The sequence below is a fragment of the Puma concolor genome, chromosome E2, assembly GCF_028749965.1.
Source record: "Puma concolor isolate L17-30 chromosome E2, mPumCon1.1.hap2, whole genome shotgun sequence".
NCBI lineage: Eukaryota > Metazoa > Chordata > Mammalia > Carnivora > Felidae > Puma > Puma concolor.
The window spans coordinates 29720603-29864165 of NC_141681.1; the positions used below are offsets into that span (position 1 = coordinate 29720603).

General features: G+C 47.2%; 3 protein-coding genes across 4 annotated transcripts; all 3 read right to left on the bottom strand.

Annotated features, from left to right (window-relative positions):
• Window positions 1-229: 229 nt before the first annotated feature.
• LPCAT2 (lysophosphatidylcholine acyltransferase 2) lies at window positions 230-72125 on the bottom strand. 2 transcript variants are annotated; one of them, XM_086689407.1, is made up of 14 exons: window positions 71795-72125; window positions 57809-57948; window positions 54268-54485; window positions 52107-52219; window positions 50134-50194; window positions 49164-49222; window positions 47871-47905; window positions 44718-44772; window positions 34716-34798; window positions 31899-32024; window positions 29966-30119; window positions 9718-9816; window positions 6024-6159; window positions 230-2188 (listed from the first exon to the last, which is right to left on the bottom strand). In XM_086689407.1, the coding sequence occupies exons 1-14, from the start codon at window positions 71963-71965 to the stop codon at window positions 2004-2006; spliced, it is 1635 nt and encodes a 544-aa protein (XP_086545533.1). In that variant the 5' UTR covers window positions 71966-72125; the 3' UTR covers window positions 230-2003. The 2 variants fall into 2 exon arrangements, with proteins under 2 accessions (XP_086545533.1, XP_086545534.1); XM_086689408.1 differs by lacking the exons at window positions 49164-49222; window positions 50134-50194 and having other exon boundaries at window positions 71795-72124.
• On the bottom strand, window positions 14172-22977 carry CAPNS2 (calpain small subunit 2). Its single transcript, XM_086689409.1, has one exon. The coding sequence runs from the start codon at window positions 19148-19150 to the stop codon at window positions 18395-18397; it is 756 nt and encodes a 251-aa protein (XP_086545535.1). The 5' UTR covers window positions 19151-22977; the 3' UTR covers window positions 14172-18394.
• A 2158-nt stretch (window positions 72126-74283) lies between the features above and the next one.
• Window positions 74284-97847, bottom strand: MMP2 (matrix metallopeptidase 2). Its single transcript, XM_086689410.1, has 13 exons — window positions 97354-97847; window positions 94527-94753; window positions 93441-93589; window positions 92279-92407; window positions 91870-92043; window positions 89278-89451; window positions 88272-88445; window positions 86462-86617; window positions 85143-85278; window positions 82834-82970; window positions 81578-81737; window positions 77147-77256; window positions 74284-75189 (listed from the first exon to the last, which is right to left on the bottom strand). Exons 1-13 carry the CDS (start codon window positions 97507-97509, stop codon window positions 75086-75088), a joined length of 1986 nt encoding a protein of 661 aa, XP_086545536.1. The 5' UTR covers window positions 97510-97847; the 3' UTR covers window positions 74284-75085.
• Between the last annotated feature and the right edge of the window lie 45716 nt (window positions 97848-143563).

Here is a 143563-nt window from a genome sequence, read left to right on the forward strand (position 1 = left end):
ACTGTGGTTAGACACACGCCACTGGCCAAAGTCAACTTCTTTAAGAATAGGAACTATGGCACCTTTAGCTAAAATTTGAGTTTTTCATTAGAGTAAGATCATGCCTGACATTTCATAAAGCTTAAAGGCAAACAAGAATGATTAATCACTTTCATAAATATGCAAACACATTCAAACCATGATATTAAAAAGGTGTATTACCTTTGAGACAAAATGGCAGAACCAGAACTTTTTAATTGTCAAGAATTTTACGTAGCAAGTTTATTTATTCAGTAACATAATAAAATAGGGATATTACATTGGCAGAAGTGGACTTAAGGAGCACAAAATATTAGCTTAAAATGGGAAAACAGTGGGATCGTTTTCAGGAGGCTCATAGGAAACTTTCCATTTATAATGCTACTTTTTCGTAACTAACAGGAGTAATATGCAGCCTTTCTATGATAAACAGCGATCGTGGTACCTGAGTAGTACGTGCATTCTATCGCACACTCAGACACTATTCGGGACAGATGCTTTTCTAATTACTTAAGCAATGCTTTCCAGCTCATTCAATACTTTGTCTAAACAGCTTTAAAGCATATGAAAAAGCAAACGATCGTACGTGCTTAAGTATAAAACATTTCGGGAAGCGATGCTCCGAATGTACTCATTCACTTAGAGCACCAACTGCTTCATGTGTAAAACCGGCTTGAAATGATCACCCACCTCTCGTGAGGCTTTCCAACTTCAATAATGGCATTAAAAAATGAGTTCGGGGGTAAATCGCCAATATATTTGGAAACACAGCCCAAACAAAGAGACTGGATTCAAAGACACAATTCAGAAGTGAGCCAACTATTTTTGTACATTATAGTAACTGGGTCTTCGTTCGAAATTTCAAACACAGGTGATATTAACCATATGTACGATGCATGACATCCAATCAAAATGGCACTTGAAGGAAGTTGCTGCCTAACCTAAAGGAAAGATGTCACGGCCAGATTCCCGCATGGGGGTTAAATTCTTTACACTAATAAAGTAGGTTTTCAGATTCCCTAACTTTCGATATTTTGGAACCCTTTGTGTTTTCCCTGTAGACATCTCAGACAAGCTGTAAAATTTGTGAGGACGCTTACCATCCCACTTGGATTGTAAAATATGTCAACTCTAATACTATATAAGGAAGGCAGATCTGACTCATTTAGTGGGCAAGCCCTACATTCTGAACTATGCAACTCAAACTAGACCCTGTGGCAAATGATTCATTTTCTCAGCAGGTAATTAAGGTTACCTGCAATAAGGCAATTCCCTCTTGGCCTTTGGCCGTAGCCTGGGTCTTTAAAACAAGGTTCTAAACTGTAGGTCATGCAAAATGGTATAATTTCCTTAGCAGGCGATTAAGGAAATCTTCCATAAAGGTGCAAGAGAGAGAATATGAGTTTTAAGAAGGCTCACTGAATTAACGAAGCTCTCCCTCCCTTCCAATCCAGCAAATTCAGTGATCCAAGAAACTGAATTGGAAATAGAAATAATGCATCTGTGAAGTTAACGGCATGAAATTCCACAATGTTCCTTAGACTTGTCACTCATTTCCAGAACGGGAAAGGATTCGAGATAACAATATTACTTCATTTCTTTAGAGTGAAGTAGGTTTAAAAAGTGTTTACCCTCTTTAAGACTTTTTACAGTGTTGATTAGCACTCATCAGTAAATAAGTGAGACCGTTGCATTCATTTGCATATGCAAATTAAGCTGGGAAATCCATAAAAACGTATTTATCACCAGTAAACCAACCAGCACAGCACAACATAAAAGAAAGGGAATATACGTATTCCCTTCATACGTATATTACTTCATATACGTATAAGAATAAAAGCCTTTTAATAAAAAAATCTATCATTTTTATTTCAAAAAAGCTTTCCATTTTAAACATCATCATTACTCAAAAGTCACACTGAAAATGCTATCAATAAATGCCTTTACAACTTCAAGTAAATGACTTTCCTTGTGAATACTTGCTTTTAATCATCCTTTTTGTCTGAGGTGCTCTCGTCGTGATTTTCGGGACTGACTTTATTGCTGGCGATCAAGGGAGCTGCCTGGGCTTCTTTTGGTAATGAAAACACATGGCACGTCTGGAGGTCTAAGTAGGTTGTAAATATCTTCGCGTATTGTGGATGCTTTAGGGCAAAACTTTTAAATTCCTCTAGAAGAGAGAAAAAAAAAAAACCCCGTAAATAGAGACGCGTCTTCTTTTGGCACGATGCCGATTAATATAGGACCTTAACGATAGGATCATTGCAAACTCCCATTACTCGACTCTTAGGAATCATACAGCCACTTTGGAAGACAGTTTTTCCATCATTTAGTAGAGTCGAGGATGTACATACGTCGTGACCTGTCGATTCTCTTCCGAAGTCTATAACCTAGAGAAATTTGTGCGTGGTGTGTTTGTTCTGGGAGACATGAATAAGACTGTTCACAGCGACCTTAGTTATGACGGGTGACAGTGCCAACGACCCGAGTCTGTCGGCAGCAGACATGGGGATGCGTAGCATTTTCATGGAACAGAGCAGCTCTACGGCAGAGAAGATGAACAAACAGCTGTGTTGTAGCCATGTGGTCGGATCTTAAAGCCATAACGTTGAATGAAAACAGCCAGATACACAAGAATGCATATTCGTATGAGTCCATTATATGAAGTTCAAAAACTCGGCCAAAGCTAACACATGATATTTAACGATGGTACTTTGTGGTGAGATGCTAACAAGTAAAGCGAGGTAGAGAGTCCTTTGAACGTCAGGTTCGCTAGGCACACGTGGGTGGCTCAGTCCGTTGAGCGTCTCACTCGTGATTTTGGCTCAGGTCAAGATCTCATGGTTCGTGAGAACAAACCCCATGTTGGACTTTTAAAGTCAGGTCCGTCATGCCCGCTTTAGGAGAGAGAAAGGGGTTGTCCCTGGGAAGGGGTGCACAAGGGTTCCCTGAAAAGCTCTATTTCTTTTTCTTTTTTTAAGTTTATTTATTTATTTTCAGAGAGAGAGAGAGAAGGGAGGAGGGGCAGAGAGACAGGGAGAGAGAGATTCCCCAACTGGCAGCGCAGAGCCCCATGCGGTGCTTGAACACCTGAACTGTGTGAGATCGTCACCCAAGCCAAAAATAAGACTCTCAGCTGACTGAGTCACCCAGGCTCCCCGAAAAGCTCTATTTCTTGACCTGAACATTGGTAACATAAGTGTTCACTTTACAAAAGCTTGTGATGCTCTATGTTTATGTTTTCATTCAATTTTCTCTATTGCTGTTATTTTTTATAATAAAAAAATGCTTAAAAATGCTATTGCTCATGACTTTTTCTTACTGGCTTTCCAAACGATTTTAACCTTTAATTCTGGTATACAAATTCACAGTCTTGAGAAGCTGAGCCCCGACTTATGATCAATAAAGACAAGTAGAAGGTACAATATATAATCATCCTATCATGAGATCTCTGAGTCGTGGGCCTCTTTCTATCTTTGGGGTCTTGGATTTACGAACTGAGGTAGAGGTTTAGAAGGCTAACTAAGTTAACCATCAGAGTTTGCATGTCAAGCCTCCGATAACCTGATGTTTCTGAAGTATAATGCCACCCTCAATTCTGAAGCCCCTCTATCCTCTTCTGTTTGGACGGAGAGAACTTTATTGAGTTTACACAGCAAAAGGAGCCTAGACTTTGAATCAGCTAGCTATCCAAATAAAAGGATTTTTAACCCCATGTTCTAGTTCTATTTCTTTTTTAAAAATCCTCTGATAACCCAGAGTCTATTTCACAGCATGTTAGACTAACACACAACTCCTGGAGAAAGAAATAGGTCTCAGTGATGAGAAAGCTACCAGACTGAGCCCAAATCATGCTTTGCAACAGCAACATTATTTTGCATTAATAGACCACTTTATGTTTCTGAATCAGGCAAGCTATTAACATGTTCTTTGAATGTTCTTTTTTAACATCCAAAATAAAGGTTCATCTGCAGGAGTCTGTCTCAGTGTTGAAGGCACAGGGGACTTAAGTGACTTTTACGGAAAGTAAACAGGAGAGTTGATCTACTGAAACCAAGGTCTTTCAAGACTTGTGCTCTATTCAAAAAGTCAAGGTCTCTGTCCTCTTTGGGGATGTCAGTGGCATTAAAAAGCAACTCATTTCTAGAAGAAGTACTGTGAACTGGCTAATCCGTGGAATTTGGGCATTAATTTGGCTAATGGAAAACCGAGAAGGAAAATAATTTAAATGGTCACATTCTGATACATTTCAATAGCTATTCTTTTATAAAATCATACTTAAATGCTTCCGAACATTTTTGCAAAAAAAAGGAAACAGGTATAATATCGGGGAAAGGGAGATACGGTGTGTATTCTAAAAAAGAAAAAGATCAAACACCGAAAAACAAAGCAGATAAAATTATTAAAACTGACAGGCAAAGTTATGACTACCTAACAAATCATTTTTGGTATAACTGCCACTGAAATAGTTACTCCAAATAGTAGGGCTGAATTTGGCAACCAAATAGTTGTTCTGAGTTGTTCTGAACTCAGTAAGCAGTCTTACTTGTGAAAGGAAATGGTCAGAGAATTAGTACCCAGGGGGTTTATGACTCATACATTTTATCTCAATATGTATTTCCCATTTTTCCACCTTCCCTCCCTCCCTCCCTCCCTTCCTCCCTTCTTTCCTTCCTTCCTTCCTTCCTTCCTTCCTTCCTTCCTTCCTTCCTTCCTCTCAATAGAGTAAGTGCCCTAGGCATTTAATTACCTAACATAGAATGAAGGGCAGGCAGAATGATAGTAATTAAAAACAGAGAGTAAAAGAATTTTGCGATCTAATTCCCCCATCCCATGAAAGTTAAGCTGAAACTCTGCACCATAAGGAAAGAGGCCCTCAAGAGGAATCCCCCTGCAGCCTGCAGGAGAGGCTGGGGGAGGTACGCCAGCCTGACGTGAATGGCACAGCTGAGCCAAGGAGTCACCTGGGCTTCTCCACTCAGATGTTTCTCAACGACTGTACCAGGAAATAACGGCGGAAACCGACGGACCATCCTTCAGCCCTAGGGGACTTGTTTTGATGTGTGGACTCAAGCCATCTGGAGAAAGCTTGGTCACTGATGGCTGGACCTGCCGTGTGGCCACAGGGTCTTCTTCTGCCGTGAAAGTCCCAGCTTCACAGCGGTGCCATCAACATGATGGGAGAAAACAAGCCTGTGTGAAAGCTTAGCTAAGCTGCTGACGGTGAACATCAATAGATGGTTTAGCTGCTATTATCCTTGTTGGCACCTCAGTCCCCACTGCTCTACTGTGGTTACACCCACTTCAGTTGACTTGCTCAGTTTTGCTCAGCCACGGAGACGGTGGAAGGGAAAAGACCCTTCCGGGAGGGGCAGCGGATGACAGGTAAGGTGGGGAGGGCAGAGGGCAGGCTCTAAAACCAGACCGTCGCGGCTTTTGAATCCTGGCTCTGACATTCTCTAGCTGATGCCCTTAGGTAACTTAGTTAAATGTTATGCATCTCAATCAAATAATAATTAAGAGTACTGATTAGGGGCGCCTGGGTGGCTCAGTCGGTTGAACGTCTGACTTCGGCTCGGGTCATGATCTCGCGGTCTGTGAGTTCGAGCCCCACGTCGGGCTCCGTGCTGATGGCTCACAGCCTGGAGCCTGCTTCGGAGTCTGTGTCTTCCTCTCTCTCTGCCCGTCCCCTGCTCATGCTCTGTCTCTCTCAATAATAAATAAACATTAAAAAAAATAAAAAAAAATAAAAAATAAGAGTACTGACTAAATAGGCCTGCTAATAAATAAAGACTTATTAAAAATGTTTAGAAGAGTGCTTTAGCATCTAAGCCCTCAGTAATTAGCTACTCTTACACCACTACCCCTGTTATTATTACTGTCAACATCATTATTACCGTTATTTCTGTTAATAGAATTAGTGGAGGGACCTCCCGCCTGAGGGTCCATCTGTAGTCAGGGATGGCTCCTGGTAAACTAAAGCAGAAACCAAGCTGCCCACTCACCATACGAAACAGAATCCCCCTGGGCTATTTCCTTGAAGAGACCGGAAACATCCAGGTCGGGCACCCCAAGGGAGGCCTGCAAAATGGTGGAAAACTCTTCCTCTGTGATGAAGCCGTCCTCATCAACATCAAAGAGCTGAAGGAAGAGGAAAATAAAATATAGGAATGAGTGCCGGCAGAACAGAAATGGGATGGAGTAATCCCAGAAAATCTTTAATAATTCAAACCGTTATTGTGCCAGGGGCAAGGGAGATGCACGTGAAGTTAGAATGGTCTCTGCTGCCCATGTAGCTTGGGCATGGAAAGAGACAGAATTAAAACAGGGGTGACAACAACAGTAAGTACAGAGGACGTGGGAGGCCTGTGGAGAACAAGATGAATCCTACGGGAGAGGTCAGGGGAAGCTTGACCCAGGTGACACGTGAGGTGGGTCTCAGAGCACAAAGGGATATTCCTGGAACATACAAGGACTGGCAGGTGAGTGTCGGGGGCTGGAACCAGGAGACTGACGGACAAGCAGGACTCACGCCATGATGGGTGTGTGACACCTCACCTAACCCTGTGGGATTATGACAGTGGGGGACGCGCTGTGATCATATGTGAATTCAGAGCGAGGAGGATGGATTGGGGTCAGAAGGTTGGAAAGACTAGAGGCGGGAGAGCCAATTAAGTGTGGCGTGGAGGGGGGCCTGGGCGGCTCGGTCGGTCAGTTAAGCCTCGGACCCTCGATTTCGGCTCAGGTCGTGATCTCCCAGTTCGTGAGATGGAGCCTTGCCTCAGGCTCTGCATGGACAGCACAGAGCCTGCTTGGGATTCTCTTTCTCTCCCTCTTTCTCTGCCCCTCCCCTACTTATGCTCGCATGCTCTCTCTCTCAAAATAAATAAATAAACTTAAAAAAAAAAAAAAGAGTGTGAGGGGGAGGAGTGGGAAGGACAGGAAGGGGCAGGATTTATAAGAAAGCAGGGGCAGGACTGGCATGGCAATCGGGGCCCGCGGGGATGGACGGGAAGGAGTGTGAGTGGGCGGGGGGCGTTCTAGCCTGGGCACCTGGGATGAAGTGGGTGCCCTACCAAGAACGGGAGAACAGGGGTCCCCCGAGACCTAGGAGCTGGACCTGGGGGCGTAAAACCTGAGTGGGAGGAGATGAAGCGCCTCAGCTCAGGACAGTGGCGAGGCCTGAGCCGGGAATTCGGCAAAGAGCTGAGACGAGGGGTGTGTCGGAGCTTATCTGCAGGGAACGCACACAGTAAGGCAAAGCCCTGGGACAGCACGAGGGGAAGTACTTTGGAAGAAGCTGCCAGAGAGCTGGAGAACCGGAAATGAAGAGCATGCGACTCAGCCCCAATAGGAGGGAGAACAGCACCAAAGTGAAAAGCGAATGAGCATTTGTTTTTGCAAAGGGTGGCCCGGGGCTCAGCAGTAACTGCCAAGGATCTCGTCACACCCGGCTCCTCACAAGCGGGAGCGCAGCTTCCTTCCCGGGCCTTCCATCCCTAAACAATCCTCGGCAACTCATCTGTCACATTTGGCGCTTCGGTGGCTCTCACTTCTGTGGCAGTTCCCTTCACGTGTCCGTACTGGGGGCCTTTGCTTCTTCTCCATCTGGCCTCTGTCATCACTACTCCAGATTGTGCCCCTCACTGAAATGTTCAATTTCCCTCAACTACTCATCGCTCCCAGTAGTCTCCCTGCTGCAGAGTAAATCCCACACTCTGGACTCCAGTAGAGAGCTCAGCACCCTGATTTCCTTAGGGGGAGTGGTATCTCCCCACTGCATGGACTACGGTGGGACTCTGAGCCAAAATACCCCGTCTTTCCAGCAAGCACACGCTCTTTACAGCAGGACCAGTTGGACCCTCCCTGGAACGCGACTGAGGACAGAGGACAGAATTGGAGGTGCTCATTCTAACTGGCCTCTGGGGTCGCTGCCTCTGAGACCACCCTTGAGCCCCCTCCCCGGCCATATGGTGATTTTTGCAGCCACAGTCCACGCCTGTCTGCTCAGGGCTAGAGAACGCTAGCTAACACTCTACCCCTGAAGGTCACTGTGGTCACGGAATGGGATCAAGGACGGGGAGTTACCTGGGAAGTGCTTCCCAAGTAAAGGATTGGATCCCGTACGTATAAACGGATACTACTAAATGAAACATAAAAGTATGCCAAAATATTTCTTTAAACACCAAACACACCTGGAAAAGGAGGTTGAAAAATAACCACAGGAAAGCATGACCCTTGTCTTACTGGAAAAAGAGTTAATTATAGTGTCAGGTCCTCCTTGCCTGCCTCTGTACCAAACCGAGGTCTAGGCCAGAGAAAAATCTCACGGCGTCTTTAAAAACAATAATTACTGTGACTGAGGGCCAAATTTTCTACCGGGTCTTTCATCGGTGAACCAAAAGTGACCGTTTACTCAGCTAAACTTACAATTATGTATGCAGTCCCAAAACAGAAACAGAAATATCTGAATTGGAATCAGTTAGCTATGTGTATAATTTTAGGTTTTATGATGAATAAGTCTGTAAAAGCCAAACGTTTTAAACTTGGAAAAAGTTCTGGCCCTTGCCTTCTGACCATCTGCTAAGCATCAACCACTTGGGTTCTTTATAGGCCTAACAGTTAACTCCGTTTTAACCAATCTGAGATAAAAAGCCGGCTTGGGGACTTCGCCGTCGATGACAGAGCACGTGAACATTCCTGAGGCTTGCCCTGGTGGCCCCTAAAACGTGAGAAAGGACTCTCGGAGGAAGAGAGTCTCTTCTAGACAATAGAGGGGAAAGAAAACCTTGTGGGATGCTCTTCTCAGAAAATCCGGAAGAGAGGGAAGTAGGAGCAGGAACAGGGAAGGTCCTCGGTGGTCATGGTGGGTGGAAACAGGGAGACCTCCATGCAGCTGAAGGATGAATCAAGTTTTTGTTTTACTTGAGAGCAGACGACACAGCCTTAGAACGGGTAGGGAACATCCTGCATAAATACGCAGTAGATGCAGCACCTTTTATCTCAGAAAAACGAAAAACACTTTGGGAACGTATTCTTCCAGCTCCTCTTGGGGGCATGCAGGTGATACACGGGAGTCGGGGTCGTCACAGCTCAAACCTCCACCGGGTTCTGCTGAGCACGGGACCATGCGTGCTATTCCTCTGCCCCGCCCCCCTTCCCTCATATCGCTGTGAAAGTACACGTGATACCCCAGGAAAACACACAGGGTGGGGAACTTGGGACATTTAGCATGACGCTCACCTGACATCCCACAATAAAATAAATTCCATCAGGAAAACAGCACTTAAAATAGCTCTGACACACAGAAGGAGAAAATGTGAGGACAGAGGAGAACTTTCCGGATGGTGAATTAGGATGACTAGTGGCAGGTGGTGTTTATTTATACACCGCACTTCGGGGCTCCAAAACGGACAGGCTGGAAAGAAAGAATTTTTAAAGCGAATTTGTTAAATTCACCGGCTCTTCAATTTTGATGCTATTAGTTAAGCTTCTCCCAAGGACTTCCTTTTTGCTTAACCGGATGCTTGCGGTTTCTTTAGTCTCAGTGGCAATTGTCTTAATCACATTACCCCTGTGTACACGTCCCAGCAGATCTATAAACTCAGGTAATGGATTCACTGGTTTTCACATAATGCACTTAGAGTCAACACTTGTTCACGAGGCAGACGAAGATGTTTTCAGCGGGGCTGACAGTACCTTAAATGCCATTTGGATGATGTCCTCCGTGTTGGCAGGGTTACACAGGACAGCCAGGCCAATCACATACTCTCGGAAGTCAATGCTGCCATCATGGTTCTGTGAGAGGAGGGGAGAAATCAATTAGGAGAGCCACCAGTTGAATTACCATTGATCACAGGGCAAAGGTGGACTCCAGGTATGTCACACAGCTTGGCATCATCACGTGCTGAGCTTACTTGGAAAAAAAGTTCCTACTGAGAGGGAACAGCAGGCTAGTGGCCTGCCCATTCCCAGTTCAGAAGGAAGGAAAATATATTTCTGCTTAGTAAGAAATAAAAACATTTAATCACGGAGGCCATGTAGAGCGGCTCTGGGGCACCTGGCATGGGTTCTTGAGCGAAGGCCTGATGGAAGCCCCTCTTCGAGGCAGGATCTAGAATCTTGGTGGTGGCCCCGCCATGATGGCCAACACCAACAGGTCACTAGAGAGTGACCAAGGTCACTAAGCAACTCTCTATGTGTAGACAATGGAAGGGAAAGGAAAGGAGAGGAGGGGAGAGGAGGGGAGGGGAGGGGAGGGGAGGGGAGGGGAGGGGAGGGGAGGGGAGGGGAAGGGAAGGGAAGGGAAGGGAAGGGAAGGGAAGGGAAGGGAAGGGAAGGGAAGGGAAGGGAAAGGAAAGGAAGGACAGACTCAGGCAACAATTGCAGACAGATTCTTTCTTCCTTGCAGGCTTTGTCTGCAATAAGCCAGAAGCAAGTGTGCAAATCTGAGCCACTTCAATGGCCCCATGATGATGTGAGGCCCCAGAAGATCCAGAACTCTGAAGCATCTAGCTACTACATTAGTATCTCTGTACCTCAGGAGGTGTGGCACGGCAATACAAAAGAAGGCATGGATAATTCTAAGCCAGGTGGACTGAGTGCGCTGTTTCTTACACGTGAACTACTCGTCTAGACAGGAACGCTGAGGCCAAAGTGGGGAGAAGGAGATTCCGAGAACTGCAAAGAGGCCCCTGCGATTATAACCCCAGGGTCTTAGAAGCACTTGGGCGGCACAAAGTCTTCAAGTGATGAATTCCCAGATAAAGTGTGAACCGGCAACAATAGAGCTAGCGTTGTACTTCGCACTTGAACAAATGGTGTTCGGCATCACCAAGAGCGTAAGCTTTACCTGTGGCCGAGTATCTACATTTCGACCATCAGGAAGTCCTCTAGGGCAAGGATTGCTTTCTCTGTGCGGCACTGTATTTCCAGTGCTTAGCGCACATAGGTAGGCACTAGAAACAATACTGCTTTTTCTCCTTGACTCTTACCTACTTTGAGTTCACTTGAAAAACTAAAGCGCCTGGTGGCTCAGATGGCGAAGCGTCTGACTCTGGATTTCAGCTCAGGTCATGATCCCACGGTTCATGAGATCAAGCCCCACGTCGGGCTACGTGCCGACAGTGTGGAACCTGCTTGGGATTCTCTCTCTCCCTCTCCCCCTTGCACGCTCTCTCTCTCTCTAAAAAATAAATAAGTAAAAACTTTAAAAATAAATAAATAGAACTGAAGTAAGTGCTCTTCACTGGGGTTCCACGGATGAGCTTGGGGTAAGGGGAGGCCGTGAAGCCCCTGAAACGGTGTGCAGTTTGTGTGTGTGCATTTTTCTAGGAAAGAAAATTGCAGCTTTTGCCTGCTTCTGGAAGCAACCAGGACTCAAAGGATCAAGAGTCACTTTTCGCGTGCTGCTTTATCTTACTGCAGGGTGGGAACTAAAAGGAGAAGCAATTTAACTTCCCTTTCCCATCAGAGAAAATAGAAACAAAGATATTTCAAGACTTCCCTTAAGTAACACGGTTTATTCCGGAGACAAAAACTCAGGTCCTCTGACTTCCATTTTTGTCTGGTTATCTACAAAGGCGATTTCTTCCTTTTCTTGAATCAGTTTGTTTGAAAAAAAGTTGACTTAAGAAAATGTATCATTTACATTTGATGAAAAGCACCCATTTTTTTTTTTAATATGAAATTTATTGTCACATGGGTTTCCATACAACACCCAGTGCTCATCCCAACAGGTGCCCTCCTCAATGCCCATCACCCACCCTCCCCTCCCTCCCACCCCCATCAACCCTCAGTTTATTCTCAGTTTTTAAGAGTCTCTTATGGTTTGGCTCCCTCCCTCTCTAACCTTTTTTCTTTTTCTCCTTCCCCTCCCCATGGTCTTCTGTTAAGTTTCTCAGGGTCCACACATGAGTGAAAACATATGGTATCTGTCTTTCTCTGACTTATTTCACTTAGCATCACACTCTCCAGTTCCATCCACGTGGCTACAAAGGGCCAGATTTCATTCTTTCTCATTGCCACATAATATTCCATTGTGTATATAAACCACAATTGCTTTATCCATTCGTCAGTTGATGGACATTGAGGCTCTGTCTGTCATTTGGCTATCGTCGAAAGTGCTGAAAAGCACCCATTTTAAATGTGCAGTTAAGGTGTTTTGACAAAGGCATACACCAGGGTAACCACCACTGCCACAATCAGTATCTATGACATTTTCATCATACCAGAAATTTTAGAGACGGTAGAGTTTAAAAAATTTTTTTTTTCAACGTCTATTTATTTTTGGGACAGAGAGAGACAGAGCATGAACGGGGGAGGGGCAGAGAGAGAGGGAGACACAGAATCGGAAACAGTCTCCAGGCTCTGAGCCATCAGCCCAGAGCCCGACGCGGGGCTCGAACTCACGGACCGCGAGATCGTGACTTGGCTGAAGTCGGACGCTTAACCGACTGCGCCACCCAGGCGCCCCGAGACGGTAGAGTTTTAAGTGACATCATTTTCTTCTTGGGCCAGCACCAGTTTACTTCCTTATGCACCATGGAGGGCTGCTGTTCATCAGCCTCAGAGGCCGAGCAGAGCAGCTTTCCAAACCATAGATGTATTATTCAATATAGGCACATTTATTCCGCAAGTGGCTTTCTTGATGAAGCAACACAGGGCCTTGGATAGAAGTTTGGAAGAACGTACAGAAGAATGGTCTGTGGACACTGAAGACGTCATAGATTGTGTGCCTGGGCCTGTGCTTTTAAATTTATGTTGTCTCTCTATTGTGAGGCATCCAATTTTTATCTTTACCACCGAACCCTACGTAAAACACAGGTCAAGTATTAGAACTCATTTTTCGGAGGGACAAAGAGAAATATAAAGGACTCTTCACATTACCACTATTCACAAAACAAAGTAATGTTCTGGACCTCTTCTCCAGGAGTGGTCTTGGCTGACAAAAAGAAGCAGACCCTTGATAAAGGATGTTAAAGCAGACCTTGCTAATCAGACACATGAGAAATTATATGTTACATTTTCATCGTAGTAGTGTAAGGAGGGGAAAGCAGTGTGGAAATCATTCTTAGGTGTTTTATTATTGGATGAATAAAATGATACATTGTTAAGGTTCCAAATTAAAAATAATAAGACTTGGAACTGGAAGGAACCTTAGAAATCATCCATTTGACTAATTCAGTTTTACTAATAAAAAAAGAATTCATTTTTACTAATAAAAAAAACGGGAGATTTTGACGTTTAAAAATGTAGATGGCATAATTTCACATGATTTTTAAAAATCACTGAGTATTCTTTTCTCTTTTTAAAAAATATTTATTTATTTTTATTTTATTTTTATTTTTTTTTTATTTTGAGAGAGAAAGAGAGAGAGAGAGTGCGAGCAGGGGAGGGGCAGAGAGAGAATCCCAAGCAGGCTCTGCACCGACGTGGGGCTCTATCCCGCTTCACTTGACATCACAAAACTTGCTATTATCATCAACTACAATTAAAATTTAGGTAACTGGATTCCGAATCATTCAAATTAAAGCAAGTAGTTTAATAAAATAGATTCAAAAAACAAACAATAAAAAAGTATACGATGAGGGACACTCCTTTCATTTTTTAATTTCAAATCAGTTCCGGGATAAAGATTAACCCTCAGATCTGTGGAGTTAATTCTTTAAAAACCTATTGAACTTCTCTGGAAAAATTAGACACTTAAAAAAAATCTAGGCTTGAGAATATTTCAGGGCCACATTTAGAAGGAGGAGACCAGCTTTCTGGAAGGAGACCCTAATCCCTCTGTAATCTGTCCTAATCTGGAGGCCAGGACAGCCCCGAGTAGGAACCACGGATTTGCGCTGAATCACTGCAAACAGAAGGGGTGACCAAGCCTGGACGAAGCTCCAGACGGTGGGCCCCGTGCCTTCCCTGGTGGTCAGCAGGATCAGAAGAGCATGGAAGTGAGGGCTGACGGTCACCGTGACCTCACGGCACCCCAGCGCCCTGCCAGTCCCACTGTCACTCGACACTAGCTTCTAGGACCAGCAGGAAGTTCCAAACCACATGTTCAAACACGGCCCATTTAAAATTGCAGAAGGGACAAATGGTGATTTTCCTGCATCTGATTCTCAGGTATCCGTTCCCTAAAGCTTTTCATAGTTGGATTCGTTCAACATTTTTATTTCTACAGAAGCAGGTATGTTTAACAACATTTGAAGTCCAGCAGCATTTAAGGATATGGGTGTGAATACATTTTGAAATGGCAAACCCCCAAGGACAGGACTATATTCTCTTTGGTATGTTATCATTGGTACCACCCCTGAAGGTGAGAGATCGTCAATACCATCAAAATAATTTAGAAATGCTTCCATAAAAACAGAACTTACTATGCAGCAGTCAACAGAAAAAGGCCTTGAGTCCTTGAAGATACTCTACAAATCCAAAGGAGTTCTATTATTAAAATACAGTAAATTCTCAGTTTCCCAGAGGATTCTGGGGAGAGGCATTCTGTTGGCTCAAATATTCTTAGTAAGAGCGTATTTCTACCCACATATGTAATTGTATTACCAATTTTCCAGGAATTAAATTGCTTTAATCCACTTAGCATTAAACGCAGACACTTTTAAGAAGTGATTCTAAAAGCACCTCAAGATCAATAAACATGTTAAATATCAGGACCCTGCAGGTGCATCTGTGAATATTTTTTAAGGCCCCACCATGGGTTAGTTGCGCAATATTACTGATGGAATTTCTGAGTTAAAAAAACAGTTTTTAAAAACACAAGCACTACTACTCAAAAGATATTTTAAGTGACCTTTAAGATGATGTATACATTTTGAACATTCTCAGAGGTTTGCTTTCCTTAGGTACAGAGCGTGTAGTTCTTTTTCCTGTTGTTACAGGTTACAGAATCCAATGATTATATCAAGATAAAGGTGTTTTTCAAAACCAAGTGGCAGATTTTGAAATTAAAAAGTGTAGATGGTACAATTTCACTTGCTTTTTTAAAATCGCCGGGTATTCTTTTCTCTTTTTAAAAAACATTTATTGATTTATTTAGTTTGAGAGAGAGAGAGAGAGTGAGCAGGAGAGGGGCAGAAAGAGGGAGAGAGAATACTAAGCAGGCTCTGCACTGTCAATGCAAAGCCTGACTCGGGGCTCTGTCCCACAAACCATGAGATCATGACCTGAGCTGGAATCAAGAATCAGATGCTTAGCCGAGCCACGCAGGCGCCCCACTGGGTATTATTATTTTCAACTTAAAACATCGATCGTATAGCTTAATGTTAGAAATTGAAAAATAATGGGATGAAATGATATGAATCAAAGACCTCTGTCTTAGGTTATAAGTAGTCTTCCATGTAGAAATGGTAAATTTAAAAAAGTGTATCACATAAATACTCCCTCTTACATTGAAAATGTGCCTTTAGGGGCTCCTGTGTGGCTCAGTAGGTTGAGCACCCGACCTCGGCTCAGGTCATGACCTCACAGTCTGTGAATTCAAGCCCTGTATCGGGCTCTGTGCTGATGGCTCAAAGCCTGGACCCTGCTTCGAAATCTGCGACTCCCTCTCTCTGCCCCTCCCCCCATTCATGCTCTCTCTCTCTCTCTAAAAATAAATAAACATTAAGAAAAAAGAACATTTGGGGCACCTGGGTGGCTCAGTCGGTTGAGCGTCCGACTTCAGCTCAGGTCATGATCTCACAGTTCACGAGTTCGAGCCCCGCATCAGGCTCTGTGCTGACGGCTCGGAGCCTGGAGCCTGTTTCAGATTCTGTGTCTCCCTGTCTCTCTGCCCCTTCCCTGCTCATGCTCTTTGTCTCTCTCTTTCTCAAAAATAAATAAACATAAAAAAATTAAAACATCAACTGTTGGAAAAAAACTAAGAAATTCAATTACTTGTGGCTATTGCTTCTGCACAATGCCAAAGTTTGGGGTACTGAAAAAAAATCCAGAGCTTGGATTGGATTTTCCAATGTCTACTCTAGTGACTGGGGTTATCTGTACAAATGTTCTACAAATTCAGAAGAGAAGAGAAGAGAAATGTAAGTAACTGTGGGATGTTCTGCCCTGTGCAGTCAGGAAGAGAATCGTAAGGGCCGATAATCCCTTGACCCGTGAGGAGCAAGAAAAATACTTAATACCGCCTCCCACTTGAGGTAACTGTCTTAACTTCCAAAAAATATTTAGAATTAAGTGAGGAAAAAAAAGTGCAGTGCAGTTATGCTGCCCTTTCTACAACCATCACGCAGAAAGGTTAAATAATAAGCTTAACATTCTGAGACCTTAAAAGGCATCTTGGCGGCTTTCCCCTTTCTTGGCTATATTCCTACGCTCATGCCTAACATCTGAATGGGCGGACTGTAAAACAGGAATCCTGACATTAACGTGTGGTTGCTGGCGGCAGCCTCATTCTGATATGACCATACCTGGTCTAAGCAGCACACCAGAGCAGGCTTAAGTTACAAAGCCCCTGGCGGAAGGTGGACGTGGTGGTCTCTGTGCTTGGTTCAGGGCAGGATTATACGCACGTGGTGGTGCATAAATATGATATGATGATGATGATGGTGAGCAAAGAGGCCAAATGCCGACCTCGCCTGATTTCACTGGGGATTGCTCCCAGGCAGCCGCGGGCTGTTAACGAGGGAGTTACGTCGGGTCTATAGTTAAACTCTCCTCTAAATGAGTCAACAGAGGAAGGAAGAATTTATCTTCAACCTCAGGAGGACCCTCCAAGGTAGCCTTGGAGAGAGGGGGAACGCATGAAAAGCCAGAGAAGCAGGAGGGGTAGAAGCCAATTAAACAGCAGGCGAGGGGACTGAGCGGTTGCCCATGCAGCCCCCGTAGCTGAGTCTACTGGATCCTGCCTGCCCCACCATAATCACCTGAATCAAAATGAAAGAGCCAAACCGAGGGCCACACGCAAGAAAGCACGACTGCCCTGCCTGGCAACCGTGGATGCTTGCTGGAATCATCTGGGGGAGCTTTAAAAGTACTCATGTCTCCAGGGCGCCTGGGTGGCTCAGTCCGTTAAGGGTCCGACTTTAGCTCGGGTCATGGTTCATGGGTTCGAGCCTTGCTACGGGCTCTGTGCTGACAGCTCAGAGCCTGGAGCCTGCTTCGGATTCTGTCTCTCTCTCTCTCTTTCTCTGCCCCTTCCCCACTCGTGTTCTGTCTCTCTTTCTCCCTCAAAAATACATAAACATTTAAAAATAATAATAATAATAATAATAATAATAATAATAATAAACCTCTTCTCTGGGCCCTACCTCTAGAGATAGATTTTTCTCTAACTCATTTGGAAAGGGAGTCAGATATCAGTATCCGTGAAGAGTTCTCTCTGATTCTGAATTGCAGTCAGGGCTGCGAACCACTATAATAATAGTAGTCAACCATATTTATAAATCTTTATGTATCTCTATATTGCTTTATATTCCAAATAACTGACGGCAATTTAGGTAAGCTCTACTTTTGTTTTGTTTTTCTTTGCTTACTTCTCTCTTCCATCTGCAGTTTTCTAAGAGGAGCAAAACAAATATTCCTAGCTCTGAGGCAGGGCAAGACATGACAAGAGCCAGCCAACATGAACTTGGCATGCCTGATTTTGTATACGTGCATGTAAGAATGATTAAGAGTGACATTTTGGATTACAGGTCCGCCCTTCATTCTCCAATGCCCTGACCCTCTTTACAAATACCTCAAAACAAGGTTGCCGCATGCTTATTTTACTAGAGAAACAGGAATAAAAGAATTCTGGAATGTTAGAGAGCTACATGTATCTACCCCCCTCCTGTGAAACTGCTTCTTTCCTCATTTCTGAACCTGCTCCTATACAGTTAAATAGGTTTCCAGGAACACATCTTTTTTTTTTTCTTACACAATGCAAAGAGCAGATGTGAAATGAGAGAAAAACAGATTTTGAACTTTCCTCCTCCTCACCTTTTTAAAGGGAAAACGGATCTCTGGAGGGCTTTTTTGATTTATTCCAGGAGTTTTTCAAAATTTCACTCTCAATAACAACAAATTTCCTGCTCCTTGGAACTCACTCGCCAAATAAGCGACGGCCTGTTAAAATCTACTCCGCTGGGGCCCCGCCCCGCCCCGCCCCGCCCCGCCCCGCCCCACAGCACGCATGCATCTGTCCATATATGTCCGGTACCTCAAAAAGCTGACATACAAACCACTCAGAACATCCTTCATAAAAAAAAAAAATCTGCTTTAATGAAGCTGTTTAAAGGGCCGCCCCAGTTCAGAAGCATTCAGGCCGGTGCAAGAGCTCGCGGGAAATGACAGCTGTTGGGCAGGGTATCGGCCACCGTGCAGACGGCGCGGCTAGGCTCTTGGCGGTCCCGTCCTCCGGGAGGGCGCTGGCTTCTCGCTGCCCGCTTCAGGAATACATGGTCAGCTGCAGCCATTCTTGGATGGACACCTGAACCAGGCCGCCTGCATCTCTATCCAGAGACTTGAAGGCACGGAACATGGCATCCAGGCGGACCAGGCAGCTGATGAAATTGTTGAAATCCATGCTTCCATCCTCGTCGGCGTACCGGCGGATGATCATCTGGTAAAGTTGCTCGTTTAGCTGGAAACCTGCTGCCTGGAGAGCCCCTCGCAGCTGAGAACTTCCCAGAGACCCAGAATGGTCCCTGTCATACTGCTTATAAACGCACTGCCATTTCTTGACGTTGTTCCAGAGGTACTTAAATTCTTCGAAGCCCAGCTTGCCGGTCGTGTCACTGTCCATCACAGACACGATGCTCCGGCAGGTGTCAAGACTAAAGCCGTCGGTCTTCAGGTCCTTGTGCTTAGAAAGGACTTTGTTGAGAATATTCATTAGGTCGGTGGCACCCACCTCCATGTCCGGCCCAGCCAGCTGTGCAAACTGTTGCCGAAACCGACGAACTTCCTCACTTTCGTTGGCCTCCACGTTGGTGAAATGCTGCTGAGTGGGAGGGGGTTCTGGGGTGTACTGAGCTGCGGCAGCCTCGCTGATGAAATTCACAATTCCTCCAACTATGCCGCCAATATTTCTTCCTCCTCCACCTCCTCCTCCTCTTCTCTGACCGCCTCCTCCAAGAAGGCCTCCAAGAGCTTCCCCAAGACCCCGATCAGCCCCTTCCAATAAAGCCTTTGCCAGAAACATGCTTTTGGTTTAACAAGCAAGTGTAAAAGCTGCTGATACCTTGCAGATGGCGTGGAGAGAGCTGAAATGGAGTCTCATTAGCTTATAGGTGGAAGAACTGGCTTTTCTGTACCTGCTAACAGGGCACCACGCCCCATGGTGCTATGTCTCCCCTCCTACTGAATACTTGATTTCCATTAGGTCCTAGCACCTGCCAGTTTTTATAGCACCTCAGTAAAATATTCGTAAGCTATTGTGTGCATGACGAATTACCAAAAATACTATTTTAAAATGTAATATATTAAAATACATGCTTCTATACATCATTGACTTCTCCACATCTGAAAGATGACCATGCATTTCCCCAACAGAAGCTAAGTGACTCAAAGATGTCAAGAATGTCTTTCCTAAGGAAGATTTGTTGTTAGAGCAGAACAGAATTCTTGATCATTGGGAGGATAGTTCCCTAATCCCTCTCCTTTAGCAGAGATTCCCCAAGTCCAGTGTTCTTAAGAAAAACTTGGAAGAGGGTAGGGGGATTAAGATGCAGGGTCCCTAGGTCCCATCCTCAGAGATTCTGATTCTGTAGCCTGCTGTCGGGCTCATGATGTACATTTTTGGAGTCTTTTCTGAAGTGTAACAGGCATATGTAGAGCTCAGAGAATTTCACACACTGTGCACGCCCATATCTTCACAGCCAGATCAAGAGATAGAATATTACCACCCCCAGAGCCTCGTCCCTCCCAAGGGTAACCACTATTCTGATGACGAACACCATCGGTCAATTGCTGTACCTTAAATATATGGAGTCAAACAGTACACACCTCTTGGCGCCCTATTTTTAAAATTTGAATTAAATTTCTAAAAACTGTGGTGGAATACATATAACATAGAATTCACCATCCTGTTTTTAAGAGCTCAGTTCCATGGCACGAGGCACCTTCATATTATCGTGCGACCATCACCACCATCCATCTCCAGAAAACTTTTCATCTTCCCAAACTGAAGTTCTGTCCCCATTAAACACTAACTCCCTGTTCCTACCTCCCGCCAGGCCCCGACAACCACTATTCTTACTTTTTGTCTCCATGAACTTGGCTGTTCTAGGGTACCTCGTGTAAGAGGAATCACATAGGATTTGTCCCTTTGTGACTAGCTTATTTCACCCAGCATGATGTGTTCAAGGTCCATCCGTGTGGTAGCATGTGTCAGAATTTATTTCCTTTTCAAAGCTAAACAATATTCCACTGTATGTACGGAACACATTTTGTCTATCCACTCGTCTGCTGGGAAGCAACCAAAAGGTTGCTTCCACTTTTTGGCTTTTGTGAATAATGCTACGAATGTGGGTGGACACGTATTTCTTCAAGTTTCTGCCTTCAGTTCTTTTGGAATATATACCCAGAAGCAGAACTGTCGGGTTATATGGTAACTCGGTGTCTAATTTTTTGAAGAACCTCCATACTGTTTTCCACAACACTCCTTCCTGCCCTCCCTTCCTTCCAGCCATCCTGACGGGGCGTCAGTCGTAATGAGTACGAGGTGCTAACATCTCATTACGGTTTTGATGTGCGTTTCCCTAATGATAATAGACTGTCCTCTCATTTCTGATCTTGGGTCTGGCTTTTGCTGCATTTGGGAGATTTGGTTTGATTTTTTTCAGTAAGTATCCAAAGTCAGTCTATGACGAGCAGTCCCGCACAATACTTTGAGAGACCCTACCTTTGGTGCTAGCTAGAGAGGGAGGGCACCAGCCCGTCAGAGGTCTCTGGAAGGTCTACCAGTGAACTCAAGGAAAGGTGGCCAGGACATAATAACTAAACCATCACATTGCTTAGCATTTTGGAAATCAATTTCAAATCTGCAAAATGATGGTTAATAGCATCTCTCTGCCTATTTCCTAATGACTCAGGGTCGTTTGTTAGGTATCAGGACGTGGGCTCAGTGTTTAGGATCCAGAGGTGAACCCATCAGGACTGCTGTGCTCAAGATTCGAGGACGCTCTCCGAAAACTGGTTGTAATTATACCCTGACATCTATGTTCACATTTCTACTATTAATACTAAACTATTACATCTGCATACAGTATTCTTTGGTATTTAGGTATCACAGAATTCCTTTGAAAGACAAAATAGTCGCGATGAGTAAAGAAAAATTCAGGGAAGGTAGGCTACTGAGGAAAGGTATGGTGCTGTATTATCAAGCATGGTGGGTGCCCGAAAGGGGTGCGATGAATTCTGCCAAGGAGAGCATTTACCTACACACGAGGTAATGTGCAGGCCTGACTACAGGGCAAGCCAGAGTTCCTCAAACAGACGACGGATGTGAAGGGACAGCGTAGTATAAATACAGAGGAGCTAAAAGGATGCGTGGTCTTTAAGTGACAGACCGACGTGATGACAGTCCCTTGCCCGGCACGACAGGCCATAACGGCAGATCCGCAGAACAGACTCAGGCTGGAAAAGGCTTTGAACCGCCAGGTGACAGTCTACTTCTCAGCGGGAGCTGCCGAAGCTCGTGTATAAAGTCGAAAGAAGATGAGATGCGAAATTACTTTGTAAGTTGTGCAATTCTAGAATTGAATTATGATTGTTCTAGCCAGTGTCAGGGAGAGAACAGTAGCTGGGGGACACTGCTCTGTTCAGGACATGGGAGCGATGTCTCCTTCTGCCACACCCAGTGGTTTGTGTAGAACACTCCCAACGACTGGTTTTATGACACAGCGACTCCAATAACTGGTCTCATGGGCACAATGAAGTGGCCTCTGCGAACACCAAAGGCCGAACGTCTTCCCTAACCACACAGAAGAAAGCACCACAAAAGGACCATCTTCCTTTTAGGGGATCACAGGGCCATCTGGCCTCGGACAGATTGGAATCCATTCACATGAGCTCCTCTCAGAGGAAATTGCATGGGCTTTGTTTTTATGATATTGCAAATTAACCTGATAGCAGCCACCGCCACATAAAACACGCCTCCTCAGGCCCAGCGGAAGTGGCTTTCACTGAGGTTTAGATCCAGTTCCCCTCCTTTACTTTCCATGAAGATGGAGGGCATTTGGCTACCAGTTTCTCATAAGCCATCCTGGAATAAAACACTGCTATCAGATTAGCAGGACTTTTCTTCTCTGGACTATTTAACCCCCTGAGGCTATTTGTTAGAACATTAATAGTAACTTTGGTTGCTGTCTGTGGGAACTCTACTGTCCATATCTGGAGGAAGAAAGAGTAAGGGAAGAAGACACATGTGCTGGAAAATTTAGCCTCCATTTGAGGGGGAAAAGCTACCGAATTAAAATCGTAAACAGTAATACGTGAATGCTATTAGCAACATTATTCGTAATGGCCCCAAAGTAGAAACAACCTGAACGTGTACCAACCATTGGTGAATAACCCAAACGCAGTATATCCATACACTGGAGGGCTGTTTGGCAGCAAAAGAGGACAAACACTGATCCATGCCGTGGCAAGGACGAACTGCAAAAAACATTACGCTAAGTGACAGAAGCCAGACACGTGAGACCATATACTGTATGATTCCAATATATGGAGACGGCCAGAAAGGGCAAATCTGTAGAGACAGAAAGTCTTTCTCCTAGACTAGGTCTAGAATCATACTTTAGGACTCACAACTCAGTAGTTGTTGCTTATGGCTGGGAGACAGCTGGTGACAGGAGCTAACACTTAATGCCACGAGGAGACACAGTGGAAATGTTCCCAAACCGATTTACGGTGATGGGTGCACAACTTGGCAAATTTACTCTAAAAATCACTGAATTGTAGGCTTGAAATGGGTGAATGGTATGATATGCAAAATAATGCCTCAAGAAAGTTATTTATACACACACATATATACATATACATATGTGTGTGTGTATATATACATATATATATACACATATATATATATATATATATATGTATATGTATATATATATGTATATATACACACACACATATGTAGGGCCCAACTGTGTCTCAGTAAAACTAGCAAAACAGGCATCAGGCTAGATTTGGTCCATCAGCTGTAGTCTGCTGACCAGTGCTCTATTTCCTAAGCTGATGAAAACAAAGCATGTTGGTAAGGTTTAAGGACTGGTTGAGAGACTATAGTCAGTGCTTAGAGTGCCTACTATTAATTTGTAGGATATCCCACATTTGACTTAAAAAATACACACACACACACACACACACACACACACACACACACACATGACATACATAAAAAAGTCAACAGTGATGGTTTAAAGTAAAAAGAATACCGATGAGCAGTTCTAATCTCAGTCCTGCAACTGACCAGCCCTGTAGCCCTGAGCACCATACTTCTTCTCTCTGGCTGGCGGCCTTCTGTGAAATGAGGAAGGTGGGCGGTTTGACAGGAAGGCCCTGCCAGCGCTAGAATTCTAGGAGTCTAGAGTTTCGTGTGTCCTGCAGTGGTGACGGTGGTGTCGTTCCTACCTTGCATTTCCTTTCCTTCTCGTGCCCAAGTGTTTGTATGCTACATGTTGACTTCATCTTCCTTTGTCTTGGGTCTGGCTGCACCACTTTTAAGGACGTACTTACCCTCACCTCCACTTTGACACACTGCCTGCTTTTCAGAAGTATTCCTGGTGGTGACCCACCAAGGATGGCGCTCCTCCTCCAAAGAGAATGCCGAGATGGGGCTGCTGAACCCAGAAGGACATACAAGCTCCCACTTGCAGGGAATCCTTTCCATTGGAGGCGGGGTGGGGTGGGGGGGTGCTTTCACCTAACTGCACCATGATCTGGACCAGACCTTCCTAATTTATTGATGAAGATGTCATGTTGGATGAAATCAAAAGCCTTTCTAGAGCCCATATAGATAATATCTATTCCTTCTTCTTTATCATCTTGGACTGTCACTGTCATAGGAGGAAATTAAATTGGTCGGACGCAATTTGCTCTTTGCAAAGCTCTGTTCTTTACTTCCTGATGCTCACAGAGGAGGCCAGCAATTGCTCGCTTGTGCTAATAAAAAAAGTTAAGCTTTAACTCATGCAGCCTCCCTTCTGTTTCTTCTGAGCACCTCCTAGGTATACTTGCATTGAGGAGCCAAAAATAAAGTGTATAATTCTCACGCTTAAGTGGATATTCCTAACGGAACAACACTCAGTGAGAGAAAATACTATAATGGATTGAATGGAGCAGCTCAGTCAACCTGAGACATGAAGAAGGAAATGGTCAGACATACAGGACCACCAAACATTTAGGACGACTTGTATGACTGCACAGGAAGAAGGTTATGGCCTTTTTCTGTTAATTGTGTCATATACGCTATAGGTACATTTCGTATAACAAATCCTGATTAACTGAGATTTAGAATCAACAGGAGTTCTTTAGAATCAACAGGAACTCTGAGAAACTACATTACAAATCAAACCAGAACTGGAAATTTAAAGGATAGAAGACTTCACTGTTGGTGAGTGTTCACCTCTACCACTGTAGAGAGAAAGCAGCCATAGGCAATCCATAGACGGATGGGCACGGCTGTGTCTCAATAAAACTTTATTAAACAAAACAGGCATCAGGCTGGATTTGGTCCATCGGCTATAGTCTGCTGACTACTGCTCTATTTCCTAAGCTGATGAAAACAAAGCATGTTGGTAAGGTCTAAGGACTGATTGAGAGACTGGAGTCCGTCCTTAGAGTGCCCAATATTAATTTGTAGGATGCCCCACATTTGATTTAAAAGCGATCACTCTGAATCTTTATTCTCATCTCCTCTGTCTGCCTCTTGCTGATACCCTCCCTTGGTGCTACTCGTGTTATTTGTCTTTATAGATGAGAGAGACTGATTTCGAATTCCTCAGCTACAGATTGTCCAACATGAGCTCATTATCTGTTTTACCAACAACATTGCCTAACAGACCACCACCTGATAAAATTTAGGTAGGTGGTGATTCTTTCAATTCTGTAAAAAAGTTTTGAAAACTGTCGTGATTTTTCCCCTTTCTGTCCGCCTTCTAACTGGTACTTAGTTCTTCTGGTATTCACTATGTCCTTTGTTGAAATATTAGACAGGAAAAGCGTGTGTGCACTTCAGCTCTTTGACACTCTGGCGTTTTTGGCTATTGTAAGCTTCCGTAGATCTTTTATTGCCGTTTCACATTATGTGGAATGAATGCGTTTCTTTATCCCGAGTTCTTTCCCGTCTGCCCGGTTCTCGGTATAGTGCCAGCGTTAAATCACGAGTGCGAACAATAACAAGCATCTCGGCTTGCCCCTTCCTGTCCGACAAGGTGGGGTGCTGCAGCATGCGGGTTTTCTGCTCACGCTGAGAGTCAGGACCGGGCACTTGCGCAGCTGACGTGACTGGCCGTAAATAGAGAAACCTTTCTGAGTAGGATGAGATGAACTTTTCTGTTCCGTTGTACAAGTTGCCCTGAAACTTTGGGGCCATATGCCCCGCAAAGCAAAAAGTATTTACCATCTGGCTCTTTACAGGAAAAGTCTGCTGACCCCTGACATACAGCTTCTGCCACCAGTGAGCTTGCATAGTATTGGAGTGATGGATGCCGACGACATACTAAGCTGAGCGTGTCACGAGATGCGGCGAGGAGACACCGGCCTTGCTACCAGTGAGAGGTAAAGGGCAGATGACATGGCACACTGTCAAGCTAGCAACGAAGATGAGCTTTGCTGTGGGGGGGCGGCGGCACACGGGTCTGCTGGGGACGCCCGTGCTGGAGGAGGACGAAATCGACAACTCCGAGACCCCTTTGTAACTGTAAACATGACGGCGTTCCAACGATTTCTGGTTGAGCCAGTGTGGTTTCCAAATCCCATTAAGTACACTTCAATCCCTTCAAGAGTGCTGGCAAAAAAACCCCTAGTATTGAAAACGGGATTGTGAATATAAAAAATGTCGAGATACCACCATCGTCTCAGCCTTCGACTCTGACTCATCTGGACACCCGACTCATCGGAGGCAGAGTTCAGTGTGCATTGATAAAAATAAAGAAGCTAAATTCGACGCCAAGATGAAAAAGTTCTTTTCTATCTTTCAAAGAGATCAGACCTCTCCGAAGGAAATGACCCTAAACTAGGTAACTCTGGTGCGCTTTGGATCACGAATGCCATGCTTCTGTGGGACCTTACCTGCTGCCACATACATACCTGGGAGTCTGAAGGGACCTGTCAGAGTGTCAACAGGGGGCTGGACCAACAGTGTATTTTTTAGAGACGAAACTGAGACAAACCATTATGTATATAGTAGCGTTACCAACGATAGCCAAAGTATAGAAAGAGCCTGAATGTTCACTGACTGACAAATGGATAAGGAAGATGTGGTGTATCTATATGCAATGGAATACTACTTGGTGAAATCTTGCCATTGGCAACAACATGCATGGAACCAGAGTACATTATGCTAAGTAAAATAAGTCAGGCAGAGAAAGACAGATATCGCATGATTTCACTCACATGTGGAATTTAAGAAACACAACAGAATTTAAGAAACACGCAGTAGGGGAAGGGAAGGAAAAACAAAATAAGATAAAAGCAGAGAGGGAGGCACACCATAAGAGATTCTTAAATACAGAGAAAAAACGGGGGGGTTGCTGGAGGGGAGGCGGGTGGGGGGATGGGCTAAGTGGGTAATGGGCATTAAGGAGGACACTTGTTGGGATGACCACTGGCTATTGCATGTAGGTGATGAATCACTGGGTTCTACTTCTGAAAGCAATACTATCCTGTATGTTAACGGACTTGAATTTCAATTAAAAAAAAAAAATTACAAAGTTTTTGTAGACTAGCCAAGAATGCACACAGAAAGAGTAAGGGAATGTGGGGAGATAGGTCTCTTCCCCCATCCCCCAAATACCAACACAACCACATTAGACTCTGGGAGAGACTGAGAGAGGCTTCGGGCAGCTGTCTGCACTGCAAACATTTCCAGCTGCTGGAAGACCCACAGGAACACCCCGCCCTTTCTCGTTCCCACCCTTCCTCCCCCTCCCCTCCTCCTCCTCCCCCCCCCCCCGCCCCCCATGAAACATTGAGTTTAGCAAGATAAGCTACTCTGAGGGAAACAAACTATGGCGTTACTGAACTTCTTGTCTTTCCCCTGGAACATTCCCCAGCTAAATCACTTAGAGAGACTGAGAAAACAAGCCTAGGGTGGGAGCAGCTCACCCACACAGGGCGTGGCAACAATTGCATAATCCGCCTTCTCTAAACAAAGCAAATCTTCACAGGCACAGACATGCGGATGTGTTAAAGACAAAAAAAAAAAAAAAAAAAAAAAGGAAAGAAAGACAAAGACAGAAAGGGGAGAAAAGAGGGAAAGAGGAAAGGAAGGTCATGGGCTCTAGTCACTAATTCCCCAGACTATTTTGTCTACCTTTGGAGATCAAAAGGAAAGTGCTGGAGAGACCATCTCACTGTCTGCAGCGAAAGCCAAATCACACTATACAAAGAAGCGACAAACCCAGTTGCAAGTGATGTGTGAACCTGTGGAAGCGGTCCACGCGGGAATGTGATTGCCCAAACTGGCTGCCAACACTCACCAGTCTCCCGAGTGCCTGGAGCCCACTGTACCCTCTAGTTCAGAGGGAACCGGCTCACCGGGGGGGTTATTGTGATCCTTGTGCTGCTCCCTTCCCCACTTCCAATCTGCCCATACTTAACACTGCCAGAGAAACGACGACGACGACGGGGCGGCCGGCAGGGACTGTCAGTGATCGACAGCCAGATCCTCATGATCTGTGGTCCTCACGACCCCGGAACTGCTGGCGGTGACAGTTTGACACCTGAAGGGAGGGCCACCTCGACAGACATTGTTTCTAATTTTGATCAAATATCCCGATGAGCACAAGGTCTAAGATGTGCTCGAAACTTCCTCCTTGGTTCCTGCTTCACGGCGCTTCCCATTTCCCCATCTCCTGTCCTCATTTGTACATCCCTGCCATATTCTTTCCTGTCACCACGTTCATATTTATAGAAGCTTCATTTAAAATTACTTGCCTGGTATCTAGAGTCAAAGAGGAGGATGCGACACAAATCCCACAGAAAGACTTGTAACAGTCCAAGCGAGAAGTTCTTCTGTTTTCCCAACTTGCATGGGTGGAGCTGATGACTTACTTCTCCTTTCTCCTAAATCTTCATCATGCTTTCTAGTAGTGCCACTGCAGTGTCAGGGACAGGGAAAGATTACTTGTGTGCCGCAAGCAAGCCAAGGAAAGGGCACTGGGCACTACCCAGAGAAGGTGGCTGAAGTGAGTCACGTTAAAGAATGATGAGTCTTAGAGATCACAGACTAGCTCATTAGGAACGTGAGTGTGCTCTGGGTAAAGGGAAAAAGAAGCCGTGTCCTCGTTGCTGTCATCAGGCTGTCATTTCCTCGTGAAGTATCTTTTCCCAGCGGTCAATAGAGAACGGGGACTTCCGGTGCCAGCCAGGAGGGACTAAGTCGAGTTGGGCCTCCCTCTCCTTCCAATTATAATTAGAAACTCTCATCAAAACACAGAAAGCAACTACCTCTGGACCAGACACCACGGCAGGAGGGTTGGTGAGGAAAGCCACAGCAAAAGAACAAGGAGTGTAAGGCAGCAAAGTTGTGGGAGACCGAAGGCAGTATGACGTCATCGTTAAATTGTTGAAAGGGAAGAGCTAGCAACTCAGCTCTATTCACCACGCAAATAGCCTTCAGGAATCCGCGTAACATAAAGTCACTCTCAGATAAGGAATAACAAGACCGCAGTCCTAGGTATGTACCCAGGTGAAACGAAAGCCTACATTCACACAAAAACCTATACAGGAATATTCACAGTTTGTATTCTTAATGGCCCCAAATTGGAAACAAACCAAACCCTCCTCAGTTGGGGAACGGATACGCCAAGAACGTTGTGGCCATACAATGGAATACCACTCCGCAAGAAAGGGGAACAAATTACTGATACACACAACAGCACGGCTGAATTTCAGATGCATTATGCCAAAGAAGCCAGACTCAAAAGGATATGTACCCTTCGATTCCATCTATATGGCGTCTAGAACAGGCAAAGCTGTAGGGTTGGAGTGACTGTTGGGGGTTAAGGGTAGGGCAAGGATTTGACTATAAAAGAATAGCCCCAGGGGATACTTTTTTGCACCTGTGATATATCTTGAATGGAGTGGTAGTTATATGCCTCGATGCATTTATGAATCCTCGTAAAACTGTAACCAAGACAGTAAACTTCACTGTCAATTTTATATGTTAAAAAACACATTAAAAATAGAGAACTTGAAACCTTGATACATTTTTCCTAAGGAGACTCCGTGACAATTCAGTTATCTAACTGCGTGTACTGACATATTCATAAGCAGAAAATTGTACCCCCAATACAATGGCTAACAGCCAAGCTTTAATTGAAGCCTTTGTCCTAAAATGTTATTTGAAAAGAAAATCTACTTGGTGGTCACACATTTTGGGGGAAGTCCAAAACCTTCAGAACAGAACAGTACCACCCCTGTCCTCAATGTATGAATTTTGACATAAATATTTAAGTTCCTGCCAGTTAAAGAGGCCTTGGCAATTTCCGTATTACAAACACGGTTTGTATGGTCACAATCTTTACTTCTGACTTGGTGTTTAAAATAAATAGATACTATCATAACTGTTGCAACACACACGTGCATGCACACAAGCATATCATGATATTACTACTGCTCTCGTTTATTAAGGGGAACAAACAAAATCATGAAATTAAACCACACACTCGGCCTCGCTTCCTCTAACAGCGACCTGCCAAGTTCTTCTAATGCTGTACTGATTTATGCCCCGTGGAGACGGGCAGAGTATGAATGTCAGCAAGTTGAAGACCACGTTTTAACATACCCTGTCAAAGAGTGCGAAGAGTTGTCTCAAGACATCTGAAACAGGCAACTTTAAATACTCTGCAAATTCGTCAATTCCGATTCTTCCTCCTTTGGAACAACAGGCAATGGTTGCGTACTCGTCCAACTGCTTACGAATGCTATCCCAATCTAACCTAAGCAAACAAACAATCAGAGATGCGTGTTGTCAGCCCCTTACAATCCACAAGGACATTTTACGAACATTCGCTTGTCTGAGGGAAAAAATATCGTACATCGTTACATTTGAAAATGAAGATAAAATGGGTATTTTGGGATACCTATGGAACATGTATACAGGTTTCTGAGGGTTTTTTTTTTTCGTGTTTATTTATTTTTGAGAGAGAGAAAACAAGAGGGGGAAGGGCAGAGAGAGAGAGGGAGACAGAGAATCTGAAGCAGGCTCTGGGCTCCAAGCTGTCAGCACAGAGCCTGACACGGGGCTCGAGCCCACAAACCATGGGATCGTCATCTGAGCCAAAGCCGGACGCTTAACCGACTAAGGTACCCAGGCGCCCCCCAGGCTTCTGAGTCTTTTAAAGGATATCGGTAAGACTAATTTCCCCCAAATATCTGTGCAAAAGAAAAGTAACTGAGAAGAGCAATGTGACAGAACAAGAAATGACTCATGAAAAGAAAATAAGAAATCGTATTGTAATCCAAATATTACTAATTAAGTCAAAAGTACTTATTGAGTTGTTAAAAAAAAAAGACCACTCTTAATTTCTAAGGAGCTTCCAGGCTGATAATGAAGGCACATTTTACAAAATGTTGTGTCGGAGATTCATTAGATAGGACACACTTCCTCCGATGTTAGTTATAAAAACACTAAAACACCAGAAAACGTACCATAGCTCACAGCACATCTGCCTTTGTCTTGTACTACTAAACAGGTGACTTAACACATAACTGCTTTCTTCTGTATCCAATTTCAGTAACTATCTAAACTTTTCAAATTTATACGAATTTTGTAAATATAACATCAAAACATGTTTGCTATCTAGAAGATATAAATAATACTTGCTCTATTATCTTTAAATATTGACCTCTGGGGTGTCTGGGTGGCTCAGTCGGTTAAGTATCCGACTTTGGCTCAGGTCACGATCTTGTGGCTTGTGGGTTTCTGTGCTGACAGCTCAGAGCCTGGAGCCTGCTTCAGATTCTGGGTCTCCCTCTCTGTCTCTTACACTCTGTCCCTCTCTCTCAAAAATAAATAAGTATCAAAAAAATATTTTAAAAAATAAGTAAATATTGACCTTTAACACAATAACTGCTTCTGCAGCTCCCTCCTAAGGAGGATGCCAAGGCCAAGGGAATCAATACATTCTGCAAATCCCTAATAGGGCTGAAAACAGAGTGAATGGTAGTAAGTGGGAAACCAGGGGTGACACCTTTCATAGCAGATGGTTCAAATGGGTTGTTCATAAAAGCACAAAGGGGTGTTCTGGCCTTAAGAAAAAAAAAAGTATGTACCCAGAAGAAAAAGGAGATTGAGGGTAAGTACTTAAAATTCAGTGATGGTCAGAATTGCTTCTCTACAAGTCAATTCATTTTTCACACGAGAAGTTCTGACCACCGCATGCCAGTCCCATCTAATTACGCCATCCTTGCAAAGGGCAGCGGGGTAGGCTGACTGTTCTGAGACCCTTCTGGGCGGAGGCAGATCTGTGCTGGTCCATATCCACTCTCTCAGTCTCCTCCTGTGACCAACACATATGTCTCTGAGTTAACTGTCCTTGAAAAAACACAACTGGATGAACTAAATAGGAGATAAATTCACAAATCTGCCTTCCTTAATAAACACCATGGAGGTTCGAGAGCCGAGCATTAATGAAACCAGGGAAAATAAGTGTAGAGGAGTTCAGATCTCTTTGGGACACCTTTACAAAACTGTAGCAATTTAAAGGTATACTTACTTTAATTTCCGGCTAATTTTGGTAAATTCCACCAGCCCAGCTTCCATGGGCAATGTTAGCTGTCCTGCTGAGATCATTAATCTGCAGTCTTCATAGGTGTGGTCTGTTACTGGAATTCCCAAAGCTCTAAACAGCATTTCAAAGCAAACAAATTCAATTTTTTTTTTTTTTTTAAGAAAGGTAATGATTTTTTCATTAGGCCTGAGCTGGTGAACGAACAACAGTAAACAGGGAAGTATTTACTACTTTTTAAACCAGTAGCTTTGGCTTATTATTGCAAAAGAGACATATTTCTCTCCTTCTGCACACACTTCCTGGTTGTTTTGTGTTTTAACTGTGACAATAGTTGACTTCAGTCTCAGGGAAAGGAATAAGGCTTATGTTCCAGTCCGGTGGAGTCTTTCACCAGCTGTGGACCTTTTGGCTCTTAACCTAAGCCTCGCTCTTGTCATCTGTATATAGGAATAATTACCCTACTTACTCTACAGGGTTATCTATTGTAAAGATGGGCCAAAAATGCCTGTGGGAGTACCATTTGAACAGCTACATTTGTCTGTACACAGTGTAAGTGAGTAATCTACCCAAATCGCTAGCCATCTGCGTTTTTCCATCTCTCGAAACTGGAGATGACTTCTTGCTACATAATCTTCTGAAAATACTAAAGAGAACTGATAATAAGCTCAAGATTTCTTCCAAACCTAAACATCCTCCACCCTCGAAGGAGCACATAACCCCTACTAGCTCCCTCCTGCTCAGAGATCTGATAATGAATTAGATTGGAAATATATATATATACACATATATATATACATATATATATACACATATATATATACATATATATACATATATATATACACATATATATACATATATATATATGTATATATATAATGACTTGAAAAAAAACTGAGTACTGAGAAGAAAGCCTGGCCAGAACATGAAATAATTTCCTGAAGATTCCTCTTCACAAAACTTTCATTCACAAATATTCAGTGAGACTCATGAAGTTAGATCTTCAACGGTATTTGGTTTTGTTGAATCACCGTGAAGAACGTGACATTTTCAATGAATGGGATACGAATAAAGTATTTTTTTCTATCTACAACTAGGCTATTTTTGATGAGTAAACATTCTGGTATAAGAATACGTAAGTGGGAAAATAAACATTTTAACTATTTCAGGAATGTATAATTTATCATGCTCCATGGGTACAGCATGCTCGTTAAGAGCTTTTGGGTTTGGGTAGCAAGTGGGGATGTGAGTCCCAGCCCAGACCCTCACTGTCTGCTATGATCTTGGGCAAACGACTTCCCGCTCTGAATCTCAGGTCCCTCGCTTGCCTCCTAGAAGTGCTGTGAGGGTCACGTTAGCTACCCAGAGTAACAGCCTGGCACAGTACTCGGTAAGTATTTATCAAGAGTAGTAGCACCACCACTTTACCACTTTCAAATGCTTCTGTCATACACTCTCCTAGGTGACCCTCAGGATAACCAAAACCATCAGCGAGGAGAGACGAGTATTCTAACTCCAACTTTACACGGGAGGAAAAGGACCCCTCGAGGGACTTGTCTGTCCATGGCTGTGCAGCTAATGGAGGTCCTTCCTACTCTTTATCCAAGACCCTTAAATCTCCACGGCTCCGAATTCAGAAAAAAACCAAAACGGCTGCCTAATCAAATCCCTGCTCTGTTTTTAGGCAAATTATTGGGAGGTCAAAATACCTGGTATAAATTCCCTCCATTCCCCAAATGTATCTTAGTTCCTAACTTTTGGACATGAGCTCCTATGAAAACATAAGGAGAAAGGGAAGAAAACAATATAAAAGCAGATTTTGTAGCTAATCTAGAAACTGGGAAAATCAAGTACCTATAGGTACACATAGTAAAATTTTTTTGAACATTTGAAAATTTATTGTTTTGAAAATAAAGTTCTTCTCCTGTGAAATATTAATATATATATAATATATACGTAATAAAAAATATAATCTTGCTTATAATACCAAATTCAGTCATGAAGCTGAATTCAGAGTTCTCATTTGAATGTTTACTGGGGATAAATATCGCCGGCCTATGAGCGTCAACCCTCCTACCGGAATGGCGGAAAGAGGTGGCACCTGGCATGAGGGTGAGCACCCCGTAGGGCTGCCTGGGAGGTCGGACAGTATGACATGCATGCTTTCATTACAGGACGGGAGGAGATTGATCTAATCAGAGTGATGGGCAGCTACAACTCCCTTAAGCGCAGGACAATACTTGCCTCCCGTTTTGCGATTTACAAATCCTAAACTTATAGCCATTCCAAATGGGGGTGACTCCCCCCCGTTTCTGTGCCTCCATTACGTTCCCTTGCAAACTTCCTCCTTTTTGTTGCTGTATTCATTAATGCCTTTGAAACACCCAGCGTTGGCAGCTCTGTGGAGGCTGGGCCATAGGAAGCGGACCATGAAGGGCTCAGACCGTCACAAGGCTTTGTCAGACAGCCACAGGCCAGCTTAGGAGAACCCACCCCGTGGAAGTCACTGGCTGCTCTCTTCTGGTTATTGAACCCTCCCTGCTCCCTTTCTGGCAAAGACACATAGCCATTAGTTTGGGGCTGCATCTGGGGAAAATATTCGTAGATTGTTTTACCACATTCCCGGGCACATTTAGAATTTCTAACCAGAATGACTTAAGAAATGAGACCCTCGGAATTAAAAAAACAAAAAACAAACAAACAAACAAACAAACAAAAACAAATCCTAAAACTATATAAAAACCATATATTTACCAATCATTTAAAAACTATTTATTGTTACGATGATATATAGAAACTCACTCTGCCATTAGACTCCGGACTCTACAGGCAAAAAGGATGGGATCGCTTTTTTCTTCATCATTTGGTACTTGAACAGGCATAAACTGAAAGACAAACATACCTTTCCATTACAACTGTTAAGCCTAAGCATTGAATGTTACATACATTAATTTATAAGCTGTCTGTCATTATATCAAATCCCCCACCTTCCTGGCGCATGGGTTACATGCTAGACGGGGAACAACACTGTGTGCCACTCAGCGGATCCGTAGTCAAGCCCTGGGTCTTTTTCTGTGTGTTAACTGGTAGGTCTCTGGAGTTTTCTTCACTGTTGCCTGGACCCTAACAAGAGGGCTGTGATCGCCCACTCACTTCAGTGCGATGAGGATGAAAGAAGCCAGTGCCTGGAATATTCTGGAAGTTGTAAAGCTGTAGGTTCTGAGATCTTATTCTCCAAGCTGTACCTCCTACCACTTCCAGCCCTTTGTGTGAAAATGTTAGTACCAGAAGTAACCTGTTTCTTATGATTTATCTTCTCTACCCACGCCTGTGTCAGCCATATTTTTATCATTTGTTCAAATGTCACGCTTTGCATTTCTTCTGCTCTCTTTTAACCCTTAGCATGGGCTTTCTAGCTTCTGCAGAGTATCATGTGTTATCATTTTAAATTTTACTTTTTTTTCTCTACTTGATATTCTGTAATGTCTCACTTGTACTGTTCTTGTTTTATTTACAGTTTTCTAACATTTAACAAGATTTTGGTGCTATATTGAACCCATTGCATATTTTTTGAGCACCTACTATATACCAGGCAAGATTAACAGGACTCTATTCCTGCTCCAAAAAAGATCTGTATTTTACTAGGATAGACCAACTAATTTAGGTTCAAGTTATAAAGGTCACATGACCAGGACTCAGCCCAAGTCCTATCAGATTCTAAAACCCTTGTTTTCCCCACTCAACCATCCTTCCTGGAGTATGAGAGCAAGGGATAGGAAATGATTAATTTGGCAGGGGGCAGGGAAAGGCAGCCAAAGAAGCTTTACAGAGGAGCTAATACTTGATCTTGGCTTTTTAAGGATAAACATGATCTCGCCAATAGCTACTGTTCATTGAATTATAACTATGGACCAGGCACCGTGCTAGGGGTTTTATATGCATTATTTTCATTCCACCAGTCCTCTTGATTTTAGTCACAGGATTGGGACTCACATTAAAAGACGTGCTTAAGACTTCATGGCCCATTTTCATTCAATAAATATTGCTGAGGCACCTCCTGTATGCCAGGCATTGCACTAAACCCAGAAGACAGGACAGCAAAGCCCCTGCCCTCAAGGAGCTCTCCATGCGGTGGGGTAAAAGTTATGACAGATGAATGCAGTCTACCAATGAGAGCTACCATCCACTAAGCACGTACCATAGCTGGGTATGTGCCGGGTACTGTATATGAGGGGCTTTACAAGATCAACTCTCCACAATTCCTTGAGGTCAGTTCTACCACTTGCGCTTGACGGGCGAAGAAAGTAGCTTGAAGAGGTTAAGACCACACACCAGTGACAGGATCACGATTTGAAAGAGAAAGGAGACTGTATAAAGAACACCACTTTTGGACTCATGTCGACCTGTTTTCAAATCCTGTTAATCACGTCAAGAAGCCTTTGGGCAAGGGTGATTCAGAGATGAAGTGTGAGCCAGGGGCTGTGGTGACCAGGTCCAAGCTTTTGAGCAGAAACATTGGTTGGTAGGAGTGGACAAACCAAAGAGGAAAAGGCTAAGAGCAGGGAGAAGCCCTGGAGGGTCTGGAATCACCCCGTGAGAGAAGGAAAGACCACGAACAGAGGGAGTGAGGGTACAGAGGCAAGCTTGGATGCAAATGGTACGGGAGGAGAAACTGGACAGGAATCGTAGGACCGTGCGCTAGGTGACAGTGACCGCCATTGACCGCTATGTGACACAGCCTCTCCCAGGGGACGGTGGCATGCTGTGCAAAGAACACTGTTTCGGCTGCTTGCTGTCTTGTTTCTGCCGTGGGGTCCCGGGAAAGTCATTCAGCCCTGATGAGACTCAGTTCCCCCTCTTGTCAAGCGAGGAAGTTCGACTCGATGTTCTCGAAAGCCCTTTCCAACTGGAATTCGACGGTTAGCTTTCCACTTAGGATCGTTATTCTTTAAGATGGAAAAACACGCTAAGCCACCAGAGGTCCCCACATCACTTATGTATCCAGAGCAACATCCGATCTTTGCAGATAAATCTTTCTCAAGTGTCCCTCCATCCTGTTCTAGATGTGAATTTCTTATGTGTGCTTAGTAGGAAATCCAAGGAAGAAAACAGGACGTTAAAAATCAATGTTCATAAAACCTCTAACAAAAGAATACAAAAACGTTTTAAATTGCCATATAATTCTTCACTTTAAAAAAAAAAAAAAGCCACACAATCATTTGACACACGCTTAATCTGTAGGTCATAAAAGCACATCCTTGAAAACCCTGAAAAATAAATTATGGCTACACTGTTAACCAAACATAATACGACGAACTGTGGGTTTAATTCCTTTTACTGCAGGTAATATTTTCTGTGAAAGAATTTTTAATAACTCTCATATTGGCATGGCATTTTATTCTCAATGAAGAAAATCCCACTGAGAGTACAAAATAATTAAAAGCCTGTATTTGACCCACACGGGCCTTGGAGTCAATGGAAATTCTCGTAAGAAGTCACTTCTCCTTGGAGCGGACCTAGCCCTCTTTAATACATTTCCATTTTGCATGTAGACATTCAAGGCTCACAGCATATATGGGTCCTCTATGCGGGTAGGGAGACTGGCTGAAGACAGAAAAATGTGATTGTTGTTGTCTGCTACTGTCCCCTAATACACAGCTCAATACTGCAGGGTCTTCAGGACCCCAAATTTTCTTTTCTACCTTCACCTTCTCTCACCATCCCGAGTATCCACATGGACGGTTCATCAGACATGTTGATCTCACGGCTCTCCACCTGGCCACAGGTGTTCTCAGCTGTGCCTCAGCCAGGGCGACAAACATAGGACGCTAACCTTCTCTGGAAAGTTCTTCCATGAGAATTTCCCTTCGTCGCCTATTAGCTTTTACTTCTCTAACCTGGTCCGGCACAGACTGTAAGGACCTGCTGGTGACCCTCAGGACACGCTTGTCCCTCCCTTCCCGGCAACAGCTGCCTGCCTGTCCCCACTGCCCTTCAGGAGTCAGACACCTCCATGTGGACTTTCTGTCATCCGGAATCTCCCCCTTCTGCCACACCCATGGCACCAACCACATACCCATGATCACCTCTCCTGCTCCTGCCTTCCCATCCCTGCTAGAGACCACTGCGGGATGCTAAAGAAAGGTGCACAATCTTACGGGCTGAGGCTCCTCCGATCCATGGGAAGCTCCACAGGGTCCTTACAGCTGCTTGAAAATTATGTGATTTTCCCCAGGTGACCATACCGCCTCCAGACTCAGAAACAGTTTTGTTTTGCTGAAGGTCTTCCCTTTTCCTTTTAATCATGCAAGTGTGCCCCCAAATGTGATCTCAATACTGAGTCTGTTTCCTTAGTGTCTGTGTGACAGGTGAGGATCAAGTTACTTAACATGAACCTCACTGCGGCTTGGATATCTGTGCTGCACCTGCTGCTGTCATATCTAAATGTTTCAAACACAGTCTGTGCTTCTCAGGTTGCAGTCCTACTTTTCTTTTTTTTTTTTTTAATTTTTTTTTCAACGTTTATTTATTTTTGGGACAGAGAGAGACAGAGCATGAACGGGGGAGGGGCAGAGAGAGAGGGAGACACAGAATCGGAAACAGGCTCCAGGCTCTGAGCCATCAGCCCAGAGCCTGACGCGGGGCTCGAACTCATGGACCGCGAGATCGTGACCTGGCTGAAGTCAGAGGCTCAACCGACTGCGCCACCCAGGCGCCCCGCAGTCCTACTTTTCATCCCAATGGTACTTCAAGCTCAACTTTAGAAGGAAGACAGTGAAAGAGTTAAGGACATGCGACCCCAAAACATACCGCTTTGGTATACTGATTATTTTGAGCTGAAGGCACTTGGAAAATAGCCAATGTGGGGAGACGTTTTCTCTGAACTTCCCTTACCTCCCTAAAGTCAGCTACTCCGAAAGGAACTCTGTCCCTCATCTGTCCTAAAGTCCCTCCTGGGGAGTTTCATCCAACAGGGAAGATGGACTCTTACTGCAGGTGACACGACTGGAATTCGACATCACACACAGACAAACGTGATCACACGCTATCATAGCTCCCAGTCTATTCTTCCCAGGGCCCACCAGTCTTTCCTAAAAACCACTGACTCTCCCCTGCGTGGCCTACCCCCTCCCTCCCCTTCCTCACTACTTTTTGTGGTATCCACTTTTTATTCCCCATGATGCCTTGCACACATATTAAAAATGAATAGATGTGTGTATCCTTTCTCCTATTAATCTGCCCGCCATGAGATTATCTCACAGATCCAGCTATGGAACCTCGGTGGGGAGACGGCAGGCACTGCCTCCCCACAACAGCCCAAGTGAGCTTCCCCAGTTTTTTCCCATTGCTCGCGAGACTGGCTCCGGGCCTCGCTTCAATGTGCTCTGTTCCTCCCCCCGCAGGCTCAGCACCACCCTGCCCCATCTAAGGGGAGGCTAACCGACATATTTCCCATGCTAACACCTCATTTGTCCTGCTGGTCTGGGAGTGCCCTACCTCCTCCGGGGCCTTAGGCTGCACGCAAGATAAAGTCAGAATTCTTCAGCCCATTTTGAAGGCGATCCGATATCCAGAGCCAACCCTTTACATGGCTACTCAGGCCCAGCAAAACTGCCTTATTCATTGTTTCCTGACCACGTGGGGCACATTCCTTTCTACTAAATGGACCATCGTGAAAAAGAGAAAGACTGATGAGTGACGATACTACAATCAGTCTTTTCTTCTTCCAAGTAACAGGAAAGGACTTTAACGAATCACTCTCAACAACCGTGGAGTTCTGGCTCTTCTCGTGATTCTTCTTTGAAGTCTTCAAGAAAGAGCAAATGCGAATCAAGGAAGGCATTTACGAACTAACATTCGCTGCTTTCTTCCCTGAAGAACAGAGACATTTAGAGGATAAGGGAAATACAAGTGAATGCTTATTGAACGCCTACCACGTGCTAGTACGTAAGTAACCTTACTAAATGCTAACCACCCTATAAAAGAGGTGCCATTATCCCCATTTTACCACTGAGAACACAGGCTAGGAGAGGCTTAAGTCATTCACTCGAGCACATACAGGTTGGTAGCAGCAGAATTGGAAGAAAACCCCAGCTGATATTCTTTATATAACATTCTATTTCTTTTTTAAAAAAACAATGTTTATTTATTTTTGAGAGAGAGGCAGTGTGTGAGCAGGGGAGGGGCAAAGAGAGAGGGAGACATAGAATCAGAAGCAGGCTCCAGGCTCTGAGCTGTCAGCACAGAACCCGATGCAGGGCTCAAACTCACGAACCGTGAGATCATGATCTGAGCCAAAGTCGAACGCTTAACTGACTGAGCCACCTAGGCACCACATACAACATTCTACTTCTCTGCTACTACTTAGAAATTTCAGAATTCTACCGAGTTCCAGAAGAAATTAGCTTTGTTAAAACAAGCACATATATAGGTTTTATGTGTGTGTGTGTATTTGTGTGATAGAGGTTTTCTAAAAGGCTTCTTTGTTTTAGATTCAAAACTACAAGTCATATGAGTGTGTTTGGATAATTAAATAAACTACATAAACATATCTGAACCTTCCCTAAGTAATAAACTCTTTGGAGATTTGAAAAGTTGTATTGGGGCGCCTGGGTGGTTCAGTTGGTTAGGCGTCCGACTTTGGCTCAGGTCATGATCTCTCAGTTCGTGGGTTTGAGCCCCGCGTTGGGCTCTGTGCTGACAGCTCGGAGCCTGGAGCCTGCTACGGATTTTGTGTCTCCTTCTGTCTCTGTTCCTCCCCTGCTCACGCTCTGTCTCTCTCTCTCTCAAAAATAAATAAAGATTAAAAAAAATTTTTTTAAATAAATAAAAAGTTGTATCTATCTACAGGGGTTGGTCATAACACTCACTATTACAATCCTTTCCAAAATCAGAATTGTTTTTTTAATAGAAAAACAATGATCTTCTCTTACTTGTGACAATGGACTGCCCACCATAAAGTACTGTAAGTCCAATTTTAGTTGCTAGAAGCTTGCTCTAAGCTTTGCAAAAGAATTTACTAAAACAAAATGTTTCTGTCTGCCTACAAACATTTTTCTGTACCTGTATTATAATGGATAGCTCTGAATAAAAATAGAGATGTAACCTATGAAGGAGGAAACAGACTGATGGTCACTGTGAATGCCCCGTTTCCATTCATAAAACAGCTGCTGTCCACATAGTGCCCTATAATCTGGCTTTGCATGGATTCTCTTTCATGAGATTCACTAGCAGGCTGTTGATTTATGTCACATTTGGGAATGTTTCCTACCAGCTATCTTCTTCCCTATGCCCCTAAGCCAGATGCTTATAAAGACATACGTGTGAGGTAGCTGGCCAATAAAAGTAACCACTCAAAGACAGTTTAAACACATCCACTATGCCACTATGATCCAGAGAATAACTTTCAGGAGAACCTTCTGCGGACACACATGGCATCATTGTTCAAGGATGCCGGAAGACCAATTATAGAGGGTGTGAGGTTTGGACCTGATTGTATTTTTAAGACTCAAGAGTCAAGGAAATAATGGCCTTTTCAAAAGCAAGTCTCTGTTGAGAAAGCAGAGAGGGAGTGAGGGGAGGAGACATTACACTCCCTAGGTGTTAGCTATCCAATGGTTTCGGTAACTACAGAGTTGGAAAATCATCATCAGTGAGGAGTGAGTTGTAAAAGGAAAGAATACAGCCTTCAGCATCCAGAGATGTCCTATGACTCACCAGCGCGGTGTCTAAAAGGATACCAAATGATCCACTCAAGTTCATTTTAAAAACTGCAAAACTTGGGGTGCCTGGTGGCTCAGTCGGTTAAGCTTCTGACTTCAGGTCAGGTCATGATCTCACGGTTCATGAGTTCGAGCCCCACATCGAGCTTGCTGCTGTCACTGTAGAGCCCGCTTTGGATCTTCTGTCCCCTCCTCTCTCTGCCCTTCCCCTGCTTGTTCTCTCTCTCTCTCAAAAATAAATAAACATTAAAAAAATAAAAAATAAATAAAAATAAAAACCGCAAAACTTAAGACCACATTCTTGAACGGTACATCTTAATTAAGCTTAACTGGTTACTAGAAGTTCTAAAGTTCTAAAAACATATGTAAAAAATAATAACTAGGATCTCCATCAGTTGTAATGAACATGGACGCTGGGAGGGGGTGCTTCTGAACAACCAACACGACTGTAGTTGGCACAACTAAACACGCCGAGCCTTCTAACTAAGCTACATGTGTGGCAGCTCAAGTCGGGCATCCCCAGATGTGGTGCAGAAGCCGGAGTCTTGACACAGCGCCCAACTCTCCAGGGCCCTGAGCCAGGGTGTGGACACAGAGAGCACCAGACAGGCTGTGGGATACATTTTTCAATTGTGCCCAACCGGGGGGAATTAAAATATTCAAAAGTCATAAAGTGGTGAGAAGTCCCCAAGGTGAAAGGTAGCATCATGAATCTAAAATAAATATAATTAAAATAAGACTACATGTGAAGGCCACAGAGTCCCATCCTCTCGCCCTGCACCACAATTCAAACACATTGAATCTTACCAGCTCAGCTATTCTAAACCAGGTGCTAGCCATTTTGTTTGTGAAGTTATCAAAGGATATATTCTTTCTTTGCCAGCAAATATTATTCAAACAGGTCTAAGAACTGGCTGGAGAATGCAAACACTGTAATGGAAAAGAAGGAAGGAGGGAATAAAGGGGGAAGGGAGGGAGGGAAGGAGGGAGAAAGAGAGAAAGAGACAAGAAAGAAAGAAAGAAAGAAAGAAAGAAAGAAAGAAAGAAAGAGGAAGGAGGGAAGGGAAGGAAGGGAGAGTGGAAGGGAGAAAGAAAAAAAGAAAGAAAGAAAGAAAGAAAGAAAGAAAGAAAGAAAGAAAGAAAGAAAGGGAAGGAAGGGAGAGTGGAAGGGAGGGAGAGAGGAAGAAAGAAAGAAAGAAAGAAAGAAAGAAAGAAAGAAAGAAAGAAAGAAAAAAGGAAGGAAGGGAAGGGAAGGAAGGGAGAGTGGAAGGGAGGGAGAGCAGAAGGGAGAGAGAAAGAAAGAAAGGAAGAAAGAAAGAAAGGAAGAAAGAAAGATAGAAAAGGAAAAAGGCCATGACACAGAAAGGAAATGTGGTAATAATGGTCAGGACAAAAAAATGAGGCCTTTGCATACCTCTGTTGTAATAGTTTGACCACTGAGACATGTGCTAGACAGTTCTAGGTGCATTTCCACATCTGTTGCTAGATCTTGTTTTAGCTGGGGAAGGGTAAATTTAGAGGAAGGGGCAGCATATATATTATATAAACAATATCTTCCCATTTTGCAGAGAAGACAGGGTGGGTGTTTTAAGTATAAGTTTTCCTTCCTCCCTCCCTCCCTCCTTTCCTTCCTTCCTTCCTTCCTCCCTTCCTTCCTCCCTTCCTTTTTTTAGAGAAAGCAAACAGAGCTAGTCTATCTGCACAGCTATGAAAGATGGAAGAGCACGCTTGGAGTACTTAGAAATAATATAATATTTCTTCCTGACAGGGCTTCCCAAAATATATCCTATGGAACACCGCTTCCAGGAGGTATCCAGAGAAAAAAGGATATGGTGGTCACATCATCTCAAAGGCACTGACAGGTCTTGAGAAAAAGAAATCTGATTGATTTTATTTACACTGGTATTTCTCAAACTTATTAGAGTACAGATTACTGTTTTTCTCTAGAAACATCTAAGTATATTCTAAGAAGTAGTGTTTTTTTGATCACATTGAGAGAGACTGAACTGGTTTTAAAGGGGGGGAAGTGTGGCATACAATGAATAAATAGATCGTTTCCTGGCAAGCAGACAACCTGTAAGTCTCCAGAAAAATTTTACCAAAGTGAAACTCATTTCGAAATGCAATTTGCCCCCTACATCATTTGGTATTTCTGACCTTTATGTGGCTAAATGACTAAGCTATACAACAACAAAAAACCAGTATTCTTTTGACTTAAATTCCATGTCCTGTCACTGGGAGCATGGGCCCCCACTCAGGACTCCGAATTAACATATGCAAACTTAGAGTTCTCATTGCACAATCTACGGATGCAACTGGAAAATGAAGGCAAGAGCCTGACTCGCTCTTCGGACCCTTCTCTCTTCAGAGGCTCCCTGAGGGTATCACTAGAACCAACTCTACTGACTCTGTATTTATGAGTCCATTCCTCATCATTGCTAGCATCTAAGAACGGTTCTGGAACCATCGTTCAGAGTCTTAAAAATCTGGCCAGGATTTTCAGAACCATCTAATCGCTCCCGCACTCCCTGCCTGTCTCTGCAACTCAAACCCAAAGACGGCCAAACCAGACCAAAAGAATGCTGACATGCGCTGCCTCCCAGAGAGGATTTCCTCAGGCTTTCCAGGTGCAGAGTGAGTCCAAAGTGAGGGCTTCTGACGTCTGTGCCTCTCCCCAGAGTCCAAGTAGCACCTCTCCGCTCTGACAGAACGTACTCTTCCAGGAGCTGTGGGGCTCCATCGGCTACTGTATGTAGCTCCTTTTGTCAAGATGTGAAGCATACCATACCGTTCAACCGGGCAGAGGTCAGCATTGAAAGGAGGATGATAGAAACCAGTTATGCAAATCTGGTCAGCCAGGGTGGTCGCCTATGAAAGTTCCCGGAAGCCAGAGGTTTTTCCTGATAGGATTCCAAGGGCTGGATCTGACAGCCAGGTGGACAGTTTGTAAAAGACCAGCGCCTGTTTTAAAGATGGCGGATTTAACTGCCAACCTTTGTACGGTGGGGCTCTCGAGACTAGAAGTGCAAAAGAAAAGGAAAGGCCAAATCTCCAGTTCCAAGACTGTTTTTGAATGACTTACCTCAACTTCCACCTTTGTGAAGAGCTGGCAGAAAGTGAGCATACAGAGCTGAATGCTGAGGAGAAAAAAGAACAGGCCATCTTTATATGGTAATACAAGTATCATCTATATCACCCGACGATCCTTTCTTTATAGGCAAACACTGCCACGTCATACTTCATATATATATTTTGTGCTTATGAATGCCACACGGCAGCTCTAACACTCCTTGGGCTTAAGCAAGTATTCTTGATATTCCAAAGTTAAATCACCAAGTACAACACCAAATATGTACTTGTGAGTCAGAGCTGCAGCTCGGCAGACTAAACCCCAAATGTGAAGTCTCCTTGACAACTCAGGCTTGTAGGCCTATGAGCCTAGAGAAACTACCAAGGCCACATTTTAAGGTACATAAATGTGCTTATAGGAAAACTCCTGAAGTAAACATTACATTTCGAAACTCTTCTCTGATATTAAAAAAAACCCAAAAAACAAAAAACAGTGGGCCTTTCCCTAAAAGCAGAAACTTTATCATAATTGTCCCAATTAATAATCAATATTTTATTTAAGGAGAAATTTTCTGAAATGTTTCAAATTTCATTGTAAAACCAGATAAAGGCTTTCTTTAAAGCGGTTAAAGCCAACCCTCTCAAAGATAATTTCTGAAATAGTTGTTTCTATGTACCTTTCTAATATATATTTAGATTCTCTGGATAGGATTTCTATGGGATTTTTATTTCACCTCATTTAGACAGATGACCCAAAAATCTGGCAGAGTGGATTATACTACATGAAAGAAATCAACCAACCTTTTTTTGTGTTTAAGAAACTAAAATATGATTTAGCTATAAAAGTTATTTAAAGGGGCTTACTTAAGAAATTTAGAAATTTAGACAAGGAACTTAGTTAAAAGAAGGAATTTAAGAAATAGATGTACCAATTCCGTATATAATTATAAGTTGTTAAGTATTGGTTGTCAAACTTCGCATCTGAGAGGAAAAAAAACTTTTACTATTAACCCCAAGCAAATAAAATCAATCCACATCGTCTACTATAAAGTAAATTGTCCCTGAGTTATTTAAATTGAACTTTTGAATTTGGTGATTCACACAGACAAATCTGTTCTGAAAATTCTGAATGCTGGAAGGAAGGAAGGAAGGAAGGAAGGAAGGAAGGAAGGAAGGAAGGAGGAAGGAAGGAAGGAAGGAAGGAAGGAAGGAAGGAAGGAAGAAGGAAGGAAAACGAAACAAGCCAGGCATAAGATCTCATGGAACCTGTGTTGTCCAAACAACACTTCTCAGACCCACACAAAATGGCTTTTCCATAGCTGCCCTTTCTCTGAGTGTATTCCCCAAGTTTATGAACTCTCTCCCTTAGGCTGCCTGTCTTGGTATAGAATCTCTTCCTTAGAATCTGAGTCTAGACTAGCCCTTGGAGCAGGAGCAACTGAGAAAACTGGCTTAAGAGTAACAGATTCAGTGCTAAATATGGTATGAAGCCCACTGGAAGATTCGGGCAGAAATGAGAGTTACCACAGGCCAAGCACAATGCGGCATTTGGACAAAACAAAGCTGTGCCTTTTAAAGATTTTGTGTTTATCACTCCTAAGAAATCTTTAACTCCTCAAAAAGTGTTTTCCTCTCTTTTCTGAATTCTCTCTCCTATTTTCTTCTTCCCTTTGTCACACTTGTTAGAAGGCTGGTTTAACCAGAACACTCCATTTTCTATCCTGATCCCCCTTCCAAGAAGGCCTTCTCCTACTTGACCTTCACGCCTACCTGGACTGCTGAAAAAGTTTGAAAAAGCCATACTGAGCGCACTGTGAATCTGAAGTCACTATCTCTGCAAGGCACTTAAATTGTCAGGGTCCTAAGGATGGCACAACTCAGGAACTATAAAGACACACTATATCCAGTTTGTAGGCACTCCTTTTTCTAAAATACTCTCACACTATTTGTTTCTTCTCACTTGCTCTCGTATAAAAAGCTGAAAACCAGGAACCCAAGATCAACAGTGGCACAAAACACGTATTCTAGCCAAATAAATAAACTGATTTCCTGAAGAGTTAAAGACCACATAATGCCTAGATATTCTTTACAATTTGTGGTCTTTATTTTGAGTGTCGTTTACTTAACTTCAACTATGGAGGACTGAAGCGTAATAGGAACATACATGTTTCACATGTTAATAAACACTAACACATGTGAATGGCCCATCAGTTACCTATTCTGATTTAAATTTATTATTTTGATGCAATTCACACATACAAAATGGAGAAAATTGGCATGCACCATAAAAGAAATCTGACTTTCATACATTGTTTGGATTATCTAAGAGGTATGCAAGGAAGTTACAAGATACTTGAAGGTGAATGAAGATTCCCTTTTAAATAGGTCCAAGGGGTTGTCTATGCATCGACAACATTATGTAAACTCTCTATGTAATAGTATCAAAAGGCATTGCTGGGTAAGCCCCAGGCAAAGTCCTCACATCCAGGCATTTTACATGGCTCTCACCAAATATAAACCAGCTCAGACTTATCCAGGGGGATCTCGACAACAACGTCTTGAGAGAAAGTACGATTGTACATGCTCTGTTCTTTTTAAAGGCCTGTTTCAATGCAGCTTGCTTAATGGCGAGCTGTATTCCTCTCCTGTCTTAAATGTTTATAGAAACTGCTGATCCCTCTGCTTTTAAAATCCAAGAACGGAACTGAGAGCTTAGCTATTTTCTCAGCTCAGATCAGACACATCACAGCTATTTTAGGCCATATGACGCAATGACTCCGGACTGCTTAAACCGATATAGTAAAACAACAATGGAGACACCAGATAACATGCTAAATCTGCAGTGGGAATAAAACTACAAGATTAAAGCTAAGTAGGGTACAAACTGGGTCACTGGACTGTTTCTTAAGGATTGGTAGCTACACACGTGAGACCCGCAAGAACACAGCAGACAGCCAGAATTCTGCACGTGGCCGGCGCTGGGGGCTAACAGGAAAGATAGTGATGCTCTCTACAGACTTTCTCCTTTACAAGATTCTAGGATCTGATTAGAAATCTTTACTTTTACAAAAACAAGGCTTTTTTTTTTTTAAAAAAAAGGAATAAATAATTTGTCTTTTTCTTCCCTGAACAAAATTTATATAAACCAATAATAGAAGCAACTTACAATGTATATCCTTGCCATGTCCACGTCACGGTATCCTACAATAACAAAGGTGTTTAGACTGTTAGTTCAGAGAAAAAATAAAAGCTAAATAAAATCAAAATCTTATTTTCATATTGGTACTCATGTACGTCCCTGCTGAATTAAAAGCAGTATGTTGAAAAGTAAAACAAGCCTATTAAACGACAGCAAATTGCTCTATGAATTCTTGGATTATATCTCTACATGGCAAAAATCTCTTTTCTATACGTAGCCACCTATCTTTTCAGGAAATGAAGTTGCTTTTAGTTCTTAATAGAATTCTGAGCACGCTTAGCTATTTTTTCTCCTAATGTGAACACATCTGGATAATTAATTTGCTTATAAAGCCCAGAATATATCAGTTCCCCAAAAAAAGGGAGGGGTACATGCTTGGGAGAAAAGATTAGAGTAGTACATAGTGAAAGGATTTACATAAATGCCAAATAGGCAGAAGTACAATTAAGTAAATCTTGATAGATATTAATTTTTTAACTAGGGGGTGTCCAAAGGTGAGAAGACAGCCACTGAAAGGAAGTTGAATTGATCGAGAACTCTTGATCTTAAGTGACACAGATAATGAATCATTACATTCTGCTTGTTCATGGAAAGTCTCTAGTAGAGAAAGTTCCTCTCAAGACAAAACAGACTCCAAAAATTCTTTCTTTAGGAAAACGGTGGCACAATAATATCCAGAAGACAGCGGTGTGCCCAGCTGGAGTGGAAGTCCCTGTTTCCTGAGCCAACCGTGCACCTTCTATAGGATGACAGCTTCTTTTCATGTATCTTCTTATTCACGTTACTTGCCAGGAGTCCCACAGCTAGGAAGTACTGAGCCAGTAATGAAACCCCAAGCCAGTCCCAGATTTATCCTGCGACACCAGCTATCCCTCCAGTAATGACCGCTGAATCAGGAAAAGTCTCTTTGTAGGCTCAGTGCAAATCACAAATCTATGCACGTTTCCTGCTACCCAGGCGAATAAGAGCCTGAATCTGAGACTTCATTGGACCATCACAGTAACAACAGAGGAGAAACTGGGGAAATGCCTTCCTGGAGCTTAGGAATACCAGAGACATCGTGTAATATTGGTGTCCACAAACACGTGCCTCTCTTGGCAAACTTCTAGAAATGAAATGTGGCACGGGGAATGGGGTCTACCCATGTGCTTCCAGCCTCTGTCTATTCAGAGCTTTCTTCAAATTCTAAAAGGGGTCCCGGAGGATTTGTGCTGTTCGGAATGTCTGAGATGTTTTCCCACGGCCAAACACTATGCTTACCAGCTTGTTCGGGTACCTAAGGAGGATCGGCTGCACGGGAACCCCTGGAATGAAGGCCCCTAAAACCACATTGAGACATTACATCTTCATATATGACATGAGGATTACCATAAAAAGAATTAATAATAAACGGTACACATATACTTTACTGCTTTAAGAATACACACAAACTGTGAAATGTTGGTAGAATCCCTAGTGCTTTACCAAAATGAGAGAGTTCAAAAATTCAGAATTAGGAAACCAAGATATTAAATGTTATGCCCAAGTCACTGAAAAGATTTATTTACATCCCCACATGTTTTCATTTGCTAAATACTTATTATACAACAGGATTAAAAAAATAAAAATAACGGCCAAGTCAAGACAAAGAGAAAATGGGGAGAAGAAAATCTAAATCAAAGCAAATACTTGTAGCAAGAACGAGCCCCACTTGCTAGAAGTGAGTTCTAACTTGGGCTCTGAGCATTCCAGCAGCCAATGCAAACACATGTTAAAGTATTATCAGTTACTATGAAATTACGTATGAAATTATACATCTCTATGAAATCTATGACTTTATAATATTAAAAAAAAAGAGTGAAGTGTAGAAGGCATCTGAAGGCATTATAATGATCACTTGTTTTCTATTAGAAAACACAGGACCTGGGGTGTCTGTGAGGGTAGCCTTGAAGGAAAAGAAAAATCTGCCAGTGGTTTCTGCGTGTGCATGGATATGTGTGTGCATGTGTGTGCGTGTGCATGCACACACACACGCGCGTGCACACACACACACACACACAACTATCCAAGGAAGAAGGGGTTGTGATACCAAAAGAGAAAGTAAAGGAGTTCTGCAGATTCACTGTGTTAAAAACTTTTTATCGGAAAAGAAACGCCCAGAACAAACTAACAGATTGTTTTGTGTATTAGTATCAAATCATTTGAGAAATCTTCCATAGTTTGTTATAGTACATAATTTAATTGATCTCACCTGGTTTAAAAGTAATCAAACAGGAACGATTAGTACAAGTACCTTCTGGGAAAACTAGTATCTTGGGAGAAAAGGAATACGTAGATTTAATATTTCAGTCCAACGAATTGGTTACCTCTTTACTCAGTTTCTTACAACTTCACAAATAGCTGCCAATTCTTAGAAGACGAAAATGAAATAAAAGGCTAACACTTGATTCTACCGAAAACTAGAATCAGATTATTCGGTTTTCCTCTAAAAGAACTGTCGTCTGACCATTAAGGTAATTAGAAAACGGATTAAAGCTTTGAATAGAAAATACACTTAGCAAATGTTTCTTAATGATGATGCTAATGATCTGAAATAAACTTAAAAGAAGATATAGACCCTGAGACCTGGTCAAAGAGCACATTAGATTCTTTCCTCTACTGCTATACATCCTTAACCAAAGCGTTCCTACTTCCTTGTTTCTGTTTTCCCTGTTAAATGATATTCACTCCTACAACACATAGTTTAGGGATATACGGAGGAAGCAAAAAGGAGGAAATACTTGCAGTATGCTTTATGCTCCCTTGAATTAGTAGACATATGGAATACAGTTTAGTATCTTGTTTGAGAAAGTGTTTTTAGCATTTAACATAGGCTTGTGTTCTTCAAGTGAAAGACACAGAGCACAGTTAGTTTCCCCATGAATGGAACAGGCTGGATTTGCTAAGGATTTCAGGATTTGGCAACGAGTAAATTGCCAAGTACATAAAATAACAAAAAAGAAAAATCCTGCACCCACAGCAGTTAGTATGTGTACTTAGTTAGTATTTGTATCGTTTAATAATTAGAAAGGGAAAACTTAATCAGCCTAATGTGCCACAATGACAGGCTATTTATAAAATAAAGATTGTAAGTGTGTGCAATTTCATCCCCCAATTTAAAAACAAAACAAAACAAAAAACAAAACAGGTTTCCTTTACAACAAGATACACTATCAAACATGGCTCATTCAACGGAAATTCTACAGCTACTCCATTAACAATGAACGGATATAGAGTAAATCATAAAATCTCAGATCTGGAAGGGGCATTAAAAGCCATATAGCCTTTCCAGTGCTTGAATTCTTTCTACAACACTCCCCTCCCCCCGCTCAAGTTGTTGCTTAGCCAGTGCCTGAAAATTCTAGAAAAGGATTTCAGATCAGATCATTCTGTCTCTGGACAGAAAGTTCCTTGAGGTGGGTGAAATGAGCTGAAATCTTACCTATTTGTTAACTTTTGCCCACAATCCTAGATATAGTCGTTGGATCCAAAGAGAAAAGTCAAACCCTTATTCCAAGTGTCACTTCTTCCTGGTCACTTTTTAAATCATTCCTCACATCCCTGGGTTTCTGAAACCTCCTGCTGGGTGATACTCCTCTTGGTATTATAACATCTACGCATCATCATGGGTGGCCAGATCACAGGGCCAAGATAGAGCAATACTTATCAGAATTATCCAGTAACTGTTGCCCCTCCCCTTACCTTCCAAAGGCATTCCAGGGGTTGGAGGTAGTGAGATGGGAGAGTCTGGAAAAGTTCTATAGGTGATTCCTTATATACCCCTTGATCTGAAAAGCTCTGTCTAAATATACTTTGGATAAGACCAAGATCATAATCCCTTTTTTTCCCCCCAATAAACGTACCATACTGTTGACTATAATTGAGCTTTGATAGGCTGTCTTTAAGATTATAAATAAATTCAGAGAATGTATTTTTTTATGACACAAAGTAAAAATTGGTTCAAAGAGGCTGGAGAATAAGAAAGAATGATACATTTAATCCCACGGGATATCTCCTGGGGAAGAAGACTTCTGAATACTCACTCATTTATTCTGCTTCTATTATGCTGAAGACACCTAGCATAGGTGTCCCCAGATACTGCCATCTGTGGAGCCAAACGATTTCCAAGTACACAAACAAGAAACAAACTCACAGTATTCTAAATGAACGTCCCCTGTGTTTTACCTGCGGCCACTGTCCTCCTGATGTTGCTCGCCTTATTATTTCATTTATTGTGTTTTTTCGAGAATCCGGATCTACACGGGACACCAGCACTGGCTGCACAGCTCGTAAAAGTCCTTGAAAACAAACAAAAGGTCACAACTGAGTCTTTTTTTTTTTTTTTTTTTGGCTAAAGCTATCACAGCAATGATACTGTATGAATCATAAAACAAGTGTTATATAAAATTAAAATACAGCAAATCAAAGAGAACTTTTAAAAAAAACCCTCCAATTTTGGGCGCCTGGGTGGCGCAGTCGGTTAAGCGTCCGACTTCAGCCAGGTCACGATCTCGCGGTCCGTGAGTTCGAGCCCCGCGTCAGGCTCTGGGCTGATGGCTCAGAGCCTGGAGCCTGTTTCTGATTCTGTGTCTCCCTCTCTCTCTGCCCCTCCCCCGTTCATGCTCTGTCTCTCTCTATCCCAAAAATCAATAAACGTTGAAAAAAAAAAATTAAAAAAAAAAAAAAAAACCCTCCAATTTAAAGTTTATAAGAATTTAGCTTCCAGAGGCGCCTGGGTGGCTCAGTCAGTTAAGCGTCAGACTTCGGCTCAGGTCATGATCTCACAGCTTGTAGGTTTGAGCCCCGCATCAGGCTCTGTGCTGACAGCTCGGAGCCTGGAGCCTGCTTTGGATTATGTGTCTCCCTCTCTCTTTGCTCCTACCCACTCACACTCTGTCTCTCTGTCTCTCTCTCAAAAATAAATAAACATTAAACAAATTTTGAAAAAAAAAAAAGAAAACTGATTATGTGAATTCACAGTACATACGAATAAGGGGCAATTATTAATTTTACTAAAATTTTCAGCACGACAGTCTTCTGAGTAGGTAGCTTCCTCAGGCATGCAAAATAAGCCTCAATTTGCCAAAATTCCATTGCTAAACAGCTTTCCAGGAAAATGCCATATGATACAAAGCACTGCGGCTACACTGAGGAAAAAAAAAAGAATGAGCGAAAGAAAGAGAGACAGAGAGAATTTTTCTGAGCTGAATGACAAAGCTGAGGACACGACTGTTTCTCCAAAGCGCCAAGGCAACCTCAGGCAACCTCCGGCAACCTCCACACCCACTCTGTCACCACTTGCGGCTTGCAATAACCTTGGGGCAACCGGGGACCAGTCACTTAGAGACTCACACCCTAGGGAGAGACCATAGCACCTGGTGGGATAAGCATTTCATTTGCTTATTGTTCTACATCATAATTTTCAAAGAGTTTCAGGTCCCTCATGGAGATTCTGGGGCAATAATAAGAAAACAGAGTTAAGAGGAAAGACTCCGTGTGAGGGTGAGCTTAATACTCTCAAGAGAAATTCGTGAAATAGCACGTAACACAGTGTTTTCACCAGTTCTCTGGTTCAATTCTCCCTCCAGAAAATCAAGCATGTTTGGTACTTGAAACTCGGTCTTTCTAGCTATATAAAAACAAAAGGAGGGGCGCCTGGGTGGCTCAGTCGGTTAAGCGTCCGACTTCAGCCAGGTCACGATCTCACGGTCCGTGAGTTCGAGCCCCGCGTCGGGCTCTGGGCTGATGGCTCGGAGCCTGGAGCCTGTTTCCGATTCTGTGTCTCCCCCTCTCTCTGCCCCTCCCCTGTTCATGCTCTGTCTCTCTCTGTCCCAAAAATAAAATAAACGTTGAAAAAAAAAATTTAAAAAAAAAAAAAAAAGAACAAAAGGAAGTCACTGGACCCTGATAAAGATATGAATTTATTAAGAATTATAAGGGTACAGGTAGGGGAGTCTCTAAACTTTATCACAAACTCATTCTGAAAATATAGTTCCTCATTAAAAGTAAGAAAATAGGAGCATCTGGGTGGCTCAGTCGGTTAAGCATCTGGCTTCAGGTCACGATCTCGACGTTCGTGAGTTCGAGCCCCGCATTGGGCTCTCTGCTCTCAGTACAGACCCCACTTCGGATCCTCTGTCGCCCTCTCTCCGTCCCTCCCCTGCTCTATTTCTCTCTCTCTCTCTCTCAAAAATAAATAAACATTTTTAAAAAAGTGAATAAATCGCTTTGAAGTGTTTCATTATTTTAAAGTTTTTAAAAAGCCTACCGATAAACTATATATGATTTTTTTTACAAATTTGAACCCCAAGCATGAAAATATCTATATTGTCTTACAAGTACTTACTGCCAATCAGAGGGACCTGTGCGTTCTCGTTCCGAGACACCATGGAAGGTAACCCAGCTACGACACAGGCAATTCCATCAAAGAATGTTGAATGAGGGGCAGCGACAAAAATTGGTGCCTCCGCAGGACTTGCCACCTTTCCTTTCACGGTAACCATGAATCCCATGGATAAGAACATGGCATGACCCAGAAACTTCAAAACTGGTTGAGTAATTTTCCTTTGGAAATAAATATTAAAAAAAAAAAAAAAAAAAAAAGACACAATTAGCTTTGTTAATCTCAACTAACAGCAGGGCTTTACTCTAAAACACAATACAAAAACCCAAACATGTCGGAACACTTCATTTTAAAATATGAGCTAAGGGGCGCCTGGGTGGCGCAGTCGGTTAAGCGTCCGACTTCAGCCAGGTCACGATCTCGCGGTCCGTGAGTTCGAGCCCCGCGTCGGGCTCTGGGCTGATGGCTCAGAGCCTGGAGCCTGTTTCCGATTCTGTGTCTCCCTCTCTCTCTGCCCCTCCCCCGTTCATGCTCTGTCTCTCTCTGTCTCAAAAATAAATAAAACGTTAAAAAAATTTTTTTTTAAATATGAGCTAAGAAGAATATAGCTAACAGTTACATGGGGTTCTTTTTGCCACGAACTATTCTAAATACTTTACATTTATTAATTTATTTAATCTTCAGCCCAATTGTATGAAATGGATTTTATTTTTTAGCATCCTCATTTTGCAGATCAGAAAACTGAGGCACAGAGAAGTACAATTTCCCAAGGACATATGGGTACTAAGTGGCTCCATGATTCTATGACTACAGAGGGATAAAAATGAATCTTTTTTTTTTTTTTTAATTTTTTTTTTCAACGTTTTTATTTATTTATGGGACAGACAGAGACAGAGCATGAACGGGGGAGGGGCAGAGAGAGGGAGACACAGAATCGGAAACAGGCTCCAGGCTCCGAGCCATCAGCCCAGAGCCTGACGCAGGGCTCGAACTCACGGACCGTGAGATCGTGACCTGGCTGAAGTCGGACGCTTAACCGACTGCGCCACCCAGGCGCCCCTAAAAATGAATCTTCAACACACGTCCCCCACTGAGAAATCCAAATCAGTATTGTTCTTCACAGGAGTGACCTTGGGAATGTACATTTGTGTAACAATGATGCTATCTCCCCAGACACTTTTAGAACTCTCATGCTGCATCAGTCCTGTTATTTTAGGAATAATTTTTTAAAGCCTTATTACTTATGTCATTATAGCTCTTAGACATCATCAAAAATCTTAAAAGCTAAAGTCACCATCTCGCTTTCCTGGAACGTAGATGCACTTACACAATTTCAGAAATCTAACTGCTTACTTTTTTACAAAGAATTTATGTCAGGGGCGCCTGGGTGGCTCAGTCGGATGAGCGTCCGACTTCGGCTCAGGTCATGATCTCACGGTTCGTGGGTTCCAGCCCCGTGTCGGGCTCTGTGCTGAGAGCTCAGAGCCTGGAGCCTGCTTCTGCTTCTGTGTCTCCCTCTCTCTCTGCCCCTCCCCCACTCGCATTCTGTCTCTGTCTCTCTCAAAAATAAACAAACATTTAAAAAAATTTAAAAGAATTTATGCCATTAAAGACTAATTAATTCATCAAACTGTGCCAGGACCTCTGCTGGACACATAGGACTAAGACTATCCAGTCCCTGTCCTTGATAAGCTCAGTTGAGTTGGGAAACAGAAACACATTCCTAGAAGTGCAAACACAGGATGGATATCTGAGTATGTGAAGAGGCATGCAGTTTTCATGAAAAACAAAGCATGCGTCTTTCCCGTAACACATCCAATGAGAGCTTGAAAAAGCAGACTTCCCGTCTAATTCTCTCAGTGGTCTTGTAGCAATACAGCGAGGGGCTATTAAGCAACTAGGCACTGAGGAAGTTTCTCTGACTTTTACTCCACAGTAAGGAGAAGTGAGACACAGAAAGCCAATGTACTTTTCCAGAGGGCACAGGGAAATGACCGTCTCTCTCCTTCTTGCTGTTTAGAGTTCAGAGTCTATTTTACATAAGGATAAAAAGCTCACCCCTTTACCGATTTCCACCCTTATTTTTGATTTAAAGTGGTGTAGATTTTGACAACCGCATTCTAAACTATCCCATATTCAGAGCTGTTAAACACTTTTTTAAAGGATTTTAAAAGGGCTAAAAGTTTGGGGCTACATAATTAATTTCAATGTTACCTGTTTGAGAGGAAGTAGAAATACTTGCTTAATTGGAAAAAATGGAACTTTATTTTTTTTAATATTTATTTTATTTTTGAGAGAGAGAGAGACAGAGAGACAGCATGAGCGGGGGAGGGACAGAGAGAGAGAGAGAGAGGATTTGAAGCAGGCTCCAGGCTGAGCTGTCAGCACAGAGCCCGACATAGGGCTTGAACTCACAAACCGAGACCATAACTGAATCGAAGTCGGTGCTCAACAGACCGAGCCACCCAGGCCCCCAGAACGTTCTTTTCTAACACTTATTTAATCTGTTTTCTGGATTCTTAGATTACTCCTTCCATCATGATAGGGCTTCATAAGCTGTTAACAACAGAAACCAAAGAGATAATTGAAAGGAATTGGCCAGTCATGGAAAAAAATCTCTCTTAAAGTATTTTTTAGGGACACACGGCCTTGAATCATAAAGCAAAGGATTATGATTTGCAAGGATTAAGGTGGTATTATTCTCTGGGGACACTGCCAGCCTTGTATTCACGTCCACTGGAAACCAGTCTTGTGCTGAATGTTGACATTATTCACTAGAACATGAACTGAAGAGTAAATTGCATATTTCTTTAAAAGTTTCTAGAACAGTGATTTTCCAAATTTTTGGAGGACATTCTCATTGGAGATTTGGAAGAAAGGAATAGACCCTATGTAGCATACAAATTTTAAACGAAGTGGACAATTTTAGAGAGTTCAATGGTGCCCTGCCCCTCACCTACGGCTTTCTCTTCCAAGGAGCCCACCTTACAAGCCTTCACTCTCAGGACATACTTACGGCAACAAGTTGGCTCTGTCCAATGGGAATGAACTTTTACCAGTAACTATTAATTGGTGATGAGTTTATTCTCAACTGCCCTGCTGATTAGATAAATATTCAAAAATACACTATTACTGACCCACTTACTTGCACCACGGCAGAAAGTATGTACTTACTACAGAGGGACAAAAGTAAATGTCATGACTGAGGGACAGCAGAGGAAAGACCCATAGTTTTCAGCTGTAAAGGTTTCAAGTATACTAGTTGGGTTTCCCAGAATCAGGGACCTCTCACTTTTTGGCAATGACTCAGAAAACAATATTTTAATATTGGGAAATTACAACTTCAACAGAAAATTATCATAAGGCGCTTGGGCAAAAGTTTCTATATGTGATGAATTTAAGAACCGTTTCGTCTGAGAAAAAGAAAATAAATGGTTAATAGTGAGTAGGCAACATTAGATAAAACTACTGATTGATGACTAAACCACAGTAATTGCTTCTTTAATCTTGATTTAGCTAACATTTAGACATTATTATTTCTTACCTCCTCCAACCAGTTATTGGATGGGTCAGCTTTTCAGGACAGCATGCTGTTGAAATTGCAGCAAATGGCCATGCCAGTAATATAATTAATGCAACCAGTAAGACACGGATTGGAAGCAGGATAATTCCAAGAAAGAAAATCTGAAAGTGAAAATTGATTAAAAGAAAAAAAAGATGAGTGGACAATATTGGAATGTTCTGGCTATCAGACTGAAACACGTAAGAGGAAAGTTTTGTGTTATTCACGTGTTCACTGAAGGATAAACTGAACATTAACATGCACCAGACATGAAAATCTAAGCACAAGGGAAAAGAAACTACATCTGGCAAAAGCAACAGTGAATAAAACCAGGTACTATAATGACAACTTGATCTATTTATCAAGGAAGGTGATAGAAACAAAGTGTCTGACTTAGCAGTCAGGGAAAGCTTCCTGGAGGAGTTGAAGGCTGAATGGTCTCGAAAGACAAGCACAGGGGTGCCCGGGTGGCTCAGTCAGTTAAGCATCTGGGTCTTGACTTCGTTTGGCTCAGGCCATGATCTCACGGTTCATGGGTTTGAGTCCCGCATCGGGCTCGGTGCTGGCAGTGCAAGAGCCTGCTTGGATTCTCCCTCTCTCTCTTTCTCTTCCTCTTTCTCTGCCTTTCCCAGCTCATGGACTCTCTCTCTGTCTCTCTCTCTCTCACTCTCAAAATAATAAACTTTAAAAAAAGAAAGAAAGACAAGCAGAAGCTAGCAAGGTGAGAGGGGAAATCGCTTTTTGAGAGCTGAGTGGAAGGAAGAGTGTTAATGAAGGTGTTAGAGTGTAAAGGAGTAAATGCATGATTTTTATACCTGCCAGCCCTTTATAATTAATAACAATAAGGAGATGGTGAAGGGAAAAGTACAAATAACAATAAAAAAATAAGGAAGAAGAATGAAAACTAAAAATAACCAACAACACATGAGGGCTTACTAGGAAGCAGGCACTCTAAGCACTTGGCAGGTGGTGACCTATTTGATTCCTATGACCTTAGGTTGTTTTACCTCCAGGAAGGGATGGCAAAGAGGAAGCTAAGTGAAGCTACTTTAAGATCACAGTTACCAAGTAGCAGCACCAGGGTTTGAACCCGGCGTGGTTACAAAGCCCTTGCTCTTCATCCTATACCATCTTGACTTTTAAATACACGGCCCTTATGCATACCAGATTACCTTTCTTCTATTAGCCAATTACACTAGTCACACAGTGCGGTCCTTCTGCCTCTATTGCCCCTTGATGGAAATCTGAGCATCATCAAACAATTTATGAGAGACACCAAAATTGTTCCACTTGTCTATCAAATGATTTAACATACAATTCAATCTCTATCAAGTTATCCGTGTGCCTGTGTGCATGTTTGAAGTCAAAATTACATATGAGGAAAATGCACGGATCTTAAGTACATAATTCAGTGACGTTTGATAAATATGTACCCTTGCAACACCAATCAAGACACAGAACATGTCTACCATCCAGAGAGTCATCTTGGGCCTCTTCCAGTGAATCCCTACCCTTTTAGGCAACCAATTCTGGATTTCCATCACCATGGATTAGTTTTGTCTGTTCTTGAAGGTCATATAAATGAATCATACATCATGCATTCTTATGCGTCGACCCTCTCCCAGTTAACATAATGGGTTTTGAAATTCAACTATGTGATTTTGCAAATCAGTAATCCATTTTTTTTTTTATTGCAGAATATAGTTCCAGTGTATTGCCTGCATGACAATCTGTTTATCTATCTTTTGATCGTTTCCAGTTGTGGGCTCTTATGACTAAAGCCACTATGAACATTCTTCTAGGAGACTTTTTGTGGATGTGGGTTTTCATTTCTCTTAAGTAACTACCTAGGAGTGGAATTGCTGGGTCATAGATAGTTTAACTTTATCAGAAATTGCCAAACCACTCTCCACAGTGGTTGTATCATTTTAAAGTATTACTGGCAATGTATGGGAATTTCAGTCATTTGTACATCCTTACCAACATTTGGTCTTAGTATTCTTTTTAATTTTTTTTTAAATGTTTATTTATTTTTGAGACAGAGAGAGACAGAGCATGAATGGGGGACAGTCAGAGAGAGAGGGAGACACAGAATCTGAAACAGGCTCCAGGCTCTGAGCTGTCAGTACAGAGCCCGACGCGGGGCTCGAACTCACGGACCGTGAGATCATGACCTAAGCCGAAGTTGGACGCTTAACCGACTGAGCCACCCAGGTGCCCCGGTGGTATTCTTTTTTAAAAAAAAAATCAGGGTTCCTGGGTGGCTCAGTTGATTGAGCGCCCGACTTTGTTCGGCTCAGGTAATGATCTCACAGTTTGTGAGTTTGAGCCCCACATCAGGTTCACAGCTGTCAGATCCTGCTTCGGATCCTCTGACCCCCTCTCTGCCCCTCATGCTCTCTCTCTCTCTCTCAAAAACGAATGAACATTAAAAAAAAAAAAAAAACTTCTGGGGTGCCTGGTGGCTCAGTCAGTTAAGCGTCTAACTCTTGATTTTGGCTCAAGTCATGATCGCATGGTTCATGAGATCGAGTACCACATGGGGCTCTGTGCTGACAGCACAGAGCCTGCTTGGGATTTTCTCTCTCCCTCACTCTTTCTCGAAACTAAGATAAATATTAAAAAATCAACTTTATTAAGGCATAATGTACATAAAATAAAATGCACCCATTTTAAGTGTAGAGAGCATGAGTTTTTCAAATATATCCTTATGCAAACACCACCACAACCGGGATATAAAACAGTCCAATCACCCAAAAAAGTTCCTTTGTGCCACTCAGCAGTTAGTATAGCCTCCCTGGCCCTCGGTAACCACTGACAGTCTCTTTTGCACCCTAGTCTTGCCTGTCCTAGATTGTCACATAGAGATCACACAGTATGCATTCTTTTCTGTCTGGCTTCTTTTCCCTTCATATTTTTGAGATTCTACCTGTCGTCATTATGTACCAAAAAGACATAATGTCAATACATAACATGGTAAAGTCTTTTAAATTGCAGAGTATTATTCCACTGAATGAATATATCATGATTCATTTATCCATTCATTTGCTCATGGACATTTGGCCTATTATAAGTTTTTAGCTATTATGAATATAGTTCCCATGGACATTAAAGCTCAAATCTCTGGTGCTCATGCATTTTCACTTCACCAGGAGTAAAGCCATTGGGTCAGAATGGATAAATTTATAAGACACTGCCAAATAGTTTCCCAAACGGGTTGTATGATTTTATGTCTCCACTGACAAAACATGGAAGTTTCTGTTGCTTCATATCCTCACCAATATTCGGTGCTGTCAGTCTTTGTAGGCATTCAAGGGGGCGTAAAATAATATCTCAATGTGGTTTTAATTCACATTTCCTTGATGAACCATGATGTTGAGCACATTCTTCATGTGCTTACTGGTCATTCCTCTAACTTTTTATGTTAAGTGTCTGTTCAAATCTTTGGCCTATGTTTATTGGGTTGTTAGTCATTCTCTTATCAATTTGGAGGAGTTCTTTATATGTTCCACATATAAGACCTTTGTCATTATATGTATTAAAATATTGAAATATTTTGTTCCATTCCATGGCTTGCTTTTTCATTTTCTTAATGATTATCTTCTGATGAGAAGAATTTTAATTCTGATGCAGACTAATTTATCAAGTTTTAGTTTTAGTTTTCTGTGTCCTTTCTAAGAAATCTTTACTTACCTCAAGGTCATGATGATATTTTACATTCTTTTCTAGAAGCTGTATGGTTTTGGTCTATGACCCATCTTAAATTACTTTCTGTGTGTGGTGTGAGGTAGGGATCATGGTTTGTTTTTGTCCACAGCTTTATCTAGTTGTTCCAACACTATTTGTTGAAAAGACCTGATACACCATAATGACTTTCTTGGCAACTCTGTTAAAAATCAGTTGAACACATATGTGTGGGCTCTCTATTATGGTTCATTTATTGGTTGATATGATTGATTCATCTATTCTGTCAATACCTCATCCTCTCCACTTCTGTCACTCTTTTTAGTAAGTCTTGAAATCAGGTAGTATATGTTCTGCAGGTTTTTCTTCAAACTTTTTTTGAGTTAATCTAGATCCTTTGCATTTCATCCATACATACATTTCAGAATTAATTTTTCAGTTTCCACACAAACAAAAAAGTCTCTTGAGATTTCAATGAATCTATAGGGTTTATTGAATCTATAGATCGATCTGGAAGGAATTATCACCATAATAATATTGATTCTTCCGATTTATAAACATGATATATCTCTCTCCACTTATGTTAAGTTTCATTAATTTCTCACAATGGTGTTTTGTTGTTTTCAGTGTACTGGTTTTACATATTTTTGGTTAAATACATTCTTAATTATTTAACATTATTTTACTGCTGTTATAAATAAGATCGTTTAATTTTATTTGGCAATCGCTTGCTACTAGTATATAGACCTATAACTGATTTTAAGTTTTACGCTTATACCCTACAACCTAGTCAACTTCACATATTAATTCTGGTTGCTAGTCATTTTGCAGATTCTTTAGGATATTCTACATATACAAACATGACATCTGTGAATAAATACAGTTATACCTTTTCTGCTTTTTTATTTTTAATTTTTAAAACTTTAAAATTCTAATATAATGAACATACAGTGTTACATTAGTTTCAGGTGTGCAATATAGTGATTGAACAATTCCATACATCACCTGATGCTCATCAAGACAGGTGCCTTAATCCCCATCACCTATCTTATCCACCCTCCCCACTCACTCCCCCTCTGGTAACCATCAGTTTGTTCTCTATGGTTATGAGTCTGTTTCTTGGTTTGTCTCTTTTTCCCCTTTGCTCATTTTGTTTGTTTGTTTCTTAGATTCCACATATAAGTGAAATCATATGGTATTTGCCTTTCTCTGACTGGCTTATTTCTCTTTCCTTTTTAATCTGTATGTCTTTTGTTTCTTTCTCCTCCTATTTTATTGCACTGACTAGGACCCCCACTTCAACGTTGAACAGAAGTGTTGAACAAGGTATTTGTCTTGCTCCCAAACTTTGGGGGAACAGGTTCACTATTTCACCATTATGATGCTAGCTAAAGGTGTTTCATAGATACCTATTATTACATTGAGAGAGTTCCCTCTTCTTTCTATTTTCCTGAAAATTTATTTAAACATCAGTGGATATTGAATTTTGTCAAATGAGTTATCAAAATTTCTGCATCCATTGAAATGATCGTATACTTCTTATCATATGTTTGGCTAATATGATAAATTTCATTGAAATATAAATCTTTGTAGGTTAAACCAACCTTGTATTCCTGGGATAAACCAAACATGGACAGGATATATTATCCTTTCCACACATTGCTATATTTGACCTGCTAATAGTTTAAGAGTTCTTATATCAGGATCATGAGGGAAATTGGTGTGTAACTTCCTTTCCTTATAACATTTTTTTCCCCAGATTTTGGTATTAAGATGATGCTAACCACATCTTAATACTAATGCTAACCACATTTGTATAGTGTCTTCATTTTCATTCATCTCAAAGTATTTACTAATTTTTATGATTTCATCTCTGAATCATTGATTTTTTAGGGGTAATTTAACTTCCACATATTTGTGAATTTCCCAGTTTTTTTCTGTTATTTTTTTTCTTTTTAAAAAAATTTTTTTAATGTTTATTTATTTGTGAGAGAGAAAGACACAGACAGAGAGAGTGTGAGTGGGGGAGGGGCAGAGAGAGAGAGGGAGACACAGAATCTGAAGCAGGTTCCAGGCTCTGAGCTGACAGCACAGAGTCCGATTTGGGGCTCAAACCCACGAACTGTGAGATCATGACCTGAGCTGAAGTCGGACACTTAACTGACTGAGCCACCCAGGTGACCCTCTGTTATTTTTTTCTAATTTAGATACATTGTGGTTGAAGAACATACATTATATTCTTGTAATTCTTTTACATTTACTGAAACATGTTTTATGACCTACTATAATTCTCTCTCCTAGAGAATGTTCCATGGGCACTTGAGAAAAATGCATTTTCTGCTGCTGCTGGATGGAGTGTCTATATATATACATACATATATATATATATGTATGTATATATATAGACATGTATATATACATGTATATATCTTAGGGCTAGCTAATGTGTTGTTCAAGTTTTTCCTTGTTTATACTCTGTTTCACTGTTCTACTATTGAAAGTAGGGACTTGAAGTCTATAACTACTATTGTTGAATTGTCTATTTCTCCCTTCAATCTGTTTTGCTTTGTGTATTTGGGGCTCTGTTGTTAGGTGCATATATGGCTCTAATTGTTATATTTTCTAGATGAATCAACCCTCTTATTATAAAGTGTCCTCCTTTATCTCTAGTAACAATTTCTGTCTTAAAGTCTATTTTATTTAATATTAATATAGCCCCTCCAATTGTCTCTTGGTTACTGTCTGCATGGTATATCTTTCTCTGTCCTTTTATTTTCAGCCTATTTGGGTCTTTGAATCTGAAGTGTGTCTTTTTAGATAGCATAGAGTTGGGGCGCCTGGGTGGCGCAGTCGGTTAAGTGTCCGACTTCAGCCATGTCACGATCTCGCGGTCCATGAGTTCAAGCCCCACGTCGGGCTCTGGGCTGATGGCTCAGAGCCTGGAGCCTGTTTCCGATTCTGTGTCTCCCTCTCTCTCTGCCCCTCCCCCGTTCATGCTCTGTCTCTCTCTGTCCCAAAAATAAATAAACGTTGAAAAAAAAAATTTTAGATAGCATAGAGTTGGATTATATATTTTTAATCCATTCTTCCAATCTCTGCCTTTTAATTAGTGTGTTTAATCCATTTATACTTAATGTAATTACTGATAAGACTTAATCTGCTCTTTTACTATTTGCTTTCTACATATCTTATGTATTTTCATTTCTATATTTCTCCATAAAGTTCTTTTATGTTAAACAGATATTTTTATAGTGTACCTATTAATTCCCTTGTCACTTCATTTAAAATTATTTTCTTAGTGGTTGCTGTAAGTGTTCCCATCTTCACTAACCTAGTTTGGATTAATACTAACTTAATTGTAATAGTATACAAAAATTGTGCTTCTATATCTCTGTCTCCTCCTTCCTCCTGTTTGCTTATATTGTCATACAAATTACATCTTTATACACTATATGTTTATCAACACATATTTCTAATTGCTTTATGTAGTTGTCTTTTAAATCACATAGAAGACAAAAGGATTTACAAGTAAAAATTATTTTTATATTGTCTTTTATATTTATACATGTAGTTATCTTTACCAGTATTTTTTTTTATTTCTTCATTTGGATTGGAGTTGCTCTCTAGTATTATTTCAACCAAAGTTCTCCCTGTAGTATCTCTTTCAGGGAATGTGTGCTCGTGACAAATTCTCTCAGTTTTTGTTTAATTTCTCTTTTACTTTTGAAGGAGAGTTTTTCTGACTCTATAATTCTTGGTTGACAACCTTCTACTTTCAACACTTTGAGTATATCATCCTAGTGCCTTCTGGCCTCCATGGTTCCTGATGAACAATCAGACATTAATCTTATTCAAGATCTCTTTGTATATGATGAGTCTGCTTTCAAGATTCTCTCTTCTTCTTTGGCTTCTAACAGTTTGATTATGATGTGTCTGGGTATAGTTTATCTTTGAGTTTATTATGCTTGGAAGTCATTAAGCTTCTTGGATGTGTAAATTAATGTTTTTTTCACTGAATCTGGAAAGTTTTCAGCCATTTTTTCTTCAATTATTCTTTGCCTCCTTCTGTGGCTCCCATTATGCTTATGTTGATACACGTGATAGTGTTCTACGGGTCTCTTTCCTGTATCTTTTTTCTGCTCACTTTTCTGTATGCTTTTTTCTTTATATTCCTCATACTAGTTAATCTCAATTGCTCTATCTTTAAATTTGCTGATTCTTCTGTTTGTTCAAGTCTGCTGTTGAGTCCCTCTAGTGAATTTTTCATGTCACCTATTGTACTTTTTAATTCCACAATTTCTATTTGGTTCTTTAAAAAAAATTTTTTTGGGGGGCGCCTGGGTGGCGCAGTCAGTTAAGCGTCCGACTTCAGCCAGGTCACGATCTTGCGGTCCGTGAGTTCGAGCCCCGCGTCAGGCTCTGGGCTGATGGCTCAGAGCCTGGAGCCTGTTTCCGATTCTGTGTCTCCCTCTCTCTCTGACCCTCCCCCGTTCATGCTCTGTCTCTCTCTGTCCCAAAAATAAATAAAAAATAAACGTTGAAAAAAGAAAAAAAAAATTTTTTTTTAATGTTTATTTATTTTTGAGAGACAGAGAGAGAAAGAGAGAGAGAGCTAGTGGGGGAGATGCAGAGAGAGAAGGAGACACAGAATCCGAAGCATGCTCCAGGTTCTGAGCTGTCAGCACAGAGCCCAATGTGGGGCTCGACTCATAGATTGCGAGATCATGACCTGAGCCGAAGTTGGATGGTTAACTAACTGAGTCACCCAGGTGTCCCTTGGTTCTTTTTTATAATTTCTATCTCTATCTCTATTTGGTGATACATTGTCTCATATTTTCCTTTAGTTCTTTAGACATGGTTTCCTTTAGTTATCTGAACATATTTAAAGTATCTAACTTAAAGTCCTTGGATAGTAGTAGGTCCAATATCTGGGCTTCCTCAAGGATAGTTTGTATTGACTGCTATTTTTCCTATTTATGGGACATACTTTATTGTTCTTTGCATATATTGCAATTGTTTTTGTTAAAAACCATTTTAAGTAATATGACAACTCTGAAAATCATATTCTCTTCCATCACCAGGGTTTATTGTTGTTGCTGTTTGTTGTTGTTATTTGTTTGTTCAGTGACTTTTATGAACTAATTCTATAAAGCCTGTATTTTTTGTCATGTGTCATGTGTGGCTACTGAAGTCTCTGACCAATGAGCTTAGTAGTCAGCTAATGATTAAATAAGATTTCCTTACATGCCTAGAACCAATAAGTTTCCCAGTGTTTGCAAAGAATCTCTTGTGTGTATGTTGGAGCATATCTTCAACACACAGCCAAGAAGAAGTTCACAGCTCTGCCTTAGCTTTTACTTCCTGTTTGTACAAAGCCTAAAGATTAGCTAGAGGTGAGAGCTTAGGGTATTCTGTTGTTTTGTTTTGTTTTGTTTTCAGGTCACATGTATAGTCTTGGGTATACACACAGACCAATATAAGTGGATGCCCTTCTAATTCCTATGAATATGTCAAATCTTTTTAAAGTCCCCTAAGGACATCTCATTCCCTAGCTTTTTCTTGTAAGGTTTTTGGTTAAACCTATTGTTTGTTCCAATCTTTATTCATGGCCTCAGGCAGCTGTCATGTTAAGCAACTGCCTCCGATTGTTTTTGACAAACACCAGTGGAGAAAAGACTGTTTGCACTGGGTGACCTCCAAGGCAGGTCAAATAAGCCTTGCAAACAGTCTTGCAAATAACCTAGAAATAACCTTTACTGTAAGAAAGTACCATAGCATAGACCCTGAACAGACAGTTAGAATGAAGTTATAGTATATTCATACAATTTACTCACATTCACAATTAGTAGCTAATACAAAATTTAATTAAGTTGTCAAACATTGGGCAACTTTTTTATGTGCCATTTCCAGGTTTGCAACAAATAATGGTATTTAACAGTAAATAAACCATTTTTGAGGAACCTTCTGACAAATTAAAAGGATTCTCCACCATATTTCCATTTGGTACATCATCTCTGGAGGGAGGCCTTCTTTCAACACTCTCAGGGTTATCTCCTCTGGATTTTCTTCATAGGACTACTAAAACGTGGAATTTCATATTTTTTGTATTTGTTTAACTTTTTCAGTGAAACATAAGCTTTAGATAGGCAGGGTCCTTATTTGTCTTGTTGTATCTCCAGAAATTACAGTTGTGCCTGGTACATAATAGACATCCAAAAAATATTGTTGGTGTGGTAAGTGCCCCACAGTTACTACCAAACACTCATTTCAATTCCATATTCTGTTGAGGAAATGAAAGCCAGGCAACTTATTTCCATGCCACTAAGCGGCAGACCCTTAAATTGTCAGAAAGAGAAGAGGAAGGGCAAAGCTAAGTCTTACAGGGAGATACACAAGTGACAACAGTCCTTAAGCGAGATATTGATCATTATTCAAGGTTAAGTTCAGTCTGAAGTGATCATAGTAAGTCATACTTAAATGAAAGTATATCCACCTTTTAAACTTGGTAATATAGATAACATTGTTTTTCAACCAAGTCTAGTTAAATCTTCCCTTTGCCCAGACTGTTCAAGACATTGAAACCTCTCTGGTATCTCTGGTCTATATTTTTAATTTAAAAAACAAAAGCAAAACAAAACAAAAAACCTAGACTATATTCAACTCCATTCAATAGAAGTAGTAAATTTTAAGTAGAGTATAAAATTTGTAGACAACAAATAGCATAGCTATCAATATTAAGATCAGCAAACAGTCCAGATTCTTTCACACATTATCCCACTTAATTTTAACCCTCCTTTGATGTAAGACTATCCCAATTTAATCAATGAGGAAAGTGAAGTTCAGAGAGGTTAAGTAACTTGGCCAAAGTCATAAAACTAATAAATGGTGGGGCCTGAGCAGGTTTTCTGACTAAGACTAGTGATCTTTCCATGATACTACAGCCCTTGTAGAGTTATTTGAAAGTGCTCTCCAAACAATAACAGGTCATGTATAAAAAGATAAACAAACAAAACAATTTACTCTAGATGTAATATAAATATAAATAAATATAAATATACCACTTTGACCCTCTCTCCAAAATATAAAGCCAAATAGACATACTTTCATTGAAGAATGACTGATTTGACCAAATCAGACTAAAATTAATCCTGTAGGATAGTCAATGTATTTAGAAGTGTTTCAGAAATTTTAAGATACAAAGGGAATATCTGTCCATTTAAAGACACTAGGGTCAAATTTTTAAACATTTAGCTTCTTTACAAAGAGGTATTACTACATTATCTTCCTCTTCCTCTCTCGCACCCTTCTTCAACAGATGCCCATTACTCTAACCTGCCTCCACTGTGGAGGACAATGGTCTCAACACATATAAGTGGGCTATGCAAATATTGCACTATTTCAGATTTGAAGTAAAGAAACGTGTGAAATGGACAGGAAAACATGAAACCCCCCCCTTTTTTTTTCATGCAGAACACGCAGGACAAATGTAGCTTGCACATTCTATCTTGTTCTTTGATCGCTAACTTTACCAAAGAGGAAGTCCAAAGAGGGAGTTGTAACTGCTAATGGTAAAAGCAGCGCTTTACAAGAAAAAGGAAAGAAAAGGAAACTTCCTTTTTGTATTCAGCAATTTTTCACAGTGGAAAAAAGTTTGAAGAAGTGTTGACTCTAGAAGTGTTTGAGTGAAGAATGATCCAGGGTGATGACTTTTGAAACACGTTAAGCTGACCCACGTTATCCCTTTTCCTAGATTCGGATTTCCTCCCCTTGATGCCCCTGTTCAGCTAGATCATCCCAGCCTTACTTCTTTCCTTGTTCTAATTCCAGACCCGGGTTCTCTGCGTTCTCCCTCACTCTTCACATCCCAGACTGCCTCCTCTCCTTCCCTAAGGCAAAAAAAAAAAAAAAAAAAAAAAAAAAAGACTTCCCCAAGCCCACTCTCCTATAGATTGCCCACCACCCCCCCTCCACTCCACACTAACAAACTCGAGTTGAAGTTCTTGTCACAGATTCATCTCCCTTCTCAGCACGGAATGTTTCCTGTGCCATTGGCCTGCTCAGTCTTCTCTTGTTTAGGACTCACCTCTCAGACCCACATGTTCTTTGCATTTTCTCTTCTCACACACCTTCAGACCATCCTCCACTTGTCCTCAATTCTCACAGCTACAACTCCGCCCCTTCCAGACTCGTGGTACCTTCAAAAGCCCTCACTTCCTAGATCCCACATCTCGTCCTTCCTCAGAGCCTTTGCTTCTCAGACTCACAACCGCACCCCCCACTCCCCCCGCCGTCACACCCACACTCCCCTCCTACAACTGCCCTGTCATATCAAGGGCCCTCCCCTGGATCTGCCTCCCCTCTCAGACCCACACCCCTCCCCTGGATCTGCCTCCCCTCTCAGACCCACATCCCTCCCCTAGACCTGCCTCCCCTCTCAGACCCACACCCCTCCCCTGGATCTGCCTCCCCTCTCAGACCCACACCCCTCCCCTGGATCTGCCTCCCCTCTCAGACCCACACCCCTCCCCTGGATCTGCTTCCCCTCTCACACCCACATCCCTCCCCTGGATCTGCCTCCTCTCTCAGACCCACATCCCTCTCCTAGACCTGCCTCCTCTCTCTGACCCACATCCTTCCCCTGGATCTGCCTCCTCTCTCAGACCCACACCCCTCCCCTGGATCTGCCTCCCCTCTCACACCCACATCCTTGCCCTGGACCTGCCTCCTCTCTCAGACCCACATCTTTCTGCTGGAACTGCCTCCCCTCTCAGACCCACATCCTTCCGCTGGATCTGCCTCCCCTCTCAGACCCACACCCCTCCCCTGGATCTGCCTCCTTTCTCAGACCCACATCCTTGCCCTGGACCTGCCTCCTCTCTCAGACCCACATCCCTCTCCTGGATCTGCCTCCTCTCTCAGACCCACATCTTTCTGCTGGATCTGCTTCCCCTCTCAGACCCACATCCCTCCCCTAGACCTGCCTCCCATCTCAGACCCACACCCCTCCCCTGGATCTGTCTCCTCTCTCAGACCCATATCCCTCACCTCTCTCACCTGGCTCCTCCTCCTTTGTCAGATCTCCGCCCTTCCCCTGGATCTGCCTCCTCTCTCAGACCCACACCCCTCCCCTGGATCTGCCTCCCCTCTCAGACCCACATCCCTCCCCTGGATCTGCCTCCTCTCTCAGACCCACATCTTTCTGCTGGATCTGCCTCCCCTCTCAGACCCACATCCCTTCCCTAGACCTGCCTCCCCTCTCACACCCACATCCCTCCCCTGGATCTGCCTCCCCTCTCACACCCACATCCTTGCCCTGGACCTGCCTCCTCTCTCAGACCCACATCTTTCTGCTGGAACTGCCTCCCCTCTCAGACCCACATCCTTCCGCTGGATCTGCCTCCTCTCTCAGACCCACAACTCTCACCTCTCTCACCTGGCTCCGCCTCCCCTCTCAGACCCACACCCCTCCCCTGGATCTGCCTCCCCTCTCAGACCCACATCCCTCACCTCTCTCACCTGGCTCCTCCTCCTTTGTCAGATCTCCGCCCTTCCCCTGGATCTGCCTCCTCTCTCAGACCCACACCCCTCCCCTGGATCTGCCTCCCCTCTCAGACCCACATCCCTCCCCTGGATCTGCCTCCCCTCTCAGACCCACACCCCTCCCCTGGATCTGCCTCCCCTCTCAGACCCACAACCCTCACCTCTCTCACCTGGCTCCGCCTCCCCTGTCAGATCCACGCCCCTCCTCGGATCTGCTTCCTCTCTCAGACCCACATCCCTCCCCTGGATCTGCCTCCTCTCTCAGACCCACATCTTTCTGCTGGATCTGCCTCCCCTCTCAGACCCACATCCCTTCCCTAGACCTGCCTCCCCTCTCACACCCACATCCCTCCCCTGGATCTGCCTCCCCTCTCAGACCCACATCCTTGCCCTGGACCTGCCTCCTCTCTCAGACCCACATCTTTCTGCTGGAACTGCCTCCCCTCTCAGACCCACATCCTTCCACTGGATCTGCCTCCTCTCTCAGACCCACAACCCTCACCTCTCTCACCTGGCTCCGCCTCCCCTCTCAGACCCACACCCCTCCCCTGGATCTGCCTCCTCTCTCAGACCCACATCCCTCACCTCTCTCTCCTGGCTCCGCCTCCCCTGTCAGATCCACGCCCCTCCTCCGATCTGCTTCCTCTCGGCCTCAAGCCCCTCACCTACCTCTGCCTTCACCGTCAGACCCACGCCTCTCCCCTTGTTCCTCCTCCTCGCCCCTTGTTCCGCCGGCTCCCTCACCTGGAGGCGACTCGCCGCGCCCATCCGTGTCTGCTGCACGAACGGGTTGGGCACCGGCGGCGGGAAGAAGGACGCCTGGCGGGGCACCATGGACGGCCGCAGCCCGGCTTGCCCGATGCCCCCGCCCGGCACCGTGGCCGCCACCGCCGCCGCCTCCGCGCACTTGCTCATGGCTCAGCAGGGCGTCGGACCGGACCCAGGGACCGTCGCGAAAAGCCGGAGCGAGCACCCGTCGAGACCTCCTAGGGGGAGCTTCACCGGAGTCCCAGCCCGCGGCGCTGTTGCGGGGCCACCGCGCAGGCGCGAGTCACCTAGAGGCCGTACGGCCTCGCCTCTGGCTCTGAACTCCCCAGCTCTGGCTCCGCCCCCTGAGCGCTGGCCCCACCCCTTTAGGTATCTGGCTCTTCCTCTTTGGTCATATAACTCCGCCCCCAACCCCCCCCCCCCCCCCCGCCCCGAAAGTTTCTCCTTCAGAGCAGGGCACCCCAATGAGAGACAGTTTAGGCAGGGTTCTCTGCTTGAGGGTCACGCCCACCTGGAGTACCAATCTCTTTTACGGGGCCTGTTGGCCTAATCTCGCTGGCTCCAGGAGCCTCAGTTGGCCCCTTCTGTAAAATGGGATAAACAGAACTCAGATAAACAGAACCCAAATCTAGCCATCCCTAGGATGTACCATTTAAGTGAGTTAGTATATCCAGGGTGGGTTTTGTTTTATGTGTTTAATTTCTGGTATATGTTTCGGTTTTGCTTAAACCAGTTTGAGGTGGATGTTTGCCAGTTACAGCTGAAAGAGTCATGACAACAGAGATATTGGTACCTGGAGTGGAATCTTCCCCTCAAAACATGGGCCAAGAGTGGAAGATGGTTCTCCAAAAGAAAATCGAGGTTTCCCAATGCTGTTAATACAAAAAAACAATGATTGCCAACTATTGCCTTCCACGCTTGATGAGGAACCTGGCCCCCAAAAGGGAAATAACTTGGGCCATGGCTCTATTTTACCCTGAGGAAGTTCAAGGGCCTATCTGGAACTATATGAGTAGTGGTGGGGCTGGGGAAGATAGACAGTTTCCCAGGACCTGAGGCCAGGTGGTCAAACCTTGGGTGCAGACAAGCAAATACTGGAGATGGTAACTTATAATTACTGGTCAACGACTCACACCAGCCTGGAGGGCCTGGTGAGAATCCGAATCAGGACCCTGGGACAGCTGGTGTTTCACACTTAGCTACTGCATAATCTCAGAATCTTCCAACCCTACCGGATAGATGTGTGGCCTTCAGCTCCTCACTTAACCTCTGAGCTTGTACCCTCATCTAAGAATGGGAAAAAATTAATTTCTACTCCATAAAGTTGTAGTAACAATGAAAACAAAATGAAACATGTAGTGTTCATAGGAAAGCAGTCAAGAAATGGCCCCTTTTAGGTATTACATTGTGGAGCCGCGGAATGTTCTCAGTGTAACAGAGCATGTTAATAATAGTGTATTATAGTCATGATGTAAGCTTCCTTAGCCTCGGGGGTCTTCAAGTAGGGGCTGGCAGTCCCTTGTGTCTCTTTAGCCAGGAACTTGCACAAAAGGCTATCTCTTCAGGACCCTCAAGGACCTGAGCCATTGGGCAGGCCATAGGAGAAAAGATGACTCCCAGGCCACAAAGGTCACCTCTAGAGAGTCCTGTCCAATCACCAGCCTCACCATGAGAGGCCTGAAGCAACCAGTCTGTCAGAGCCAGAAAGGGCCTCCGAAATAATCCCAGGCTTTCAATTCGTTTCCCAGCAATTCCAAGCTTCCTATATAGAAGGGGATTAGGGGTGAGCAACTTGGTGGGAAGGAGAGATAAAGAGCTTAAACATTAATAGAAGCTGTGTTTTGAAGGCCCACTTTCTTTCTCCCTTAGTTATGTTTACTTAGGGTGGCTTTGGGGGCAGTAGAGGGTAATGCTGCTGATGGAGATTCTGGGCTGGGGCTAGAGCTCTTTCTCTAGGTCATCTTTGGCCTTGACCTGGGTTGTTACCTGATAGCTATGGTACCCTGGGCAAGTTGCTTTTCTCTGGGCCTGTTTCCTCATCAGTAAAAATTGAGCTAATCATTAGCCTCCCCGTCTTTACGCTGTTGTAAAGGTTAAATGAAATGCTGCATGTCAAGCGCCCGGCACATAGTAAGCACTCCATTAATGGAAGGGCGTTTTTGTGGTTCAGTAGCAGTAAACTGAGCCTCAGAAAGGAAGGGGACCTTGAATGAGACCCTGCCAGCACAGTGACAGAACCAGCGCTATTTCAAAGGCTCTTCCTTCAGGACAGAGGGACTCCAGCTCACCCACTTGGAGGGTCTCCTGCTCTTTATTCTGGCAGCTCTGACCTTTGCCGCAAATGTCACCCGGGCCCTGTAGGGAGCAGAGATTTATAGACTTTTTAAGTTTCTTCTTCTGCCCCTCTCTAGGCTCTGCAGATTAAACAAAAAACAAAACAAACAAAAAAAAACCCCTGCAAACACTGCCACTCCATTGGTGTCTTTATTCATACTTGTTGACATTTCCCATGGGGAACTGTTGAAGGAAGGTGGGGGAGGGCTGAGCGGGAGCCATGGCTTGGTTTTCCTCCAGCCAGTGGAGGAAGTGATGGGGTCAGGGACGTACTAAACAGAGTGAACAAGAGAACCATCACTATGTGGGCTGAGATGCATCATGGAGTGACTTCAGACAGCCTGAAGTCCTTCTGTCAAGAAATTCAAAGTGGAACAATCAAGTCGATCGAGAGAAAAGAACAAAGTGCATACAAAGCAAACTGCTAACGTAGAAGAGGTCCTAAGGCGTCCGGCAGTGAGAAGCCAGGTGTGCAGGGTGGCCACGTGACCATGCCCCTGTCCCACTGCCCCGTGCCAGGCTGGGCTGTCGGGCCACCAGTGCCCTCTTGCGACAGTCTCTCTCTGTTGGCTCCGAGGGTGCTGTAAGCCACAGAAAGTTGTGGAGGGAGAAAGAGCCCGAAGCGTGGCAGCACCAGGGCAGCCCAAGGCAGGGCTGCATTGAGAATATCAAAGCATCTCTTTGGGGGTGGCTCTGGAGGGCTGGTGGGGTATGGAAGGGGGATGAGGGCACCTGGCAGGGGTACAAGCAGCACCGTTCCTGGGGCACAGGGCAGAGCCACCCTTCAGAATCTTAAATTACCAGGTAGGGGTGAGAATGCTGATTAACTACAGAGCTGAAGGCTGCCAGGCCCTTCCGGGTCCTTCCCTGGCGCTCAGGGCCTGGTTTTGCAGAAGACATGGACGCGCGGGGCCTGGAGAAGCCAGAGACGGCTCAGCAGCCCAGCCAGTCGGATTTGATGCTTCCAAATTTCACGCTCTTCAGACTCTGGTTCTCCAACTTCAGGTAATACGCGCCCTTGAAGAAGTAGCTGTGACCTGGGACGAGACAAAAGGAGGTGGTGACCACCCCATCCTTGGACATTATAGCACATGAAAGGGTCCTGGGAGCCTCCCGTAGGGAAGAAGCCTTTAAACCAGAGAAGACCCCCCCACCCCGCCCCAACCTCTGAGGCCGGAGGAAGGGGAATGGCTGGGGAACTAAGCTCTCTTGAGTCCCTGTTTCTTCATCTGTAAAATGGGGGTGAAGATACGGACCTCTTAGACCTTTGGGCGAGGATTAAATCGGCTAATACGTGCTATTATTAATGTAAATAACCGTGCTCCACTGAGCACAGGCACAAACTAAGCACTTCCCAGAGGGGGCAAATGAGGAGGCTCCCAGGCCTTTCAGGCCGACAGCTGGCTATTTGGCTTACACAGATTCTGTGTTTTGTTTTGTTCTGAATGAGTTGCCAGCGTACAAACATCTGGAAATTTCACATGAAAATACACATTTCTTGCTCCCTTTTTTTTTTTTTAATTTTTTTTTTGACGTTTATTTATTTTTGAGACAGAGAGAGACAGAGCATGAGCAGGGGAGGGTCAAAGACAGAGGGAGACACAGAATCTGAAACGGGCTCCAGGCTTTGAGCTGTCAGCACAGAGCCCGACGCGGGGCTCGAACTCACGGACCGTGAGATCATGACCTGAGCTGAAGTCGGCTGCTTAACCGACTGAGCCACCCAGGCGCCCCTCTTGCTCCCTTTTAAAACAGCTAGACTATCTGAACGATACTGGGCCCCCATTCTTGCAGCAGCCATCAGAAGAAGGTGGTTGTAAATCAGCCAAGTGCCTTCTGGTTCACCTCAGACCTCACCCTTCCCCACTGTACGCCTTGCCTGCTTCATTCATTCGTGCTATTGGCCTGGCCCCTACCGGCTTTAAAATGTGCGATTCCTGGGGCGCCTGGGTGGCTCAGTCGGTTAAGCGTCCGACTTCAGCCCGGGTCACGATCTCGCGGTCCATGAGTTCGAGCCCCGCGTCGGGCTCTGGGCTGATGGCTCAGAGCCTGGAGCCTGCTTCTGATTCTGTGTCTCCCTCTCTCTCTGCCCCTCCCCCGTTCATGCTCTGTCTCTCTCTGTCTCAAAAATAAATAAACGTTAAAAAAAAATTTTTTTTGAAAAAAAGAAAAAAAAATGTGCGATTCCTGACGTACGTGATCTCATTTCCTTCTTTCAAAAGGCCAGCACACAGTAGGTGTTCAATAGATGTTTACTCTCGAAGACAATCCTTAACCTAATCCCTAGATTATGTGCTGCTCTTTCTTGGACATGTGAGATCTTTCACCACTGGAGCTTAGGGCCATGTGCTTAGCATATGATAGGGGCTCCAAAGAAATCTTTGTGGAGTTTAATTGAAACCTCCTGTAAAAAGCCAACTGAACTCATTTCCAGGACCCTGCAGACCTCACAGAAGCCTCCTCAGAATATGGTTTTCAAACTCCAAATTCTATCCCTTGCTGATACGGGGTTGTGTTTTATTCAGCAAGGGACCGGGGGCAGATTGAGTTGAGTGGGAGAACTTTGCCACATCAGCAAGAGGGCAGGACAAAAGTCTGTCCTGTCTCCAATGGAGCCATCCTTCTGCTAATGGGAGGCAGTCACAAGGCCTCCTGTGGAACCTGAAAGGGCCTGGACCAAACCCCGGAATGAATCCAGGGCACAGAGCCCATGTTTCTTGTTCCAGCAGGCCTCCTGCCCTCCCCTTCCCTGGCTCCAGGCCCTGCAGCTGTGAGGGGCCTTTCTGGGTCTTACTGCCTGGAGCCAGCTGAGTGAGCAGAGGTCAGGGGTCTGGATGCCTTCCCAGCCCTGGGCTGAAGGGGCTGGTTTGTTTTCCCCGGGCTCCGCTTGCTGCTCTGCACAATGAGGGAGTGTGTGCGTGTGAGGAGCTGGGCCCCGGGGCTGGGGGCGGGGAGGCAGGTCCTAGAAAGCGGACAGGGGGCTGGGCCGCTCACCACCGCCCTGCAGGTCGACCACGGCGTCCAGGTTATCGGGGATGGCGTTCCAGGCATCCGCGATGAGCTTGGGGAAGCCAGGGTCCATCTTCTTCTTTACTTCATTGTACCTGCAAGCAAACAGCAGATGAGGAACCGGGGGGCGTCCCTTAAGGCCAGCCTTCCCCCAACCTGGATGGGAGGGCCCAGCGGCTGGCTCCTGGCTGAGCCTGGAAAACCAGACCTAGCCCTGCAGGGAGGCGGCCGGCTGGAGTCAAAGGCCAGGGAGCCAGACTGGGTCTGGATCCCAACCCCACTACTCATTAGTTATGTGACCTTTAAAAGTCCCATAAAAGCAATCTTGTGATTACTGCTAATGTGTAAGCAGTGCCTTAACCACTTTCCATATATTTCCTGTCAATCTTTGTGAGAATCCCAGGACACGGTTACTACCGGAATACTCAGACCAGAGGCTTAGAAAGTGCACCCAGCCCCCAAGTGGTAATCCAACCCAGGCCTGCCTGGCCCCCCAGCTGCAAGGTGCTCTCTGAACCTCCGCTTTACCAACTATAAAATGGGGTTGTATTGAGCATCTTAATTAACGTATGTAGGAAATGAAATAACATATGCAAAATGCCTATCTCCCTGTCTGCTGTTTAGTATTTGGGAAATGTTAGTTCCTTTACACACTCTGATCCCTGCTGCAGTGTGGGGAGCACTGGACTAAGAGTCCAGGGATGGGGTCCCGCCTCCACATTCTTTCACTGAGAGGCTTTGACAAACCACTGCTTCTCCATCCAGGTGGAGGTGACCGTCCGCATCCTGGGAGATGATCTCATCTGGGACAGCCAGGTTACATGAGTGGTACGCGAATCCAAGCCCTGTTAGTCACAGGGCGGGCCGCCCGCCCCCTCCGTCCCTGATGTAGCTTACAGGGCACATAGTTATCCTGGGCCGTGCCTTTTATCCAGATAAATACTTTGAGAATTAGTTGGCATAGTCTTCTTCCTGGCTAGCGATACCTCCATCGTTTTCCCTTTTTGGAGATTTTTTTTTAAATGCCAGGGCCACTTTGATTCCTTTGCTTTTCTACTTACACTCAACCTACTCATTATTCTCTAAATATTTAATGACCTCCTACTCTGCCTGCCTGTGGATACTGCAGCAATCAAGATAAAAGTCTTGCCCTTGTGGAGCTGATTTTCTAGACAGATCTGTGCTCAAATGCCATTTTGGGGACAGCCGAGCTTTCCTCTGTGGGGCCTCAGAGCAGACCCTCTTCCCCGAGGCCAGCCCGACCAGCCGATCCTAGACACCAACAACAGCTTTCCCTGTGGGTTTCCCTTCCCATCCCTCACACCAACCGCCATTTCCACTTCCCCTTCTGCCCACCACCCTGGGAATCGTCAGGAAAGCCCTTCTTAACCCCAGCTGCATCATAAGACTTCTTGCAAAACCTAATATGCTTCCTCGTGACCTGGTCTACCAAAACCAAGTCTTCAGCCCAAAGTCCCAGCACCTCATCCACACCACCCCCTCTGGCGCCCCCAACACTACATTCTCCCAGAGTGGTAATGGCTCCGACTCTGGGTCCTATGCTTGAACTCGCCCTCATTTCTCTCTCAGTCTACCCACAGAGGGTAGGCAGGGCAGGAAGCAAGCCCATTTTATAGATGTGGAAACCGAGGCTCGGAGAAGTGAACCAATTTGCTTCCAAGTTCTTTTTGGCCAGGAAGAACAAGGCATCAGGGCATCAGAAGGTGCTGGCTCTGAAGGGGCCCGAAGCTCTTCGTCTTCCTCTCTGTCTGCAGGTTCCTACACTGCCTGAAAAGGTTTCTTTCTCTGTGACACTCCATGCCTCCCTACCGCTGTGGAAACTGGCAGTGCAGAGCAGGTGTTAAGAACACAGACATTTCTGTCCCAGCTTTTCCACGGGGGTACCCTTGAGGTACTTCGGCCTCAGTTTCCACACCTGGAAAACGGGGCTAAAATAGGATCTACCTTTAAAAAGAAATAAAGGTGAGGGGCACCGGGTGGCTCAGTTAGTTAAGTGTCCGACTACGGCTCAGGTCAGGATCTCAGGTTTGTGAGTTCGAGCCCCGCATCGGGCTCTCTGCTGTCAACGGAGAGCCCACTTTGGATCCTCTGTCTCTCCCCTGGTCTCTCCCTCTCTTTCTCCCAAAAATAAGTGAGCATTTAAAAAGATAAATAAAGGTGAAATGCACAGCCTCAGGCCTGGGATAAGCCTGTCACAGAAGCCATCGTTGTTCTTTTCAAACATGTTTATATCTAGTTCCCTCATTCGACCGTAAACTCCACAAGGAAAAGCGTGACTATTTCTTGACCACTGTCTTCCAGCACCCAGCTAAGTGCCTGGCACATAGGAGATACTGAGTATACATTTGTGCACTTGGTGGAAGCTTCCAGAAGCAGGGGCTGAGAACGCCCTAGCACAGACGAGGGCATGCCAGGCTGGAAGCAGATGCCTGTCCTCTGTCATCTGGGGCTCTCCTTCCTTCTCCAGCAGGGAGGTCCCTGAGGCCTCTGAAGCCTCGGCTCCAGAAACAACGTCTCAAGCTCATTGACTACGTCTTCTGGAAACCCCAGTCCAGAGCTTCCAGAAAGGCCTTTAGCTCTGCTGCTTTTAAGTCAGTTTCACTGACCTTCTAGAGCAGCCTGTGCATTCTGGACCCCAGCTTCGGAAGGTGGGCTCGTTGCAGAAAGGGACTGGGAAGCAGATAACTCTGCCCGAATCCCAGCCAGGTGCCGCCACAGCCCGCGTGTCCGTGTGTGTGCGTACACATGCGTGCTTGGGCACACTCGCGTTCACACGTGGCTATATCTGTCCTATATGTTCACATACACAGGGGGCCCTGGAGGGGGAGCACAAAAGTCCTTCCAACACCATGGTTTGTAGACACAAGTGCTGCTCTATGGTTCGAAGATTCACGTTTCTGCGTGTCTGTGCTGCTCACTGTCCGCATTCTAAGATTTAGAGATTCAGGGCGCCTACCGCGCTGAGCTGCTATTTGTAGTACGTGCTTGTGCAGAGGAGTGTTTGGGAGCCTACGGGCAGAAAGCCCGCTCCGAGGTTTCCTGGCTGACTGTGTTCTTTCTTGAGGCTTGAGATATCCATCAGCTTAAGTTGCTAAGTATCTTAGCAATATGTCTGGACTTCCTCCCTGACACGGGCAAACAGCTTCTGAATGCAGGGCAGCTGGGGGCAGGACGGGTGGGAAGGGCAGGGAAGGGGGAGAAGAGGGAGGCCTGGGAGGGAAGCAGGACTGTTTCAGGGATGGCCGGCAAAGGGCCCGGATGCGGGAGCAGCCACAGGAGGAAGGTGCCAACCACCCCTCGCCCCAACCACCCCTTCCACTGACTGAATGACGCAGAGGGTAGAGTGGAGGGGCTTGGGGTTTGGGGCCAGGAGAAGCAGTTACAATCCTGGTTCTGTGGCCAACACACTTGCATTTAAATAACGTAGACAAGGTATTTAATTTCTTCGGACCACAGCTTCCCTGTCTGGGAAATGTGAAGCTTTCTAATCAAATTCCGGAAGTCCGGGTGGCCTTTCACTGACCATTCACGGATACTGGGCTCCCTGACCCATGGCCCTGACCATGGCCTCTTGGAATTGAACCCTTTCCTTTTGATGACCTAGAGCGGTGAGTAACCTCCTTCTGAACTGGCCCACTGCCAGCCTGCACCCACAGACACTGGCCCCGTGGCAGACATTTCACAGGGTGCCTGCTGCTTCCCGTGGGGCCTGATCTGGATGCTTCTGCGGGCAACTGGTGGACCCATCTCTGTCTTCATCGTATTTTGCCCTCTGCCACCCCCACCTACCCCACCCCCATTTCTGAGGACCCCACTCTCCCAGGTACAATAGAGAATAGGGAAAATAAGTAGCATGGTCTCTAGGAGCCAGAATTCCCAGGTTCGAATCCCAACCTGCCACGACATGGCTGTGTGACTTTAAACCAGATACTTAACCCCCCCGGTTCCTCATCTGTAAAATGGGAATAATAACAATACTTATCTCATAAAGCCCCTTGGAATAATGTCTGGAATAATGTCTGGAATAATGTTATAATAATAACTAATAATGTTATTAGTAGCAGCTGCTACCTTTATTTCTATTACCCTCGTCTTCAGTGAGTCACTCCCAAATCGGAGGCCCCACACCAGACAGACATGGGCCCACTCGAAAGACTTCTGAGGAGGAAAGGGGGTTCTGACCAGACCCCTAGCAGCAGTGTGCACAAAGATGCTTCATCCTTCAGGGACTTCTCACAGGGCCTGCAGCTCTGGGACAGGAGAGGCGAGGGAGGGGGCACCCGTGGCCCCAAACCTCCGACTCTGACCCAGGAAACAGGAAACCACACAGTGTCTTCTCTTCGTCCACACAGATGGCTGTGCTGTTCTCCTTTCTACTCTGCCCCACCCCCTTACCTCCAGAACTTGTCTCCAGCAAAGATGTAGGTCTTCTTGTTCTTGCTCCAGTTAAACGCAGCATCTACCCGCTGGACGTCAGGGGGCAGCCCCAGGCTGGTCAGCGGCTTGGGGTACCCTCGCTCCAGGGTGCTGGCTGAATAGACCCAGTATTCGTTCCCTGCGGCGGAAGCAAAGCGTGCGTTGGTGACTGGTGCTGAAATCCCTCAGGCTGGCCTGTCCCTCCCGTCCTCTGTCTGCCGGGGACCCCAGCGTGCCCATTCTCATCAGGGACACAAGGTCCTGCTCACTTCGGGCTCAGTGCCCAGAATCAAGACTCGCATATACGGTTTCACAAATTGCTTATAGAAGTTGCCTGGCCGAGGAGGTGAGTGGAGGGGGGTGGGGGGGGGGTGCGTGCCTTGCTCCCTCACCAGGCCACGCACGCTAAGTGCCACACTTACCATGAAGACCTTTCCCTAATATTGCATCACAGCCCACGAGCACTCTGGGACGGAGGAGGCGGGGAGCTGGCTGGCGGAATCTGTACCTTTGTGCTGCTAAGACTTCAGCTCCTCCAGGAGGCAGTCCCTGTGCCCACCCCTCGGACCAGGGCAGTTTCCTATCAGTCCTCCCTCCCCTATGATCATAGCCTTACCGCATTTCCTCCTGACAGCCCGCTTTTCTCTCCCCGCACCCCCCGCCACCCCGCTAGCTTGTGAGCTCCGTGAGGGCCGGGCTGGATCCCTGGCACGCTGTAGGTTCAAATGAATGTCGCAGGAGCGGGGTTTCCCCGATGTCAGCCGTGTGACGCTACCTTGATGATTCTTAACCACTTACAGAGACTTTTTCTACTATTGTTTGCTTAGTATTTGGCTTTCAGGGAATTCATCCTGAAATCCATAGAAAATATATTTATTTTCTTGAACTAAGTTTTGAATGTTAAAAATGAAGTCACCTTTTAAAAACTTCTAACTCAAAACAGTCAAAGGCTCTAGCTTTAGGAAAGCGTTGGAGGCACCAGCACTGAACTGTAATTTTCCTTCTAGAAAATGGATCAGAAGGATTGAAAATTAAAAGGTAATGAAATGTTCACACGTGGGCTAATGCTATTTGATGCTGGGTGTCTGAGCCAATCTCCCAGATGAATCCCATGCTTTTGGAAGTCATGGTTGAGAGAACGGATCCATAAAAGAGAGGGAGCACCCACAGGTGCACAGGAACCACGGTGCGGACCCCCGTGGCGCCGAGGGCGAGGCAGGCCCCTTCCCACACACCTGCAAAGAACACAGCCTTCTCCTCCTGTGGGGCCTCGTATACAGCATCAATCTTTTCCGGGAGCTCAGGCCAGAATGTGGCCACCAGCAGGGGCCCCATGGGCTTGCTACGTGGTGTCACTGTTCGCCAAATGAACCTGGAATTGGGGCAGGGGACACAGAAAACCACACCTTGGGTCACTCTGCAGCTATTACCACATGTAATGTTAGCTCCCCAAGCCCACTCAAAAACTTCCCAGCGATGACGCCCTTGGAGAAGGAGCCAAGAGCAAAAGGAAGGTTGGAAAGACTGGAGAATGGGCGGAGCCCCCTCTGCAAGATGCCAGGGCAGAGAAGCCACTTTTTTGCTCCCTGTCTTGCTTCCTCCTCCAGGAAGCCCTCCCTAACTACCTCTGTCCATACCATATTCTTGTCCCTCTGAGTCTCTCAAAATCATCAACACTGGGTGCCTGGAATAGTAGTTTGATTGTTGTTGTTGTTGTTTTTAAATATCTTTTATTTACATATCTTTTATTTAAAAACGTCTTCAAATATCTTTTATTAGATCAGAAGCCAATTGAGGCAGGGGCTTATGGTATTCACAGAATGTCTTGAATTGAAAGGCAATGGACTCGTGCACCTTGGCAAGAGTGACAACTATTACTTCTGGAGGGCCTACTAAGTGCCAAGCACGTTGTGTGCCTTGTAAAACGAAATCTTCATAATGTCACAAGATTGCAGGCACTCTTGGCGGTGTACCAGCACCCATTACCCATTTCTTCCCCTTCCATCCTTCCTCACACAACTCCGGTATTCATGATCCAAGTTTGCCCACCGGTGGACCCAAATCCCATTCCGATTAGCTTAAGCCACAAGCCACCGGTCTCAAAGTGTGCTCCCCAGACCAACAGCATGAGCATCATCTGGGGACTGGGAAACACAAATTATTGGGTCCCACTCGAGACCTATGGGCCAGATTCCCTGGGCTTGGGGCCCGGCAATCTGTTCTAACAAGCCTTCCAGATGATCCTGATATGTGCCAACCTTTGAGAACCACTGGTCTAAGCTTATCAGAGCTTAGCATTTCCTGGCAATTATTATTGGTTCAGTAGTTGCTATATGATTCATGTGAGCCTAACAAGATTGGATAGACTTGTATTTCCTATCTTGGGGACTTCTCTCTCTCTCTCTCCTGCCGGATGTGGGCAAGGAAGCCTGCTGCCACTGGCAGCCATTGTGTGACCATGAGGGACCCAGCCTTGAGATGAAATCAACGCGGAGGATGGCTGTGGACAAAGATATCATTGAGTCCTGCCCCTGGAGGCAGCCCTACCTCTGGACTTCATACCACATACACATAATTAAATTGCCTATAATCATGCCACCGTTAGGAGCAGGTCCAAGATTCCAACCCAGGGAATCTGGCTCCAAAGCTCATTCTGTCACCTACCACACTCTATGGATGGATGGATGCATGGATGGGTCAACAGACTGATGAATGGATGGATGGTGGAAGGATGATGACTGACTGGTAATAGATAAAGGATGATGGGTGGATAGATGATGGACAGATAGATGAATGATGGATGGGTATATGTATATGTGTATGTACAGATGGACGATGGAAAGACCTTTTAATGCAGTCCTAGATACTGTCTGCCATTCTCCGGGAGGGCTAGGGCAGCTGGGTGAATCTCAGCTCTTGATCGATTGAGTGGAGGCCTTTATCTACAGCATAAAGGATACCACCTCTCCCCTGCGGTTACTTGATCCCCATAGAAAGAATGATTTGGCTATTTGAGGTCAAGTCCATTCCAGGAGAAAGCCTGTGGGAGCCTGGATTACTGTTTCCAATTCTTCCCTCCACCCCTATTTCAGAATTACACATCCATGTGCATTTGTCATGTGACCTCTCAGTACCACCCTCTATAGTCGGTGTTGGGCCTGGCCATGTGATTTGCTTCAGGCAATGGAACATTCTCAGACATGATGTGAGTGGAGGCTTTAAATGTGTTTGTGTGGTTTGATTTGGCCTCTTGTGTTTGTCATCTGCCACGAGCAGCTGCTAATCCCAGGAGACTGAGTGATATGCAGAAGATACCCAAACCCAAACCGCAGCCCAAAGCCAAGACACCTGGCAGACCCATAGACTAGGAAAGAGTAATAGAAATGCCCATTGCGGTAAGCCACTGACATCTGGAGGCTGTCCAATACATAGGACAAGCTGTCTGTACGGGCCATTCTGTGAGGCAAAGGTTGGGGGCACCGGGGTAACGGGACATGGGCACAGGGCAAGGACGAGAAGCAAGCTCCTATACTCCTGTACTCACCTGTCCTTGAAGAAGAAGATCTCCCCCCGGATCTGAGAGATGCCATCAAAAACAATGTCCTGTTTGCAGATCTCAGGAGTGACGGGGCCGAGAGTTGGGGTGGGGCCGGTGCCAGTGTCAATGTCAGGGGAGGCCCCTGGAGGAGGACGTGACCTCAGACTCTCGCCAGCTCCAGGGGCTCTCCCCACCAGGCTGAGCCCCCAAGGCTGCCCACCCAACCTGCTAAGGGTCAGAAGAAATAGTATTCTGGCCTTGGAGTGAGGCCGGGCAAGACACAGAGATGATGTCTGGACGTGGCAGATCAGGGAAGAGAGACCAGGGTCCCAACCAGCTGGTTGGTACTTAACAAATGCTATTCACTGACATCGCCCGAACCAGTCCTCACCATGGCCCTGGCAAGGAGGCACCGTTATTACTGCCATTTTACAGATGGGGAAACTGAGGCCCAGAAAGGTGGAGCGACCTTCCCAAGGATTCAAACCCAGAGTTCAGGTTCTTAAGCCCAAAAGAGAGTCAAGGCCAACAGCGGCCACCAGTGTGTCCAGCATCGGGGGTGTGGAACCTTCTCAAGCATTCATCCCTTTGTTCCTCGTGGCAACCCGTCACAGTTTAGAGAAGACAAAAGTGAGTCCAAGGAGGTAAAGACCTGCTCCATCTCTTGCTGTGGGTGAGGGGCAGATGCACTTGAACTTGGCATCTCTCCCTTTGACTTGGTCCGGGCACCGGGACCATTTGATACCTTTTTTTTTTTTTTTTCTTACTGGACCTACTCTAGCCTCATCGTAAGCATTAATAAATAAATCACTGTTTTCAAGCTCTGGTTGAATTACGCCTGTTACACATCAAGATAAAAGAATCGGGTATGAAAACCAAACACCTTGGGTCCCCTCCCGGTCTCATCAGGATCTTCCATACGCTGGGACATTCGGCTCTGTATTTAGCTCCCTCTCCTGGATTCTAAACCTAACTTGGTTGCTTTCCTGGTGACCCTGGGCCAAAAGGGTTACCTTCCTCAGGCCTCAGTTTACTCACCTAGAAAATGGAGAGCCAGTTTCTCCCCTGCCGACCTCACAGAGTGGCTCTGGGGAGCCAAGAGGGGCATGAATACTGGTGCTATTTGGAAAGGAAAGGGACTATCCAGGGGTCCCCTTGGAGGGCTGCTCTGATACCCCCAGAACTGATCAGTGCTCCTGTCTCCTGCCTTTGGTCTCCTGCGGTCCTGGAGAGACGGGACCTTGCTGGTTCCCAAGCCCTGACCTCCATCCTGGGCTGCGTGACCTCCCCAGACCCCCATCCCGAAGCCCCACACGGAGGGTTACCATAGAGCTCTTGAATGCCCTTGATGTCGTCGTGGGACAGGCGGAAGTTCTTGGTGTAGGTATAAATGGGTGCCATCAGGGCCCCAGGGTCCTGAGAGTGCTCCAGCCCCATTGCATGGCCAAACTCATGGGCTGCAACCAGGAACAAGCTGTACCCTAAGGGCCGCAGGAGGGGAGGGGGGCAGAGAGACAAGGGGAGAGAGACAAGGGAGGATGAGGGTTCTGAGGATATCCCCATGGTAGGGCCGAGAGCCTTGCAAATGGCACATACTGATTTTTCCTTCTCCTGAATACTCTGGGACTGAGATACTATGCCCATTGCTTCCAAGTCAGGTCAGCCAAAGTCCCTTTGTCCCTTCCCATGGTGGGCGGCTGCTGTGTGCTATAAAGAACAAACAGCAGCTGCAAATCCTCTACTTGGGGTCCCATTTGATAAAAAAAACAAAACAAAACAAAAAACTTGCACTATAGAGTCTCCGAAGAGGAAGAAGACTGGGCTCACCCTTCCTGCCCCAGGGGAAGTAATGACAACCATTCCCACTTGGAGTGATTGCCCAGGCTTAGCCACAGACAGAGGGCAGGCTGTAGGATGAGGGGGGTCTCCCCAAAGGATAGGTTCAGTTCCTAAGACTGAGCTCCTGTGACTGTGACCTTATATGGAAATAGCATCTTTGCAGATAAATTAAGATGTAAGTTAAAAGGAGGTCACACTGGAGCAGGGTGGGCCCTTAATCCAGTGTGACCCGTGTCCTTATAAGAGGAGAAGATACATAGAAGGCCACGTAAAAACAGAGGCAGAGACTGGGGCCACGCAGCCTTCAGAGGGAAGGTGGCCGTACCAATGCCTTGATTTTAGACTTGTAGAGAATACATTTCTGTTGTTTTAGGACACCCAGTTTGTGGCACTTTGTTATGACAGTCCTAGGGAACGCAAGTGTGCCACAACAGCTCTGGGGTCTTAAGCCATTCCAGCAGATGGAGAATCCCACCTTTACGTAGAAGCTGGAGCAGGGCAGGTAGTATCAGGATATGTCCTACAGTGGCATTGGCAGGGGTTAAGAAAACGTCTTTCGGCCAGTCTCTGTCGGTCAGCCATTACCCAAATACCACCCCATTGTGAGTAAAAAAGAAGAAAAGTAACATAAAAAGAGGCTGATCTAATTCTGGCCAGCCCCGGACCAGACCTCTCACCGGCCGTCTGGCGCCATCAGGGAGCTTTAAGCCCAATCCACTGGGCCCTGCAGACTAGAGTGGGCATAGTGCCCCCAAACACCTTGCTCACTGCACTGACCACATAGTAAGGTCATGGCCTATCTCCTGGTCATGCTCTTGCCCCAGCCTGTGAGCCCTGGGGGGCAGCACTGTCAAGGTCCCCCCACCCATTCACAACTTGGCAAAGGAGGGTGCCAATGGGACACGGAGGGCTCTGGGGACTCTCTTGTGCTACCTGGAGGGTGGTGTTGGAGAACGGATGACACTCCTCCTGTTTTTCCTCTCTTTTCCTGCCCACCCAGCTCCTTGCAGGCAGCTCCCCACTGGAGGGGAACGCCTTGCAGGGGAATCATTCTCTGGAACAGGGTACCCTGCGCTCGGCACTGGGATGTTTTGCACAGCCACAGCCCCGCCTCGTGGGGAGAAGAGCGCCGTCTCCACGGATGGGCGGGGCCTCAGCCAAAGCAGTGTGTCTGCCAGCACAGGTGGGTGTCTGGGGGTGATGTCTATGCCAGAGGTGGGTGGGGGCCCAGGAAGGTTTCCAGTGCAGGGGCGGGGCAGCATCTGGTGTTTCTGCCCAACGGGCAGAGCGCTGTACCTTGGTCAGGGCAGAAGCCCCACTTGCGGTCATCGTCATAGTTGGCTGTGGTCGCACACCACATCTTCCCATCGCTGCGGCCCGCGCTCGTACAGCTCTCGTGCTTGTTGCCCAAGAAGGTGAAGGGGAAGACACAGGGGGCACCTTCTGAGTTCCCGCCAACAGTGGACATGGCTGTGGAGCGAGGGACATGGGTCAGGGGGCAGCAAGGTATCTGAGGCCACCACCAGGGAACCACACGATGTGGACATTAACAAATCACGCTTATGGAGCACCCGCTTCAGCCCTGGGCACTGGTGCAAGCACGTCTCTATAACCCTGTGCAGTAGGGACCGGAAGTCACCCCCATTTCGTGGATGGGAAACTGGAGCTCAGAGAAATTAAGAAACTTGCCTGAGCAGATACTGCTGGAAGCGTCAAACCCACGCAGCCAGATTCCAGAGCTTTATTAGCCTCCCGTGGATGAGGCTGGAGGGGACCAGAGGCAAAGGGTGCTGGGCACAGCCAACGGGGCCAGCATACTTAGACAGTGAGCTCCATCACGCGGGCTCCTGTGGAAGACCTACCTGTGTCTCCTGCAGAAGGCAGGTGCTCAGTGAAAATCAGGAAGGAAGGGAGGGAGGAAGAGAGGGAGGGAGGGAGGGAGGAAGGGAGTCCTTACAGAAAAACAGAAGCCAAAAGACAGAGACACAGACTAGAGCAAAGAAAGGCAGGGAAGACATACTTCAAGATGAGACAGAGAGAGAGAGAGAGAGAGAGAGAGAAACGATTACAAGGAAGCTGAGAGTGGATGGGCCATTCACAGAGGGTCCTGAGCTGGCCTGACATTAGGGATCACCATTTCGGCTGAACTGGCTATTGTTCTGATCAGCATCTGTTCGGATTTTGGTGCTCATGCTGTACCAGCTGCTAAGGACTCTGATGAGTTGCCCCGGACAGGGGGAGGGGGCTCTGGTAGCTTTTCTACCAGAGGACAGACTTTTCCATCAGAGGTGGAGACACCCACCGGTCTCGGGGCAGAAGCCATACTTCTTGTCTCGGTCGTAGTCTTCCGTGGTCCCGCACCAGCGGTAGCCGTCGGTGCGGCCCTCGGTGGTGCAGCTGTCGTAGGATGTTCCCTGGAAGCGGAATGGGAACTTGCAGGGCTGTCCGTCAGCATTGCCACCCATGGTGAACAGGGCTGGGGGTGAGGGAGAGACGGAGAGAGCATGAATGTGAGAGGCCACCCACCGCCCAACCCGGAATGAGCTCAGCACCTGCGTGGGCGCACGGCTGGCTGGGGGCCAACCTGCCAATTCACACCAGGGAAGATACAGCATTGTTAAGATGTTAAAACCCGTCTATGCTGGTAGCTGAACTGCTGCTCCTCTGGTCCCCTGGAGGGTACTCCTGCCTCCCCAGCCACCTCGATCCCTCCCCTGGGACCTTATGGGCCACCCCTCCTCCCACCAATGAAATGGTTAAAACCTGGCACACAGCATGGGGCCTCCAGAGCCCTGCCCCTGACCCAACCCCAAGGTGACTGTCCACTCTGCCTGGTCTGTGCCCAAGCCACGCAGATTGCTAAAAATATCATCCATGGTGGTCGGCAGGACCACAAATCTTTGCATTCGAGAGAAAGGAAAACTGAGGTTCTGAGAAGGCTGGTTCTGGAACTGCTCATGGTCATCTCTCTCTTGCTCACACTCTTTGCCACACACACACAGAGAGAGAGAGAGAGAGAGAGAGAGAGAGAGAGAGAAAGCTTCACCTCCCTTTCAACCCCAGGCACTTTCCTGGACGGCCCTCCTGTGGTCTCTGTAGGAGAGAGAGGAGGAAAGGAGGGCGAGAATGGAAGAGAGGTGGAGTCTCCAGACACCTTCTAATATGCACTCCGAGCTCCCACTCTGACCTCCCCAAGACAGAGGTTATGCCTGGGGAATTTGGGGAGAGTGGGAGTCAAGAGTCTGGGCTTGTCTGTCTTGGGTTTTCCCCCTGCTCCCCCATGCCTTCATCCACCCCCAAAGCTACAAAATGGTGTATCTCTGAAATTGCCAACTAGCAAAACCACAAGTGCGTAACAAGGACCATCTGTGCACAACGGCGCCAGAGGTGACCTCATCAGCCCTCATTAACTCCACCATGGCCAAAATGGGGGCCAGGGACCACAGGATCAGGGTCCCAAATCCTCACTACTCCCCTCTCCCCAACCAAGAGACCTTCCCCCCACAATGCCAGAAACAAGGAGACCAAGGGAAGAGCCAAAACTGAAGCCAGACGCCTCGGTGGCCTCAGAGAGGGAAAGGCAACGTGTTAACCTTGAGGGAGGCCAGCCTCTGTCTCTGGTCTCCCAACAGCTGCATTTCTACCACCCAGGAAGCCCCCATCCCCTTTCAGATCCTGCCCCCAACAAGGATGAAGAAAAGCAATCATTGACTCAGCAGTCAGGAGGGGCTGAGTAACCAGAACCTCTATCCCAAGACCGAACACGTGCATGTTGTATGTACTTGAATCTGGCTAAACACCAAGTAAATGGCTAATGTCCGATGCAGGGAAAAACCAAACTTATGAATTACAGCTGTTTCCACTTTCATGATCAAGGCATTCTCTTCTAATCACAGGGACTGACACATGGCAAGGTTATCTCTGCTCAACTCCCTACTGGGAAATGCCAGAGACATAAAATATCTTTGTTTAAAAATTTGACTTATTAATGGTCGATGACTTGAACTCTTACTTAATACAAACTGTCGCGTGAGCTTTGAGATGTATACGCACTGTTTTTGTGATTTCTGGTTATGAAGTGTGTGTCATCGTGAAGGATCTATTAAAAAAGGATTGGGTGTGTTATGTCAATACCCTTACCCCTTAAGGAAACTCCTTGCTCTATATGGCTTCAAAATATCTAAACATTTTGTCACAAGCATCAGCAAAAACACAAAGATACTGAGTCAAGCCTAATGCCTTTGCTGAGACACAGAGAATCAGACACAAGAAAGGGAAGACAGAGACCCCGAGAGGCACATGGAACAGTCCCACACCCAGACGTGTGCACGCAGCTGTGCACACGCACGCGCGCGCGCACACACACACACTGGAAGAGTCAGCATCAGAACCGGAAACGATGGCTGAAATTCCCAGGGCTGGTGTCCCCAAGCCAGATTGGGTACCGGCCTCGGTGTCTGAGTCTCGCCTCTGAATCCCACTGCTAGGCTTCCGATCCACCACCACCCCCCCCCCCCCCCCGCCAGCCTCTCCTCGTGTCCCTGAATCCCCAGTTCTGGCCGGAGGACCACTGGGCATCTTAGTAATTCTAAATTCATTCTTGTGCACATTAGAAAAAAAAAATAACTAGCACGTCAAACCTGTGATTTCGCAAGTATTTCTGCTAAGGGCAAAACAAAACAACTGATTTCCTGCAAGTATTACGTACGTAATCGTGCCGATGAGAAGGACACAGCAGTGGCTCAGATGAGGCTGGTAGGGCCTGAACGAACGAATGAAGTGGGGCACACTGGCCGTGTCCGGCCTGGGGGGGGGGTGGGGAGCGCAGGGGGTAGTGGGGAGCCTGGGAAGGTGGAGGCTGAGGTGGAAACCCCGGGGCCAGGTGGACGCTCACCTTCGTGGGGGCAGAAGCCGTATTTGCCATCCTTTTCAAAGTTGTAGGTGGTGGAGCACCAGAGGAAGCCGTCGCTGCGGCCCGTGTCCGTGCAGCTGGTGTATTCCTTGCCGTTGAACAGGAAGGGGAACTTGCAGTACTCCCCGTCGGCGTTCCCGTACTTCACGCGGACCACTGAGGGCAGCAGGGGGTGGATGCAGTGTGAGCCTCTCCGGGCCCTTCTTTGGAGACCGGGACTCTGACTCACCGGGCTACGTGACCTCCCTCCCCCTGCCGTCTCTCCGGTCCCATCGGAGCAGATGGAGGTGCGCACGGCGGCCAAGGAAGCCACGGTCCTGGTTGCTAGGGACGGCGAGGCTCGCGGAGGACTGGGGAGGAGACCCGGGCGTGCAGATGTTCACTTTCTCACCTTGCCCTTCTCCCAGGGTCCACAGCTCATCGTCGTCAAAGTGGGAGTCTCCCCCGACGCCAGGGCCCGGGGCAAAGGCGTGAGCCAGGAGCCCGTCCTTGCCATCAAAGGGGTATCCATCTCCGTGCTCTGCAACACAGTGGGTCTCAGCTTCTAGCTGCCCCGGCCACACCCAGCCACGCCCAGCCCACGGTCCTACAGCGGCCCTAATGTCTGTCCCCTTCCCTGTCCCGGTACGGTTATCCGGCACCGGGAACACGGCATCTCCGCAGAGGGCTCCTAACTTGATCATCACCATCCCACGGTCTTCAGTACCCCTCAAGTCTATATGGTATCTCTACCACCGACCTTCACTAACGACGTTACACCTACACACCGACTAACATGCCACACCGGCGTCCTCACCACTCACTCACTGTCCCCACCTCTACACCATTGTCTGCATCACCTACCCCACGTTCCCTGCCATTTTGGCCCTAGCGCTTACCCTCAAGTCACACCATCACCAAGATCCACAACATTAGCCCTCATGCCTACTTTGCCGCCCAGGTCCGCACCATCCACCCACACGTCAACACTGCTGCCTGCGCCGGTGCCTTCACCCACGTCACAACGCCGCTCACGATGTCCACGCTACCTCCCTGCACGTCTACACAACCGCCAATGTTCACAAGGCCAACCCACATGGTGTCCTTGATCCCAGGTTCTATCCCGCTTACTCTGGCGTCTACACTGCTCCGTTGTTTCCGAGCCACCCTCACATCCGGAGTTGCTCAGTGTCCCCCCAGCATTAGCCAGTAGAACTTTCTGTGATGATGGGGATATTCTTTGTGCTGTTCAATTCAGTAGCCACTAATGTCCTGTGGCCACTAAGCACCTGAAATGTTGCCAGTGTGGCCGAGAAACTGAATTTTAGGTTTTATTTAAATTTAAACGGCCTTATGTACCCAATGGCCACCATGTTGGGCAGTGCAGGTACACCACTTGCTTTGAGGGCACACCCCCCCATCATGTCACCTGCCTCCACATCAGCGTGGCTCTCCAGTGTCTACATCTTCTACTCTCCTGTCTAAGCTATGCTCAGGACTCCGGTGCCCCTCTAATGGCCAGACTGCCCCCCTGGTCTCCACCCTGGCCCCCTGCTGACCCCTCTTCTGCCTACCCCAGCGGCCAAAGTTGATCATGATGTCCGCCTCTCCATCGTGGATACGAGAAAACCTTAGCGGGGTTACATCACTCCAGACTTGGAAGGCACGAGCAAAGGCATCATCCACTGTCTCGGGGTCCAGATCAGGCGTGTAGCCAATGATCCTGGAGGAGATAGAAACACGTGTGAGTGTGCCTGTGTGTACCAAGGAATGTGAGTGTGCATATGCACACGAGCATGGACATATAGGTGCAAGTGTGTATATGCAATTGTGTGTGTGACCATGCCTGAACGTGTGTGGATGTGCACGCATGAGTACAGGTGTGCGAGTGTGTGCTTAAGCAGGTGAGGGGTGCATAGACTTCTGCACGCACATACGAGCGTGTATGAGCCTGGATGCACGGGCAGGTATACGTGTGTGCGTGTTGAGCAGAGCCTGCTGGGAGAACAGCCCACCCAGAATGCCTTGGGGTTCTGTGGAGCCCTAGCCCAGCCCATGCCTCTATGCCCTGGCTCAGAAGCCTCATTCCTCACCTCTGGCTGGCGGGCGAGGAGGCATGAATAACGCGTTAAGGGGCACAAGGCAGAGATCTCCCCCTTGGAATCCAGCACGAGCCAGACAGAGCAGCGCTCGCAGCCCAGTTCACAATCAGTTATAACAACTCTTTAATATCATATAAAACTCAATTAGCAACCAATCATCAAATTCCCTCCACCTGCTCCAACGACCCCACTTAATAATAATAGCGTATTATCGTAATAACAGTGCATATAATGTGACGAACGACTAGCATTCACTACGCTCTTACCGTAGGCTGGACGTTGTGAAATCCCCTTTATTTATGACCAAGCTTAGTTCCCAACAACCTACTAGGAAGGTTGTGTTTTAGCCCCATTTTGTAGACTGGAAAGCCAAGGCTCAGAGCACTAGAAACTAAGTTGGCTGATGCCCCAAGGCTATTAGTAAGTGTGGGATTCAAGCTGTGGTCCATCCGACTCTATTTCCTAAGAATTCCAGGCCCCTCGCTGGGTCCCCAAGAAGGGGAGAAGCAAGGCCCGGAGACCCACTGTCCCCACGGCCCAGGGGCCCTGCCTTGGCACCTGTATGTGATCTGGTTCTTGTCCCACTTGGGCTTGCGGGGGAAGAAGTTGTAGTTGGCCACATCAGGGTTGCCACAGCGAGGCTTCCGCATGGTCTCAATCGTGCTCTGGTCAAGGTCACCCGTCTGGGGCAGCCCAAAGAACTTCTGCATCTTCTTTAGTGTGTCCTTGAGCACGAACAGGTTACAGCTCTCCTTGGGGCAGCCGTAGAAGGTGTTCAGATATTGCTGGAAGACAGGAACACCCGGAGGCAAGCAGCCACGTCAGGATGGCACAATACTGACCAAAGTAGTCAGGGAATCCAACAGCACTGGGTAGAATCCCGGGTTCCCCAATCAGCTCTGTGACCCACTGGTTGAGTCACATCAAAGCTGTAAAGCATGGCTTGCAACACGTGTTGAGTGCTTACTATATGCCCTATATGGTTATTGTTACTATCCCCATCATCCAGATGAAGAAACTAAAGCTCAGAGAGGTTAAGAAACTTGCCTAAGATCCCACAGCTCATGAACGGAGGAGCTAGATTCGGATCCAAGCAATCCGGCTCCTGGGTCCACACTCGGAACTCTAACTCTCTGCCCCTCTTCTTCTCCTCTGTCATCTCTTTTAATTCACCTAACGGCTGATGACATAGAAATTGTTCTTTCGCTTTTCTTATAAGGAGTTTCACGGCTTATGTGCACGGATTCCCGTCGCAGACAGACCTGGGTACAAATCCTAGATCTGTCATTTCCAAAAAAGAAAATCATCTCGTCTTTCTGGATCTGAGCAGCCAGCTCTGCCCTAACCGAGGCCTAAACCAAACAGACCCCTGGGGAGTCGCAGGGACCGACCAGCTCATTTGTCTCCTCACCAAATGTTTTTTTGACGGCTGCCATGTGCCCAGCCCTGTGCCAGTATTATTGGGGATAAACTGGTGAACACGACGGATGTTTCTAGTCTCCAGGGTTCAGATCCCAGTGTGGGGAGGCTGATAGACCACAGTGGGTGCAATATTAAATATGTGATCTGTGTTGTAAAGACAGCCAGGAGACCTTATTACGGGGGCCCTAACCTTGTTTGGGGAGCAGTTAGGAACGGGAAATAGAGGGTATAATAATAGTGATAATGAGAATGAGAACAAAGGTTATCCCTTATTGAATGTTTACCGTGTGCCAGGAACCCTCCCTTCAAGGTGTCTAGGATTACTTCCCCCTTAGCCCTGAGACAAGCATCACTATTATTTTGTCTGAGGAAGCAGGTGAGATTGAGAACTTAAGTCACTTGCCTAAGCAGGTCAGTTGTTAGAGTCTCTCTGATGTGAACCTAACCAGTCTAAGTCTAGAGGAGGCTTCTCAGGCCTCCTACTGCATTGCCTCTGGGCAACATGGACTTCCAGGTGCTGTAGGAGGTGTGGGGACCCAGGTAGCTTTGTCAGTGCTACAAAGCTCACCTTCACCCCCAACCAACAGCCACGTCAACATGCCGGCCAGCTCCAGACCCTTGTGAAAAAGCAGCCCCCTAAAAATATAAGGTCTCCCAACCCACTTACCCAGCTGGGACAGAGGTCTATATGTAAAAAATGATGCCCCCTGAGAAGGGGCACCTAGGGTGACCAGAGGGGACCAAAGTCCTGTCCTGGGCAGGATGGGGACCAGGATGAAGGAGAATGAGATTTCCGGGGTAGGTGAAGCAATAAAGGAGCAGATGTCTGGAAGCCGGGAAGGAACATCCGGAGGGGTCCTCAGCCCCAGGGGCTCTCAAGGTGAGGAGAGGTGCCCCTCGGGTGCCCCCAGGCCCTTGTGTAACGTGTGACGCTGCCGCGGTCGGTCAGGGAGCCCTTCCAGCCAGGCAAGCGAGTGAGTGAGCGCGCTGGCAAAACAACGTCTGAGCCACAGCTCGGAGCCCCGCCAGGAGGGAGGGCTGCCTGGCGGCTCTCCGGCCGGCCGGCCGGGGCTCCTGGCGCTCAAGGCTCAGTCCGCCCCCGCCCCACGCGCCCGGGCCCTCCCGCGCCGCCCCTCCCTGCGCCGGGCGGCCAGCTCTCTCCTCGGGTCCTCAACCCTCTCTGGAGAAGTTCGAGGAAACTTTCCGAGGTGCAACCCTTGACCTTCCTGACCAACTTGTCAATTGCGCCAGGTGAAAACGATGCTCTCTCTGCTTCCCTCCTGCCCCAAATATCTGCCTAAAGGTCCCCTCCAAGGCCTCTCTCCAGATGGATGCCAAAGGTTCCTCAACGTTGGCCAAGCTCTGCTTTACCCTGAATTCCTCTCCACATGTGTGCAAAAGTTAACCCAAATTGTGTGCCAATGGACCCTGTTCCCGAAGTCCTACAGAGGTTTCGGAAGATCCTCCATTTTCAGAAGAGACCCCTTTTAGGCCTTTGGCCAAAGGTCTCCGACTCTCGCCAGGGGCCTGTTAGCCCCAACCCCCCAGATGTGTCCAAAAGTTGTTTACAAAGCTGCCCCCTTGCCAAATCCCCCAGATACTACACAATGACCCTGCTATTTACAAAAGGGGTCCCTTCCAGCTGTTTGCCAAAGCATTCCCTGCCCTACCCCCGCTGGTTTCTCGCCCCCCCACCCACCCCTGCTGTGTCCTAAAAGTTGCCAAGTTGTTTATCAAAGGCCTTCTCCAATTACCGAGGATCCCCCACGGTTTGCAAAAGAGATTCCCTCCTTCAGCTAGCCAAAGACCCCCCAAGTTGTTTCCTGAAGCTCCTCCCCAAGCCGTGTGCCCACCGCGGGGGTGGCTTTTCCGGAGACCCGGAGACCCCCCCCCCCGTCCCCCCAATCCTCGGCCTCCGAAGTTTCTCTGAACTTGACTCCTGGAGGCCAGCGCAGCGACTCACCACGGCCAGCTCTTTGTCCGTTTTGGGGGCCACATCTCCAGGGAACTTGATGATGGGCGACGGCGCGGCGGCGGCGCGGCCCAACAGGCAGCCCAGGACGCAGAGCGCCCGCAGCGGGCCGGCGAGCGCGCCCCGGGCCCCTCGCGCCTCGGTCATCGCGCTCCCGGGCCCCGCGCGTCGCCCGGGGGTCGCTGGCTCGGTGCGGGTGGCCGCGTCGCCGCCTGGCTGGCGCCTGCTCCGCCGCGCGGCGCTGCGCTCCGAGGGGCCGCTCGACTCGGTGGCCTGGGCTTCGCCCGGCTCAGCGGCGCATGGTCCGGCCCCCGCGCCCCAGCCCCGCGCCGCCGCCCGTTCCCGCCGGCCCCGGCAGTCCCTTTGTATGTTTAAAGCCCCAGATGCGCAGCCTCCAGCCACCGCCGGAGGAAGTCTGGATGCAGCGGAAACAAGGGAGGGGGCAGCCGCCAGATGTGGCCTGCTGGGCTGGGAGGGCGCTGGCTGTGCTGGGAGGGGGGCGCGCTCAGGCCCCGCCCGCTCCGCCCCACCCCACCCCACCCCCCGCTCGCCCTCCTCCTCTTTTCTCCTCTCTCCGCCTCCTCGCCCCGCCGCCAGCCGCTCCCGGCCTTGGCGGGCACCGGCAGTGCGCGACCTCTCCACCCCTACCCCCATCCGGGCGCCAAGACTAAGGACCCCCTGCGGGGGGACATCTGGCGCGACCACTCTAGACTCGTGACGTCCAGAGGTTGGAGAGCAGCGGTTCTTGGAGGGACGCCCAGGGTGGGGGCGAGGGCAAGGCTGCCTTCCGTCCGAGATGGGGAGGAAAACCCCGAAACATCTTCAGATTGCGAGATTGTCAGAGGAAGAGATTTTAGAACTTTAGAGGTGAGGACAGAGAGCAGTGAGAGAGCCGGACAGAAAAGAAAAGAGGCAGAGAGATGGAAACAGAAGTGGAGGGTCCCTCCTCTCCTTCCTTCCTTCCTCCCTCCCTCCCTTTCCTTCCTTTCTTTCTATGGCAAATATTTAAGCATTTGCCTGGCCTCAGGCATGATGCTGGGTGCTAGAGGTATATACACTTGGAAACACAGCAGTTGTGGTCCCTGTCCCCGAGGAACGTCACCTCCCTCTCTCAGGAAAGAGAATTGGGTGCGAAGGAGAACTCCAGCAGACTGTGGGAACACCTGCCCTCAGCCCCTAAACTAGTGGAGGTGGTCAGGGAGGGCTTCCTGGGTGAAGGGGCTTCTGAGCTGAGACCTGAAGAGCTACCTACGGAGACACAGGAGTGTTAGGTGGGGGGGCTGGAGTGGGAGGGCTGGTTCAGGCACAGTCTAGGGAATGACACACGCAAAGGTCCAGAGATGGAAGAGAGCAAGGCGTCCATGGAGAAGAAAGCCGGCGCTGTCTAAAAAAAGGCGGGGGGCAGGGTGAAGAGATGGGACTAGGGGTCAGTAGGGACCAACGTAAAGAACAAAGTCACGGGCTGAAAGGGCCAGGAACAGTCTGCCAGTGAGGGCCTTCGGAGGCCACGGTGATAAGTCTGGACTTTCTCTTGAGAACCGGAAAAGCCCCCGCAGCTTGGGTCTCAGTGGGCTCCCGGCATGTTCAGGCTTGCCTGGCAGGCCTGTGCTGCTGGTCTGCCAGCACTCGGTCTGAAGGGGGTCCCTTGAGAGGGGCTTTGTCCCGCAGGAGGGAGCCGGACCCAGGGAGAGGCCCTGGCTATTTGGGGGAGGGTGAATCCCAGGGCGGTGGGGGAGGGGGATTGTTCCTGGCTCTGCCCCATTTGACACACGTCCATGTCCCGCGGACGGCCAGGGAGTTAAGCGGAGAGCTGGCAAGACGGAAAAAGTTGTCTCACTAAAGCAGGGCTTGCAAACCCGTGGCCTGTGGGCTGAATCCAGCCTCAGCAGCATTTTGAAAAGGGGGAAACTTCACGTAAAAAAAATGTGACTTTTTGGTGTTTCTTTAAAAAATTCCCGAAGATCTGGCAACCCTGGGTGCCAATTTTCACATGGCGCTAAATAGCAGCCGCCCGGTTGAGATGAGGCACGCGCCTCGGTTTGCCACAGTCCCCGCCGTTCTCTGCTGCCTCGCACGTGACTCGGCTCAGTTCTGCTCATTTACGTCGCTCGCCCCATTCAAGGTTTAACCTTTTCCCGCAAGGCTCTGGGAGACACTGGGGCCTAAACAGCAGAGCTTTGGGGCTCCTCCGGCAGAGGGAAGCTTTCGCGGCGCCTCTTCGTGACCTGTGTGGCTCTGGCATCCCAAGGGCGCTGGGGTCCAGCCTAGGTGCTCGATGTTTCTGCTGCTTGGCAGAAGCCGCTGCCCGTGAGAGACAAGGGGCAGTGCCCTGCGGAGACCAGAGCCCAGGGCACCAGGAGAGCGCAGGTCGCCTCTAGCGGTAATGGACTTGTGGGTGAACACATGAAATCCCTGTGTACCCCTTTCACTCTCTCCCGCAAGAACCCGTTGTGGTTATCCTGGTAGCCCCAGGCTGGTGTGGTAGAACCACGAAATGAAAGCAGCCAGACCTACTTTTGCGTGACATCCTCCAAGAGTTGGAGCTATGTCACCGCGGCGTCTTCTAGCCAACCCTAATGCAGGTCGGTGTAGAGGGGCTGTGTCGTGGGTAGGACGGTGTCCCCCCAAAAGGATATGTTCCAATCGTAACCTCCAGTGCCTCTACACGTGTCCTCCTTTGGAAATACGGTGGACCCTTGAACAGCATGGGTTTGAACCCATGTGGGTCCACTTCTAGGCAGATACAGGACCGTACTGTAAATGTATTTTCTCTTCTCTGCAATTCTCTTCACAACATTTTCTTTTCTCTAGCTTCCCTTATGTAAGAACATAGTGTGTAATACATATAACACCAACACGGTGTTTATCTGTTTATCTGGTTGGTAAACTTTCGGGTCAACGATAGGTTATTAGTAGCTGAGTTTATGGGGGGGGGTGGTGGTGGTTAAAAGTTACACTGATGTTTTTTCAACCACACGGCGGGGGGTGGGGTGACCCTGGCTGCCCCCTGAGCTGTTCAAGGGTCAACGGTAGTCTTTCGGGATATAATCAAGGTAAGAAGTCAGAATCATGCGGTTGCATGCCAAGGATTGTCTGGAGCCACCAGACCCTGGACGAGGCGAGGAAGGATCCTTCCTAGAGCCTTCCGAGGAAGCCCGGCCCTTGCCAACACTTTGATTTTCAACCCCTGAGCCTCCAGAACTGTGAGAGATTAAATTTTGGAGGTTTTAAGCCGCCCAGTGTGTGCTACTTTGTTACGGCAGCCCTAGAAAATCGATCCGGGCTGCAGTTAGGAGACACCAGGAGAGGGCATCAATCTCTGTCATTCATTCAACCATCTGGGAAAACTTTAATGAGCTCGGTTGCAGGTGCTGGGGCATAATGGCGTCAAGATAAAGGTTGCATTGATGAAGATCAAAAACAACAGTGTGAAATACGAAGCATTAGGTGATACCGGGGGAGGTGGTGGCGCTCTGTGGTTTATACCTTCCAAATGCCCTGTCCTCTCTTATTTTTGGAAGCTGCCGCTTCATTTTCCTTTGGGGAGCCTCTTCTCCCCAGCTCTTGGTCTACGAGGTCCAGGGGACGTGACCTACCTTCTGGTCCCCGGGTCCTCGTGATCCAGGCCCGGCTAAAAAGCGGATCCAATACCACTGGCCGGGTGATGGTTCAGTGATGGGCTCGTGAGTCCACTAGAGCCAATGAAAATGGATTCTGGAAATTTTGCTGGAGATATTTGAGATGTGGCCTACACTTTAAGCTGTAAATGAAGTTGGTGTCATTCAGAGGGGGGGTGCCCTTAAGGACAGAGGCTTTTTAAATTTTTTTTTTTTTTAAGTTTATTTTGAGAGAGGGAAAGAGAGAGAGAGAGAGCAGGGGAGGGGCAGAGAGAGAGGGAGAGAGAGAATTCCCCAAGCAGGCTCCACACTGCCAGCGTGGAGCCCGATGTGGGCTCGAACCCATGAACCGTGAGATCACCGACTGAGCCGGCCAGGCGCCCCAACCCCGAGCTATTGCCGTCAGCTCCTGGATCCAGCCTTGCCTGCGGCCAGGGCGTCCTTAGCTTTTTTGTGAGAGCCAATACATCCTCTCTTCCTAACTTTGTGTTTTGTTTTGTTTTTCTTCGGCTGTTTGCCTTGAGTTTCTGTCGCTTGCCACCCGAGAGTCCTGACTTGACATGGGGAAGACTTGGCTGAGAATCCAGGTAGGACTCATCAAACCCTCTGCCTGAGATCATGGGCTGCCCTCATTTTGTACAGACTTCTGGTCCCAGGAACATCTGAGAAGCACCCTTGGGGGTACACGGGGGCTGCCAGCGCATACAGCCCTGGAGGAGCAGAGGCAGGGACTTTCTGGGGCCAGGAAATCCCGGTCCCTTTGGGTTTCCTGCTGGGACCCCAACCCCAGACCCAGGCCTATGCATTCCAGGCTCAGAAGCTCAGAAGGTTTGGCTACTCTCTGCTTCAAATCCTTTAATGACTTCCACACACTCCTGGGGAAAAACCCCACTTCCTCACTGCACCCTGCGGAACCCTACATGACCTGCCGTGGCCTCTCCATGGCAGTCAGGGACCCAGGAGGGAGCAGATGGCACCCCTGGACCAGGATAATTCGAAGAAAGCTTAACGACAAAAGGGATTGAATCCAAAACATGTGGGCGAAGCGCTGGGCGAGCCAGCCAGCCTGTGGTGCAGTAACCTGGGCCAGAAGCTCTGGGTCTGTGACTTGCAGGCCCAGAGGGTTGACAGGAGAGGGGTTATAGGAACCAGAAAGTAGAAAGAATTGCACAGAGCAGGGGCCTTGAACAAAGCAGACAGTCCAAAAGACCCTCTGGTGGTGGGGGAGGGGGTGGGGGGTGGAAGGGGGGGAGGGAGTGGGGGGTCCAGCAATGAATTCCCCGATCTCTTCCTTCCAATCCTTTTCTGGGCTCCCCCGGCCCAAAGCCAGGGGCGCAGAGCTGGGCCATGCATTCTGGAGGGGGCGGAGTGGGAGGTGGGGGCACTGTCTGCAGGAGCACACAGAACCCCCAACTCCATCCTAGAAGTACTTCCCGGAAGGCCCAACTGACACCCTGTCCACCTCCTGGGCCTGCAAGCTTCTTTTCTGTTAGGTCTCAGCTGAAATACAGCCTCCTCTGTGAAGCCCTCCTTGATTGACCATCTCTCAACGGGATACCTCCCTCCTCCACCCCACGTTATTTTTTTCCTGTCAGCTACAATTGTCTTGGAACAATGTTGTTACTTTAATTTCTTATTTGTTCCCTGCCCCCTGCACTAGAATGTCAGCTGCAGTCCCAGTACCTGGAATAGGGCTTTTCACCAAGCAGGTACTCAGTGAAGATTTGTCAAATAGATGGTTGAATTAATTAATGCTTCTTCCCTAGATGTGGGGAGATAGAAAGGCTCAGTAATCAGGGGAGGGAAGGGTGGGGTGGTCCCCAGAGAAAAAGGGAAGGCCAGAATGAGCACCTGGGGGCCCTGACTTGGGCTATGGAGAAGTTATGTTGGATGACCCAAAAACTCTGGGGCTTCTCTTGTCTTATAAAGGCCAGGACTCGGTCCTAGGTTTCCTCGTCCTGCCATGTGGATGGAGTCAGATGAGGGCAGACCGCTTTAGACTTTGGGGAGTCTGAGGGCAGAACTGTTCATTTGTGACCAACAGCAGGAGAAACTTAGGGTAGACTTCAGGCAGGACTTCCCAACCGTGGAAAAATGGAATGAGGCCTTAAAGCGTCCATGAGGTAGGCTGAAACGATTGTTTCCCTAAGAGGCAGACACAAAGGGCCAGCCAAACCACGCTTGACCTTTCTTGAACTAGATGGACGGACACAAAAACCTTCAGACAGCTTAAAGATCCCGTCTGGGCTGGGAAAGACAAGTGGGCCGTTGGCTTCCTTTCTTGCCGCCCCCACCTTGCCCGTTGGCCCTTCATTCTCCCCCCCGCCCCCCACCACGCCAACATGAGTTCTCTGAGTCCTGAGTCACTGCCTCCCCCAGGGCGCTGCCCCTGCCCAGCTCCCCTGTGTCTCCGCCTGAGCGTTTAGCCACAGCCTCTGCCTTTGTTTTTGTCCAGATGTGTGGTCTCTGGCTGGGATGGTCAGGACAGAACGTGGCGCTCTTTGGGGCTGCTCAGCCCATTCTCTCTTGTGTTCACAGCTCACCTCCTTCCGTGGGGCCCAGGCCGGGCTGGCGGGAGCACCGAGCCCCTGGGAGCACAGAAGCCACTTGGCAGTTTCTATCTGAGGGGACAGTGCCGGCCTCAGGCCTCAGGGCGGAGCCGGGAAACAGAAGACACAAACTTGGGGACCCTTTCTGAGACCCCAGATCTAGCCTCACTAGGAACCAATCTCGTCTTGGATTTTTCCATTTGATGAGTCCTTTTAGACTTAATGCAATTTGAGTCGCCTTTCTCTTGTTTGTACCTAAAAGCGCCCGGAGGAATGGATGTGATACCTGAGAATGGTCCGCCCCTGAGCTGCTTCTGCAGGCGGGGTGCAGCTGGAGGGGTGCGGTCCTCCGTGGGTCCCAGGACATCAGCGAGGAAGGGACCACATTCCCGCCGCTGCTTGAGCAGGCGAGGAGAAGCACACGTTACCAGAGGTAGTGAGCTCCCCGTACTTGGATGTGTTCGAGGAGGCTGGGGCTCCCTGCAGAAAGGACTCCTGAAAACTGTCCTCAGCAGTGGGAGTGCGGATGTACCACTGGGCTCGAATCCACCTTGGCCCAGGGGACCTGTTCCCCCAGCTGCAGGCCAGCGGTTAACCCTTTGGGAGCTGTCTTGGCAGAAGTGCATGGACCCCCCTCCCCACCCCGGCCCCCCAAGGCCACACCCTCTTCCTGGAGCAGCATTTACCATTGGCTGGTGCAGGAATATACAGCCTCCATCCCTGTGCCCCATTGGATGGCTCCTAAGGCGTCCTAGTCTCTGGGACCATGAGGCATGGGTTCCTCTGGGTTAAGGCACTGTCCCCTGGGTGGGATGGGGCTGGGGACGATGTTCTTCCAGAGGAAAGGAATGTTTGGGGAGCCCATGTATCTGTTGCATTGTATATGCTGTGTGGCCGGCTGGCCTTCCTGGAGCAGGGAAGGCCGCATGTGGTCTGGGGAGGGGGACGCCCAGATGAGGGGCATAGCCAGAAGTTCTGGAACTTGCTCACGTACTTGGGGCACTGATCGTGAATACCTATGACAGCCGGGTATAAGGAAGGAGAGAAAAAGAACTTGCTAAGTAAAAACTAACTAGCGTGTCAGATCTGGACGGATCCTAGAGACGGTCTGATGATGGCTCTCTGTTTATTGGGAGGTCACCGCTGGAGAAGAGTCTGTGCACGGATAGCATGCCAGGTGCCGCGCTGGGTGTCTTAGAGACGTGGAATTTCCGGAGATTCCTTTGAAGCAGGTGGTGTGGTTAGCGCCCCCATTTTATAGTGGAGAAAACTGAGGTGCAGAGAGGATACCTGCTCAGGGCCATACACCCAGCATCAGCACCCCCTGGGGCTCGCTGACGCCAGAACCCTTGCACCCAACCACGACACTATACGGCTGCCCTGGAGAGATGGAGAAACTGAGGCATAGAGAAGGATTTTCCCAGGCCACATTACAAGGGAAAGAAAACCAGCAGCTGGGAACTGTGGCAGGCACCTTCACTCAGGTCGCTGTACTCAGTCCTCCCAGGGAATCTGTGACCAGGCTATTAATATGGAGATAAGGTGAGCCCAGAGAAGTTAAGAAACTTGACCAAGGACACACAGCATGTAAATGTAGCGCTGGAACCTGAGTCTATTGACTCCCTTGCAGCAGCTGCTGGGTCCTCTGTCAGCTGGCTCCCCGACCTACGTCTTCCACCCGCTTCTAGCACCCCTGCAGCCAAACACCTCCGGCCCCTTCACCACCCTCAGCCCACTGGTTTCTCCTTCGCTCAGGGGCGTTCTTCCAACAGCCTCGCTTTGCCGGTCCGTGGCTCTCCCCTACTTTAGAGCCTGCTCAGGACTCACCCCCAGGAAGCCCTCCTTGGTTCAGAGCCCTTGCTCTGCAACCACACTCCTGTGCTGCCTCTGGCTTCCTGACCATGACCATGACCATGTGATTAACTGCAGGAAGCCTCACTCCCCTTATCTGTCCAATACTCCTAATAACTATCTCTCAGGGCTGCGGGAAGGATCTGTGAGTGTAGATTGAATACTTAACACAGTGCCCGGCATGCATGCAGTAGGCACTTAATAATTAAACGATCACTATCTTTATGATAATTGTTTTCCACAGGACTCACCAAGTCGGCTTGTATGGATGCGTGTGTATCTGTTCAAGTGAGCAAAAGTCTTTGTTGAGCGCCTACTGAGGCCACAGCCTTTACACTAGGCGCGGGTGCTACGACCAGGGGCAGATGGGGTTCTGATTGGGACAGGGGGTTGAAATAGAACCCTGAAATAGAACCGGGCTCCCCTGGCCTCAAGGCTCCTTCTTGCGGCTCCCTTAGCAGGGAAGGATGTGTGTGCAGCCCTCAGACCACCTATTCCCTAAGGCGGGGCGGTCCCTTTCCCTGCCCCAGCGGAGGTGTGGCTCCTTCTGAAGACAGACTACGCCATCTGGTGGCCGCTCCTGGCGAAGCGGCCTCAGGGCTCCGAGCGGCCAGGGTCAGACCCTTTCTCTGGGCACATGGCTCCATCTAGTGGCATTAATGCGCAATCACAGTGTGAACCTCAAAAGGAGGGGAAGCTGCTCTTTGAACATTCCAGGATTCCACTTTAGAGCTATTGAATCAGAATTTGGGTGGAGGGGGGATGCTTTCTTAGAGCCTCCATTTTAGACAGGATTCGCAGGTTATTAAGCTCTGGGAAAGGTTAAGTTTGAGAAGCGTGACTTTAAAGGGACTTCTGCAGGTGTGTTTGTAGTCACTCCCCACCTGTTCAGTAATGAAACAGCCATCCGCTTCACACCTGGGATTCTCACCTCCAGGAGGAGGGAACTGAGGCACAGTTAGTGGGCGCTGACCCAGGCAATCTACTCTGGAGCCCATGGTCCTAGTCAGCTGACTTCCAGTGCCCCAGGGCAGGCGAGGCTTGGCTTCTGACCCTGAATGCCATCATGGTCTCCTCTCTGGGTGCCCTTGGCCAGGCCACCCACTCCCCCTGTCTGGGTCTTTTTGTTCCTAGTTGCTTATTTACCTAGTAAATGCATATTAAGCCCTGTGCCGGGACTGGATCTACAACTAGTTAACCATTGTCATTGTTTTCATGGTGCTTACATTCCAGTGGAAGGAGACAGGCAACAAAAGCTGACACATTAATAGACGAGGTAATTTTGGATGGTTGGAAGGCCTGTGAAGGATGGCATCGAGATGATCTGATGCGGAAAACTTGGGAATGAGTGGTGACGGTTGGGGGGGGGGGGCTTTGAGGGGGATTCATTATAGATCTGATGAGTCCTGATAAGGAAAGGAAAGGAAAGGAAAGGAAAGGAAAGGAAAGGAAAGGAAAGTCCTGATGAAAGGAAAGGAACCAGACATGTGCAGAACCAGGGGAAGAGTGTTCTAGGTAGAGAGAATGGCATATGCAAAGGCCCTGTGGTGAGAGCAAGCTTATCATATTTGAGGAACAAAAGAAGGGCAAATGAGTGAAGGGCACAATGGACATTTGTGGGTTTGGCCGCCAAACATCTTTCCCCTCTTCCTTTGGGGAGTCTCGTCCCTTCCCACTGAGGACAGTGTTGCTGGGAAGGTAAAATGGGGCACTTGCCTTCCCTCTTCAGAGGCCAAGCGAGTCTTTGAAGCCTTCTTGGCCAGGCCCTTCCTCTCGCTACCCTACAGGTGGGCTTGCGACCTAGGCTCAGCCAAGGGGATGCCCAGGAAACCTTGAGTAACACAAACATAAATGGCGCTGCCGGCTGTGGGGCCCCACGGACTGGTGTTTCCATCTTGGCATCTGTCCCAGTTGGGAGGTTCTGGCCCCCACCTCTGTGATCACCCCAAGGACCCCCATTGCCCTTAAGTTAGAGTGTATTTCTATTGCTTGCACCCAAACAACCCTAGGGGTTCAGGGTGGCGATAAAAGAAGATGAATCTGGGGTGTCAGTGGGGCCAGATCATGCTGTTTGGCTGAGCTAAGGAGTTGGATTGTGTTCCGAGGGCAGTGGGAAGCCGCGGGTGCCTCTGACACTGCCCTTCTGCGGTCCCACGGCGGCGTGTCGGTGGCTTCTTCCTTGCAGGGGTGCCCTCATTCCACCAGCCCCCGTCCAGAATGCCCCCCTTCCCCACGGAAGCCCAGGCCTGTGCCCATTCTACAACTAACAAGCACCTGCCTTCAGCAAGCGCCCAGCCAAAGGACAAGGAACGGCTTTGAGATGGTTTGTCTGTTTCCCGTGTGCTGCCTGTGGTCTCTCACGGCTCAGGTAAATGCCTCTGAGACTTTACCCCCACCACACACCCCAGCAAATGAAGAGCGAAGTGAGAAGGAAGGAAAAGGGACAATCAGAACATCCTGCATGTTGTGGGTCCCAGGTGGGGGCTGGGGAGAGGGCTAGGGAGCCCGAGGTTGACCCAGGGTCCCGAAGTGCCTCCTGCCCTTGAATTCCAAAGCATCAGGAACCAGTCATCGTATCAAACAGACAGCTGGTGACCCCAATCCTTCTGCCCCGGCTACAAGCCCTGCCTATTGTTTTTCTAAGAATCCAGAAAATCCCTTTCCTGTAAGTACCGCCCGCCCTCCCCCAGTCGGCCACAGACGCTGCTTGCCTCCCCTCTGCCGCCCAAGGCTTCAGCTCCCTCCTTCCCTGTAGCTCAGCTTCGGTCCACTGTCCTCCCCGCCGCAGCCCAGAGACCCCCAGAGCCCGCCCGGGTTCCTGGAGCCCCGACTCTGATGCCCAAGTTAGTCTCCACATCTGGAACTTTCTCTGTGTCCTGTTCCCACTCATCAAACTCGCCTAGTCCTTGCTTCCCCCCTCGGTGACCAGCTCTAACGGGTTGACACCTCCCCTTCTTTACCTGATGGAGGCTCATTGAATAAATGCCTCTGTGCAGAATCCAGGAGGGGTTTGTGGTGGGATTGCAGATGGGCAGCTAGAAGGGGGGCCTGGGATCGGGGGGGGGGGTCCACAGTGCACCTTGTGGGCAATGCCCTGTCTTCCTAGGGAAGAATCACCAAGCGTGTCCCCCCAAAGGGGCAAAGCAGGAGTGAGGGAACCCAGCCTACTGCAAGGTCTTTAGGCTCCCCTTAATTCAGATTCCCAGGGGACCCCCTCCCCACCTCGCTGCCAGGGACTGTCATGGGCCCCTGTGTGGGGGGCAATGAGTGTGATGAGAAAGGGGAGGGATAGTTTTAACATCTTCCTTCACAAGTACCACCTTTCCCTCTTAGCTCCTGCCACACAGCCCCTGGGCACTCACAGGGCTGACAGGTGAATACCTTTCCTTGCTCACGTGGTGGGGAGGGGGTGGTGACCAACAGGTGCCAAGGGACCCCCAGGTCAAAGCAGAGGCTGAAGAAGGGGGGATCCCAAGGGCTTCAAGAGTTGCAGAAAGAACAATCTCAGTCAAGGGAGGGGATCAGGGAGGACTTCCCAGAGGAGGCATCACTGGAGTGGAGCCTTGAAGGCTGACGAGGGGGAAGAACTTTCCAAACTGGGGGACAGGGGTCGAGAAAGCCTGGGCTGATTCAAGTTCTGATGTAGGTCACGTTTAGCCTTGAGCCAAGGGCCCTGGTTGGGGTGTCGAGTGAGGTTTAACGTCCGGCTAAGACAAGACCTGACATGCGTGTCTGCCCGTGGCTGCTGGAGGGGCGTCTGCCTGGAGGGGGCTGTTTCTAATTCACACAACAGCAAGGCCTTGGTGACAGAGAAAGATCTAGCTGTAGGATCCAGCTCGAGAGGATCCCGCTTCGACCTCTGGGCATCACTGCCCTCTGAGCCAGGGATGCAGGCTCTGGAGTAAGAGCTTTGTAGACACGGGGGGGGGGGGGGGGTGGGAGTGGCTGGAGGACCGGACGCAGCCTGCCCAAGTGTTCTGTCCGGTCCACAGAGTGTTCAGACCATGTTGTATCCGAGGAGGGGTAGATTTCAGTTTAAGATCTTGGGGCTCAGAGCTCTTGGGTGTCACGGCCCCAGATATATGGAGCCCGGGGTCGGGGCTGAGGGAGAGATGGCTGGATGGGGCCTGCTGAGTGCACAGGTGGTCCCGGTGGCTGTGCATGAGTGGGGGGGTCACTGAGGCCACCGTGGCCCCTGCAGTCAGCATGACCTCCCGCGGGAAGGACAGAGCAGGTGGCAGGGTGTGAAGCATTCAGAGGTTTCCTGCCCTCTCCCCGACCCCAGCAACTTTGAACTGATGACGCTTGATGCTTTGTTGAGCCAGAAATGTTTCCTGAGTCTCTGGTCCCTTTATTTTTTGCGGGGGGGAGGAGAAGGATGTCAGCATAGAGTTGTTGTTTAAAACATGAATTAATTATTGTATCGGTTAGCTATCACCACGTAACAAATGACTCCAAAACTCAGGGGTGTGAAACAACAATTTATTTATCTTTTTTAAATTTAGTTATTTACCTTGAAAGAGAGCCGGGGGAGGGGGGTGGGGGCCGTGAGATCATGACCTGAGCCGAAGTCAGGAGTCAGACACTTAACTCACTGAGTCACCCAGGCGTCCGTAACAAACATTTATTATTTGTCATTAGTCTATAGGCTGGCTGGCTGAGTCGTGGCTCTTTCCTGTTGGAGTGGGCTGGTCTAGGTGGGCCAGGCTGGGATGGCCACATGGTCCATTCCACGTGGTCTCCGACCTTCCAGCAGGCAGGCCTGGGCCTGTCCTCACAGTGGAGACAGACTCCCACAAGGGAGACGGGTTCAGGCAAGGCCGCCTGAAGTCAAGGCTCTGAACAGACGTCCTTTCATTTCCGTTGCAGTCAAGGAGATGTCGATGAGCAGACTCAGTGGTGGGAAAGTGGACCCCGGCACATGATGGGAGGAGCTATGAAGTCGCATGCAAAGGGCCTGGATCCAGAGAGACGTGGGGCTATTTCCACAATCGATCTACCAAGATTCTAGCTTCTCGTATCCAGCTGGGAGATCTGGATTCTCCGTGCACAGTGGACTGGAGCCACATAGTGGCATCTCTTTCGATAGGGGGTGCTTTCTCCGGCTTCTCTCCAGGCCTGTGTTACCCAAGGGTAGGCAAAAGAATTGCCTACCTCTGTCCCCAGTGCCACCAACTCATGGTCATGGACCGTCTCTGGTTCCCTCTTATCAACAGGGGAAGGTCTAAGCACCTTAGCTTGGCATTGAAGGCTCTGCATCGTGACTAGGCCGGGCTTACCTCTTGCCTCTGCCCCAGAGCCTCACCTCCCCCCTCCCCTGCTTCCCTTTACACCATAAGCCCTTGTCACACATCTGCAAACACAAGACACTTTCTTCGCACGCTTCGGGATTTGTCTACTTCACAGGCTGTTCCTTCCGCCGGAAATGTTCTTCTTCTGCCTGGAGAAACCTACTCATCCTGCAGGGCTGGGCTCAGTGACATGTCTACAGAGTCCTGCGTGATCCTTTTGGGCCCCCCTGGATGTCACCCTCCCCATCCTGACCTAGCACAATGAATCCCTCCTTCCCTCCCCCCCCCCCCCCCCCCCCCCCCCCCCCCCCCCCCCGTCTCCAAGAGTGCTGTAAACACAGCCCTCTCGCCTCACTTCCTGCCACTGCCCGCCACTCTCTTCCCCTGCAGTGAGCCTGTGAGCCCCACATGGGCCAGGAATGAGGAGTTATGGTGACAACATAGCCAGTGCTGGCTGCACTACTCACGAACCCTGTTACCTTGGGCAAGTTGTTTGATGATCTCTCGGAACCTCAGTTTTTACCCGTCTGTAAAATAAATTCACAATATATCCACCTCGAGGGGCTGTTCTGGGAGGCCTCATTGAGGCAACACCCAGAATATACTCAGTACGATGCCTGGAACGTAGTAGATGCTCAGTAAATATTTGTTGTGTGGACAACCTGTGGTTCCGTCCCAGGTGCCTGGAAGCCCCTGCCGCCCCCACGCCCTTCTCACCAACACCCACGAAACCCTCCTCATTTCCTCGGTGACAACAGCATTTCTGTTCTCTGATCCATGTCAACTTCTTAATCACTTTGCGAGGATGGAGTGAGGGATGCAAAACATGCCCACAAAGTACTTGAAATCATTGCCAGGCAGGGATCAGAAGACAAAGGTTACTTGCCTGTTTCTGTCTCACGAACAAATTAACGGAGTGGCAGCTTTTGGCGCAAAATACGATTCTTGTCGAAAGGATTAGACACACTAAGTCCAACTAGAATATGCCGTGATCTTGTGTGTGTATTTTTTTTTTAAGCAAAGCTGCAATAATCGTAAATTTACGACTAATAAATTGGGTCCTGTAATTCCTCTGCAATAAGCCTTTGAAATATAATCTGTCATTTCAGACTTACAGAACATGACTTTTCATAATTATAATTCTCCAGCACACATTACTACTTATAATTAAATTCACTTTTAAGAAATCCAAAACGTTTTTTTTTGGTAGATTATCTGTTCGTACGATGTCATGATGATAAAATTAATGTGTAATCTGTTGAATAAATTTGGTTAGTTCTTATATAAGAAACACACACTCTGCTACCGATCGAAAGCTGGAAAGACAGATAAGGTGAACAGAATACGCACTATTTCTTAGCAGCAGGCTCATACAGAGGCAGGGCAAACCCAAGCCTCTCTCCCCATCCCTGCCTCTCAAAATGGGCAGCGAGCCCCATGAAAGGAGTGTTTGAAATAGTTGAAAGATGGGGCGCCTGGGTGGCGCAGTCGGTTAAGCGTCCGACTTCAGCCAGGTCACGATCTCGCGGTCCGTGAGTTCGAGCCCCGCGTCAGGCTCTGGGCTGATGGCTCAGAGCCTGGAGCCTGTTTCCGATTCTGTGTCTCCCTCTCTCTCTGCCCCTCCCCCGTTCATGCTCTGTCTCTCTCTGTCCCAAAAATAAATAAACGTTGAAAAAAAAAAATTAAAAAAAAAAAAAAAAAGAAATAGTTGAAAGAAGGCAAATGTTAAATCATGGCCAAATTATCTGTTGAAGAGCGTGCAGACCCACATGTTTGGAAAAACAGTTGAATAAAGACCCCAGCCTGGATGACCAGAAAACAGACCCTCGAAGGTCCCAAACCAGCGCAAGAGAGAATGTAGACCCACCACCTATGACACAAAAGAAAAGACAAGCAGATAAAGCAAATAGGAATCTCGAACTCAGAGCAACAAACACAGAGAAAGCAGGCGTGCATGTGCATCCTGAGTTCTCGATACAGAATGGCCTAGAAGCCGTGTTGCATTTTTGCAACCCCGGGCATATTTGAGCCAATGCTTTACTAGTCAGCCTGAGGTCAAGGCCGTGTTCACCCACGACTGGGTGTGCGTGCTCCCTCCTTGTGCCTCGAGAGAAGTAAATGCTTCCTCAAAGATGGGACTTCAGGAATGGCAGCCTTCTTTTTCTCCATCAGTGTAAATGTCTTTCCAGGTTTATTCCTTGCTAAACATGTGACAGTTTTTCCCGAGGGGCGGCTTGAATGACAGTCAAGCGCGTAGCACCAACTGGGTTCCTTGGAGAGGGGTGTGAGGGAAACGGCTTCTCCTGCCACCTGGGACCGTGAGCTTGCGTGGGAAACCTGTGAGCATTGCCGCAAGAGTGGCCTCTGGGAGCTGAAGGTAGGGGTGTGTGTGTGCACGTCCGTGTGCACACGTGTGTCCACGTATCCGTGTTAACTGTCTGTGCATGCATGTGCAGTAACGTGCTGTCTCTGTGCTGGGTGCTGGGGACATAGACGTGACAAGTCAAAGTCCCTGCCCTCACAAGGGGTCAGTGGCGTCAGGGAGGGGGACGCCAGGGCTTACATCTTCCCGAGGCCCTCAGCGCAACAATGAGGAAGGCCACCACCTACAGAGCAGGGCCCGCCTTGCACAAGCGATTAAAAGACCCCGCGCCCCCCTCCCCGCCTTCCCAACAGACGGGTGAGCAAAAGCTCTTCTGAGTGCACTCCAGGAAGTCACTTATCTTTGAGACGATGGATGCCGCTTTCCTATGTTCTCCTTTGGCGAAAAGCACATAGTGCCAACAATTCAGCAATTATGGAGGCATTTCCTGTGGTTATGGCCCAGGCAGGACACAGGGAGGAAGTCCTGACACATTCAGGCGGGTGAGCCTTTTAAGGCCAGCTCACCAGAGGTGATGTCGTTAGCGTCAGCCTGGGGCCTGACGTGAGGTGACGAACCAGCCCAGGAATGGTCACTGCGACAATTTAAAGTCTCATAAGAGAATCTTCAGCGTGTGCCACGAGAAAGAGGGGAAGGCAGCAATCCAAGGTCCTATGCAACCTAGAAGCCAAGACAGGTCTATCAAAAAACGTCGCCTTTTAATTCCTGGTCTGTGCTGAAAACACACACAATATTATTTAAATACTGTATTTGGCTGCCTCCCGCTCTCTGAAGCCGGGATGGGACCAGGATGGGACTGGAGATAAGACTGAACTTGGGGTTAGGCTCATTTCTGTTTCTTTCGTATTTGCTGGTACCTGGAGGCATTGGTGAATATTCAATGGATGATGATACATTGGATGGATGGATATAGAGATTAAGGAAGGGACAAGCCTGGGGCCCAACAGTCCCCTCCCAGACTGAAGTTCATCCACACATGTTTTATTTTGGTCATACGTTGACCCATGCAAAGGTTTTGAATATTTAATAAGTACTCAATGCAAAATGAGGAGATTTCACATTCAAGAAATGCAGATTTCGAGATTTTCTTGAAAAAAAAAATCAGAAGGCAGAGCGATGGCAGGTTTGCACTCCCACATGGCAACAGTCTCAAAACTGCCTAGCAACTGCCCCTTCTGAGGGGATGATGATTTCTAGCGCTAGGCAGTCCCCACCCCACCCTCCTACCTGGCACCTTCCCCGCATCCTCAATTCCATTACTGGTCTAGCCCCATAGGTATCTGCATTTTGGATTCCTGAGTTTAAAAAAACAAAACAAAACTCCTATGTCTCTCTTTTTCCCTCAGTTCACTGATGCTGCACCCAGCTGGTCTGAGGCTGGTGTTTTCTCTTATTTCCCCCCACGTTTCCACCCCACCTCCTTGTTCTGCAGTTCGGGGCCAGGCACCCAGATACTCCTAATCCATGCCTCCAACTCAGGCAGCTCAAGATACAGAGAAGCCCCAAGCAGGAACCTGCAGCCCACCTGCCTCCGGTCTCCCATGGGGATGCTAAGCGTCCAGACAAGGGCTCCCCCCACGGCGAAGTAGAACGGTGGGTCGGGTACCCATACACCGAGCAGCCAAGCAAGCCAAGGGAAGGAACAGCCAGCCAGCCGGAAGTTAAAAGGGAATGATTTCTGAGAACGTCCCCTATGCACTTTTGTATTTCATTGACATTTTAATTAAGGCTGGAGCACTCTTTGGGGAGCTCTGCTCTGAAGTTGAAATCACTTTAATATGCTGCCCTAGCATAAAGCTAGATGAATGGAGGCCTGGGGTTCTCATACGTTTCCTGGCACTCAGTGATTCCTCTTCACAATGCATTATGATGTTAAGACGGTTTATGAGTTTCTATTGGCTAAGTGCAGCCATAGCAAATCATAATTTCACTCAGTCGATTTTGCTCTAAGAAGATTAAAGGACACCCAGGCCTTACCCCGTGGGAAGGAGGTCCCAGGAGTTAACATTGTTGCTGGTGAGGTGACCTCCAGTTGAGAAGGCAGTTACGGGGGTTAACGTAACAGAAGGTCCCAGAAGCTGTCCTAGCTGGGGGTGAATCCACGTGTGCTAGGAATTGAATCCCACACGAGAACCTCCTCAACCCTCACGTCGTGTGAGTTTTTGTTCACAGAGCTATGCACTTTTGTATTTTGCTCTATCTAGTATTCAGATTTTTCCACTTCATGGCTAACACCCGAACACAGAGGTTCCCAATGGGAAGTAGTCCCACAGCGTTTTTATTGACGACATCGGTCTGGGGTAGCTTTCTGGTTGGCATACGCTCACGGCCCTTGTTCCTTATCAAAAGTGTTTTAGCTGCATCACCTACACTGTGTGGAGGATGGCTCCCACAAGCATTGTGAGTGATATTGTCATTGCGAAATAATTATGTAGCCTGCAAACAACGAAATACATGTGGAATACTGAAGCTGCTACCAAGGTTTGGGAGTCTTGAAGAGGTAGGGGAAAGCTGGCTTATTTCATAGATGTCTTCGGAAGGGCTGCGTCGTCATCTAGAAAAAATATACAGTTGGACCCCTACGTCACAACTTGTATCCAAATAAATTCCAGATGAGTGCGAGGTTTTATATATTCAATAATATGAAAGTGAATTGGAAGCAGATAAGGGGGAACTTTCAAATAATCTCAGGATGGGTAAGAGTTTTCACCATATGACTGAAACACCAGAAGCCATAAAATATTGACCAATTGGGCTTTATTTTTAAGGATGCGTAACAAAAAACAAAGATTAAAAGCAATCTAGATACGGAAAAATATTTGCGTCTCCTATCATACAGAGACGAATTTACTGAATATACAAAGAGCTCCTATAAATCAATAAGAAAAAGTCATAGACTGAACAGAAATATATTTGAAGACTGTGGACAGGCAAGTCAAGAAAAATCAAATACTGTTTTTCATTGGTCAGAGTGGCAAATACCACAAAATTTGATGAAGCCTTGTTCCGGGAGGTTCTGGAGGAATAAGTAATCTCTTGGTACATTCGTCACCTTTTCTGGATGGACTCGTGAGAAACTAAGGTCACCGTCTCTGAGGAGAGAAACTGGGTAGCTGGCTAGTGTATGTGAAAGACATCTTTAGTGATTAGGAAGTGTTTTTTGCTGTTGTCGTTGTTTTCGTTTTTGCCTTACGTATGTATAACCTACTGAAACAGAAGATTTGGGTCTCCATATAGACCGGCACCCACATCTGCATCCACAGTACTTCCGGCTGGATGCTGGAACTTCTTCTTTCGAGAATGGTTGATAATATAGGCTCTAGCTCAAGAAAAAACATTTCGGAACCAATTCTATATTAATTAACAGCATTATTCTCTCTTTGCTTTTCTCCTCTTCCCCCCAGACTCCTCACAACCTCAGGCTGAAAAGAACGGACACCACTCTCTTCCCACTTTTTATAAGACTAGGTCCCGAACATCCAGCCTTCTCAGTTTCAAAAAGAGAAAAATTAGGTGGAAACAAACGCCAGGCCACTTGGTCCAGAGAATGACAGGTAGCAATGGTTTAGTCTACCTACACAACTTCGGGCAAGTTACTTAAACCCTGTGGGTTTTTTTGTTATTGTTTTTATTTATTTTTTGAGATACTACTGACGTACAACGTCGCATTACTTTTGGGTGTACGACATAATTGTTTGATATATGTATATATTGGGAAATTATGACAACAGCGAGTTTAGTTATTATCCGTCACCACGCATAGTGACATTTTTTTTCTTGTGGTGAGAACTTTCAAGATCTATTCTCTTAGCAACTTGTGAATACACAATAGGGTGTTGTTAACTATTGTGGTCGCCGTGATGTACATTACATCCCCAGGACTTCTTTATCTTATACCTGGAAGTTTGAATCTGTTGACCACCTTTACCCATTTTGCTCACTCCCACCGCCCACCAATCTATTCACTATTCAACCACCAATCTATTCACTATTTCTATATGTTTGTGGTTTTTTAGGTTCCACGTGTAAATGAGATCATACAGTCCTTGTCTTTCTGTGTTTGAGTTGTTTCGCTTAGCATAATGCCCTCGAAGTCCAGTCATGTTGTTGCAAATAGCAAGGTTTCCTTTTTCGTGGCTGAATAATATTCCTGTGTGTGTGTGTGTGTGTGTGTGTGTGTGTGTGTGTGCGTGTGTGTGTGCATGCGTGCGCGCGCGCGCGCGTGTGTGTGTGTATTGCATTTGCTTTATCCATTTATGTGTCAATGGACACGGGTTGTTTTCATGTCTTGGCTGTTGTAAATAATGCTGCAATAAATGTGAGGGTGCACGTATCTTCTTGAGATAGTGATTTTGTTTCCTTCAGAAAAACACCCAGCAGAGGCATTGCTGGATCATATGGTCGTTGTATTTTTAATTTTTTGAGGAACCTCCATACTGTTTTCCATAGAGGCTGCATAAACTCTTTGAGTCTCTGTTTGCTTGTCAGTATAATGGAGATAATAAGAACTACCTCTTTTTTTTAAGTTTTTAAATTTATTTTGAGAGAAAGAGAGAGAGAGAGAGAGAGGCTGAGAGCAGGGGAGGAGCAGAGAGAGAAAATCCCAAGCAGGCTTCACACTGTCAGTGCAGAGCCCCGCACGGGGCTCAAACCCATGAACTGTGAGATCCTGACCTGAACTGAAACTAACAGTCAGATACCTAACCAACTGAGGCACCCAGGTCCCCAGTACGACCTACCTCTTAGGCACCTGGGTGGCTCAGTCAGTTAAGCATCCAGCTTCAGCTCAGGTCATGATCTCATGGTTCTCGAGTTCCAGCCCCACATCGGGCTCCACGCTGGCAGTGCAGAGCCTGCTTGGGATCTTGCTCTCTCCTCTCTCCCTGTCCCTCCCCCCGCGTGCACTTTCTGTCTGTCTCTCTCTCTCAAAATAAATAAATGAATTTAAAAAAAAAGAATTACCTCTTTTTTTTTTTCAACGTTTATTTATTTTTGGGACAGAGAGAGACAGAGCATGAACGGGGGAGGGACAGAGAGAGAGGGAGACACAGAATCGGAAACAGGCTCCAGGCTCTGAGCCATCAGCCCAGAGCCTGACGCGGGGCTCGAACTCCCGGACCGCGAGATCGTGACCTGGCTGAAGTCGGACGCTTAACCGACTGCGCCACCCAGGCGCCCCAAGAATTACCTCTTAAACATGATCAGCAAATGCTAACTAAATTGAATAGAGTTCTTATCAGCAAAAGGTCACAATTGAGATTTTAAGGGTGGGAGGCAGGTAGGGGGTCGGTGTGGTGGTCTGGGGGGGTGACAGAAGACAAGCTAGAAGCAGAAATGTTGGGGTAGGTGGCGAATGGGGTTTATACAGGACTTACAGACCTTCAGCCCAGGCAGCTTTTGATACTTTTATGCTAAGTTGAGTCAAGACATCAGAAATGTAAGGCGCTATGAGTGTTTGTCATTTTGCAGGCTTTTAGATCCTTCTGTTTATTTGGATCTCTGTGTGTCTGTATTCCCAACAGCATGCACTTGTGTGGACGGCTGTGCGTTCATGCACACACATGCATAGTTAGCAGGAAAGCACTGGAACCAGGACTCAGGTTCTATTCCCGTTTCGCTATCTCATACCTGGAAAATCTTTGAGGGTTGGGGCCGGTTTCTTCATTTGTAAATAGAGAAAAATTTCCCTCTTGGCCTCACTTTACAGAGTGTTTTTATCTTTCTGTTTAAGAATCTAGGGGCGCCTGGGTGGCTCAGTCGGTTAAGCGTCCGACTTCAGCTCAGGTTGTGATCTCACAGCTTCTGAGTTCGAGCCCCGTGTCGGGCTCTGGGCTGACAGCTGGGAGCCCGGAGCCTGCTTTGGATTCTGTGTCTCCTTCTCTCTCTGCCCCTCCCCCGCTCACCCTCTGTCTCTTAAATAAATAAATACATAAATAAATAAATAAACATTAGGCTAGACATACATTAAAAAATAAAATACACAAACGTTAAAAAAAATTTTGTTTAAAGAATCTAATGAGGTGATGGATGAGGAAGCAGTCTGCGCCTTGGAAAGAGCTACGCAATTATAATTAGCGGGGCTTTCCCGCCTTTTGCTCAATTTCAGGCTTTGGCTCCTGTTAAAAACACCAACTTTCTGATCCTCCTGCCCTGCCTTTCGTATTTCCCCCTGCTCTTAATTATGTGTGCCTCGGGGCAAATAAATAGGTTTGGCCAAGGAGAGTGTAGGGAAGAGTAAGTAATAGCACTAGAAATAATAATAATAATAATAATAATAATAATAATAATTGCAACAGCAACGATAATTACAGTAGTGACGTGTGTTGAGTGCTAACTCCATACCAGAGTCAGGAGAGGCTGGTCCTGAGTATGGGAGATCCAAGAGGGGAAGAGAAGGTAAATTACGGCTACTTCAGAGCAAACTTGCTGCAGGAGGGCTCTGACCCTCATTATGGGGTGTGTGTGTGTGTGTGTGTGTGCGCGCGCGTGTGCTTGTTAGAGTGTTGGCTTCTTCCCATTTCTTCCCCACAGCCAGAGGGGTGAGAAGACACGGTGGGAAGAAGGCTTTGGAGCAGGCTTTGGTGAGCAGCCCTGGGGTGGTTGGGGGCCTGACAGTTCAGCCCTGGTGGTGTAGCCATGAGATTCCAGGACTGAGATATCTGGGTCAGAGTCCCTGTTTAGCCCGTGCCTTGCTGGGTGTTTGGCCAGGTCTCTCCTCCCTCAGTGTTCTTATCCCCTCTGCTGACATGAGCAGGTTGCTAATCCCTTCGGCGAGACACGTAGGCCACCATGGTAACAGGCATCTGTGGTTTTGACCCCAGCCCCAGCCTCCATTCAGAATCCCCCACTCTCAAGTCCAGGCAGGTTGGGCCGAGAAGAATCCACCCGCAGGTCCAGGTGGACTTGCAACCTTGGGCACTGGGATCGGCTCCACAATGGGCAAGTGACTCCATCAGAGCCGGAGAGATGCCCAATGGCTGTTGAGATTTCTGGACAGAAGTAATCAGTAATCAGAGGACCCAACTTCAGAAACATGAGTGACTGGAGCTTCTGGCAGCCATTTTGTCACCATGAGGAAGACATCCATTTGATTGGAGTCAACACAATCAAAAGTGAAGCAGAGAGATAAGAGAAACTGCGTCTTAGGGACCTTGTCCGATCACCTGGATCCACCTCTGTACTCATAAGTCACGTGAGCTAGTAAACCTGATTGCTACTGCCATTATTTGCCGAAGCTTATTTGACTTGGCTTTCCATCGCTTAGAGCCCAGTGACTTAGTCTTGAATTATGCAGTCATCATCATGTGCCTTTCAACTCAGGAATCCGAAAGCTTAGTGGCTGGTGTGAGTCCCCCAAAGGGAGCGGGGGCTGGCTCTAAGGAAACTGGGTCACAAGACTTCAACCACACTTGCACTGCTCTGTCAGAAGACATTCCTGACCTGCCAGAGTGGGGAGGGCTTCCCTGCCCTGGGGCCCTATGGGGAGAAGGAAGTGGTGACCAGTCCTGTGATGCAAAAGTATTAATGAGTTTGTGTCACTTTGGTCCACAGCCCACTTGGGGATATCATATAATACATGGCAGTCGTGTCGTATAATCTTTTCTGAATCAAGTTTACTTTATGTATTTTGAGAGAGAGTCAACGGGAGGAGCAGAGAAGGGGGTGGGGAGAGAGAGAACCCCAAGCAGGCTCCGCACTGCCAGCACAGAGACCGATGAAGGGCTCGAACCCACGAACCACGAGATGGTGACCTGAGCCAAAACCAAGGGTCGGTTGCTTAACCAACTGAGCCACCCAGGCGCCCCTTGTTGTGTGATCTTTTTAAAACCTGAAAACTTCTGAGTACTGAAATATGTCTGGTCCCGACAGACTCAGGTAAAGGCTGGTGGCCTTGTAGTGACCTCTACTCGAAACACGGAAGCTTTCACATAAAAGTGTTCCCACATTTCTGGCTTCCTTGAAGGGGTAGAAGGTCTGGCCTTGCCCCACAGCGCCATCGGTATGCACCCCTGGGGTGACAGTGGCCTCTGCTCCCTTGCACGGAGCCTGCCCCTTGCTGTGGGTTCACAATCCGATACCACCCAAGAGTAGAGACAGTTTGGACAATCCTCTTTTCATAGGAGGTGGTGAGGGCTGTGGCGGCCTGCGGGGAGGCTCCTCGAGTCATTCCCAGCTACCTCCGTCTCCCCGAGCTGTGAGCTACCAACCATAGCTTGGACAGAGGGCCGAACACATCGTGCCCACACACCCTTAGGCACTGCTGGGGCAAGTCACATCCTTTTTGAGCTCTGGACCATCGTCAGATGGTCAATCAGCAGAGACGACTGGACTGTGGCACCCCCCCCCCCAACCTGGGAGGGAAGAGAAGAGAACAAGGATCGACCAGGAAAAAGCCAACAATCAGAGTAGACGGAGCATGTGAAAGTGAGGGGCTTTCAGATTATTTGGCTCACGGTTCTCGTTTTCTCTGTGGGGAAAGTGGAGAAGGTCCCAGGTTCCAGGCCTCACGGTTGTTTGGAATAGAGAAAAAGGCCATCACAGGGCTTTACAGGGAACAGATTCTGGAACCTAATAGTTAACTCTGGGCTTTGCCATTTGACACCTTCCACCCCCTGCAAACCTCATTACCCTGCTTTGCAGACAGAGGGTGGGGGTCTCAGCCCTCTCACTTCCGCCCCCTTGCCCCTTGGCCTTTTCCCCTTGGGGGATCTTTCCATCACACTCGCCCTCTTTGGACTTTGGGAAGTGAAAACCCAGCCCCCACTGGTGCGCAGCCACACTGGAGCCCCGAGGAGTGTTAAAATTCAGCTGGAGAGGCACGTAGTCCTCCAGAAGCCCAGATAAAGGAAAAGGATCTCAGGCAAAAGAGGAAAAAATAAAATAAAGAGGCAAGACTTAAAATGTCCTGTGAAATGGAGAGCATTTGGCCCCCGGCACACGTTGTCTGCGGGAGATGACTCAACTCCTTTATGAAGCGGTGAGTTTCGTGTGAGTACAGATGCATTTTGTTTTCCTAGGAGGAATCAATGATTAAATTATCAGAAACCAAGCTAAAAACCAGGCTGCTTGTATATTTCTCACACCTCCCCAGTGTCTCCCGCTTATGAGGTGCGGGCTTTATCTCGGAAGCTTTAGTTTAAATGTCCAACACATCTTATTAATGAAAGTAATAAGCTGTTGTTTATTATATGTCATAATGGGGACTATGACTATTTAATATAAATCTGACATTTAAATTCCATTTAGTTCTGCAGTGTGGACAGTTTCAAGGCATAACTCTTTACCCCCGAGTAAAAACTCCCTGGGTCTGCATTTTAAAAGCATTGAAGTTTTCAAAGTAATCAGGTTCCTTTTTTTTTTTTTTTTTCCAGAGGAACCAAATTGTGAAGACATCTGTTCTGTTATTAATTTCACATAAATCTTAAGCTCCTCAAGGCCAGAAATGAGGCTTCATTCACGTCGAATTAATGAAACATGATTGTAAGTCCCTTGCATGGAAATGCTGTCACACAATTCTGAGCTGCTTATAAGCACTGAGTAATCTCACAAACTACCAGGGGACAGCCCGGCGAAATCCGCCCTCCCCTCCCCCCGCCACCCGAAAACAATATCTGAAAATATCACAACACTAACTGTATCCTGAAAGATTAATAGCAGATGAACATTTCTGGGAAATGAATCAGACTTTCTTGGTAAAGGATACAAATATCGGGGGTGGAAGCAGATTGCACAATGCAAGAGCGCTTTGGATACAGTTTAATAACTGCAGCCCTGTGTGCGCCTCGGGGGGAGGGCCCCTTCCCCCTCCCCCATCCCCCCACCCCCCCGCCCCCCGGGATGTCCTGCAGAGGTGTCTTTGGGGGGGATGTTGAAGACATAAGTTTGAAACGGGAAACCTTCCCTGGCCAAAGCATGATACGGGTGTCACACGTGTGGGAGAATGTGTGTGTGTCTGTGTGTGCAGAACTTGTGTGTGAGTGCGCGTGTCTGTGGTGCGTGCATTTGTGAGTGTGTGTGTAGGAAAGATACGTGAGTCTGTACGGACACAGACACACACACGTAGATAGAACCCTCTCAGGATAGACACAGATCAGTCAGCGGGATACGGATCTTAAGTAATAGCTCAGCACAATCTTACGCCCGTTTGAGCTCTTGAAAGGAACTTGCTTCTGGGATTTTGAGTGTGAAGGGCATGATTTTTTTGTCAAATAACCGAAATTGCCAGCAGAAAGATTGTCTGGAGGGAGCCTGAGATTTCTTAATCAAACTTCCAAGTGTTATTTTTGGTCTTCCGCTGAGCTGGGACCCAAAAAAGAATCTGCATATGATATTTACATCTCAAATCTTCAGAGCCTCATTAGCTTTGATATTTATTTATTTATTTATCTGCAAAAAGGAATTTAAATCAAACAGAGAGGCACAAAAGCAAAACCTTTGAATGCAGTGCAAAATTAATTAAAACCGGCAGCCGATGGATGGGTAGCGTGGAATACAATGGAACTCGGAGAAAAGACAATGAAACTAATTAGACCTTGATAGGAAACTCTTTCCCCTCTTACTGATCATCCGTTGGTAATTACTAAGTCACCAATATTGGTATTAGAAGAAGTCGCCAGGATTTCATCCCCCTGTTTTTTCTAGACGTTTCCTTCGTTTCCTTAGACTCTGATCTTCCACACTGAGCCAATCAAGTTATGCGAGGTTGTGTTTGTTTTGTTTTGGAGAAAGCAGTCAAATGGATCCCCAGCAACTGCTGAGCTCTTACCAGCGTCCCCAAAATAACACATAGGTGGGCTGAATGTAACGGACAGCAGAGGAGGACAGCAGGTCTCCAAAGGCAAGGGATGTGGAGCTCCCACAGCTGGCGCTCACCCAAGTGGCGGATCCAATTTGTCTATACCAACACATACAGTCCCCGCTACATTGTTGCCCATGGACACTCTGAGGCTTTGCGTTACCATCCGTGCTTCACAGATCTGTGAAAACCATTCCCAACCACCCAGCTGAAAAACCCTTTAGCTTTGTGTAGCATAACACACGCAGCAACACAAACGTACGACTGTCACAGTGGGACAATTTAACGCAGAGCCCGCCTGTCACAAAGTTTTAAAGTTTCAGCTTCTATGAGAATCTCCCTCCGACCACCCCCCTCCCTGTCAGCCCAGCACTTAAGTCCCTCAGGATGACCCTGGGTCATTGCTAGCTTAAGGAGAGCTTTGAGAAATACCTTGCTGAACCTGTTTGAGTTTAAAAGATGGATACAATGCTAATGGCTGGATAAAAGGGACAGTTTTGAGCAAAGAATCTTCCCAAGTGATTCCTCAAGAACAATTCTCCTCCAATGCGTGGAGTTGGCCGTGTTTAGATAAGTGGGTAAATTAAGCAAGATCTCAGTTTTCCTCTGTGTAAAATGGAAGGAACCGAATTGGAACTAGAATGATGTGAATGATTTCTTTTTTTTTTTTCTTTTTTTTTTCAACGTTTATTTATTTTTGGGACAGAGAGAGACAGAGCATGAACGGGGGAGGGGCAGAGAGAGAGGGAGACACAGAATCGGAAACAGGCTCCAGGCTCTGAGCCATCAGCCCAGAGCCCGACGCGGGGCTCGAACTCACGGACCGCGAGATCGTGACCTGGCTGAAGTCGGACGCTTAACCGACTGCGCCACCCAGGCGCCCCTCTGAATGATTTCTTAAAGGCGATGCAATTCATGATTCTAACACACACGCATCACATATGTGTGTGTCTATATATATATGTGCGTGTGTGTGTGTGTGTAGATTGAGAGAGAGAACTTTGCTTATGTACAAAGAAAACACGAAAACCAAGGCTCTTTCTTATAATCAGCATATGGATTCATTCATTCACTGCGCGCGCGCGTCTGTGTGTGTGTGTGTGTGTGTGTGTGAGAGAGAGAGAGAGAGAGAGAGAGAGAGACATCTCTGGGCCGGGTCCTGCATCACTCAGTTCTTCTACATCGTTTCATTTAACCCTTACAACAACCTTTCAAGGTGGGTATTCCTACCAAGAGTGGTAGTCAATCTATGTAAAGATCCATAAACCATGACCCCTGCCAATCAGAAAGACACTGGCAGAGCAGTGGACGCCCTTGTCTGCACCAGGTACCCACTGCAAGATGACAAGAGGTGGAGTTTGGGGGAGGAGGGGGAGGAGCCAGGGGCTGGCAAGATGGAGGGTGTTGGAGGGTGTTTGGAATGTTTAGCAACTGGCCTGAGAAGTGCTCTAGTTTTTTTTAATGTTTATTTGTTTTTGAGAGAGAGAGGGACAGGACCGAGCATGAGCACGGGAGAGGCAGAGAGAGAGGGAGACACAGAATCCGAAGCGGGCCCCAGGATCCGCACTGTCAGCACAGAGCCTGATGGGGGGTTCGAGCTCACGAACCGTGAGATCATGACCTGAGCCCAAGTCGGACGCTTAACCGACTGAGCCGCCCAGGCGCCCCTTGAGGTGCTCTCATTTTTAAACAACGAATACAGGCCGTACCGTTGGATATGGCTGAATATCAGCCTTGGTTTTCAGTCTCCCCATTCTGCAGAGGACAAACGTGGGACTTTGGGAGGTCAAGGAACCTTCTCAAGATCAACCCACTAGGTGGCGACTGCCCTGAGGTGGAAGCCCCTTTAAGTTTTTAAGACTCCCAAGTTCACGTTCTTGACCACTGTGCTGGCTCTAAAGATCTCTCTAAGCTGACCTCAATATGTCCCAGGCTGGCCCAGCATTTCTTTATAAGGAGAGGCCCCAGAATCCTCTTTGAGTGGGGGTAGAGTTGCCAGGTTTAGCAAACAAATACAGGACACTCCATTAAACTTGAATTTCAGATAGACAACGAGAACGGTCTTTGTATATTTTTAGCATATTGCATGGGACACACTAAAAAATTATTCATTATTCATCTGAAATTCAAATTTAACTGGACACCTTCTTTTTATCGGCAGCTCTAAGTGGCGAGGGGCAAGGGGGTGGTCACAGGGATACTGAGACATGTCGGTCTGCAGAAAGTTTTTCTTTTCTGGGGATTCCCTCCTCCAAAGCCAACGGGTCTCACCTGCGGTCACCTCATTCGCTGTACCTTCTTGATTCTAAAGTGGCAATGCCAAGGTAGGGGTCATTTAAGCCAACACCCTGCCTCTCCCTGTCCTCCCTCCACTCAAGAAGGCAGAACCCATGGCCCAGTGGCTTGGCTTTGAAGCCAGGGAACACGGTCCACGAGGCGTGTCCTTCTCTCCAAAGCACATGGAAACTATTCCCTTCCAGAAGGCCTTCATGGTTAGCCTGCTGCAAGTCTCATGGTTTTTCGTCTGCAGTTATAATTTCTGTGGCACCCCCGCCCCAGCTCAGATGGTATTTATTAGAACACATTGCTTTTGGAAAAAAAAACAAAAAAAAAAAAAAAACCCAAACACTGCATTTTAATTAAAGGTTGGCGATCCAAAGCCTGTTTGCAGATGAGCAAAATAAAACAACCACTAAGAAGCAGGCAGCGCGTCTCCTCTGTCGGTGAGAATACCACCGTCTACACTTGGGGCGGGGGCGGGGGGGGTCTCCTATGTGTCAGCCACCCCATCATCATGGGGTGCTTTGCTGCCCAACTAATGGAAATGAGCCACAAGGCTTAAAAGGAACAGCTTTCAGAGCAACATGGTGCCCTGGGGCGGGTGGGAAGTTAAGGAAGGTTGTCTGGTGTCCAGAAACCAGCCCACTGGCCATGCCAGTGGGTCAATTTCTGAGGTCAGGTGGAAGCGGGGACAGTCTGGCTCTGCCCCGCCTCTGAGCCAAGACGAAATAAGCTGACGTTTACAAATAAAATGCCCCTTCCCAGGGTGGGGCTCATTAACTTGGATTTCATGGAGCAGAAGCTCCTTGAAAGATCCATGGGGGGATTTCCAGGAGCCTGTGAGCTTGCGCGGGAAAAATTCACACACACACACACACGCACACACACGCACACACATGTTGTCTGGGCGCTGATTTCTAACTGCAAGTTGACATTTCCTTCAGTTCTGAAGGCAGGCACCCAACCACAATTGTATCAGCACTCCTTGTGACCTTTGTCACCAGTAGAAGTCACAGCTATTTAATACCATGTTTTAGTTGTCAGAGGACATCTTGAAGCCGGCTCAGTACTATCTTGAATTTGTAACTACTCGCCCCACCTCTCCCTCGTGTTTTTGAGAAGTTAATAAAGGGGCGCCTGGGTGGCTCAGTCGGTTAAGCGTCCAACTTCAGCTCAGGTCATGATCTCGCGGTTCGTGAGTTCGAGCCCCGCATCGGGCTCTGGGCTGATGGCTCAGAGCCTGGAGCCTGCTTCCGATTCTGTGTCCCCCTCTCTCTCTGCCCCTCCCCCGTTCATGCTCTGTCTCTCTCTGTCTCAAAAATAAATAAAACGTTAAAAAAAATTAAAAAAGAAAGTTAATAAAAGCACACGGATTGCCCTATCTTTGTAAAATTATTTGGACTCAGAGTTTGTTTTCTTTGTAGTCCTGGTTTTTACCGTATGCTTGTGAGAATTTATTTTGTAATAAAACCCAAGGATGGTGCTAAGGGAAGTCAGCCAGGCACAAAAGGACACATAGCTATTCGGTCCCACTCAGATGAGACACTTAGAGGAACCAAATTCACAGAGACAGAGAATAGAATGGTGCGAGGGCTGGGGAGAGAGGGGTGAGGGAGGAGTTAGCGTTTGATGGGGACAGAGTCTCTGCATGGAAGTGATGTTTGCACAACTGTGTACGTAAGGCCACGAACGGTATGCTTAACCCTGGTTAGAATGGCAAACTTTGTGTTTTGTAGATTTTATCACAATTTACAAACATTTTCTTTAAATGTTTATTTTTGAGACAGAGAGCACGAGTGGCGGAGGGGCAGAGAGAGGGGGACAGAGGATTTGAAGCAGGCTCCGCAGCAGCCCCATGTGGGGCTCGAACTCACGAGCCACGAGATCATGACCTGAGCCAAAGTCAGACGCTTAACTGACTGAGCCACCCAGGTGCCTCTAAAATTTGTTTTTTAATGTTTATTTATTTTTGAGACAGAGCATGAACGGGGGAGGGTCAGAGAGAGGGAGACACAGAATCTGAAACAGGCTCCAGGCTCTGAGCTGTCAGCACAGAGCCCGACGCAGGGCTCGAACTCACAGACCGCGAGATCGTGACCTGAGCCGAAGTCGGCGCTTAACCGACTGAGCCACCCAGGCGCCCCATAAAATATTTTTTAACATTTATTTATTTTTGAGAGAGAGAGAGAGAGAGCACACGCGAGCAGGGGAGGGGCGGGGGGGGGGAGGGGACAGATGATCTGAAGCGGGCTCCATGCTGACAGCAGAGAGCCTGATGTCGGATTCGAACTCATGAACTGTATCTTATCACAATTGTTTAAAAATCCACGGGAACAATACAGATATTTTCATATCACACTGAAAAAAAAAAGACATTTCCTGTAAAGGGGCGCATAGGCCTCACTGGAGGGGTCTTCGTCACAAGCGAGGCTAAGACCCCCTGATTCTGGGGGGAGTCACCCTTCTGAACGCCTGTATGCTGTTCCACACCTACTTTGCCTGGAGGAATACTTCTACCCTCTCGAGGGCCCGGCTCAAATGTCACTGTCCCCGTGGCCTCTGTTCTGTTCCCAGGGCTCACCTGAGGCTATGGTCCTCCTGTCCCGCTAAGCATGCTCCTTACATCCCAGATGGACCCTGCTACCTGTCAGCGAGCCCAAGACCTTGCTGTCTGCCTACGTCAAGGGTTATTTGGCAAGTGCCAGAGCCACATAAGTACCAAACCGAGACTTCCCTCGTGTGCAACAGAGAAAATCGAGTCACTATTACTTAACGCTGTGTCCATGCACGACTGACATACATCTCAGGGTGACGGGGTGAGGTCTCCACTCCCTTTTGTTGGGTATGATCAGAGACAGCATTTTGCAGACGAGGCACTGAGGCTCAGAGAGCTGAACCTGTCTGACCCCAGAGATCTTCTGCATCAGACCTCTTTCTCTTAGTGATGTTCCTCCTTAGGAGCCCGGGGCTGCAGTACGTGGAGATCACGTCTCGTTGGAGACTGTGGCTTTGAACTTGTCAGAGAGAAGTGAGGCACTAGACAAGCAGGGATTGTCTGACCCTCAGAGTGGGAAGGGCCATCCAGTTTCAGCCCCCTGTTTCAGATGAGGAAACTGAGGCACAGAGAGAGCATGCTGGAGAGCTGAGGCCATAGTGCCTGGGTCTTAGCACCCTGGCACCAGCACGAGGGGCTGTCTGTTTCTTCTTCAGTCTGAGTCCTGGTGCTGGAGTGGGTGGGGGAGAGGGTCTGGGTTTGGAGCGCGTCCCTTGTCTCAGGATCCATGCCGTGGCACCTCTTGAACCGACACCAAAAACAGCAATCGTAATCACTCTGCCAACCCCTTGACGTGGATTATCTCGGTGATTCCAGAACTTCCACCATTTGTGATTCCCTTTGTAGATGTGGCCGTATCTGCAACTTATCTACTTAGTGATTTTTTTTTTCCCCTTGAAATGGACCTACTTTTAAGACTTAGATCTACTTAACTTACAGAGCAAATTCTATCTCACTACTGTAAATACAAAACCCGAAATCATACCAATCGCTTCCATCAAAGGAAAATATTTCTTAAATTCTACCTTCGTATTGCTGCCTGAATAGATTCAGAGACCGATGCATACTCGCTCTTTGTTAAGACACAAAGCGAACCACAGAAATAATCGCCACGTGTTGGCTGCTAAAGACACACCAGCATCAGAGGCTTTCTTGATGTAATTGGTAGGGGCCAAAGGAAGTTGAAAAGAGCCATAATGTATTCACTGTGTGAGTCAGTGCTATTTAATGTCTTGTCTGAGTATCATCTAAAAGCATGCCGGGTGTCATGTGTCGTGTCTGTACGTTTCCAAACGCTACGTTGTCTCAGTTCATCCTGGCCACAACCCTATGCAGGTAGAGTAGTGAATACAGCCCCCATTTGATGGGTTCAGAAGCGCCTCCATTAGCGTGAGGTGGCCCAGCCCAGCAGAGACACACCTGCTCTCTTTGTCTCCAGGGCTGGGACTCCTCCCTCCCAGGCGGCTGAGCCGCGTTCCGCCCCCCCGGGGAACCCGCTGGAGCTGCGAGGCCAGGCACAAAGTCCTCTGTGTGGAGCCCCGTGGTGACACGGACTCCGGGCCTGCGGCCTCACATCTGTGTGACAGCAGTGAGCATGCAGCAGGTCTCCCGGACCTGCTCAGATGTAGCAGATAAAGGGGACACCGAGGCTGGAAAGGAGGCGTGCACGGGAGGGGAAAGACTTGGAAGCAGGGGAATGGAGAGAAGGAGAGGAGCTCAGGGTCTCCCGCTGCAAAATGGGGATAATGAAAGCTACTGCACGGGGTAGGTGACTGTCAGCAGGATTTCAGCACATAGTAGGCTCTTTATCCCCCCCCTCCTCTCTCATACACCCCCTCCCCACCCATGCGTGTGTATTATTTAAATTTAAGGGGCCTCTGGGTGGCTCAGTCAGTTAAGCGTCTGACTTCAGCTCGGGTCATGATCTCGCCCGTCATGGGTTCGAGCCCCCTATCAGCACAGAGCCCGCTTCAGATCCTCTGTCCCCCTATTTCTGCCCCTCCCCACCTCAAAAATAAATAAACATTAAAAAAAAATAATAAAGGGAATACAGGGGGGTTTGTAGCAGGGTTTGAGCTGACAGGGGAATCCACAGGACACATGGGACGAGCTACGCCGAGAGCCCGAGCCCCCTCTTGCTTCGAGGCAACTTTACCAGAAGCTGGAGCAAGGGGTCCCTGAAGAGGTTATCATCTGCCATGAACCCAGCAGTCCCTCCCGCCCCGACAGCCTGCGGCCCCACCATTGGAACCTCATGCCTCTGAGTCTGGCGTCCCCTCACGTCTGCAGGTTCCCCAGAGAATCGCAGGAGCTGGCCATAAAGGAGACGTGCAGATTTCAGGTGCTTTTTTGCAGCAGATCCCCCAGGAAACGGGGGGTCCCCGAGAAAGGGAAGGAAGGGACCCAGCACAGGTAGACGCCGCTCCCTCACACATGGCGCGGAGGGGTCCCGGGGCTCTGCTCCCGCCTAAGAGGGGGGAGGCCAGGCTTGTCAAAGGCCACAGATGAAAGACCACAGAGGAGGCCCCTCCTGCGGTGCGTGACTGTGCGTCAGTTCCCTCCACGCCGGCCTCTTATCTGCCGTGGGCGGAAAGGCGGCCTGATGAGAAGGCCAGATTACAGCCCAGCCCGGGCCTGCTTCTCATCGCGGGCAGACCACTTCCGCGGGCTGCCCGGAGCCCGCCACATCTGGCCACCTGCTGTGCTTTCCCTCCAGGACCGGGGAAAACACAAACACACCAGCGCGGGTGTGCAGGCTGTATAAACACAGCCGAGGTGTGCAATGCCAGCGTAGATGGAGGAGGAGCCCGGGGTGGGGGGTGGGGGTGGGGGTTGCCGAGGGTCTAACCTGCACCGGGGGCCCAAGAAGCCTGTCTCCTCCCTGGGCCTCAGTTCCCTGAACTGCAAAATTGTGGCCGGGAATCCAGCCTAGCCAGGTGTCAGAGCGCCTCTGGTCCTTAAAATTCAAACAAAAAATAATGATCCGGACCCTGCTCTCGGATGAAAATACAGATCCGCAAGGAACGCCCAGAGAGACAGTCATGAATCTTGTTGGCTACTGAAGTTCTGTCTTTGCACAGCCGAATACCTAGATGTTAAGAAAAGTCCGACTCAGTGACAGAATCTTAATTCTCAGCCGAAGAGAGGGAGTAATGGTGCAGACTTCAGGGCCATATTTATTTGGTCTGAATGAATGAGCTTAATCTGAGCTCGGACAGCGGTGGACGTCTTTATTTTGCACTGTACGGTGTTTTATAAAAACTGAGCAAACGTTTTAACGACAGAAGGTTTCCCATGAAAATTCCCATACGTGGTGTCTCTAGGAAAAGCTGCACAGAGTGCCGGCCTGCGGTGGCCACAGCGTGCTCGTCCTGTCCCTACCACGTGACATTTTGGCGGCCGAGTTTGAGACCGGACTCTACGGGGAGAAGGTCTGGATGTTCAAGACAGAGACGGGGATACCCGTCTTGGGGATGTTAGTCTCCTCCCTGGTGACTGATGCAGACACAGCCATGAGCCTGCTCTGCCTCGAGATGACCAGCCCAGGAGCCACAGCCCAGAGCCGGCCTTGCCTGTGGCCCCCTCCCCATCTGTTGGCCAAGAAGGAGGCCCTGCGTGTGGCTGTCTGAGCCCTTGGGAAGCAAGTGTCAGCCTGCTGAGGGCTGGGGCCCATATGCGTCCCAGAAACGTCCCAACCTCCCATTTGATCTGGCTTTGCCACTCAACCTCTATAGCATCTCCTGCCAACTGGTGGCTTTTCATTTCTTCTGCCCTGGGCCTTTTTCCAACGCGCCAAATTGCTTCTCTTTCTTTCTGCGGGTAGGTCTCCACGCTGGGTGACAGGGTTCTGCCGATGGAGGCTTGGGCAAAAATGACTTTCAGGGTTGAGGCCTGTGTCTGTCTGACTTTCCAGACTCCACCTGCCTCGTGGTCTTAACTCTCTAGCTCGGCCTTCCCGGTTTGCCATGCCTATGGGACGGAGTGGCAGGCGGGGGTGGGGGGCTGGTGACAGCCAGAATAGTCTTCCCCAGGAGGGAGTGCCTGAGCCTGGTCACGGGTCCACAGCTAAACACAGCAGGTAGGTCACATAAGGGAGCGAGAAGAGCCTGTGGCACACCCCCGAGGTAGGACGGTGCCAGCTACGTTCTGGGGAGAGGCAGGAGCGGCAGGTTCCTGGAGCATCTATTTTAGGGATGGTGAGGAATGGATGGTAGGCAGGGCGAGAGTGCCGAGGGCCGGGGACGCCCTGGTCCACTTTGTCCTGAGGTCCCCGGGAGCTGTTGCAGGTTTAAAGCCACAGATGATGCTGTCAGATCTGCGTTTGGGAAACAGCAATGTATTGATTAGAAGAGAGACAGAAGGAACAGAAAGAAGGTTAACAGCAACGATCCACACGGCAGGCAAAGGCCGAATGGAATGGTGGTGGCATGACTGTGGGTCTCGGGGGCCGGAAGGGAGCGGTTTGGAGGGTCAGGACGGGCCGGCACGAGGGAGGCTTCTGCAGGTTGCCTGTGAAGGTCGAGAGAGAGGAAGGAATGCCTAATCTGGGCTCCAAGGCACTGTTGGCTCCAGTAAGACAGACGGGGTGGGGGGTGGGGGGTGCAAAAACCAATGATTCTGGTTTTACATGTGGATAAGTAATTAATATGCAAAAGACAGCTGCAGTGGGGGGGGGGTATCAATTTCCACAATCTACAGCCTATGGGTGCACATACGTGTGTTTTGAACGCATAAAAGATCTTGGGAATCAAGGAAAAGTCATTTTCTTTCTGCCCTCGCTGCCGGGAGAATCACGTTCAGCTGGCTGAAATGTCGTCTCTTCCAGGCAGAACTCCGGGCTTCCCTCTACACTCCCGTGTTCCTATTTCACGGCAGTGCTTATCTCATGGACCGAGAGCTCACTGCTTCTGACTCTGTCTCGATGACAAGCTGTTGATTTCATCTTTACATTCACCATCTGGCACAGTGTTTAATATACAGATATTGTCACTAAATGTTGAAGAAAGAATAAATGATTTTTTTATGTTCTTCTTATGGCTTTGGATTCAAGGCACAGAGAAACCCAAGCACTTGTCCTAGATCATACAATGATCTTAGACCAGATCCCGAGGGACCTTTTTCACCAGCTTTGCCTTTCTCAGGAGACTTGACATTCACATTGTACGAAGCATGTATTCGGCCCACATAGTTATTTATAAGTGGGAGCCCACATAGAAATTGAGAGACTTTACACTAAGTCTGAATTTCTTCTTGTTTCTTTAACTTTTTTAATGTTTTATTTATTTTTGAGAAATAGAGAGAGAGAGAGAGAGAGAAAATTCAGGTGGGGGAGAGGCAGAGAGAGAGGGGGACAGAGGATCCAAAGCGGGCTCTGTGCTGAGAGTAGAGAGCCCTATGCGGGGCTCAAACTCACAAACTGTGAGATCATGACCTGAGCTGAAATCAGACGCTTGACTGACTGAGCCACCCAGACGCCCTCTTTTGTTTTTTTTTTAATTTATTTTAAGAGAGAGAGAGAGAGAGAGAGAGGACATGTGAGTGGGAGGGGCAGAGAGAGAGGGAGAGTCAGAGTCCCAAGCACAGAGCCCAAAGTGGGGCTCGATCTCATGAGATCGTGAGATCTCGTGAGATCATGACCTGAGCTAAAATCAAGAGTCAGATGCTTAACCAACTTAGACACCCAGGCACCCCTGAATTTCTTGTTTCTTTTGATAATTCAGATCTGGAGACATTGTGCAGGCTCTTCCCTTCAGTTTGCCACACTCCCCACCACTCCCCAAGGTTACCCCCACGCTGGGGTGGGAGGACAGCTGTTACATAGTATTAGGCTTGCATTGTTGGTATTTCCCCTCATAGAGGAACATGATTATATAGTTATGGCCTTAACGCAGCAAACTGAAGCTGGAACAGGCCTGGTGTTTGGAGAAAGAGAGAGCACATACTCTTTCCGGTGGAAGTAAAGACTCCTAGCTTTAAGGCGCAAATGACCCCCTCCTTCACTCTCTTACACCGTGACTCCTATGCCCAAGGACTCAGGCACCAAGGCCATCCCATAGAGGCAGTAGGGCATCCCTGATTCCGGGGCTGCAGAAGAAGTCCACAGGCAGAGTCTGTGACTCCTGTAAGGATGACCTATGTCAAGTTGTGATCAGGAAGGGGCACTCTCCTCAGGCTAGGACCAGGTGCACATGACCCTGACAGTGGGTAAGTTCATAAATTTTGCACCCTGGTGCCTCATTTGCTTCACCTAGTCCCTGTCCTGCCGTAAACCATTAGACATTCCTCAGACAAGGATCTTTTGGTTTAATTCCCCCCTGCTCTGTCTCCAGTACCTAGAACAGCAGTGAACACACAGTAAGCCCTTGACGGACATTTACTGAATGAACAGATCTGTCCTCTTACAGTTCAAGCTACGGTTGCCTCTGCTGGAGATAGCTGGTGGTACAAACCAGAGGCCAGTGTTGCCAGAAGGGACCTCGGAGATCAACTGGGACAGTTTTTTCCAAACCCAAGACATTCGAGTCTCACCACCAAGAGGTCTGCCTTATCTGTATCCCTCTTTAACCATTCGTTATTTCTATCATCCAACTATCCTCTCTTTACATCCATTCGTGTGGACTTTACTCACATACTTTTTCCTGACAAAGAAATCTTTAAAAAATCAGTCCTGTAAAGGGAAACCGATGATTGCTTGCCATCAATAGGTAACTGTAAAAATAAGGGCAAAGGAAAGAAATCGTGCCCTGCCTTATGGAGGGGATGGGAACTCGAGCCCTCCCCTCTTATAATAATGAAAAGAGGTTCAGAAACAGAAGAGAGGGGTTAAAGTCACAGTGCCTTTGGACTGAGACTTTCTCTTCCTGGGAATCAGAAAGCTCAAAAGATAATTCAAAAGTAGTGATGACCATCATGGACGACCATCATGGACGACCATCATGGACGACCATCATGGACGACCATCATGGTGTCCATCCCACTGGGGAAACCTGGAGCTGGTCGAACCCTCTCATGCTTGCAAGACTTGGGCCCGAAGGAGAAGGGTTTACCCAAGGTCACATTCACTTATTCATTCATCTGTTTGTTTGATGTGTGTCCATGGGATACAATCTATATGCCTGGGACTGTGAACCAAAAAGGCCAAGTCCCGCCATCATGGAGCTATTATCCTAGGGGCAGAGAAGGGACTGTAACCCAGGTCTGCCGACTCCTAGTCTAGTGCTCCTTCCCGGCCCCTTCCCACCTGGTAGAAGGTGTTTTCATAATTCCCGTCCACACCCTGCCAGCCTAGGTGACTTGGGCCCTCGGTGTTACATTAGCATTTTTTCATTTTCATCAAGCAACTCCATTTGCACCCCCCTCCTGGGCTCCCTGTCCCTCCAGCATGCACTTCGAGAGCGCTGCTAATTTCAGCGTCTGGCTTCCAGACCCAGACGTTCAAACAACTACCTTTCATCTCAGGTTTGTAACACAGAAAACCTCCAATATTGGGAACAGATAGCCTCGAAGGTGGGTTCATATCTCTCAGCAAGATTGCTGTAACTTTACTCTCCCGTGCCCGATCAAGGCTTTCTCTCTGCCTCGTAGGTATTTTAATACAAATGTTCCTTTCATTTGACTGATTGAAGGTCTCCAACCTGCAATAAATGAAACATCTGATCCCCTTGAATCCAAATCACTTTTTCTTTGATTTTCTTTTACTTCTATTTCTTCATCCTTTGTTCTACAGCTCGAGTCAAATTTCCCTTTAGAAATTGAAAGAATGTGTGTGGGTTTTTCCTGCCTTTTTTTTTTTTTTTTTTTTTTTTTAAACCAGGCTCTGGTGCAAGTGCTGGCTCATGGACTAGAATATTAAGGTCGAATTCAATGGCTGACTGTCTCCAGCAACGTGCTTGACGCGCCATGGTCATCACCTCCCCCCCCCCACCCTCCCCACCCCCAGTTTTAGGCAATGGCTGTACAAATTAGCCTCTGTGTACAAGTCGCTAAAGCTGGCTTCCTGAATAACCCCTAGGCTTGGGGAGAAAATAGGACTAGAGAGTTTTTCCCCTGCTGAAAGAGTTAAGACATCCATGCACAAAGGCCTGCATGTTGGCATTTAACTATGGAGGTAAGCAGTTAATTGCCTCTGTAGTGACTTATACCTTCTACGTGGTAGTGGGTCTCTGGTTTCAGGTAACGGGGGCCAGTGGAGACTGTCAGTCTCTGGAATGACCGGCTTGTCCATATTAGCGATTTCAAAAGGTGAGCAGTGCTTTTTCAGGAGCTGGAAAGGCCGTCTGTGTGTTCACATCCCTGATTGTGCCCTGTGTCCATACTTAGCTAGGATGTTTGTCTGCGCAGTGGTCTTGGCTTTGCATCTGGGGAGGCTTGAGCTGTGTGTGCTGTGGGTGCCATTCTGTGCTAATGAAACTGTCTTTCTCCCCGAATTGGTGGAAAGGTTCATTCCTTAGTGGTGAGTGGGTAGGTAATCCAGGGGACAATCTCAAGGAATGTGCTGTTGCACTCTTTACCTTTTGACCCGCTGCTGTCCAGGGCCAGTGAACCTTCCTGAGCTTGTGGGGTCTTCCAGCCTTCGAGAGACTCTCTCTCCAGACGATCTGTGTCTAATCCCTGCCTCTCATTTACCTATCTGCAGTCCGTGGTCAGGCTTCACAATGGCCCGCGGAGATTCTAACTCCTGGTGTTCACACTCTTGCTTAGTCTTCTCCTGCTTTGCATCAGGGTTGGGCTGTGTAGCCAAAACAAAATGGCAGAAGTAATGGTGTATATAGTCTGAGAATGGGTAAAAAAAGACTGGTTTCCATCTTGGGTGCTCTGTGTGTGTGTGTGTCTCTCTCTGTCTCTATCTTTGTCTCTCTCCCTTCCCTGCCTACTCCCCTTGGATCTCTTGCTCTGGAGAAAGCAAACTGCCATGTTGCGAAAAGCCCTCTGGAGAGACCTTCCCGGCAAAGAACCAAAGCTGCCAACCAACAGCCAGTGAGAAGCTGAAGCCTGCCAACAACCATGTGACGAGTCTAGAGGTGGGTACCTCATCCCCAGCTGAGCCTTCAGATGACCGCAGCCCCAGCTGCTTGTGAGAGCCTCATGAGAGACCCAGAGCCACCCAGCTTTGCTACTTGTGGATCCTGACCCTCAGAAACTGTGTGATATAATGCATGCGCTGTTTTAAGCTGCTAAGTTTGGGAATACATTGTTATGCAGTGATAGACAACCGATAGGCCAGTAAACTCATTGCAATTGTCTCTGCGGTATTCTAGGTCAGCTTACTCAATCTGTGTGACAGGTTCCCTTGTTGTCCCTTACTATGCATTTTCTGTTCTCCCTCCATAAGAGAGACCCCCTAGCTTTCAAATGGCTGCTTAGCTGCCTGGAATAGTATATTGTTCAGCTTCCCTTGCAGCTAGGTGTGACCGGTGACTACATTCTAGTAGGTGGACATATATGGGTATGGTACCTGCAACTTCTGGCGAGTGCCCCCACTGGAGACACTGTCTTACATCTTCCTTTCTTTACGTCTTCCTCCTTCCTGCAGGCTGCAGCTGTTGCTGCTAAAGGTTGGCGGTCCAGAAGCCGCCTTGAATGATGAAAAGCAACAAGAGAGAAGACCCAAAGGTCCCCAACGGTGACAAGTGCCAAGTCGAACCGCAACCACCAGCCCCGGAAGTTTTATATGGGAGAGAAAGAACCCTCTCCCCTCCCCATGTCATTGTAAGCACTAAGTGAGTTAATAAATGCACAGTGGTTAGAACACATAGGCGGTGCCAGGCACATAGAAAGTGCTATGCACTCAGACTCTAGAGCTCCTACCAAGGTCTTGCTTTCACCTAGCCGTCCAAATGGTTCCTTAGAAGCTTTTTTCTCTTCTAGAAGTTTAAAATGCTGAGGCATCCTTTCTCTTAGAGACCTACATTCTGCTCTCTTGTGCAGTCTCCTCTCTGTATGACTGGTCTCCGGAAGCCCGTCCCACCCACCCATTCTTTCTTTCCAGTTGTTCACTCTGCACTCATGGGTTCAGGTCAGTTGGTCCCTGGGGACAGGGTCTGGGCTCAAATTTCTGGACTTATCAAATACATGCCTCCAAAGCATTTGGCTGGATCGACCAGGTGAGTGGCGGTACCATTGTTTGGATAAGAAAGATCTGGGGGATGGTGAGGGAGAAGGTTTGGATGGAAAATGTCAAGATCATAGATCTGGCCATGTTGAGTTTGAGATGTCTATTGACCATTCAAGTCAAACTGCTGAGTAGTCAGGTGGGAATACAAGTGAGGAGAGGAGAGGGTTGAGGTCAAGGATAGGGACATAAATCTGAGTATAGCACATCCTGGTCATTCTGTATATCAACAGCAGAAGACCTTCACTTTCCAACTTTGCTGGCAGCGTGGACAATGCTGACAAGTCCAAGCCCAGGCAAGGGCCAAGTCTAAGTTACTCTAGTATGAAAGGTATGAAAGGAACATCAACTGGACTCTGCTTTCCCAAACACACAGATGTCAGCGAGGAGGCCACGTGGCCATTTTAAGATGGTTATGAATGGATATTATCCGAAGGAGCTCGGGTTTTAAAATCAGAGAGCCCTGGGCTGGACGTCTGGCTCTATCCCTTAATAATATATGACCCTTGGTCAAGCCAATTAACTCCTCTGAGCCTCAGTTCCACCACCTGTACAATAATGACAATAGAGTTGTTGGGATAGTAAGATTTTAAAAAAATCATGCCACAAGTGATGCAACGAAGAGAAGGGACTAATGCATCTTACTCAATCCTCCCACCTCCTGGAAGGAGAAACCTATTGCTATCTTGCCCCTATATGTTTCTTCTATAGTTTCTAAACAATGGTTTTCAGCCAGTGTGGTGAGTGGAGGCAGGAAGGTGTTGCAATGGTACAAGGGCTTTGATCTCCAGTTGGCACCTTGGAATGTTCCAGAACATCTACTGCTACAGTATAGGCCCAAGATGGGGTGCCTGGGTGGCTCCGTAGGTTAAGCACCCGACTTTGGCTCATGTCATGATATCATGGTTCACAAGTTTGAGCCCCAAGTTGGGCTCTGCACTGACAGCTCAGAGCCTGAGGCCTGCTTCAAATTCTGTGTCTCCCTCTCTCTCTCTCTGCCCCTACCCTGCTTGTGCACGTGCACTCTCTCTCTCTCTCTCTTAAAAAAAAAAAAGAATAAGCCCAAGATGATTTGGGAGCCACACACTATTAGCCTCCCACCTCCACTGCAATAAAAATTTGGGGAGAATGAGAGAGAGATCAACAGACGGCTTCCCCTTAGCACCTGAATGCCACCATGACTGGCGGCCCACGTCACACACTGAATGGCAAATACCAGAGCCGGGCATGAAGGTCTCCGGATATTTAGAGACCAGGTCCCCTGGCTGGTGAAAGTGACTACGGGAGCCGGTGGGGGGGCAGCGTCCCAGACCGGGGTGTCATCCCAGCTCAAGTGCGTAAAGGAGGGCCTGTCCCACCTGGAAGGGCCCCAGCTCAGGCCCATATCCGGCTGATGCACCCTTAGCTGCTCAGCCCAGGGCTGTGTTGGGGGTGTTTCTAAGCTCTTTGACATGTCCTGTAGTCAGTTTTAAAGGGTCATGTCGCCCTCGAAAGCTCGCTAAACAACAATCATCTCTCTCCTCCTCTTTGACTTCCTTTCTTTCTTTTTCTTTCTCCTGTTTCTTTTTTTTTTCATCGCTGGATTTGTTTCAAGCGTGATCGGAAACCTGCTGTTGTGAGTTTGCGTGGAGGAGGTGAAGGCTTCCCACGTCCTGCTTGTTACTTGCAGAAAGGCAAACATCAAAAGGCCCTGCGCCCGCTCCCCACGTGGCCCAGATCTTCCTGTATAATGTGCAGAGGAAACCGGGGCCTTTGTGCTTCCCTCGCTCAGATCATATCAATTCCGTTTTCCCCTCCGCTTAATTTGTAGCTGGAGTCGTCCTCGCAGGCCCGGCGCGGTGGGTGAGGAGGAAGGTCAGGACGGGAGAGGGAGCTGGCTGGATGCCGGCTGGTAAAGATGCCCGCAGATTTGGAAGCGAGAGGGGAGGGAAGGGCTAACAAAAGGGGGGCCAACCTCTGGTCCAGGGGATTGGGAAGGGGCAGTAGCATTAACCCGGCTGCTCCCGGCCTCCCCGGGGCTCGGCCGCCTTTCCGTTTTGAATCCGTAAAACAAGGAGCTGGTAACTGATGCGTGTGAGACGCCTCTCCGGCCATTAGTGTGTGATTCTACATCCAGTTCTGTCTCCTAACATATGGCCTTGTCCTTGCCACTTCATCTCCACGGCTCCGTTCCCTCATCTCTACAGAGCAGTCGCCAGGTGGGGGGGGTGCTCGGGAAAAGAATACCCACAAAGAGGCGGAGCCGGTGCCTGCTGCCTAAGAGGGACACAATAAATGCTGCTTCTGTACGTGTCCCTTTGCCCCACCTCCCGCGGGCACATGGGAAGCGCCCAGGGGATTCGCGATTCCATATGCTTATTCCAGTAAACATCGTAGGCTCTGTGGGCTGTGTGTAGGGTCCTGCGGCATATTCCAACCCTCCCCCCCCAACTATTTAACGATGTAAAAACCTTTCTCAGCTCGCAGGCTATACGAAACCACCGTAGTGGGCTGGAGTTGGTCTGTGGGCCATGTTCGCCAACCCCTCTGCTCGCACCATCGACAGTTCGGGTCCGACTCTCCCAGCTAGCTGTGTGGCCTCGAGCAAATCGTTTAACCTCTCTGATTATCATTTTCTTTAGCTACCGAGTGGGGCTTATAACTACCATTTCCAGAGTGGTGCTTTAGGGATTATACACACAGGTACAACATTTAGCAGAATATCTGGGATACGGCTAGTTATTACTAATGTTGTTACGAATCGGCAGCTGAGAACTTGGAGCCTGCCTGGATGAGAGCTCAGGTGGGGACAGGGCTTCATTTTTCTTGCCACAGGATCGAGGGAAAAGGAGTCTTTGGGCACAGGGTCCAGGGCATCTCTGAACCAAAGATTCATTCATTCATTCATTCATTCACTCACAAACATTTATTGAGAATCTACAGCATACCAGGCATTGTAATCAGAATTGAGGATACAGCAGAGTACAGTATAGACCAAATCCTTGCTCACAAGAGGTTCGTATTCTCATGGGGGGAAATAGATGCTACACATCTAAATAAATGTCAGAAAGTGATAAGGACTCTCAGGAAAAAAAAAAATAAAGCAGAGTAGAGAGGGTTAGGAAATGCTACAAGGGGATGATGATTTTTTTTTTGTACGGAGATCAGAGAAGGCCTCCCTGGGAAGGTGTTATATGAGTAGAGACCTGAATGAAGACAGGGAATCAGCCATGTGGATATTGGAGAACGAATTTGGGGCACAAGGAGCGGCAGGTGCAAAGGCCCTGAGGCCGGACTGTGTTTGGCCTGTTGCAGGGACACCGAGGAAGCCAGAACACCAGGAGCACCAGTGAGGCCAGAGCTAAGTGTTCCAGAAGGAGGTGGCAGAACGGATGTCAGCGAAGGAGGGAGGGTGGGTAAAGGCTTCAGGCCATGCCAGGCCTGACAGACTGTTGCGAGGTCTTTCATGTACAAGGATGCTGGGGACGCAGCCAGATTCCTTGCTCATTCCCGTTGAAGATATCTCTTTTTTCACCCAACCCATATCCATGTAGCACCTACACTATGCCATAGTCGCGTACCATCGTCTGTGCTCTCAAGGAACTCAAAGTCAAGTTGGGGATAGACAGCCACTAATTCAATAAAGACACAAAAATCAAGACCAATGCCCTGTAGGGTGATGGGGTAAGAGGCTTTGAGGGAAACTGAGACTGGCAACCAAGGACGACTACCCCAAGGAAGGAGCCGTGGAGGGGAGGCAGCGTGGTCCCTCCAGAAACTCAGAGAAGGCCAGTGTGGCTGGCAGGTGGAGAGCGATAGGGGGCATGGGAGGTGCAGTAGATGCCGGCTGGGTGTCCCATACCTTGTGGGCTGTGTAGGGATCCTCCTTTCTCCTGAGAGCAAGGAAGCCTCCGAAGTGGGCAAAACAAAGACGTGACCAAATATGCAACTGGACAGGATCACTTTGGCTGCGCCCGTGGGGGGGAAAGCAGACAGGATGTGGGGTCTCCCGTTAAGAGGTCATTACAGTTAGGAAGCTGCAAATTTAGCAGAGAGAGGTGGATGGCCTCCTGGCAGGTGGATGTTTGGCAGGTGGTGGAAGATTAGCTGTGAGGAGTAGAGAGAAGAGGCATCGAGACACCTCTGAGGTTTGGGATCTGTGCCCTCAGAGGGAGGGCGGGCAGGGTGCCAGCTGGAGGACAGAAGCCTTGACCCTTGCTGCTGCCATGCTCTGCCAGAACAGGCTCCTTGAAGGTAAGGACCAAAGTTAGCTCCCTCCCCAGCACCTGGCTCCTGACCGGACTACGACAGGTGCTAGGTCACGGTGGCCCTGAGATCTTTCAAGCCTCCAGGAGTTAGGAAAGAGCCTGAAAACACCCTGACCTGGCCAAAGTGCAGGGACATCGAGATTTAGTCTGGAAGCGAAGAGAATAGGGCTGAAAAAAAATCTGTGGGGTTTCGACCATCAACTGGGACAGTGGCTCCCGGTTTTATCTGTCAGTTTCTCAAGGTGACTTTGGACTGCCTCAGCTCCCTCCCACCCTGGGTCCTTTCCCTCAGCTTCTCTCCTCCTCCATCGTCTCCACTCCCTCTCGAGCCTATTTCCATAGGCCACCCTGGAGGGGACGCGCCAAGCTCCTTCCGACCTCGAGGCCTCTGCACACACCGCCACTTTACCGTGAGTGCCTCTCCCGTCCAGCCCACCGCACCTCCCTGAGCCCTCCTCATGCCTCCGTGCCACCTGTCACCTGCTCAGGTGCCTAATCCTGGATCCCCTCCTCTAAGTTCTTC

Bases quoted from the DNA above. Each gene is read 5' to 3' on its own strand.
- MMP2 (XM_086689410.1), bottom strand. From the start codon at position 97,509: ATGACCGAGGCGCGAGGGGCCCGGGGCGCGCTCGCCGGCCCGCTGCGG. The intron at 92,044-92,278 runs GTGAGAAAGTGA...TGCTGCCCTCAG, and splicing joins GACCCTGGGAGAAGGGCAAG to TGGTCCGCGTGAAGTACGGG. The intron at 88,446-89,277 runs GTGGGTGTCTCC...CTCGCTCCACAG, and splicing joins TGGCTTCTGCCCCGAGACCG to CCATGTCCACTGTTGGCGGG.
- CAPNS2 (XM_086689409.1), bottom strand. From the start codon at position 19,150: ATGTTTCTGGCAAAGGCTTTATTGGAAGGGGCTGATCGGGGTCTTGGG.
- LPCAT2 (XM_086689407.1), bottom strand. From the start codon at position 71,965: ATGAGCAAGTGCGCGGAGGCGGCGGCGGTGGCGGCCACGGTGCCGGGC. The intron at 44,773-47,870 runs GTAAGTTGCTTC...TTTTCTCCTCAG, and splicing joins ACATGGCAAGGATATACATT to CATTCAGCTCTGTATGCTCA. The intron at 32,025-34,715 runs GTGAGTTTCTAT...AATGCTGTTTAG, and splicing joins GTCCGGAGTCTAATGGCAGA to AGCTTTGGGAATTCCAGTAA.